The following is a 143,386-nucleotide window of genomic DNA, read 5'->3' on the forward strand; positions in this document are numbered from 1 at the left end:
TTTTCGGTGACAGAGAGACTCCACCTGTCTAAAGTATACGACATTCCCTCAACACTGTTAAAAAACACTTCTTCCACATTTAAATGTTTTCCATCTTTCAGCTTGAAAACTGCCTCACCAAATCTTTTGAATTTCAGAGTGACACACTTTTTACTCTTCCTCAATCCCTCCTACCAGAAATAGCTACAAGAGCATCCCTACCAGCCATTGTTTTTTTTCCAGTGTGCCACAGATACTGATTAATCTGCACTGTTTTTACCCAGGGTCTGTTGGAGGCTCTGCAGTCAATGTCTAGCTAGCTGCCTTGGTCAGGTTTCTGAAATCTAATCAGCCAGGTAACAGGGACAGCAACAGCAGGAATAACGAAAACCTCTTCAGTCAGTTACCTAGCAATTGTTCCACCTTCCCCCATGTTCTTAGCCTGCTGCCTGAGTTGCTTCACCCCAGTATCTCAGTTCTGTGTCATTAATCACACTGCCCATTAGCCCTGCAACAGCAGTTAAATACTTCTGCTTGTCTGCCACAACTGTGATAATGTTACAGAAAAAAAGCTGTTTCTCATTGTCACCTGCTCAACAGTGATGTGTCTTCAAGTGAAGCAACACTGTGTTTGGCATGTCAGCCTATTGTCTACAGGCAAACTGTTCCCGCTTTTATTTCAGAAGTATTCTCCTCTCTGGGAACTTAAAACAACTGTTGATTAATAGCAGGAAAAACTGGTGCAGGTGACTAGAGGCTGGAGTGTGAACGGTCTCACGAAGAAGCAGAGCAACCAGAACGTTCTGGAGTACCGTTAAGGGTTATGGGAAAGGCAGAGAAAAAAACATCGCGCAGACAAATCCTGGCTTTCTATACATCGTAAAACAAATTACTTGGTGGATATTATTTCAGTATTTGGGGGAATACTTTGCCAGATGAAACAGATGTAGCCGGAACAAAACCAAACAAATGTAAAAATATTGCCTGATTGCATTCCTGTAAAATACTCCTGAATTTGAATGAACAATCAGAAGCAACTGTATCTCTGCAAATTCTACAGGTGAGCCATAGCCTCTAGGTAATCAAAGACCTGGTAATAAAACATACAGTGCTGATAAGAAAAAATGCTTGAAGAAGTTAATGGGACTTGCTCTTCTCAAGAATACTGTGAGTCAATGTTTTTTCTTTGGTGTTTATACCACAGTGAGTATTGCAAGGAAATTTTTTTTCCCTAGCCAAACTTTTTACGGCCTTAGAGCCCACAGCTGTTAGCATGAGGCTGTGTCAAGCAGCACAAGCCTGGTTCAAGGGACATGGACAGCCTGATGTCTGATACTGCTGAGCAGATGCAACCTACATCTACTGGAACATGTACACTGTTCACAGTACCATCCAGCTGTCCAGGACTGGTAAGGATGGAAACCCTTCAACTAGACCAGCCAGGTGACACAAGCTCTACCACTTGCAAAGCTTAAATTATTTTCATAAATAAGCAATGTGCTTTTTTACAAAAAGAAAGTCAATATTAACAGGAGCTGATGGATGCAAAGAACTTCTGAAAGTCTTCATCTTTTCTGCGAGCCAGAAAAATTAACGTAACACCAGATTTTCAAACATCCTTATGATCACTTACAGGCTTTCACTAAGCAAAGCACTTGCTATGAGTTTAAAGTTAAGCATGTCTACATGTGTAAGAAACGTGCAAATTGAGATCCTCAATTTCAAGTAAAGCTTGATGCCTGTTTATATAGATATATGTACTTATTTTTGTAATTGGAGTGGTGGGCATTGTATGAAAAGAAATTGCTTTTCAAATTTTTAGTACCCTGATTTTAAAGGTGAACATGAGTGACCCAAAGAACAACCAAGCAGTGAGGCTGGGACCTTTAAAACCTACCCTAGAAGGAAAACATCCAGTGAAATTCAGTGTAAAGCCTCTTGTATCTTCTCCCGTTAGCTGTCACTGCCAGCTGCGTTGGCTGTAGGTATACTGCCAACTGCAGTATGGAGTTCAGTTATGCTGAGCCCTATCCACCTTGCTGGTTTAACTCAGTCTCAAAGTTTCAAAAGAGTACTTTCAAGGACTCACACACAGGATATCCATCAATATTTTGAGCTCCATCAGCGTCTATTCACCTGCACTTAGTATATGAATGAGGGTTTGTGCCCATGACAAAGCCTTGTTCGGTCTTAAGCCTGCAACTGATTCGAATGCCAATTCTGAGCCCACTCCACAACCAATAGTCCAGACCTGTGCCAATCTAGCAACTTCTGGTAGGCCATTACTATGGCTAAGCTATAAAATCCATCACAGCCTAAGCCAGCCTCTGGAGGGTAATGTATCTACTCCTTCTCTCTCATACAAAATACTGTCCAGAAAGCCAGAGCAACACAACACATTGAATATTGCCATGTCTCCTTTCTTGTCTTACTCTGAGAAAAAGCTGCAACTTCCTTGATGAATGCTTCCTTGCATAACATTAATGAATGTAGAACAGAACAGAATCACACAGAATCACAGAATGTTAGGGGTTGGAAGGGACCTCTGTGGGTCATCTAGTCCAACCCTCCTGCCGAAGCAGGGTCACCTACAGCAGGCTGCATAGGACGTTGTCCAGGCGGGTCTTGAATATCTCCGGAGAAGGAGACTCCACAACCTCCCTGGGCAGCCTGTTCCAGTGCTCCGTCACCCTCAGAGGGAAGAAGTTCTTCCTCATGTTCAGACATAACTTCCTGTGCTTCAGTTTGTGCCCGTTGCCCCTTGTCCTGTCGCTGGGCACCACTGAAAAGAGTCTGGCCCCATCCTCCTGACACTCACCCTTGCGGTATTTATAAGCATTTATAAGGTCCCCCTCTCAGCCTTCTCTTTTTCAAGCTAAACAAGCCCAGCTCCCTCCGCCTTTCCTTGCAGGAGAGATGCTCCAGTCCCCTCATCATCCTTGTAGCCCTCCGCTGGACTCTCTCCAGTAGCTCCTCATCTTTCGTGAACTGGGGAGCCCAGAACAGGACAGAGTACTCCAGATGGAGCCTCACTAGGGCAGTGTAGAGGGGGAGGAGAACCTCCCCTGACCTGCTGAACGCTATCTCCCTGCACAGTCCCTCTTCCCATCTTCCCTAAGAAAACAAAAGGCAGGTCCCTTTAGCATAGTTTTTTTTTAGGCAATGACTTTCCTCCAAGAGATTTACTGCAGCAGCCTGACAAGAGATTTGTAGCAGGCAGTCCTCCATCTGTAGTCTTACATCCTCACAGAGAGAGCCATAATTCTCCTAGAGTGCAGTGACAGGAGATCATAATGTCTAATCATGTAATATGATGATACTGTCTCTACAGGAAGGATTGCACTTGGCTTTCTGTATCTCCTTTGGAAAACAGAAAACTTTCTTACAAAGCTGAAACAAACTACATTTTTCTGGATGCTACCGTGACATCAGCTGGACATTCCATGCTCCCCCTCCCGCACCCCCACCCCCACGCCCCTACAATGGCACTGTCCCAGCTATTTTAAAAAACATTTTCTGAAAAGTGGATTCCTTGGGTGTTTGGATACTGGATATCCTGGTTTCAGCTGGGACAGAGTTAATTTTCCTATAATGTCCTGGTTTTGGCTGGCATTGAGTTAATTTTCCTCCAAGTACCTGCTGTGTTTTGAATTTAGTACGAGAAGAATGTTGGTAACACCGATGTTTACAGTTGTTGCTCTGAAATGAAGGACTTTTTCTAGTTTCTCTTGTTCAGCTACTGAGCAGCTGTGCAGGAGCTGAGAGGGAGCGCAGCCAGATAGATAGCCAAGCTGGCCAATGGAAATATTCCATACCATAGATGTAATACTCAGTTTATTAATAGCGGTCGGCTGGGGGGCAGGGAGCTCTTCTCTTTTCCATGAGTTCGAATCTCTATTGTTCGGGAGTTCAAACTTTTATGTGAGCTTTTTGGGGGATTTTGCAAAATTCACAAAATCCAGGTTCTGCGATCACTGCTTGGGGACTGGCTGCAAAATCAGTTGTCGCGTGGTGAGAAAATTGTATTTTATATAGTGTGTTTTGCATATTCATTTTTATCAGTAGTAGTCGCAGTAGTAGTAGTAGTAATTCCTTTGTTGTCTTATTAAACTGTCTTTATCTCAACCCACGAGTTTCCCCTCTTGTCTGTTTCTCCTCCCCATCCTGCTGTGGGGGGAAGGGGAGGGGTGAGTGAGTGGCTGTCTAGTGCTTAGTTGCCATCTGCTGGGTTAAACCATGACACCAGATATAGAACATTTCAGCTGCAAATTGCTAGCATGATTCTGGCTCAGGCTGATAACGATGTAAATGTGTGGCAGGTGTCTCACTTGTGTGAAATGATCTGTTCATAGTTATTCATGCACAGGTGTCCAAAATCAGAGTGAAGTCCAATAGGTATTAAATAGCGCAAAGCAACACGTTTTAATATAGACAGGACATCTATTTTACTTCGATTATGGCATGAACGGACTACTGTAGGCACAAAGCATATGCTTAGAAAGCCATTTTGCCAACACACTAAAATATTATTCTTCTAATGAGTCACGAACATTTTTTGTGGCCACCAATGGACAGGACCTCCACTCTACACCTCACCAAAACGTTACATCTCTAAGAGTACAAGTGACCAAACTTTTGATTCAGAACTGGGTGTGGTGGCATGGCCCCCCATCATTGGACCGCCTGGTTATCTCAGAACCAGCCAACATTATGTACTTGCCTGTACTGCAAGAGGAGTGAGCTAGGACGACTTGGCAGTTTTCTTGTCTTTATACAAGAGCAGTGAGTTGCGATGATCAGGCACTCCCTGACCGCACCTGGAACTCCTGCTGCCTGGATTGTACCTGCCCAGTAAATGTCAGAACTGTACATTCTGGGAAGTACTGGAACTGTATGGTTACTGCCAAGATACCAGTATTACCTCATACGGATTGTGACCAGGATGGCAATTTACTGATGACTAAAGTCAATCATCTTGCAAGCCTACAAACAGTGGTACCAGGTGAGGCCCTTTGAGCTCTTCTGGACCGCAGTGGGCTGTGACCAGCATCTCCCTCTGAGTGGGACACTTCTCAGAGCCCTCCAACACTTAAGTTTGAAGTTACTGTCGCTGACAGAACCTAGGCTGAACTCACTCCTTGAGGCTCAATCTTTGCCCATTGAGAATAAGGATTTGAAGTGTGTATTTCACCAAACTCAAGGGGAATTTTTAACAGGTACCTTTATCTATGCATATTGTCTATGTCTGTGTGCAAATCAATTCAAATCATAATATCCTATTATTGTGATTGTAGTGAATTCTTTGACATCACTTTGTAAATGCTAAGTTAACCAATGATTAATTACTGCTAAATTTCTGTGATTCTAACTAGGAACAAGCCTTAAACTGCTACTAGACGTATCCTTCAGACCTAAACCATTGCAGTCTAAGGCAAAGTCTGGATGTAGCCGCACCCAGGCTCGTCTATGAGAAGGAGTTTAGAAAGCAAGGGGGTCCATTCTGAACCTTGTGACTCAACAGCAGGGTATCCCTTGCCCCTTACATCTTTCTTCAATCTCTGTATAAATCATTCTATCTCAATCCTACCTCGATTTTGTATTCCATTCATTTAATAAGTAATAGAGTGAACCTTACCAATGAACTTTGTTAAATCACATTTTATAAATTCCTATTAAAAATCAATTCTTGCAAATACCTTTGTCAGTGGTTCTTTAAGCCACCTAACCACTCATTCACGACACTGGGGAAAGAAGATTTCACCCTCCTGATTCATTCAAAAAGCTCTCTACTGCTTTCTCTTTCCTTGGAGTCTCCAGTTCTTAAATTGAAACAGACCAAATGTGACCAATTTATGGGGCTGCAGCACAAAACAGAATCACAGCAGGTTTTCTGACTTTCCCAGTAAGTTCACTGAGTTGACCAGTTCCTCTGCGGTCAGACAAGCAGCAAGAAGAAAATCTCAGCTTTAACTTGTGAGAGCTCAGCATTTCTTACTCAGAGATGAAAAAGCGTGCAAGAATCCTGCCATTCTAATTGCAAAGTAGTATCACTCAAATGCTTTTCCCAAGATGGACTATAATTCATAACTGACAGGATCTTCAGTGTACAAGCTGGAGTTTGTAAGATACAGCTTCCATTCTCTGCTTTGTAACAGGTGTCCTATGTGACTTGACAAAAGCACCCATGCTGTAGTTCCCCAGGAGTAAAAAAGTGCAATGGCATGGTTGAACTTTTCAGGAAGATGACCAGTTTGATGTGGATTCTGAGATATACAAGATAATGGGGCCACAGGGCTCTGAGTGGCTCAGTAGCCTTTATCCCCACATTGCTCATAGAGACCAGCTGATACCCTACTTGCCTTGTGTTTGCGGGAATGCCTTCTCTTGTTGTACTTTCATTAGTAGTCTGCTGAAATCAGCAGAATCACCCTGATCCTGCACTGATACACATGTATGAAAGCTAACAGTTAGGTTATTCACTGGGCGTATTATGGAGGGAATATGTGTGATTCTGTATTTAAACAGATTTAAAAAAAAAACAAAACCAAAATACAGGGATATGGAGGCTAAGCACACAGGATAGGATTTTTAAAAATGCAGAGTGGTTGCCCGGCATTCATAGGTGCAGATTTATTGGTAGGTGGAAGAAGTCAGCAGAATGATACTAAGCTGAGTTTGCCTATTAGAAGAGGGAGGCAAACATACAGACCATAACAATGCTTTGCTGATGCAATACTCAATTCTTAGTCTGCATGATGCCACTCTTCCCTTTCATTAACAGTAAGGCCAGGTTTGGACTGCCTCTTCATAGAGCAGTTAGTCCACTACCGAGCCTGTTCGAAAACTCCATCCCAAAACTCATATTTAAGAACCTATCAAAATGGTCTGAAATTTATCTACTGCTATTTTAAATGTATTTCTCTCATTAATACGGAACAAAAGCTACAGATTGTTTTGTACCTTGGAAAATCCTTAGGTGTTTAAATACAAGTGCCTAAGGTCAGGATCCTACAGCTGGTGAGAAAAGGTAAATATTACCACACAATTCATGATTTCTGGAATGTTTCCATATCAATGTTTCCATATCTTTTTTGTTGTTGTTCTTCCCACACTTAGAATCATGGAATGGTTTGGGTTGGAAAGGACCTTAAAGTTCATGTAGTTTCAATGCCCCTGCCACGTGCAGGGACACCTTCCACTAGACCAGGTTGGTCAAAGCCTCATCCAGCCTGGGCTTGAACACTGCCAAGGAGGGGGCAGCCACAGCTTCTCTGGGCAGCCTGTGCCAGTGCCTCATCACCCTCACAGTAAAGAATTGCTTTCTTATATCTACTATAAATCTACCCTCTTTTGGTTTAAAACCATTACCCCTTGTTATGTCACTACATGCCATTGTAAAAAGCCCCTCCCAGCTTTCTTGCAGGCCCCTTCAAGGCACTGGAAGGCCTCAATAAGGTCTCCCCGGAGACTTCTCTTCTCCAGGCTGAACAGCCCCAACTGTCTCAGCCTTTCCTCGCAGGAGAGGTGTTCCATCCCTCTTAACTATTTTTGTGGCCCTTCTCTGGGCCCACTCTAGCAGGTCCATGTCTTTCCTGTGCTGAGGGCTCCAGAGCTGGACGCAGGACTCCAGGGGAGTCTCACCAGAGCGAAGCAGAGGGGCAGAATCGCCTCCCTTGCCCTGCTGGCCACGCTGCTTTTGGTGCAGCCCAGGGTACAGTTGGCCTTCTGGTCTGTGAGCACACGCTGCTGGGTCATGCTGAGCTTCTGGTCAACCAGCATCCCCAAGTCCTTCTTGGCAGGGCTGCTCTCAATCCATTCTCTGCCCAGCCTATATTTGTGCGTGGGATTGCCCCAACCCACGTGCAGGACCTTGCACTTGGCCTTGTTGAACTTCCTGAGGTTTGCATGGGTCCACCTTTCAAGCCTGACAAGGTCCCTCTGGACAGCGTCCCTTCCCTCCAGTGTGTCGAACGCACCACACAGCTTGATGTCGTCAGCAAACTTGCTGAGGGTGCACTTCCCAGAGTGGAAGCAGTCTGGATACAACCTACAATTTACTCAAGTACCAAAGGCATTTTTGTCATTCTAGGGCCTTCTCTCTGTTGCTGTCTCCCTTTCTCAGTATCAGATGGTACTTCAAAAACTCTAACCTGTCATTCTGAGTTCAGCAATAAAATTAAAATATAAAGCTTATCCTTCTTGGCGAAGGGGAAAAGGGCAGACTCAAATATGTTATAAAAAAAGCTAGATTCTTATTAACACTAAATCTAAGCAGTCAGATTTGCACTTTTGCAGTTTGTGATGTAACCGTGCCTTAGAGCAGATTACAATCATTTTCAGAAAGGAATCCATAAAGCACAATTCAAAAAATGCACTTAGGCATATGCTTAAAAGTTCAACTTCTGTATTACTGAATTAAGATTCAGCAATTCCCATTTCAATACCTTCCAGTTTCTTCCCAAAATGCTAATCTAAATAAACATACAAGCAAGCACAATCATGAATAAGTAAGAACCTTTTAACTTCTCCTTTCTTTTGTGTGACTGGCCAAACAAAGCCAAGTTAAACTAATGAAAGCCAGACATCTACCGCTGCCGCTATTATGGCATCCCTGTCAAAAATGCAACTAATTTTCTTGAGCCAGAAGCAGAGACAAAGGCAGCCACTCTCGAGATTATTTCTAACACCTAGATTTGTCCAAATACTTTCTCCAGTTGTCACATACACTAAACCCCAGCTACCTGTGCTACAGCTGGTACGTCTTTACAAGTATTTCTATAAAGGCTCCCTCAGCCAACAAAAGAATGGCATTTTTTGATCACTATAAAGCTATAATTCCCCCTACGCAGCTGCACAAGGCTTTTGATTATTGGCTAGAATGCTTTTTTTTTTAAAAAGTCCACAAGCTTGTGGAGCAGAGACTGTATTTTAATCCATTACTATCTTCTCATAATCGTGCTGAATGTGTTTAGTCTACACGCAAAAAGTAGGAGGCAGTATTTAATCACCATGACAACACTTTGAGGTCCTAAATGAAACTACTGAAATGAAAGTCCAAATGAAAGGACTATTTAAAAAAATCGGTCTATTTCAAAGACTGTCTAATGACATCTATGGCACAGACATCATGCTGTTGTTACCCAAGCAAATGAAAAAGACAAACACTGGGACAAAAGTCAGTTTTAAAAATGGCAAAACAGAGGAACAGAGAAACTGAAGCGACATGCCCAAAGTTACACACAAATTGACTATGGATTTCTTGTTATCTGTTCCTGTGTGAATCACAAAAGAAATATGCCTCCTAGGGAGTCTTCCTGAAAAACAGTTCTTTGATGGTCACACCTTTCAATATAACAGAAATATTTGGATAGAATGAGGTAGAACAATGAGAAATAATGGCAACGTACATATAAGTGGCAAAAAGGTATTTTAATCTGGTGTTAGAAAACATAAAAATCGTGAGAAGCAATGTTACTTGCCATTAAACTAAGAAGAGCTAAAAAAAAAAGAGTATGATTCACAATTCACCCACATGCCAGTTTTTGTTCTATTTTGGAAGACTAACAAGACTCCTTCTCTAGTCACAAGCCCTCTTTTGCCTCATTCTGCCTGTCAAAGGATCATTTTAAACTTAGGTCATTGCGGTATTATTTCTAATCATGAATATTTTACTATACTGATAGAATTAAACCTGCTACAGAGTTAAGAACCAGCGAAAAAACATTTTAACTTACGAGTATCACTTCGTGCCTTTAGGCCACGTTCAAACACAACTGCTGGGCTAGCAGATTTGCCTTACGAGGCACTGCCAGTTTCCAAAGAGAGCTCTCCCTCACTCTGAGAAAAGCTGCTGCCTTTGTTGCCATTGATAACTACAAGAGGCAGCCATGTAGCGACTTTGCTGGTTCAGCAGCTTTGAGGCATTTGTTGTGGCCTGCATGGCTTCAGAGCACGGTCCAGCCTGCAGTTCTGAGACTGAACTTGTATCAGTTAACAAGGCAGCAGGCATCATCCTGACGTAGTTCACAAAATGAGTTTTTTGCAGTTATGAGGGATACACCCCAGAAGAATGACACCTGCATTTGTGTCTCCGGGAAGGCTACGAGGCGTGCCAAAACCAGCTGCAAACACACGGCCGTCAGCTGTGAATCCCGAGGGCAGATCCACATCCTTCGCAGGCACTCAAGGCTTCCATGTCAGATGCCTGGGTACCCCGCACGTTGCGCCAATGCCAATGGCTAGTCTGGGGAACGGGGCACACCGCACCAAGGGCAGCATGCGACGCGGGCCTGCGGGGCTGCGGCTTTCGCAGGCGACTCCCACCGGCAAGCAGAGGCACCTCAGCCCTCCTCTCACGCCTGGAAGCACTACAGGGCCACGCAAGCAGCTCCCTTCTCCCCTGCAGGGAGTACCGACCACCCGCAACCAACCCCAGCCGGGGCACGGCTGCCCCACACGGCCAGCCCCCGCGGTGTCCCCGCGCTGGGCAACGGCCCCTCCCCCTCCTCCCAAGGGTGGGAGGGGGAAGACAGAGGAACGTCTGACCACGCCCGGCTCCGCAAAGGCGGTGGCCCGAGGCCAGGCCAGGCCAGGCCAGGCCCGGGCCCGGGCCCGGGCCCGCCACCGCCACCCCCGCCGTCGCCTTGGCGACGGGGCAAAAGCGACTGCGCCACCGGAAGCGACCCGCGGCGCGCAGGGCGGGACGGGGGTGAAAGCAGGGGGCGGAGCCAGCCGCCCGGGCAGGTACCCCCCGCGCTGCGGTACCCTGGCCCCGCCTTCCGCAGGCCCCGCCCCTTCCCCTCAGCCGCGGCCGCCGCCGCCGCCGCGGGGGGGAATGAGGGGGCGCCGCGGCCGGGCTGGTGCCGCAGCCGCGCTCGCCTGATCGGGCCCGGCGGTTCCCCCGCGGTACCCCCGCGCCGCCTCGCACCTCGCCGCCGCCCCAGGGCGGGCCGCCGCGGCGGGTGGATGCCCAGCGCCTGCCCGCCGCCGCCGCTTGGCGTCTAGCGGGCGCCGCCGGGGCAGAGACCCGCGGACGCCATGGGCTGCTGCAGCTCTACCACGCAGGTGAGCGGCCCGCTCCCGCCGCCGGGCCCTGCGGCCCCCTCCTCTGCCGCCCCCCCCCCCCCCCGCCGGGCCCTGTGACCCGGCTTGCGGACTCACTGGTGCCGCGGTCGCGGTATCGCCTTCCCCCTTACTCCTCTAGCCCCGCTACCTGTCGCCTGGCAGTCGTTGCCGTGCCCCGCTCCAGCTCCTGGCTCTGCCCCGCCTCCCCCAGATTGCCTCGCACCCCGCTCCTGTGGCCCCGTACGCCACCCCCCCACCCCCCCTGCCCCAACCTCCCTGCGGCTTTTCCTCGGGGGAAAAGCCCCCGGCCCCACCCCGGGGAGAGAAGCCATGTCGTGGGAGGAGGGCGCTTGCCGTCTCCGGGGCCTCCCCCAGGGCCGCTGCTTCTGCAAAGGGAGACGGCCCTGACCCCAGACCCCTTCGCCGCTCCGTGGCCGAGGGTTCGGGCGCCTCCCCGCATCCTTTTCCCCGTGTGTGGCTGGCCCCGTGCGCGTCTCTGATTTTTCCAGCTCGGTTTTTCCTTCTTCCCTCTCCCCCCCCCCCGGCTCTCCTTTGCCCTCACCGACTCCTTTTTTCCCCCCCAGAGTGGTGCTGCCGAGAAAGGCACCATCGGGAGCTCCACCCAGCGCTCCAGCTTACGGCTCTGCTTCCCGTTTTAACTTTCCCTTTGAACGGCACGACCAGGGCTGTTGCTGTTTTTCGCTTGGCTCCCTTCTGAAGGCTGTAGGACGAGCGATCGTGACTAACGCTACGGCTGCACCTTGCGTGCTTGTAAATGTTAGTTTCCTTTGGCTGTGTCACTTGCGGTGGCTGAATGCAGCTTCCAGCAGACTGCTTATGTGGGAAAGTCCGTCTCCGCTGTCCCAGATGACTCATCACAGAGATGAGTTTTTGTAGCTCATCCGTTCAGGCAGACTTGTTTTTTTTTTTTCTTCCTTTTAATAAGGGCTCTGTCCTTGCAATGCAAAACACTGCAGAGAGCTGTCCGGTTGCAGTAGGGAACATCCTTTCCATACAGCAAATTTTGCTGCAAAGAGGAAGGCAGTCAGCTTTACCGTGCTTGGAGAAATGGTTTGAATTTCAGAGGGGTTATATGCCAAATGTTACGGGAAGATTTTTAAATTGTTCGGTCACTGCAGTAGACTGCCAGGGGAGGTTGTGAAGTCTGTATTGTTTGAGGTTTGCAAAAAAAAAAAAAGCGTATTAGATAAACATCTGTTAGGAGTGGCTTAAGGAAAGCTGATACAGACCTGAATCACTGAGAGTGAGTTTAGTGTTTTGAAGTAATGTGTTGAAGTCTTTTCCAACCTTATTTTCTGTGATTCCTATCCAAATTGCTTTTTTTAAGTGTGTAATAGGCCCTTTCTAGTTCTTCTTTGTGAATTTGAATTGCTGCTCGCTGTCACATTCTTTTTCTAAATGAAAATGCAGGCTTATTTGTGGGTAATGTGAGACTAAAAGCAGAAGAAAAAGTGAATCAGATAGTTTAAATGTCTGGCTTGTTCATAGGTTTCAACTAACTGATTTTGGTTTTCAGTGGAAATTTTGTGTTCTGCTGTCAGGGCTCATGATGTTAGTAGTATGCTACTGAACCTTTCATTTGCTTTCCCTGTGTGTGCCAAGACGTGGTACAATAATTGAGCTTTGTATCCCATATATGTAACTGAGTATAAAAAATGGTTGTTTATTTAATTCCTTAGCTGTGAGCAATTGTATGTCTCCTCAGAAAATTCAAATCAAAGGGTGTTTGCTGAGTATTTTATCAGCAACAGTTTTGTTTGGTATATTGATTGCAGAAACCCTGCTGCTAACAATACAGCATTACATTAGACATTAGTGTCTGACTTACACTCTCTTTTATCATTAACAATAAATATTATGTTCCTCATCTACCATTGTCTTTATGCTTCCCCCTCTGTTATTTCCTCTTAAGCTTTCCTTGAGCAGAAGTCCATCAGACGTTCCTACATGCAGCCTTACTTCTTGTTTCTCCCTGTGTAGCTTCGTCTTAGGCTTTGACATACAATCTCTCCTCTTATCATGACTTCTTACCCTCATTCCTTATGACTTTGTTTTGCAGGTTGATTTCTCATTAACTTTATTCTTCAGCTCTCTAGGCTATTTGATCTTCATCTGCTAATCCTCATTTGTGTTTCTGGGAGAAATGATTACTTCTGTTTTGATTTTGCCAGCCATCTTATCTGATTACTGCATCTCCAAGTCCCTTTCTCATGACTGCCTAATATACCTACCTGTGACTGGTTGTTGAACCAGGCAGATTTCTTTGACATCTTCTTCCTAACTCTTATTTCATACTCAGTTATCCTTCCCTCCTCCCCCCCCCCCCACCCCAATGCATTTCCCAGTTCGTTTGCTTTGCGGCCGTCTAGATCTCTGCCTTAGGCGTTTTCCTGTATCTCTTCCCTTGCAGAATCTAAAGGTTTCCAGAGAAAAACTGATTAGAATTGGCATGTTTACCTTTCCTCAGCACTCTTGCCTGCTGCTTACAGTGATGGATTCTCATGTTTGCTTTCTGCTTTTTCTGCCTTTAACTGCTTAGCCTAACCCGAAAGCCCCATTCATTCAATTTTTCTGTTTTGACTCCAAATTAGTTTTTTTACCTCTTACTGCCATCTTATTCCCTTCCTGATTTTATTCTGAGTTACTGTCCTTCATCCTTAAAACTGACAGTCAACTCCAGTCCACTTCCCTTGTTTTCCAAGCTCCTGGAACAGAAAAATTTACGTTTGTTGTCATACATTCCTCCTTCTTCATACCAAATTCCTTCCAATCCAGCTTCTGTGCTCTGCTGAAATTGGCTTCGTTAAGATCTCTGCAGGCTCCTTCTGGCCAGGTTGCAAGGATTGCCCTCCTTTCTTACCCTCCTTGACCTCTGGTACTGTCTGTTATCCTCTACAACTTGATGTCTTACTCTCCCTGGGCTTCTGTAATGCTTCGCTCTAGTTATTCTTCACTGCTTTCTACTCATTATTATTTCTTCTCCTCTGCTGCTGTCTGTGCTTGTACTTCTGGTCCCCCCCCCCCCTTTGGTTAACTTAGTTCCTATTCTATCAAATTTTTCAGCTTGAACTGCTATGAGTAATGTAAACCTAAATTTAATACAGCCGTACCTGGCTTTTCTCTAGGTGCGCTCATTCTTTGCTGTTTTTTCCACTGCTGGTTTGCCTGTTGAGGTGCTTCAATCTGGAATACTTCTTTCCAGCATCTGTTTTTAGGTTTTTTTCCATTTCAGTCTTATTCCGTGCTTGCATGAAGTTCTTTCACTTCCCTGGTGTAGTATCTTCTGTGATCTCCACTACTTCTTTATTGTTACAACCAGAGTTCTTGTCTACCTCTTCTTCCTTTCTGGTGTTACAACTGTCATCCTCTTTGTTTCTCTAGGTGATCTTGCTATTCTGTACTGATTTAGGTTGACTTTGCTGTATTTTTTTTCTTCTGTGCTATGCTTTACGGTTATCTTAGAGCATTCTATGTACTCTTCATTAATTATCATGACCAGATCCTTCTACGAACATTTTTTTGGACTGTGCTTGTTTGGCCAAAGTGTGCTGACAAATATGAGATTAAAATCATGTAAGGGACAGGAGATAAAAAATCCCAAACAACTTGGTCTGTCTCCTGTCTCGCAGGGCTGCTGGTTGTCAGTACCTTCATGTGTTTGCAGCCCACTGTCCTCCCTTGCTGTATCTTTATCATGAGCTTGTTGAGATGGGTGCCTTTGTCTAGGTGCATCTCTTTCATCATGGATTTGCTGTGCAACACATCTTAAAGTTTTTACTCATTTTTGATACAGGTAGTTTTCTTGTGCTCTTTTGGAAGTGATCTTCTCTTCCTAAATGTTGAGATCTTTTGAGTGAATGGTGCCGAAGCTCTGAGTTGATAGAATAATCAAATGTCTTTCAGATCTTTAGTTTCATTAAAGCAGAAAAATGGATTTTGCAGTCAAGTGTCAATACTGTCTTCCCTTTCTTGTCATTCTTCTCCTTCATCAGTGTTACTTTCTGCTGTCTGACAGTGTTAGTCCATTATAAAAGAGGATTTGCAGGAGATACTGTTGGAGCTCATAGCTCTTGTGTCATCATAACTGTTAGGCTATGCTGTAAGGTCTGGTTGGTTGAAGTAATCCATACAGGTTTTTGGTGAGTTGGATTTTTTTTTAAGCAAGCAAACTTACTTTATAGTGTAGCTGAGATTGATTCACTGATAGGGTTTATAGCACAGATCCACAAAATTTGCATTGTTGTATCTGGGGGGACGGAAATTTGTAGTTCATGAAAGAGAACAAGCTGTGGGGAGAAGCAGCAGACCTTCAGTTGCTTTCTCCTGGGGTGGTTGTGGTACAGAATCCGTTCTCCCTTCCTGCTTTTCTGCAGTTAAAGTGGCTGATTGTAGTTAAAAGGCATTTGCTTTGCAAAGATTTTACAGGAAACAAGACAACGTATTCGGGTCTTTGTGTTAGGTCTGGGAAATACTGTGTGTGTATATCTTATCCTGATAGCTTTGTAAGTTACTGGCTTAATCTAAGGTATGCATGAGAGGAGCTGGAAATCTTGCTGGAAATTGGAGGCGTGACTGGGGTAAGCAAAGCGCATGTTACTATTCTTGATGGTTTTAGTGGTGACTTTGGTTTTTACAAGACTGAAAGAACTTCCCACTATAAGGTGAGATGAAGACAGCCCATCCATTAACTTTCCCTTAAGCACCTGCTGTCAAAACAACAGAATAAATCTGGAGTTGCTAACTCTTACAAAAAATTCATATTTCTGGTGAAATACCTCTTCTGAGCTGGTATGGACAATACAGATCATTAATTGCACGTCAGCCGTATCTTCAATAGTCAGAGGTTCATGCAGTCAAATGTCTGAATATAGGGGGCATCAAACCAAGCCCATGTTTGTGTGGACATGAGCACTACCATGGAAGACAACCAGCTGAATATTTGTGTGGATGGGCAGAAACAGAATTGAGTTGTGAATTCTACTTCCAGGAGCTATAAAGCTGGATTTCCCTTTCGAGACATCGACAGCAGGTGAAGCTTCCATTCTAGCCTTTGGCAAGTAGATACAATATGGAGGATGAAGCGTACAAGCAGGATCCAAGAACAGCGCTAATGAGTCAGGCATCTCATGAAGTTAACTGCTTTTCTGTATTTCTGGCCTGTGAGCTGCATTCAGTTCCTGTGAAGCATCAGGTGTCCTTTTACAAATGCTGTTGCAAGCAGCTGCGCAACCTGTGCTAATAATTCGTTTTGATCTTAGCAGAGAAAGAAATATTTCAAGTACATAGCTGCTTGTGAATACTTTTTCAAATTCATTGAGTTTTTCTCGCTGAGGAGTAGCTTCTTCTGAAGTTGAGACTATCTTTCAGCTGTGTCACATCTGAAAAGTTTGAAGTAGCATATAATTTCCTTTGTCAGGTAACTCTGACTTCCCTGTTAGCATGTCTGTCCCCGTCCCGTCCCCACCCCGTCCCCCCTCCCAAATGTTGGTTTGGATTAAGAACAAGCATGGGATGTTGCATCCTTGTGAGACAATTTTTTGTAAAGTGAGAACAGTTTTAGAGAAGGTTGAGAATCTTGCATTGTTAATAGTGAATGCTAAATCCAAAGCTTATGTTACTGTAATCTAATTGGCATCTGGAAAGCCATCAGACTTATAGGTTAGTAATTGTACGGGTATATTTGTTGTCATTCAACTAACAGCTTTTATTTTTCATTATGAAGAAATAACAATGTTTGTTGTGTAGTAAAGATGCCAACTTGTCTTCATGCTGTTCACTTTAAAGGCAAGCTTTGGACTAACTGCATGCCTTTTTCACCGTTGGGCTGACTATAATTTTTGTTCCTTTGAACTTAGCTCAGTAGTTTCTTTTGTGAAAATCATAACTTGCAAACCAACTTGACAGAAACTGTGTCTGTTATTTTGCATTTGAATCTTTCTCACATGAAGGAGCTGTTGGGAAATTGTGTAAATCTCATGCTTTGCTTCTAAAAAACAGTTATGCAGGAGATTGCCAGGTGATTTCTGCCTGCTGACTAAACTGATTGCTAATTTCTACCTCTATCTGATGAACCTATACTGAGAGCCTTTTTGTCTGTGAATTTTAGAGGCCAAATCTTTGTTAGTGAATGTATAACAGGGTCTTGCAACCACTTCAAAGTTTCACAGATTTATGAAGTAAATAAATTTCATTGTGTTGATTTGCCTTCTGTCCCTAGCCCCCCTCTTCTTTTGGTTTATTTTTTGGGGTTTTTTTTTTCCACGTTCTAGGTAAACAGATTTCTAATGTGGAAGGAAAGTGTACAATTGTATGACAACAGACTCAGGAACATCTGTACACATATTTAAGAAGAGTCAACTTTGTTTTGAAGTTAATCTTCGCAGTCCTGCGATTAGTTTTGTCTGCTTTAATATGATTTCAACACCCAGTGTGCAATGCACTGCAAGAATGGGAGGTGATTGCAGTGGCTAGGAAAGATGAGATTCCATACTGTGTTTCACATGCCAGTTTCTAGCCGTCGCTATTTTAACCGGTAATATTGGTAGACTATGGTGGAGAGTCACGGCAGGAAGAACATGCTGACTTGTGCCTGGTATCCTCTTGTAATAAATGTGATGTAGTTAAGCAGCTGTTTACAGCAGAAATGAACCCTGGCCTGTTTTCCTTTGTGTGTGTTTGTTGTTTTTTTAAAAAATTCAAACTACTCTTGCTGCTCTCCAGACACATTATTTGGCTGAGGAAGAGACCTCTGAATGTTGTATTCAGATCCGTAGCCACAAAACAGGAAACCTATTAAAGTATTTTGTTCAAGGTCATGATAGCCGTGTCCTGGGAATGCTTTGTCAGAGTCCCCCTAGTTTGCTATGAAAAACTGCAGAATAGTTGCCTACTTATAAGGAATTATGCTTATGTAATAAGCTAAGGGCTTGGCACATTGTTTCCCTTTCCATTCTCCTCCCACCCTTTCTTCAGTAAGTCAGACAGAGCCTTCTTAGTGTTGGTTCCTGTTAATCTAATACACTTTCAATGTCCTCAAGCACTGCCCTCCTATTGTAATCCTGAGTGGTTTTGTTTGTTGTTATGCCAAAATTTTGGACTTGTAAGTCAGGATTTGGTATTTAATAAGCTATGTAATCCCCCCCCCAAAGTAAACGGAAAGGTTTTCTGATCTTCGTTAGAAGCAGCAAGGGAAAAAAAGGCTTCCAAGAAGCTTTAATTGTGCTGATGACATCCTTTAAATGTGACTGAATATGGCTATTGGCTTCTCAGTTTCCAGCATGGCTCTGTCTTTCGGCTTTCGTACGCAGTGATATGGCAGAATGCACAGGGCCAATGTATGCAACATTTAGTTCATAGTGTTCAGTGTAGCACCACAAGGACCTTGTTTGTGTTGACACATGCAAATAGGAACCTCTAACCTTGCAGAACCCTCCACCAAGTAGGCCTTTGCCCTGGAGTGGTAGGAAGCTGTTCTGCAAGGATTGTAAATGCAATACAAAAATACACGATTTTATGATTTTCAATTGACAAACCCACTTGAATGTGGGATGCATTTTGAAGGAATACTTGGCAAACTGCTATGAATGTTGCTAGTAAGTGTCAACATCGTTATTTTTCACAGCAGTACTGTGCAGGCCGTGAGCTCTTAAAGAGCTGTGATGTTTTTGTATTGAATTCTGCCTTTAGACACTTACAAAGGGTGAAAAAATTCTTTTAGGGAAAATTACTCATCACGCACAAAGAGAGTGCAAAGGACAGGGGAAGCATTTTCTATGGAATGTCCTTCATCTTCTGTGCATAGCACTAATTGGGGAGTTCTGCTGGGGTTTTTCTTTCTTCTGCTAATGTCATGTTGTGATAAAGCTAACACATTTGGAAGCAGAGTATGTGTTGTACTTGGACAATGTTTTACTAGTCCAGAGTTTGAAAATATTTTATAATTTGGTACTTGCAGTCTCATAGTAATAATAAAACCTGAGAATCTGTTACAGGTTGATGTACAAGTAGAAAATTCAATGTGGTGAAGTAACTTGGTAGTGCAAAATATCTTCAAAAGTTAACTGGTGGTGGTGTGTGTTTTGGTTTTTTTTTTTTTTACATCACTGCTTTTTATTAACGATTAAGAACCGTGGAAGTACCAAACATGCTTTGAAATGGATATTTTAATCCTCTGAAAAACACTACTGTACTCTTTGTAAATGTCCTTATTTATTGCTGTTTTCAAGTAAGTGCTGAACAACATGTAATGAATGAAAGAAAGAAGAACTAAATATTTTGGGGGTTAAAAACTGGGCTTTTGTCTGCAGATGGCCTTCTTTCTAAACTTTTAAATCTCAGCAGGTGTGCTGGTCATGTCAGCTCTTTATTTAATCAGCTGTGTTATGTTTCAAGATAAATATTTAAGTTGTAGACTGAGGTGGAAGCATGTAGTAAGGGAGTTTTAGAAGCAGTGGTTAATATGAGTTGACTGAAAATACAGATGGAAGACGACATACAACACATCATACGTCACATTTGTAAGTGATGTCTTCCAGTATGAGTTTTCAGGGCAAACGTCTTTATATAAGACCATCAGTAATATTGTAAGTGCTGTCTTATGTGCTCTCAATTTTGTTTACATTATGTTGTAAGCCCATAAATACTGTGTGTGGAATATGAGAACATTAATGAAGTAGCAGCTGTGGACATGTTGAATTGGTGGTATGCTTAGTTTGTGAAGAGAGGCAAAGTGGAAATTCATGACCGTTTGGGGGATAACTTTAGAGCAGTATTACGCCTCCAGAAAATTTTTCCTTGCCAGAACTCTGAGTTTTGTGCTGATAAAGTGCAGATACATCTCTTCAGCGGACAAGACCTCGGAGAACAAGTGGTGATGCGGAGTTATTAAGCAAATAAGGACGTGGGTGCGTATGTGCAAAGTACTGGCATGTGACTCTTGAGTAGAATCCAAAAGTGTGACTAATGTCTGTTTTGCAGTATATTGAAAAATAAAGCATTTTGGAATGAGATTGAAGCAAAAATTCCACAAAAATGAGCGTTAGACACCACCATGATTCACATGTTCTGCAATCCATTCCCTTTTGGAATGGCCTAGAGGCATCTGGCTTGTTGTCCAGAGGATGGTGTCGTCCTGGAGGCACTTACGAGGAACAGTGTGTATGGTCTTCAATTGCTTTTAGAGACAGCTGCCACTTGTAGCTGTAATAGTATTACAGTGACAAGCTCACTTGCCCATGGAAGTGGGAGACTTCGCTTCAGTTCTGTACGTCAAGGGCAGTTCAAGCCTCTGCCTCCCAGGAGAATGTAATCAGCAGGCTCTTTGGGGTAGGAGCAATACTGCTCTTCCCCAGAGGTCTACACAAAGTCTAGACTAAGAATTTTTTGGTGTGTTTACTAAGATATTTTTGTTGATACAGCATGATTTATTCTTCCAGGGAACTGGTATAGTTAGTATGAATGAAAGTCCAGGTTTGCTAGTGCGTGTTCCTCCTCTAGTAATGGAGGCATACCAATAATTTGCTGTATAATAAATTAGATTTATTTTGAACTTGATAGAATTGTCTGAATTAATGATAAACTGCAGTAAGCTAATGCTTGGTGCTTTATCTGAACATCTGTAGGTCATGCTCAGGAAGTCCATGGGTAATGGTGAGCATTTTAACTAGGGCAGCTTCACACAGTGTTCTAGGCTTCATGATGCAGTAAACTAAGGGTTTTCTGTTAAAAATTGTCAGATAGTTGATGAAGTCATGAATTGAAGATAGTTTTAATACTTACAGACTTTGCTTTGGATGCTTCAACAGTGTGCATTCACCACTTGAAGATTTTAGATAGCTAGTTTGCTTGAGTTGCTACTGTTTTTTTTCTCAGAAGTGAATGTGTGTGGGGAGGTGAGTGTGGTTTTTGGGGTGGGGATGAGGACTTTTTTAGGGACAGTGTCATCCAATCATCAGAGTAACAGAAAATCCTGGAATAATTATAGAGTTTGTTCTCCCTAGAGGTAATGCACACAGACCCTCCTATTGGCATTGTCAGGGACTCTAGGCTCTGCTTGTTTTTTGTGAAGGTGTTAGAAAACGTCCATGTCTTTTCCCTCCCTCTCAGTATGAATTCCTGTGTGCAGTATCTTTAACAAGTTAGAAGTTGCCTAATGCCTTTGCTTGAGAATGTGCAACAATTTGCTAGATTTTAATTTTACATTCTGATGTTTTACACACTTGTTCAGATGAATAATTATCTACTAAATTGGCTGTGTGTGCAGAGAAATGCTCTGTTTTTCGTGAAGTAATTACTGACTCATGTTTATAGTGAGACACACTGAGTCTACACCTGTAATTGGTATCACGTATGGTTTAACCACTTTGTAGTCAAAATGTAGCTCGGATACACCATAATGGTCATCTCACTGCAGTTTAACATTCATAATAAAAGGAGAGAAATGGCTGGTTACTTCATTTGATGTCAGAATGGCTGCAGCTGCTTATGGAATAGGGGTCTTGTGTATTGGTTTTAGGCTTCAGGGTAGAGTGATCTAGAAACATCCTAAACTATTGATGCTCAGGATCAGGACTCATCTCCTCTTCCTCTTTAGGGTCTAGAATTAGAACCTGTTCGGAGGTGGAAGAAGTTTTGCTAGGACAATACACGGTTGATGGAAGATCTTCACTTAAACAGCTGAATAGCGTAGAAATGTGTGCCCTGTCTTAGACACAAAAAATGTCACTCTCTTTGGTAAACTGAAGAATTACATTCTTGCAGTGGAAGCATTTTTGTAAAGTAGCAAATTACGGTTCCTCTTTTTCATAGTTAGCATGCTTCATGGTGAAGGCCAGCACGTGATTGGGGCTGTTCCTTAGCTCAGAAAGATACATGAAATGGGTAAAGAATTGGCTCCTCATATGGTCATTAGGAAACGCTGACAAATGGTTCAAGAACTGTCTTCTTGGCAGTGTGGGGATGTTTCAGTAGCATGTGAAGCTGTAGTTTTAAACTTGGCAGGACAGCTTCTGGACTGGATGACTTCGTGGTAGCAGCCACTTCAACCTGGCTTGCCCATTCCCCAAGGAGAAATCAGGAGCAGACCAAGCCTTATGTGTCGTTTTGTGATGTGCACGAGATTGCAATGGACCGACCTATTCTGAAGCATTAAACTTGCATTGTAGCTGTAAAATTACTGTATTGTGTCCTCAATGTGATGTTGGAATAAACTGAATGCTATTCATACAGTCAGTTGAATCTCTGGTACTATCAGAACCAGCCTTCCTTCTCGGAAATTTTGCAAATGGCAGTTTCCCCCTGGAGGTCCTGGTCAGGATAAGTATCCTTGCTTGTCTCCGAGTGGTGTTTATTAATGCTGTGTGTACACTGTGGCTGTTTGTCTCCTCTGTAGCTAGATACCTAGACAGTAATTTCTAATTCCTTGATTTATGCATATAAATAGCAGTCATTTTTATTTACCCTCTTACACTGAGCTACAGTCATGTATACTCTGAATCCAGGTGTTACATCATGGTGATGAAACAACAGAATTTAAAGGGGATGTAGTTAGAAGAATGTGGTTCTTAGGATGAGGTTTTATAACAAATGGTCTTAAGCTGCCACATCAGTAATGATACCCCTGAGGAATTTTAGAAGTGCAATAGGAACTATCCTTCCATTTAAAAAGAAAAAAAAAATTAAATTCTGGTGAACCAGATTTTTCTGTACCTTCTTATCATTACTGAAAACGGTTAGAAATTATAACAATGGATATTCCAAGTTTTTCTATAGTGACGCTTTGCAGAGCAAAAAACTAAATTAAAGCAGTTTCAAAAGCTCGTTTACGTAATCGTTTTGTAGTAATTTAAACTGTTGGTAAGAAGTTTTAATAAATCTTTTGCACAGGTTATGCCCATTTCATTCCTTCAGGAAAGTACTTGTTCTCCCTTAAATAACTCTTCAAAAATCATTAATCTGACTTTAGCTCACTTGGCAGCGATAGCTAATTCACCAGTGATAGCTCATTCAAAGCTATTGAGTTCCTGTGAGCTTAATGAAAAACTGAGGTCAAACTATTGCCACAGAGAAAGGGGCTATAACAAAAGTTGAGTTGTTCTTAAATATTGGAGAACCTAAATGAGAAAGGGAAGAAAAAGATCAGGAATTGTTTCCACTGCAAGAAGAACTATGATCAGAACTTTTGCCTTTGTTAGATATCAGAGGATCCAATTGTACTATGTAGAAAGTCCAAAGGAAATGAATCATAACTAGTTTCATGGCTTCTAGAACCATCAGTTTGGTTTTTAGCTGGGTTTTGTGCTTAAAAAACAAAATAAACGTGCCCCACTGGAAACAGTAGTCAGACACCATTTTGAGGAACAAGCTGGAGTTCAGGTATTCATGCATAGCAGTGTTTGTCATTGGCAGCCTAACGCAACAGTTCTGTGAAAGGAAGATGCATCTTAAATTGTCTTAATTTTTTTAAATGCTCATAGGGCGGAAATCTTTGTAAAGGGTATGCAGTTGTTGTCGTGGTTGAGATATTAAAAACACGGAAGGTGAATATTATATAGAAGGGAGACTAAGGGCCAGAAGAGGTAAAAAAACTCAGTGTGTGTTGGTGAGGGGAGAGTAGTGGATGGATTTATTTTATGAACTTACCCAATCTTTAAGGAAGGGTTGAACAATTAATGAACGTAAATGGTGAAAGCAGTGGTGAAGTTTCCATACGCTAGGTCTAGTGTCTGGAAGTACTGTAACCGACCAGCTGAACCAACACAAGTTTCAAAAATCGTAAGTGATCTGAAAAGTCACATCCTTAAAGCATTGTATGAGCTGTTAAGGGGGGAATGGGCCAAAGGCTAAAGCGCATAAGTATGCTAGGATTTAAAAAAACTTTGTAAATCTAGGCCTGGTTGTTTAGATGGATGAGTCAAAATGCCATGTTTTGTATTCAGTATTCAATAGAAAAAAATGGCCACTTCTCAGCATAGAAAATATGAAAGCTTATTTTTAACACCTTCAAATGGAAAACTGCATGTTTTGCAGCATCTTGTGTTAGAAACAGGTTGAAAGAAAAATGAAACGAAAACAGAAGAATTAATTGCTTTTTAAGAGGGAATGTGAATATGATTTTTGTGCATCTCTGTATAAAAACTATTTCAACTTTTCTGTTGTATTTTCTCGTGTTTTTGACTTGAAGTGGAACTGATTTAAACCAAAAGATGAAACAGAAGAATATTGGATCGCTATGTTTCATCTGCATGTAAGGTTTCATCTAGCGTTACTTACAAGTAGGGGTAGTGAACAATTTGTCCTGGCTGTGGAACTTACAGGAGTTTGGAGCACCTGCACTTGGAAGCCTTCTCTTGAGCCAGAATGGCATAGCTCGTAGAACTGGTGGTGTCTCATGAAGTTGAGTCAAGTCAGCTTGGCTTTGGCTGTGGACATTGCGTTAAGATTTTGTTTACTCTTGGCTTTCTGAACACTGAGTATGGTAGTCTTGCAGTTAGATTCGTAGCTTGGAAGATTGCTTCTCCTTGTACTAGTAAATCTTCCTGTGGGATTCTGATGGGACATCCTTCGTCCTGTTTATTTTCTGAGACTTGTTTTAGGCTGAAAAATGTGAGGGTTGTATTTGTTTTTTCTGTTTTGGTTTTTCTTTTTGTCCTTAACTGCCTGAATGAAACTATGTCTGTGTTCTTACAACTGTGTGTTCATATGTAAATCGGAATAGTCCTATACTCTTCAGTTGCTAGTTAAAACGCACTAGCCAAAGCAAAGCCTGGAGTCTAACCTCTCCCCGTGTCTCCTTTTCATGCAGTGAATGTTACTCAGGCCAGTTATTCACTGAGTTATCCTTAATTCAACCCGTCTCAGTAGTAGCTTCATTTTCTTTTTCCTGAAACATGTGATCTGATTGTTACAAGACTTTAGGATTTCTTTCTGCTGCCTTTCTCATGGTGTTGCAACATCATCTGTTGATGGCAAACTCCATCTTTATCTCGATCTTACTCACATCTTTGCTACTTACCCACAGCTTGATTATCCATGTGTGTAATACTGCATATGTTCTTTACTTGACTTGTTGCTTCAGTCACATCACTCCCGAATTGTACATTGTGTAAGAAATTCTGTGCTTAAAAAATTTCTCTGTAATTCCTTGCATATATAGTGTTCTGACATATCGTATTTGTACGCTTTTTTTGTGTGCTTAAGTGCATGTTCCACTCTGGCTGGGGATGGTAACTGCTTGTTTGGTAGCATCCAGTACAGCTGTTATAGTTAACAGGGAAAGTGGTAACCGTTGGCCCTGTGCTATGCTGATACCTGTAAAGTATAGTACAGTATGCAGGAGAGATGTAAATTCAGGTCTGCTATGTGGTGCTGCAAAGGTGTATTTTGGAAGTGGCAGGTAGAAAGAAATCTGGATGGTGGAGAGTCTACATTTGTTTTGAAAGGACTGGGTGCAAATGAATGCCAACAAAATGCCCTTGCTTCAGAGCACCTAACTTTGAATTCAACTAAAAGATTTAACAGCTAATGTGCTGCCATTCCCTACACTTCTCTTCTGCAAGAGAACGCCTGGCTTTAAACATCCAGCTTTCTAGGTGTGGAATTAAGACTCAATTGTAAAATTGTGCTGCACCCAGCAGTTCTGATGTATTTTTGAGAAGCGTTGCGTTTGGTAAGTTTTTTGCAGAATGGACAGATGTAAACTTCTGAGCACACCCATATGGGTTCTTGAATAAATAGCTCTTAGGATCAGCACAAAAGGAATTGTTACGGGCAGGAGGAGTGTTCCAAACCTGCAAATTTGTCTTGGACAGTCAGGCTCTTTTGCCTGCTTTCCACTCTTAACTGGTAGAGCTTCTGATTCTCTGTGCTGTCACAACAGAGCACAGGTAATCCTATACTTTGTTAATGGCAAGAATGTGTGTAGGTAGCATAGCGTTAATTATAAAAGCTCTGTTGTAAGAGAAAACTTAAAATTAATCAGATTATTTCAAAAAATTTTAGTTTTCCTGTAGCTTATCTAGGTTTCTTGCATCAGCAAATATTTAAGGCTTTTTGTCTGGAGGAAAAGCTGAAATCACTACAAGTGTTGATTTTAGGATTGCAGGCAAAGCATGTCTGCTAAAATTCTACAGTATTTCAGTTAAAACGGAGACAAAGAGTTGTTTCCAGACTGCAGAACAAACAACTTTTGTTACACCTTATGTTGACTGTAGATTTAACAATTTGTTTGCCCAACCATGAATGTCAAGGTCTCAGTAAACATGTCAGGGTGTAGAATAGACAGGGAGTAGTCACTAGAGAGATATGGACGTCAGCATCAAAGATGGGGATGAAGGGCTGTGAAGCTAAGGAAGAAGGTTCAGTGGGAATGCTGAGTACAAGGAAGCAACTGAGAAGAAAATGTCAGATATATACCAGCAGCTGTCTTGGGTTGTAGCGCAATCTGGAGAGGAGAAAGACTGGACAGCCTTCTGGAGGAGGGCGTTGTTCTAAACATGTATAATTTCATACTATGTTAGTATGCTGATTGGTTATATTGGGGGTTGGTGAGTATCTCATGCCTCTTGAATTGCCTCCAAAAGTGCTTTTTGTTTAAAATACCTTCCTTTTAGTTTTTTTAAATTTTTTATTACACAGTGGCATTTCAAGTTTCTTTTTGACAAATAAATTGCAGTCCACTTAGTGAATAAAATTGATTATGTATGGTAACTGTGACTAGGCAGACAACCTAAATCTTTGCCAGAGCTGTTCCAGAGGATATCAAGTGGCTTTCAAAAATCCTATTAAAAGATTTTGTTTGCAGATGGTACAGGGAGGATAAAAAACCCCAGCAAAACAAACAAACCATACCATGTGGTGTATCTTACTGCTGCCCCTTTTGTCAAGGGCAGTGTACTCTTACGGTACAGCTACAGCTGAAATTTCTCTCTGCTGTTTGTAAATAAAAGTAAATCTCTAGAGTCCAAAGTTCTTGGAGTGAATTGAGTAACAGGAAGCATGAAGCTTTGCATATTTTATGCAATTATGATTATGCTAATTATAACAATATAAATGTCACCATCTCGGTCTGAATGTTAAGTCTGAATAAGGTATTACTTTTAAGTGTGAACTGCCACAGTCAGGAAACTGTTTTATTGAATAAATATAGTAGAGTGCATAATGTGACCTTTTAGTACCTATCACTACTGATGATTGAGTGAAATAAAAAGATATTTGACTGTTCAGTACTCAGAGTGAATTTGTGCAGTTTGAATTACCAATACAACATCTGCAAGTGGAAATTCCTTAACATCAGATTGCAAAAATAGCACAGAATTCCCTAATGTAAAGCCAGACTACTTAGAAAAATGTGCTTTTTGAAGCATGATGCATGCAGGATTTCATTTATATTGTATCCAGTTTGTAGTTTTCTAATGCTATTATTTATAAAGATTGCTTTGTGCTTGTGAATTAGCAAAAAACATCATTAATACCAAAAAAACACCTTGCTAGTATGACATGAGTTACATGCTGTAGGTTTTTTTGATAAAAATCTGCAAAAATACATGCTGGAGATAAAAGCTGTTGACATTTTCTGAACCACTGTGTTTTAATTCAGTGCTGACATTTGCTACCTTGTCAACAAAGTCTAGAAGATACTTCAGAGTCTTGAAAGGAAACAGAAATACAAAATTTGAATAGGTTACACCTTCTGCTCTGCGTCTGAAGAGACCTGTGCTGTATTCTCCCTATATCAATCTCATTTTCTTCCTCAAGTATGAAAACCATGTGTGGTTTTTTTGCATCTTGGTAGACATATGTGAGCAGTTTAGTTCTTGGGAACTAACTGAAAAAGCATGTGTCTGCAACTGTGTATTTTTAAAAGTAGCTATAATCAATATTTTACTTATAATAATAAAATTCTGTTATGGTGGTTAGTTTTGTGCAACAGCTGGTTTTCATTCTTTTCTTAAAATCATTCTTTTCTTAAAAACATTTTGGCTAGATGGCAAAATGACTGTTTTTAACAGACTTTATCACCTTTAAGTACAAGGCTTTCCTTTCTGGCACATGAGTAATACTGACTAGGGATTTCTTTGCTGAAATGTTAAGCTCAGCTGCCTTTTGACAGGTGGAGAACTGTTCCTTTAACAGCTAAATATTACCTCCTTTCTGCTTCCACTGTACTTGTTAAAACTGTCAATAGTGTTAAAACTTAGGAGCTTTTGAAAAGTTTAACCTTTTATCCTTCTTGGAAAGCAGATTACTGGAAGGTAGCTGTGGAATATGGCAATAGCAGATGATTCCATGCCATTAGCTTCTCTTTTCTGTTAATAAAACTAAAAGTGAAAATACCCTGTTTCGTGGATAAAGGCGTGTAAAATCATGGATAAACTGTCAATCTAGCTTCCCGTGGAGGCATTTCTTTTGAAGTGTCTTTCGTGAGCCTTTATTCTAAGTTTTTTGGCCAAGTTGCTTCAGCTGTATCAGAGTTTAAAGATAATTCTTGCTGTATGTTAAAGCCCTGAAGATTCGTTTTCTGCTTTTTTCTATTATGAGCACAAGACAATTAAAAGGGTGTTGTTAACCTCATCTCTCTCTTCTCACACAAGAGCTCCAAGCGAGAGTGGAAGCCTTTGGAGGACCACAGCTGCACAGATGTACCGTGGCTGCTCTTATTCATCCTCTTCTGTGTAGGAATGGTGAGTAAAACCCAGTGTTCTGTAAATGTTACATGGTTGAAGAGTTTCCACTCAGTAGGAAGAAACTTTAAAGCTCTTCATTAACTTAGTCACTGGGTAAGATCAGGGTATACTGGCATAGGGTCTGTCAGCTGTGGAACAGAAATGGGTAGTATGTCACAGGCCTTTGGTACGGGTCCATAATTTAATGTTTGTGCCAGTTCTTGCTTGAGCTCCTCCTGCCCTGAAACTCCAGTTTCATTTGTAAGTGGTTTTCCCGTGGTGAGGTCTCACTCGACTCGTGTTCCTTATGGGACTGTGGATGTCCCAGAAAATAGTAGCTTTGAGTCAGTTAAACAGTTCTGTGAATCACATTAAACTTTTTGCTCGAAGATTCTGAATATCAGACAGTTGACTGTTTTTGTCTTGGATGCTTAGTAGAAGCACCTCCTATTAATAATCATAATACTAATGGTAAGATCTTTCTTTCCAAGTTATCCCAGTTTTGCCTAGTGCAATGAAACAGGCACCTTGCTCAAGACAACCTCACAACACTGTGCACTTTATATTAAAAAGCAAACAAACCTCCAAGAGCTGCAGATTAGTAAAAAAAATATGCTTCTTTTCATGTTGTATTGTTTCATGGACACACACATGCTTTTCTTCCTAAACAGAGAATGTCTGTCACTGTCTGTCACTGTCTTGTACTGCTGTGTAGCCCTTAGGAGTTTGGGAGTTCTGTGCTGTCAGCTTTCTTTTCTGTCTTTGGAATTACTCCATTGAAAAATTTATTTTTCTTTCCCCAAAGTGTTTGTCACTGGCTGCACTTCAAATGCAAAGATGATAATTTTTTTTGTTGAAGTCCTACAAATTGTATTCTCACTGTAACATGTGAATATCTTAGAATCTTAAAAAAGCACAGTACTTCCTGAATCAAGGAGGTTGTCTTTTGTGTGCATTTTTTTGCTGCCTTTGTTGATGTTCCCTGGTTACTCAGTCTATACCTACTTAATCCCCCAGTTATAAATTAGTCTACTGTGGGTTAGTGTCCCAGATTTTCCTATCTAAGCAATGTAATGTACAAAGCAATTATCCTATTGGGACAAATAATCTGTTACTTACTGTTCTAGAGGACTTAACTTGAAGTACCATGATGAGTCAGGAGGGCATCCCTGCACTGTTCTAAATTAGATTAGATGGGAGAGGAATTGCAAGATTTCCCTTACTCAGTGTGTAGGGAAAAAACTCTTGAATCAGCTAAGAGCCTGAGTACTTGTATATGTAAAATGCGTGCTAGTATGTCCTTTATGGAATAGAATCATAGAATAATAGAATCACTAAGGTTGGAAAAGACCTTGAAGATCGTGAAGTCCAACCATCAACCCATCACCACCATGCCATGTCTACACATTTTTTTTAACACCTCCAGGGATGGTGAGTCCATCACTTCCCTGGGCAGCCTGTTCCAATGCTTTACAACACTTTCAGTGAAGAAATTTTTTCTAATATCCAACCTAAACCTCCCCTGACACAACTTGAGGCCATTGCTTCTTGTCCTATTGCTTGCTACTTGGGAGAAGAGACCAACACCCTCCTCTCATGTAGTTGTAGACAGTGATAAGGTCTCCTCTCAGCTTCCTTTTCTTCAGGCTAAACAACTCCAGTTCCCCCAGGCGCTCCTCAAAAAACTTGTTCTCCAGGCCCTTCACCAGCCTCATTGCCCTTCTCTTGACACGCTCCAGCACCTCAGTGTCTTACTTCTAGTGAGGTGCCATGTAGTGAGAACATGGTACTTGAGGTGTAGCCTCACCAGTGCTGAGTACAGGGGCAAAATCACTTCCCTACTCCTGCTGGCCACACTGTCCCGGATAGAAGCTAGGATGCGGTCGGCCTTCTTGGCCACCTGGGCACACTGCTGGCTCATGCTCAGCCGGCTGTCGACCAACACCCCAAGGTCTTTTTCCACTGGGCAGCTTTCCAGCCACTCTTCCCCAGGCCTGCAGCATTGCATGGGGTTGTTGTGACCCAAGTGCAGGACCTGGCACTTGGCCTTGTTGAACCTCATACAATTGACCTTGGCCCATCGATCCAGCTTGTCCAGATCCCTCTGCAGAGCCTTCCTACCCCCAAGCAGATCAACACTCCCACCCAGCTTGGTGTCATCTGCCAGCTTACTGAGGGAGCACTCAGTCCCCTCATCCAGATCATTGATAAAGACGTTAAACAACACTGGCCCCGAAACTGAGCCCTGGGGAACACTACTTGTGACTGGCCAGCAACTGGATTTAGTTCCGTTCACCACAACTCTCTGGGCTTGGCCATCCAGGCAGTTTTTTACACCTGTCTAAGCCTTGAGCCGCCAGCTTCTCCAGGAGGATGCTGTGGGGAGCAGTATCAAAGGCCTTACTAAAGTCCAGGTAGATGACATCCACAGCCTTTCCTTCATCCACTAGGCGGGTGACCTGGTTATAGAAGCAGATTGGGTTGGTTAGGCAGGACCTGCCTTGCAGAAACTCATGTTGGCTGGGCCTGATCCCCTGGTTGTCCTGTATGTGCCTAGTGGGCACACTCAAGACAAACCAATGAATAGTAAAGGATCCGAGAAATTGAAAACAAGTTCTGGAAATCAGCTTTGTTTGTTACTTGTGATACCCTTTTGCTCAGTTTGCCCTTGTTTTTCACTTTGAGTGTTAAGTCTACAAGTGCATTCGCCAGAGACATATAATGAACGACTTGCTGCCTGGAGTTTCTCTATAGTCATAGCCTGTCCGTCAGAGAAGGTCACTATCCTGTATCTTCAGAACTTTGAAACCACCCACATTTTATCTGTTCCATGCTGACTTCATTACCTGTTGTCATCATCTCGTCTGATCCTGTTGCTGCAATCTGCTGCTCCATGTGTTTGTCAGCTCTGCTTCCCCTTCTCAAATCTTGGCTTGCCTCGTCTGTGAAAGCAGTTCATTGATGGTAGCAGAGCGAGCCGCCGGTGCTTCACTTCTCCCTGTCAGTGGTGTTGCTAGAGAGCTAATGATTCTTTTGCTCATCTCCTGTTCATATTGTCACTGCCTTGATCTTGGTTTTGCTAGTGAAATACCTCTGAAAGTTCACAGCAAGACCTGCCTGACACTGGATATTTTGCATGTTACTCTGAGCTGTTTTGCATTCTCCTGCTCTTTGTCTGTTTCTTTCCTGCACTTGAACCCAGCATCTGGAATCATAGTGGACTTGACCTAGTTGCTTGCTTTAGAGGATTTCCTTAAAAGGAACTTCTGTCAGACAGGCCTCTTCATTCTAGCTCATCTTTGAAAGCACGTAATTTGGAGGAAGAAAATAAAATCTTAAAGCAAGAAAATGTGAACTGTCTGGAATCTTCTAAGGTGCACACTAACCCGTGACAGCTCCATCTCTGCTTGTAGCTCTCCTTTGCTGCCTGCCCTTGGCCTCGCTTCTGCTTCGTGCGTGGCTTGCTGGCAATATGATTCTCAAAAAACAGCCTACAAGATTCTTAGTACTGCTTGTATAATATGCAGTATAAGACATTTGAATCCTCTTTTTGCCTTAAGTTTAATGTTATAATTGCACAACAGTTGTCTGTGCATGGTCCTGGTCTTTCCATTTTCAGTCTGAAAGAATTTTCAGAAAAAACTGTGCATGGAAGCAAATTAATTAAACTGACTTTTCCCAGCTGTCAAACAGAGTATTACTAAATGGTGGGTTTTTTTTCTCATTAGGGCTTTATCTGTGGCTTTTCGGTAGCTACAGGAGCAGCTGCAAGACTGCTTTCAGGATATGACAGTTATGGAAATATTTGTGGACAGAAAAATGTCAAGGTGGAGGGAATAATCAACAGTGGTCTGGACCTCACACACAAGAAGTGAGTATGCGATTCAGTTGCTTCTTTCTGTATACCAGGGAAGGCAAAACCTTTCTTCCTTTGAGAGCAGATTTTCAATAAAATGGGGAAAGGGATATGCTAACTGATTCCTACTTGTCCTCTCCACTCTTCTCACCTAGAGAACAACAATCTTTTGTAACAACCAGCAACAGTATGTGGAGAGTGTATGTTGACAGGTATGCAATGAGTACAGCTAAATCACTGAGGAATTTTCCTTTCTTAGCATCCAGTTCACGTAGGGGATTGTATCAGACCAATGAAGAATCTTGTATATTAGAGTTTTAGGTATTCTGAGATTTGGGAGCAGGCCTTTGATAGCTATGTAGAAATGATTTGCTTTTGATGTTGTATGCTCAGTTTCCCCTGCTGAGTTTAGGGGGAGGTGGGATATATCCAACACATTGAAATGAGACTTTAAAATTTAAACTGTAAGCAGAATGTATAGAAATGGCATGCAGAGAAAATGCACAAAACGTCTAAGCAGCACACAGCTCTTTATTAAGCAGTGTCCTGTGAAAGCACATGCTTACAGGTCAGAACCAGCACAGGTATTTCCTGTTGTGCAGGAAAAAGTCATACTGCAGTAGTAGTACTGGAGCTGAAGAACAAGAATTCTGGACTGAAGGGTTGGAAACCCATGAACATCTGTTGAGGTCTGTCTGCAAGTCAGTGCTCAGTGCATCTGTACAACTTGTGTGACTTTCTAAAGTAAACTATTTAGTGTAACCTGAGAACAGTGATACTAATTGACAAAAAAAGATGTTTCTTTTGCTGTTGTTAACTTCAAAGAACTAAAAAGCCTTTAAATTCTGAGTATAATAGCCTTTTACTTCACACCTTGCTTTCAGACTAACAGAAAATCCGTAATTTGCAGGGATTGTTTTGGAAGGATGCTTTCCTAAGATCTGCTCATTTTGAGTTACTATAGTAAAAATTTCTAAATACGTGATTTAAAATTTGATGTGGCTAGGTAACTGGTGTGTTATCACAAGAATTTGACTTAAATAAAATGGCTTTCCTTTTTTTTCTGTCAAAAGATTGTCACAAATTTTCTGCTTTTTTAATATAAATATTTTAGCACTTTCTGAAATCAGGTGTATTCAATACAAAATTGTTATTCTTGTGTTGTGAGAGAAAATACAAAGTTTAAAAATACAGTTTTAAACTTGCTCACCTGTAGAAAGCAATGGTCTCTGAGTGTGTGTGAAGGCAGAGAAACTCAGACACCTTACTGAAATGTAACAATAGCGTAATAGTCTCCTGCAAGTGACAGAAATTGGGCCATCATGAGGAGAAACATCTACCACTGCTAAGTGATTTCCTTTCATAAAGGTGAGATTGAAAGACAACAAATAAAAATAGAGACTCTTTTTAGCACAGTTGATAAACAGAGCATGTCACTTGTCAAAGCCTTCCTAAGGTTCAAAAGGATTATGTTTGTCTAGTAAAGGTATCATGACTTGAGGCATGACCTAAGCAAATGAATGGGTACACTCATATGGGGTAGCGTCATCTCTGTTTGATTGAGAGTAAGAGAAAACCTGCTACCAAGGCAGATTACTCTGTAGCGGTTCACAGTGAAGTACGGTCCAGGGTACCCGGCTTTGGAAGAGGCGAATTCTTATATATAAGTGAGTAATCCTTCCCACTCTGACATCCAAGAGCTTTTTAAATTTTAGGCAGTTTTTTGGAAGAAAGTATCTTTGTGTCTGTCTCTAGCAGATGGAGTTCCTGCAGTCTGAGGTGCAGTTCAGAGGAGTATTTCACGCTATTTTGTAGAAATACTTTTCACACAGACTGTAAAAATAAACTCTTCTTACTGCCTGTACATTTTAGTTTGTGTAGAGAAAGAAAGGACTTTAAACTCTACAAATGTGGTTCTGTAAACATGAAGTTATTCTCATTTTATTCTGCTTGTGGAGTAATTCTATCTTCATTTCCCAGTCCAAAGCAGAAAAGCTAAATTATTGGTAAAAATAACACTTTCTTCCTTGTAAATGACAGCAACCCATAGGCACTGTAATGAGGAAGTGAAATGGGTGTGATCTGTGTGGATATGAAAATCTGGGTGGTAAGGGTGAGGAGCAGAGTCCTCACAGGCGTATGGCTTGATCCATATTCATCAGATATGCTGAAACCAGTGATATGAGATGTAGTGTTGGGAAGGAGGATTTTACAGCCTGGTCTCATCGGCAAAGGGTGAATCGGGCGTCTTTTTACGTTTATGAAGAAAACACAGTACAGCTTTAATAGGCTGTGCTCCAGAGTCAGACATGAGATTGCAATCTAGTCTTGGCAGTGAATTCTCATTCAACTCATTTCCTTCAAATAAGCTACTTGCTCTTCAAGTTTTGGCAGTTACAAGGGGTTTAAAAAATGACCTTTTATTTGCGAATAAGTGATGATTGTGGCAGCCAAATTAAGACCCTGAAATGCTAGTTCGGTGTGATTTTTTTGATCACCAATACTTTGCTGCTTGAACAGAATTCAGTTTGTCCTGTTTACTCAAGTGTGAGAAGATGTGCATGTGCCGCTACAACGAAGAGTTAAGTTGGCATTCCATCTTAATAAATGCCTTTGATTCAGGAAAATAAATGCTTGGGTTTTAGGCTGTGGGAAAATCAAGGGAGAGTTTGCAGCACGCTGCAGAGAATTTGGTGGAGTGAAAATGTGTATACAATACACGTAGTTTGTTTAGACTGTGTGTGATCACTTGATTCACTTTGCGATTATTGTGATAAGATGCTTGTAGATCACAGCAAATGGTTGTGTGTAGTACCTGTCTGCCTAGAGGGAGATGCCTTGAGGGATGACAGATGATCAATGACGCTGGCAAATGTAAGAGTGTAGAGTACTTGAAGGTAGGATAGGCTGTTCAGATGATTTGCCACCATGTTTCCAAAATCAAGGTGTAGCGTACAAAATTATGATGCTTGGTCTTCCTGATTTTGCAAGGGAAGAGGAGGCTGCTGTATTTCTTGTAGGTGTTAATAGCAGACTTTCTAGTAAGCCACAAGTGAGAAGCCAAATTTGTTGATGCCTTTTTTTTAACCTTCTGTCATTTTGAAATTATATTTTGAATTACTAGCCTAGAAATCTGGATTCTTCTTTCAGAGTGAAAAAAGAAATGTTGAAGTATAAGCCAAAAATAGTCGTAAAGCACAAGTAAGGTTACCCTATAGATCTGTATAAAAAATTTTATGACGCATTTTGGAAAGCTGTACTGACGTTCATTTTGAATTACATGCCTCAGGATCGACAACTTGCTGTTGAACTTATTGTCAGACACTGTGGCTTTTGAAACATTAAATAAATTCTTTCCTTATTTTCCTATATGTATATGAATCAAAATTAAAGGTAAGCTTAAAATTTCTGATTTTTATTTTGGCTATATTAAAAATTACATGCAGTTATTTTTACTCAAGTAACTTTTTCATCATGCCATATTTGGGAGGTTCTTTTAACAAATCTTGATTTTCAGAAAAGTGAATTGTTAAGATTAAAGAATCACAAAACCATAGAACAGTTTGGCTTTGAAGGGACCATTGAAGATCATCAAATTTCAACCCCCCTGCCATGGGCAGGGACACCTTCCGCTAGACCAGGTTGCTCAAAGACCCGTCACAGCCTGGCCTTGAATGCTGCCAGGGAGCAGGCAGCCACAGCTTCTCTGGGCAGCCTGTTCCACTGCCTCGCCACCCTCACAGTAAAGAATTACTTTCTTATATCTATTCTAAATCTACCCTCTTTTAGTTTAAAGCCATTACCCCTTCTCCTATCACTACATGTCCTTGTAAAAGGTCCATCTTCAGCTTTCTTGTAGGCCTCAGGCGTTGAAAGGTTACTGTAAGGTCTCCCTGGAGCCTTCTTTTCTCCAGGCTGAACAGCCCCAACTCTCTCAGCCTGACCTCACAGGAGAGGTGCTGCAACCCTCTGATCGTTTTTGCGGCCCTCCTCTGAACCTGCTCCAACAGGTCCATGTCCTTCTTGTGTTGAGGGCTCCAGAGCTGGACGCAGGACTCTGGGTGGGGTCTCACCAGAGCAGAGCAGAGGGGCAGAATCACTTCCCTCGACCTGCTGGCCATGCTGCTTTGGATGCAACCAAGGATAGGGTTGGTCTTCTGGGCTGCAAGCTCGCATTGCTTGGTCATGTCCAGCTTTTCATCCACCAGTACCCCCCCAAGTCCTTCTCTGCAGGGCTGGTACTTCATAAAGACATGTAAAGTTGATTCCTAGGTTGTAAATCTGGTATACTGAATTTCCAGTAGCAAACAAACGTTCATTTGCAGTGTTGAAGCATCTATAACAGTATGATTACTTTGTTTACTTCAGTCTTTGTGTTGCTGACCTAAGTTACTTTCTTATCAACAAATTAGTGTATTGTTGATTCTGAATAACTGAAATTGCAGTACAGAGCATGTAAGTACATTCTTCTAGTGAGAAATAAAACCTGTTGTGCCACACTATGGAATTCTCTTCAGTAAAATCACGTTTTCAATAAATCCTAGCTTTAAAAGCAAAAAATGACAGTATTTTTTCCTCTGTAATGCTGCTGCCTAGCATTTTGATGTTTGTTTTAACTGCTAGAAATTAAAACAAAAAATCTTACTTCTGTCATTCTAGACCATGGATTGAAGCTGTAGATTTGATAGCTTGGAGTTTGCTTTGCATCTGCCTTGCTGCTATCAGAACTGTCTGTGAACCATGCAATGTGGTGTTTGGATTAGATGTGTCTGTTTAAGGGTATGCTAACACAGCACATTTCTGTCAAAACTGCATATGGCAGTATATTTGTATTGTGTTTCTAAGTTTCCAGACTGGAGTTAAAACAGTAGTATTTATTTTACAAAAAATTCTAATTTCTTCTGTCCATGAAAATTATAGCTTGGGGGCTGGATTCTAGCTTGTTAGTGCTGATGTTCCTGACTTGGCTTCCTTAGGCTTCTCTTGGTAACAAGTGTTAAGGGATGTTTGGAAGAACCTCCTGCCCAGCCACGGGAGCCAAGTCCTGTAGGACCGAGGGTCTCTGCCTGGGCTGAGGGACGTGGATGGACAGACACACAGAGGACACTGACACAGCTGGTTACGTGGGCTGGCACTGACCAGGTGCTGCATTCAACAGCAGCCACATGCAGGGCACACATAAAACGCAGGCACAGATGGCCACATCCCCTCCTCGTGGGCTGGCAGAGGCGGAAGGTCACTAGTGCAGGCACCCACATGGCACTCTCCAGGTTCACAAGCATACTCACAGTGATGGATGCCCCAAGTACCAGCACAGACTCCCTGCCCACCCAGCACCCCTGCCCCAATCCCAAGCCCCCTTACCACCCTCCCCCACCCCGCATGTGTATACTTGCCCTCACAGGTTCCCCCAGATACCAGCACAGCCCCTCCACACAGCTGAAAGCCCTGCCTGGATCCGCAGCCTCCCACATGCCAGCTGTACAGCCTGCCGTTCGCTGCGGAGTTGTCCATGCACACTCTGCGCATGCCCACGCTGGGGAGGGTACTGATGCTTGGCCCATGCCAACAGCCAGCTGTTGACCTACCATCCTGCTCCAGCCACTGCCACGGAGCCCCCGCTTACACTGCACACACACCACTCCCCTCCCGTAGCTGTTTTCTGGGGACACGCATCTTTCCCACCCTAGTGGCCAAGAGCCCTCCCTGCCCCAGTCACTGGCACTGAGACCCCACTCACTTTGGTAACTGACACCGCAGGCCTGGGGCACCTCTGACACCCCCAGTTTATTCCCAGTTGCTGACACTAAGTCCTTCATGCTGGCCCTCCCAGTAGCTGGCACTTAGTCCTTGCAGCACCCATGCACATCACAGAGTTACTACGTAGAGAGAGAGTTAAGAAAATATTTAGTAAGAAGATAGGACAGACTACAGTGATCAGGCGTTGGCCTTGGTCAGAACAGCGTACTGACCAGCCTTGGCTTACACGCGGCTGGCCCCTTTTACACCCCTCCCTGAATCCAGTCCCCTACCCATTCCCTCAGCAGCTGTCCCTCTGAGTGCCCCCACTGCATCCTGCACCCTTGCTGTTTCTTGATGACCCACAAATTACTGTGATTGACCAGGTTAGTTTCTGGTTGTTCTAAGTGCAGTTAACTAACCAACTGGTCAGAACTAACTGGTCAAGTTTTATGTCTTGAGTATCTATCTCCCTCCTTTTCCTTATCATGATAATTTGCCAAGGTCCTTAGCCAGATAATCTTAACTGAAAGATAAGAATTCTCACAGTCCTCATATCATTACCAATTAGTGTGACTGACCAGGTTTGTTCCCGTCACAACCTCCCTTATCACATGTCAGTCAGGTTGGACTGTGTAGCTTCTTGTTCGTAGCTCCTTTTATCAGATACCCTCAAAGGAGCAGGCACTCTCTTTCCATGTGCCCTTGTGGTATGGAATAGCACCTGCAGGAACTTGTCCTTACAAAGAGAAATAACAGGAGCATGCAGTTAACAGAAGTATTGTATATCTTTGTATCAACTGAAGTATTTTCTTTGAAGTAAAGGAAAAATGTAGAATTAGAGGCTTCCTGCTCACATGCAGTTACCTTGGGTGTGTGTGCGTGACAGAATTTTTTACATTTGCACTTGCTTCTTAGACTTTCATGATCTATGGAGTCCTGAGGTATGTAGTATGTCTTAAGTCAAAAATCAGAAATAGTACTGGGAGATTTTCATAGAGATGTGGACAAGGAAAGGAAATGTTTTGAGAGTGCACGGAGTCTATTACAACATTACAATTGACACAGATGACATGGGTTTTGGTGGGCTTTCAGGAAGTAAGACAGGAAGCACTGAAGGACTGAAAAACTGTACTAAGATGTAATAATTCTTGTATACTGACTCCGGATAATGGAAGTCTTTTTGTGGGGGAAAGTTAGCAACTGGCACATAGACTGAAAGTGTTCAGGCAGGAACTAAATGTTTTCTGGGAACAGAAAGGATTTTTATTGATTACAGAGAACTGCAGAAATAGAAGTGGCGTTTTATATGGTGGTTTGGTGTTGTTTTCCTGTGATGATGTTAGAGAATATGAAGAGGGTGTTTCAATGCATAGCATATCACCAGAATTGTAGGAATTGGAAAGACTTGTTTAACTTCAGAATAGCAAAACATTCTGCATCTGTATTATACCATGAATGGACAATATTGTATGGTTAGTGTTCATGATGAAATGTGTATAGCCACGAGAAGATGTTGGCTGGGAAACTGTAATACATACTTCACGAACTGGGTTTTTAAATCACTCATCATGGAAAGTTAGCATATAGAATCTCTAAAATATTACACTTGAAGGTTAGGTAGTTCTACTTGAAATATCTGAACAATTTGTGTTTAAAAATAAACACTACAGTAGTCTGCACAGTCATATGGACCTGTGGTGTGGAAAATCAATCTAAACCAAAAGACTGTTCTTAATTATTGGTATTATGTGTATTCATTAAAATAGCCACAGACTTTGTCCTTTTTGCAGCATAAGTATAACCTTATGGGGTTTGGTGGGTCTTTTTGGAAGAAGTTGGACATTTTGAAGTCAAGTTTAAGGTTGGAGTGAAGCTTTATTTGTGAATGTTTAGACCTGTATCTGTGAAGAGGCATGGTAGCAGTGCTGCTGTTTTTATGAACAGCACCATTTGAATGGATTTGAATCTGGCAGAGTTGAAAATCCTTTCTCTGTGATCCAGAAGTATATGAATAACCGTCTGTTTGTCGTGCGTGTGAGTACCTGAATTTGTTTGACCCACATTATTATGATAATACCAAATTTCCTGTGTTTCTGGGTAGACTGAAGGTTAGTCTTGGCTGAATTCTTTAGTTTGAAAAGAAATTTGTAGAAACATAGAGTTGCTCAAGTTCGAACGGACTCATAAGAATCATCGAGTCCAACTTGATTTTGTTCAGTGTAATTGTTAACTAGAACAGAAGTAATTAATCTGTTTTTCTTCCCTAGGTATGTGTTCTTCTTGGATCCATGCAACATTGATCTAGTACGTCAGAGGATCAAGTCCCTTGCTTTGTGTGTTTCGACTTGCCCAAGGAAAGAACTGAAAACTCTGGCTGATATACAGAAATTTGCAGAAACTAATGGTATGCAAAAAGCATGTCAGGTTTTGTTCATGTACTAGATATTTTCATAGGATTAAAAAAAGACTTGTGCATTAGCTGATTCAAGAAATGCAATAACTATTAAGGAACTGCAATGGAAACAAGGTGGTATTTTTATGAAGCTAAAGCTTTACTAAATCTTACAGTATTAATATGCTTTTGCTCAGTCATATCTTGGGCATTCTGAAAGCTCATTGTTAAAACAGGAGTACAAAGTGTAACAAGAATTTCAGGGAATGTCTAACTGTAGGGTACGTTCTCAGCTCCTACAGAAGTGTTCTGATGTTGCTGCTGAAGAGTCGTGCTGTTGAAATGTCCTCATATGTATGGGGCTACTGAGAGCAATGCTGCTGTTGAGCTGTGCTTGCAGCTTGGGGTGTGGCTGTGGATGTCAAAATATTCCTGCTTTCATTAAGTGCTATGGTGCAGTTCCTATTTTCTTTTTTGTTTTCTTACACTTTTATTTTTTCAAGAAACATAAAGGAGATTAACTGTATTAGCAAATGAAATATTGTACCTTGCCCCCCCCGCCCTCCCCCAAGAGCAGTACTTTTTCGATGTGGTAATAACACTGATATTACTTGCTCAATCCAGATTTTAACACTGTATGGAAGGAAGTGTTAAACGAGAGGTAACCAACTTTTGGACCTTCCAAAAGAGAGTAAAGATAAAAACTTGAAGTTTCATGTTTTCTGAGCTACTGAAGTGGGAGCGGTTTGTCCTAAAGTTTCCCACTTAATCTTGTAAAATGCTGCGGTAGGTTGTGTTTGTGAGATACTTGGCTAATGATGAGCCAGTCTGGGTGGCCAAGTTCAAAGCAGATGACTTTTCTTAGAAAGAAATGTTGATTTCTATTCTGGTGCAGGTTATGTGAGCACTTCTTGCTTGAAAGCAGAGTGGGTTGGGGCGGCCCTAGGACGGTGTTAGTACCCTGGGCTCTCCCACTGCACTGTGCCTGCACATCTGGGTATCTGGGTCGGGAGCGGAGATGTCGCGTGGTCGTCAGTACGTGTGCACGCTGTTCCGGCACGGCGCAGCCAGTGGACTGGGAACAGCGGCTTCCCCATGGACCTCGTCTGTGCCCTGGTGTCAAACACAAACCTGCTGTGAGGTCAGCCGGTATTGTCACGCGTTTTAGCCCTTAACCGAGAGTTTCTTAACTGATGAAGCCCAGGTATTTGTTGGTTGAAGTCAAGGTCATCAGTAGTGGAATTTTTTAAGTATCTTTTGAAGTAATGAAATGCAGCCATGCCTTGTTTTACTGCAAACATTGTTGCTATGTTTATAAGTCAAGTCTCTCATTAACTGTGCCTGAAATATGTTCAGCATAACCATCTTTTAAAGTACACCAAAAATCGCTCTTCCTAAAACATGCTATGCCTTGTCCTCATGATTCTCCGTTCTGAATTTATCTCCCTTACTGTTTCGGGTTTTGAAATTTTTCAGACTTTATTTTAAGAATTAGTACCAGAGTGAATTGTTTCAGTTTACAGGAAGCTTGGTCAAAAGCATGAAACCTAGTATTACAGCAGAACAGAGTAACTAATGAGTTCGAGTCCTAATTTTCACTATGCGGGCTTGTCAAAACCAGCTACTAAACTGAACTTTCCTTTTGTAGATTAATATTGTGCAAGACTGGAATCACACAATTCAGAGAAATACTGTCATCATCGTGTTTATGTTTCTGTTTAAATGCTCACCAACCTGTGCAGGTTCCAAAAAGCAATGGTTTGCAGCAAATCAACAGCTTAAGTATTGATCACCTTAAATGTTGCATATGTATAGTAAAAGTTAAAGCATGATTCAGTCTTACAATAGAGCAAAAACAGTGAATTAATACCAAAACTGTATTACTCAGTAACAAATATTTTTCTGAGAGCCACTTTGTAACTATGATAGTGGGTTTAAATTAATTAATACTAGCATTATGTTTGGCAGTGTGTTTCAAATGATTATAGACTCCACTGTGAAAAGGATAATGAGAGAATCTGAGGACTTTGAACATGACTGCACAGAGCTTAATTGCAATTTCTATGTTTGTGATGATGCCTAGTTAGAGTTTAGAGTTCAGCTGTCACATTCTGAAGAAGGAGGGCAAGACATACGTGTTTGGTTTTTTGTGATAATTAGTGCTGAATTTTCCAAGTTTGAAACTTCTAACACTCAACAAGAAAACCACCTTAATGTTTTAAATATATGGGTAGAGAACACAGTCAACGCTTAAATTTTGCTCTACTGACTGTTCCTGAAAGCTTTAACCCTTCCTGCAACCTAAAAGTAGCAATCGTGCTGGAGATAGGCTTTGCGTACGTTGTTGCATATGCATTTGAAGAGTTATCTATTTTCACCTGGCTCACGTGCCATCTCTGCAATTATCTCACTTGTCCATGCACCTTGGAATTCTTTCATGAATGACTGTTTAAGCACCCTCCCATCCCAAAGAAATCTTCTGTTGTGCCTCAGCCTGTCAAGAGGTGGTATGGTAAGTTCAAATAAAGATTTTTTCTAAACGTCTTTATCAAAAGATGTAACATAGTAAAACAAACTGTAACATCGTTATATTGATTAATGATTTTATCAATACCAGGTGTGATCTTCCAGCTACCTTAGCATTTATCGTATCTTCCCCAAAGTGGGACAGTCACTTGGTTGCGTGTGCACAATGTGACAGAACAGCCAACCCTTAAGGTTCAGAGCAGTCTGGCAGAGCTCTTACTTCTTGTGCAGTACAGCTTGTATTTTTCTGTAGGCAAGATTGTAAATAAGCATTTAGGGCAGAGAAAATGCTTGCTTGAGGCTTGAAGATTATTTCATGACAAAGCAGCCTTTTGGCTTCCTGAATCAGTAATGATGCACTTGCTATCCTACTGTAATTTGGGAAAAGGAGCTGGTTTGATGAATAATGCTGCACCATTTCAGGACATTACCTTCACTCCCACCCCCACTCCACTTGCTTTCTCACAGTCAGGTCTGCGTTTTGCAGTGCCTTCACATCTAAGAAAAGGAGATGTCTGCCCCTTGCAAAGCCTGGCTGATTTTAGGAAATAAGAGAGTGTGCGCCTTTAATCTGTTCAGCATCATGGACACCCAGAACACTGGGAACTGCTTGGTACCTTTTACAAGAGGAGAAGAAAGGGAAGGAAAAAGCTGGGCAGTTGACTGCTCATATCTTCAGTATGTACAAATGTGTGAGTTGTGAAGCACGGGAATGTTATGGAGCAGCTCCTGGTGGTGGTGTGGAAACATACAGTGTTGGCTGAGAACTTTTTCTAATGCTGTTCTCACGCGGCCATGCTGATGATTGAGTTTGTAGAGCTATGGATTGGACACAACTGAGAATTTTGTATATTGTGAACTGGCTGCTGCTGATTTCCCCAGGATTTTTTCACCCAGCAGAACACCTCAGCCAGGGAGTACTTGGGATTCAATGTTTTTGTTGGTCTTGGCACTTAAAAAATTTTGTATTTCAAGTAACGTGACTGAAAGCTGTTTTTTTCCAGAAAGCTGATTGTTGCTTCAAAACGTAATGTCCAGGAAATACTGCAATGCTCTTTTCAAGGTCTCGCCAAAGCATTTTGAGATAGCCTTGAAGGTATAGTTTGTATATGACTATGCCAAATGAATAATGAAATGTGGTTATTAAAAAGAAACACTAAACAGATGGCCATAATTTCTGTCATGTTTAATTCAGTGATAAATATACTGACAGGTTCACTGTGGGAAGTAGTACTCCTGTCTGTGTTGTTTAAATGACTGGATGCAGATTTAGGAACCAAAAATGAAATTTCTGTTTTACGTGTTGGCAGGCATCCTGATTGTCAGAATGCTGTAACTAGGCCACGCTAGTTGAGGTCCGGGTGGACTCCGAGCCAGAGGTAAAGCTACATTAAGTCTGCTATGGAGATTAACCTGAAAGAAATCAATAAAGGAAAGGCTGGCAAAGTCAGAGCAGGTCATCTCTCTGAGCCATGGGAAGGAACCATAGGAGAAACAAAAAGGATTTTTCTTTTCTCTGAGGGTAATGACATCTTCATATGTAGTAATCAAAGTACATCTTTGCAGTATACTGTTGGTACTTGACTTAGAAATAGTTGTTACATAGTTGCTGCTGGCTTCTTATGTTTTTCTTGTCCTTCTGTCGCCAACCCCGCCGACTTTGTTTTTGGTGGAAGTCTGTTTGTTAAAGCTTAATCCTTTGCTCCTGGTTTTCACAGAATCGCAGAGTGTTAGGGGTTGGAAGGGACCTCTGTGGGTCATCTAGTCCAGCCCCCCTGCCGAAGCAGGGTCACCTACAGGAGGCTGCACAGGACCTTGTCCAGGCAGGTCCTGAATACCTACAGAGAAGGAGACTCCACGACCTCCCTGGGCAGCCTGTTCCAGTGCTCCGTCACCCTCAGAGGGAAGAAGTTCTTCCTCATGTTCAGACGTAACTTCCTATGCTTCATTTTGTGCTCGTTGCCCCTTGTCCTGTTGCTGGGCACCACTGAGAAGACTCTGGTCCCATCCTCCTGACACCCACCCTTCAGATATTTATAAGCATTTATTAGGTCCCCTCGCAGCCTTCTCCAGGCTGAACAAGCCCAGCTCCCTCAGCCTTTCCTCATAGGAGAGATGCTCCAGTCCCCTCATCATCCTCATAGCCCTCCGCTGGACACTCTCCAGCAGCTCCTCATCTTTCTTGAAGTGGGGAGCCCAGAACTGGACACAGTACTCCAGATGGGGCCTCACTAGGGCTGAGCAGAAGGGGAGGAGAACCTCCCTCGTCCTGCTGGCCACACTCTTCTTGATGCACCCCAGGATCACATTGGCCTTCTTGGCAGCCAGGGCACACTGCTGGCTCATGGTCAACTTGTCTACCAGCACACCCAGGTCCCTCTCCACAGAGGTGTTCTCCAGCAGGTCAGCCGCAAGCCTGTACTGGTGCACGGGGTTGTTCCTCCCCCACATTGGTTATGGGCATATTATGATAAAAGAGACTGTGCACCACTAGGTCTTTGGAATCCTGGATATGTTAATTCTGAGCTTGATTTTTTGAGTGGCTGGAATAAAAAGTGCACTGTTGACTGGTTTTGAGGTACGGAGTCATCCACTGCTATTCTACCTTGTTACCAGAACTGCCTATCAGGGTTGTCTTTTGTTGGAAATGAACCCTCTAGTCAGAATGAAGTAATTTTCACAACAGAAAGTGACTGGACATGGAGTCCTCCAGTAATACTGTTTTATGTTATTGATTACATTAATAAACCATTTGGAAAGGGGGAGGAACAGTGAGGTAATAAATCTTGCTGCAGCCACTGAATTATTTAGAATTACATGAAAAAGTGTGATATCAGTTGCAGTGGAACAAAATGTCAAATACAAAGGAGTGCCTCCAGAAGAAAGGAGTGGGGAAAAACCCCTGGTTTTTATGCATTTAGCATTTTACTTCAAAATGGTTATTGCTATTTGGGAAGGAGATCATGAAGGTGGTGAGGATGGTGAGAGGATTAGGTGGAGGCCCAGCACTGTCTGAAAGTGTAATTTGTATTATTTGTGAGGAGAAGAAAACAGGCATGATATTTTGTGTAAACTCATGCTGTGTTGGGGTCATAAAGGCTGTGTGCTGATCCTTCGCAAAGTGTTTTCTTAACTGTTTTCTGAACTTTTTGTATATAATGTACACATACTGAGAAGGCAAACAAGGATGATCACAAGAAAAGACCAATGATTCTTTTGCCTGGAAAAGAGAAAACTATTGGGAAGAATAAGGTCTTTAAAAGCAGGAGTAGCTTAGAGAAGGTTAAAAAAACTGTGTTCCTCGATCTCATAACTTGAGTAGTATGAAACTAGAGGTCGAAAAAGAAATTACTAGGCATCAAAGGGCCAGTTTTTTTTTCTGTACAAGTTACAGTTAATTTACAAAACTTACTGCTGTGAGGATATTTTAAATACCAAAGGATAAACTGTTAGAGTAATCGTGTTTGGATATTTAATAGGTTAGTACTCAAGGATGTTGTTGAGCTGTAAGTGGTGGAGAGCTAAAGATGCAGTAGGGGAAACATCTGCTACTGGACTAGATGGATTTTTAATGTGATACCAGAATAGCTGATTTTGTTTAGCACTGGAAGAAATATGAGTGGAGGAATGAATAAACTAATATTTATTTTCAACTTTCTGTATTGTTGATAAGAGTGGGAAGATAGAGAAGAGGATAGTATGGACATTTTAATTACAACTGAAAATGCATGTATATGAGTTCTGACTCTAAGATGTAAAATTTTTTAAGTTTTTCCATTTTTATGTACAGTTAGTTAGAACAGTAACCGTGCTTAGCTATCTCAGGAGTTCTCTTTGTGGTCTTAAATTCTGGAGACATTTAAAGATCTAAGTAGCAGGTTTTATGTGTTGGACTTTTCCCAGAACATTCTTGCAGGCGCTAAAAGCAGGCTGTAATTTCTCCTACCCTCTAATTCTCACTCTTTTAAAGAAGCAGTGGTCTCTGCAACAACTTGAAGTTCAGATATATACAATCCTTAGTTTCTTTCCTTTAAAACACTCTCTGTGCTTCTGGAAAGCACCAGTGGATAAATCTGGAGAATGAAGCTTGCTTTCTTCACTGAGAACAAATCTGTCATACTAATCTGAGAAGTCCTGACCACAAAGTATTCTGTCCTACGCCTGCTTGCTCATCTCAAGGCGTCGCTATTTTTCTAGAATTTGTTAAGTCCCATAAATTAGGTTTAGGTGTTACAGTTTGGTTCCATCCTTGTTTAGCATTCTGCCTCTATTCCTGCACCATTTGCAAAAGGGGTGGCTGCAATGTGCAGTCCTCTGATGCTTCTACATTAAGTGCTACTTCAGACCATATTCAAACCAGTGGCCAAGAAGTGGAGTTCTTGTTTTTTCACTCATTTCCAGCTCTGCTGCTAATCTGTGAGCAGCTCAATACTACTTCATTCCTAAATGAAGCATCAAATGTGAGCTTGTTTGCTTCTGGAGTGTTTTTGTTGTTCTAAAAACCCATAGGCAAATAGGAAACTTACTCAAGCCTAAACTTTATGTACTTAGTGCTTGTATTCTGAGTAGAATTATTTCCTATAGTTGTAGACAGAGTATAATTATAGTCATCAGACCTAGTAGATAGAGAATTAAGAAAGTCTGGTCAGCATCTGTATATTTCCTTTCATGAATGGCCTGAGCCTTTTTCCACTTGGCAGGAAGTGCTGTGGGAATCAGGGGTTATGTCTTGTTGTTTTGTGCGCTGTGTCCTCTGAGCACACAAGAGCTTTAATAATTTGCCTTCTCTGTTGAATAGAATCTTTGAAATAGGAGTATGATCCCCCATCTTTGTCCTGGCTTTCTACAGCACCTTTACATAATTTGTGCTAATTGTAGTTGTTTTTAAGAATGCCATAGATAATGGCTGTTCAGCTCCTTACTAATCGAAGCGTAGCCAAAACAGAAAGAAGGCTTTTAAAGAAATGGTGGCTTTTACTCCTACGGCTAGGTTAAGATTGAAAGGAAAGGTTTTTTTTTGCTCCAGTCATGACTGCAAAATATTCTAATGGCTGGAGCAGCTCTATTCGTGGAAAAGAAACCGTGAAAGAGAAGCTGTGTTCTGTCTCCAGCATACCACTCTGTAGGTACAGTAGTTTGGGACCAGTAAACTCTGTGTGGTTACCAGTAGCCCAGCAACCTGTTGTTCTGCATAGTTTAGAAGTATTTTTCTTTAAGGTTATGTGTTCGGATCTCAAATCCAATCCCTGTAGGACAGTTTGATACTGTTCGCCTAGTGATTTCTCTGTGAGAAATATGTGCGCTGCTGTAGGAAGCAAAGGATGTATTACTTTAATGATTTTTTTAGTTTGTACTGTGAATTCTACCCATAATTTTTTTGAATCATTTATGAGTGATAATAATTTAGGAATAATAGTAGTGTCTTTGGAAAACTAATTATCTCAGCAAGGCAGATGATTTGAATTCCTCTTTAAGCTTTTACAGGCCTTGCAAACTCAAATAGCAATAATAAGACTGACTGTTGTAAGTCTATGCTAACCTGGAATAACTAGTATGGGGTGGAAGGTTTGGCAGAGCTGTCCATTCCTCCTGCTCTCACCTTACAAAATTCAAACTTTTATGTATTGATGCACAGGGGCTCTTCTGTTAAGAAATCAGTTGAAGTTTTAAGTAAAGTGGTACATTACTCAAGCGCACATTTGGGTTATAGAACTCTCCCATGCGGTGTTAGAGAAGTTGGAAGGTTTTCAAAATACAGAGAAATAAATATTTTGGAGAATAGTACAAATTTATTCTCCCTAATTATGTAGGACAAAAGGACAAATAAATCTCATGGGCATTTTTTCATCTGCTGGATGGCTAGTTTGTATAGATGCAGGGTGGTTAATGTCCCTTGTCTGACAAGCTCCATGAAAATATTTTTCTGCTTGGCTGCCAGTCTGAAGAAGCATGCTATGTGAGGTGGGCCGCTGAAGGGAAGAGATCCAAAGGAGCCCCAAGAACAGTTTCCTAACAAGAGATGATAGTGGCAGCTAGTTGTCTGCTGCTCCATTGCATGACAGGAGGGAACATGCCGCTGGGTTCCACAGGGACCTTGCAAGGTGCCTCTGGTTTCCTCCACAGCCAGGGGTTTGTTGGGTTACCCTAGTCCTACTTGAATGGCTTGTGACCTGCGTTGCAGATCAGGACCTGGCATTTGGTTTTGCTTGGCTGAAATTTGTGGTACATACAGAAGATCTTCAGTTACACATTTGTGCAAATAACCTAGATAGTCTTTCCCTGGCCATAGCAAATCCTGCACTTTTTGCCTTCTGCCTGAACTGCTGGAAGCCACAAGGAAGCATAGGCATCCACAGATCAGCCATGTCACTTAGACTTACTTAGGTGTGGAGGCCTCTGCATAAGATACTTAAACTGTGGTTCAGCACTGGTAATGTTGAATGGCAAAATTACCAAACTGGCACTGAACATTCTGTATCATGAATCCGTATACTGCTGTCCATATACAGCCCCTCCATTTCTTCCTGTAGGATTTCTTACGCTAGTCATCTTTATAACTTAGATTTTAGCCTGTATTCAAAGCAAAAGAAAATAACTGTAAATGTCCGCAATCTTCTTTTTTCTTCTATTTTTAAGATAAACATGTGACTCTCTCTACTGATGCCACTCCATCAAATTCTGGAGTTTTTTGTAAATGCACTTGATTTAGAAGCTTTCATATCTATGAAACCAGATGAAAAAAATCTGCAGCAGTATAGAGCCTATTGTCCAAAAAGAATAATAATTGCTTTTAGATACTATGTTTACAACTGTGATCTAAGAAAACTAGTTTTATCTGTTGTCTGTTTATCTGATGTCATGTTTTCCACATAAGCAAGTAGAAGGATAAGGATTCATATAAACAGTATAATTGAAAATGGAGTTCAGATGTTTTACCTGATACCTTCTCTTTGCAGGAAATCTAACTTTCTTCAATGATGCATTTAGTTTTTTAGACCTGCCCCCAAAAAACATGTATGTAGAAGTGGTAGTTAAATAGTGTTCCAGAGACTGCATGGGATAGCCTGCTCAGCTGCTCTCTGTGTTCTCTTTCAGTCTGTAAATAGAAGATGTCTCTTCACAGAGGTAGCAACATGGCACTGGTAAACAAGATTTCTGCAATTATTATTCTACAGTCTCTACAAATAATACGTCTGTTTGGTGTCACGCAGGCCAAGATAAGGCTGTTTGCAAAAGTCTTGGTTTAGTATGGGCAAAAGTATGTATGTATTATCCAGATCCAGTTTGTAGAATTCTCTGCTACAAAGTACTTCTAGAGAGGAGACTTTCATAATAGAAAGAATTGAATATTTATAGCAATGATCAAGATGTCCTTAGCTTATTATGTAGGAAAAAAGAACACTAGCAGTTGCACTGGGGAGTAAGCTGTCTGTTAGCAAACAAGCTTGGGAAGAAACTCATCTTCAGATAGGCGTCTTATAGCATTGTAGGCTTTCTTGCTTCTTCCTTCAGTTTCTGAGAGATGCTGCTCCAGTCTGGTTTGATGGTTGCTGTATTCATAGAAGCATTGGCTCAGGTGTTTAGTATCTTGATTATAGGCAAATGGGAAGAGATCTGTCTGGGTAATGTACTTCCATTAGGCAAGTGTCACGTACTATGGAAAGCTTAAATTATGTTTGAATTTGGTTGTAGGCAACTTGATCTTTACTGTGCTGTACCAATTTGTTTAGAGAGAGAGTTCAGCTTCATTAAAAGCTTTGGACATCTAATGCAGTCAGAGCTTGTACAATTTTTCAGCCAGCTTTCTAACCTCAGCAGTTTGGTTCCTTTGTTCCTCTCCCTGAAGTGTGTAGACCAGTTAAAACCCTGAAAAAACCACTTGAATGTTTTCTTTGTATAATGAATGTGGTCTTATGCAATATTTATGCACTAAAAATGATCAAGAATAAGTGTGGTGGAGTAGCAGGGGACGGTGACTTCAAAGTGCTGTATGTCCTTCTCTTTTACATTGCATTGTGACTTAGCCTTTTCGACTCGAATACACAGATGTGGGAAGACCCAAAGCTAGATGAAGAGTGTCATTGTGTTACACTGAAGCCTGTGTTGCTCTGAATTCACTGTTCCGTTACAGGACGAACTGTAGCATGACTTTGTGTTAATAACATGAGGAGCTGCAGAATCAGGACTTCTGTCAGTTCTAATACCGTTTGCAAAAAATAGGAATGTCTGATTTTATTCTTGTCCCCCATCAATCTTTTTTTTTTTTTTCTCTCAACAGGATCCACTCTGTGTAGCTATGAACTACAGCCATCAGAATATACTACAGACCCAAGGGCCCCCAAGTTATGTCCTAAATATCCTGTTCCGGAGAGGTAATATTAAAGTCTTGTCTCACTGGGGGTTGAGGGAGCAGAGATTTGTTTTGTTCATGACAGTTCTTTAGAAGATACGCAGCACAAATTTATTCTGTCTTACAGGTGGATATATTAGTGTAACATCGCCACATGTTTTTAAAAGGCATTTTGAAAGGAACTCTTAATGTAGAATCCAAACTATGCATGCATATGTTACTGACAGTATTGAGCTGGTATCTTGAAGTTCTCGTCTGTCTCATGTAACTGACACTGTGCTTAGTACCAGCTGTTTTACTGCCTGCCACCCTATAGCCACCTACCTGTCAGCAGTGCAGATCAGAGACAATCATGGAGCACTTTGGATCTTTGGGAGGACAAATATTCACATGCAGCTCTCTGCAGTGTTCATTTCTTACACCTTATCTCAGCCAGTCACATTCAGCAAATTGCTTCATTTTTTATTCTTTCAGTCCCCAAATGACCAATATGAGGATGGTCAAGTACCAAAAAGAGGACTGTGTTTTATAAACAGATACTATTTGAGTTTTATTATTTAAAATATTTTACTAGACTATTTTTTGTGAAGTAGGAGAGGAAAGTTTTTAGCTCCAGAAACTCTGCTGGCTATGCTGGCTGGAGCTGCAGAGATGAGCATTTCTGAGGAAAGAAGCGATCCGTTTGCGGTTGTGCATGCCATGCTGTCAGTAATTCCACTCACTCAAGAAGAATCAGGTTGTGTTTTCTCAAAGTTCAGCTTCTCAGACGTATTCAGTAGTGGGTTTTAACTGCAGTCTTGCTCTATGCATAGCTTTCTGTTATGGTTTTATTAAATGTTGTAATGGTGGCGGTTCTAAAAACCTTCAATTTTAGGTCCCTCTTGTCTACATAGTAGCCTCTCCAGTGAATATTTTTTTATATATTGTAGTGACAAGAAGTAGCAGCTGGAATATTAACTTTTTTTTACTTTTCCCCACAGCAGAATAATATTCCATGCAGGCAACCAGCTGTTACAGCTGTAATACAAAAACAAATGAAAACTTCAGTGCCAGCTTGCATACTGAAAAGGCTTGTCAGTCTTAATTTTTGCCAGAATTATATTGACTTTTCTCACTGTGTGTTCCCATGTCGTTCAGTCTGAATGAATATAGCTTAATAAGAAAACAGGAGAATAGAACGGTGTGTCAGAGCTCTAATGACACTATGTAAATTCCTCACAAAAACTACCTCAAGAGCTATTTTTTAAAAGCTATTGTGTAGGTGGGAGTATTTCCCCCTTTTAATTTGATATTAATAAAATGCCTAATATGTTTTAATATTTTCTGAGGTTGAAAAGTCTGAATTTAATGCCCTAAAGCAAAAAAGGCCAATATTGTATCTGTAAACCACTGTTTTTCTGAGTTTTATAGTTAAATTATTTGAGGGAATTAGTGTAATTTGGAGGTTAAATGGAGTCCTGTGGCGACAGACAAATGAAAACCCAACACCCTGTAGGCTGAGGCATTCAGGGAGAGCTTACCTAACACCGCTGTTTTCAGATTTCATCTGTCAGAGGTATGAACCATCATCTGACTCCTGTGAAGACTGTCCCTTGATGTTTTCTGTTTGATGACCAGGCTGCTTGAAGCCCTGCAGCTGAGGCTCCACCCCTCAATGGACTGTGATCCTCCAGCTTCAAGGCACTGTGTCCAACTTCGGCACAGCAGTGCGGTTTAGCAATGTAGCCAGCAATACCTGTGTCTTCCAGAAACTGTGCCTATCACGTCTTAGCCTCAGTGGAGCATGACTTGGCTGTTTAGTTTTGGAATAGAGGACCCTGCATGAAAACCTATCCAGCTTTTCCCTGCAGGGTTTATCAAACAGTTGTGGCGAGCAGTTCCAAGGGGCTGCTCTGTAGAGCTCATAAGGAGCGGATAGCAGTGGCACTCCAACCAAGGTCTCCTCACACGGGTTGGTAGGTATGCCCAGCTGCAGTAGTGAGAGGAAGAAGCTTTCCTCTGAAAGCTAGTACTTGAACAAAATGAGTCTCAACTTCATTTGAATATTGCTTTAAAAACACAATTTTTAACAGCATCATCTGCTGGCTTGAACTTGACTTGCTCTTGTTCATGATTAAGTGCCATGTTGTTATTCTCAGAAAGGTGTAATTCCATTTTGGCATGTAATATACCAAGTTATAATCAAGAGGCCATATCAAATAGCACAGGTCACTGAGAATACTTCTGTTATTGCAGTTTTTGTTAAACAGGACACCTTACCTGGCCCACTCAGTCAGAACCACTGAAATAGTAGCAGATCTCAAAAGGTGGATTCTCAGGAGTCCTGTTTGCTCAAGAAAGCTTATAGGAACCACTAACCTAATTTTTTTTGTACTAATTACAACAAAGCTAGTAATTATTTATTGCACATGAAGATAACCTAAAATGTGTAGTGAAATTGCTGTAGCTGAAGGGACGTTAGATGGGTAATGTAAGCCCTGATATGTGAAAAGCATGATTTCCTCTGTTGGGATGCATTTTGGAACAGTATTTTAATCCCATTAGCTTCACTTTTCAAAATGGGTATTTTCATATTTGGATAAAGGAATGACAGGTTTTTCCCTACTCCCAGCTCAAATTTTGTGCTCTGTTATTTGTATTGACAACTTCTAAATGCTCTAGGCTTTCAGCAAAGTTGGACTAGTAAACATTTAAATAAACCTCTCAGATTTCAGTATTTCCCAGCATTACTGCATATAAAGAACTGCAGTATGTTGCATATTCCAAAACAGGCTAAGTTGTACAAGGCGGAGAGGGTACACAGGCTGCCTTTTAAGTACGGCATCCATCATTATGAGTTTAGTTTGGTTTTTAACAACTGTGACTAATTCACAATTACTTTGCTGTACTTAACTGCAGTCTGCATCACTACCCGTAAGTAGACCCATCAATACGAGCATCTTCAAATGCATTTACCTGCTCAGCACAGTAAGTTTAAAACCATGTAATTTACAATCGTCAATCACTTCATACAAAAACCTAGAATCTGTTAATTACCTAGGTACGGCAGGTGATCATAATTTCTCCTGAATTCTGTACAGAATAATTACACACTAATGGTTTTCAGCATCTCAGTCTTTTCCCCCCAAAAACAGTGCCTAGAAAGGATGTGCCTAAGGCAGCTGGTTTACTCACTATGTGTTTAAAATGACAGAATTTCAGAAATGCTTGGGCTTAACAAATAGTTATTCAGTACAGAAAACTGCTGATTTATAGGCCATTGCTGAGATGGGGAAACTTCAAAAGATTATGTGCATTGCTCCTACAGCCCACTGAAATCTTCTAAGTAAGGAAGACTGGGGAGGGTGAAACAAATTTTGAGGTTAGAAGAAAAAACTGACTTGGTATGAAAGTAATTTCTTTCACTGGATACAATTACAAGAAGGAACATGTAATTCATGGAACGTGTGTCTGAGGTGTAATTGGGAAGATTGATCAAAAGATTTTGTAGGCCTCTTTGAGATCTGACATAGTTTATGATCAAGAAAGGCAGCTACTTAATGGGAAGCATTTAGAAAACAAAATTACCCACTTTTAACGAGAAGTTTTGCTCTCTTCTGTCTTCTTCTGATGGACTTGATAACAGGTTCTGCTAAGCGTTCTGCAAAGTTTAATGCATAGCATCACTGTTTTGGGGGAGGAAGTTTCCAAAATAGTTCAGGAATAATGAAACAGTAGAGGCATCTTTGCATGTTTTGCAAAGAATGTAGTGCATAATTTTAACAAAGTTAATGAAACTAAACACTGTGATTGCAATGTTCAATCAAGAGAGGAAGCTTAGTATGGGGATAACTAAGAATAAATATATTGGTTTTGCTTGGCAGCAGTTGTAAGTGCTGATGTCTTTTAGCATAACGTGTTCGCTTGCAGGAGGACTATTGTCATTCTGGGATTTCTTCTGCTGCAAATATAAGCCAGTATTCTGTTCTAACACGAGTGAAAGGCATTGTTTCAGCTGCTGGTTCACCACCTGACACTTGAATGAGAGTCGTTTAAGCGGAAATAGGAATATGTATTTTCTGAGCTTTGCCATTAGGGGTGGGAGGGGAATAATTTCCTATTGGACTGTGTACTCCAGCCTCACAGAGTTATTTGTAAGAGCTGCATCACTTCCCATTATGATCATCCTCATTCCAGCAAGCACTTGTGCATTCAACACATGGTTTCTGGTTATCATGTTATGAGGGTGGCGTGGTTGCATCTGTTCACTTTTCATTTGTGTGTTGATGTGGCATTTGTATGAAGTAGGAGTAATTTTTTTTTCTGATTTTTTTTTTCTTGTGTCACCAGTGCACCTATTCCATTCTTCCATCGCTGTGCTCCTGTGAACATTTCCTGCTATGCCAAGTTTGCAGAGGCCCTGATCACCTTTGTCAGTGACAGTAGTGTCTTACACAGGCTGATTAGTGGAGTTATGACCAGCAAAGAGATTATAATGGGACTTTGCTTGTTATCACTAGGTAATTGTTTTTCTCATTACTAGCTATTTCTTAGTACTGCATTAGGAGATTGTTAACACCCTCTAACCACAATATGAGCAAAAAAATGTATGATAGCAATGAGCCCTTAGAAAATCATTCAGAATGCTTTTTTTAAATGTTACTTGACAGCTGGCTAACTTATTCAGAAGCAATATACATATGCACTCGTGTTTTTTTCTCTTCTTCCACTGATTATGAGATATAGAGGATGTGTGGCAGTTGATTAGCCATCATTAGTTTTGGTGTAGTTAAAAGAGCATCCCCGTTATCCTCATTTTTATTATAATATTTACCTTTCCCCTTTCTAATATTCATCTTCTGTTAACCCAAGTCCAAATAAACCCTTTCCAAATAAAAAGGACAGGGTGAGAAGTGCACAACAGCACACTCTTCTAAAATGTAGGGGATTTACTTTGTTTGATTTAACATACTTGTGCAGGGGTATGAGAACTTCCAGAGAGAAAACAAGAATGTTAGGTGCCCATTTGTTCTATTATATGTAACTCCCTTCTTCCCCTTCCCCCAAGGTTAAAAGTTTCAGGCCTTTGAAAATTTCAGCCTTGTCTGAGAAATTCCCAGCAGTATAGAGGTGCTGAATCATTTTTACAGTTGCGAGATGCCTCTGGCCCACAGAGTGACGCATTGCACTGGACTCAAGTGCTCTTTTAACAAATTCTTGTGAATTAAGGTGGAATGCTGCTCACCCACATAAATTACTTTTCTAATGAGTTTGTTTTACTCCTACTGAGTATTGACATCTGAAATCCCAAAATAGGAAGCTCCAGAAAGAAACACTGCGAAGCTGTACCAGATAAAGAATTCCTTTGTTTTCAGTCTTCCTTTGTGGTTAAAAAACAAAAGGAGGATGCTATATACCATTAAAAAACCCACAAAACACAAAAGACCATTGAGTATTTTTTCAACCATAACTGGAAAGCTGTTTATTCTTCTATCTTGCCAGCTGTAGTATTCAATAATATGGTAGAAAGACTGTTCTGTATCTGAAAGCTAGGGGCTGATTAGCAGTGCTGCTGTGACTTAGAGTGGGAAGTTGAGTACCGAGTTTTACATACAGTTAATTTCAAAAATATTTTCCATACCTTTGTAGTTAAAGATAATTTATTTATTTTTAAACAGTGGGTAAGATTGTGTGATTCAGAAAGCCAAGTTCTAGTGGTTTTCATGTAACTGCTGTACTCAATTAAGTATATGCAAAAGTATGTGCATGCTCTTACACACACCACTCGCTAAATCTTAGTTGGCTGAGATTGTAGAGGGCTTTTTAACATGCGGTTCCTGAATGGCAGTGGAACTATATGAACAAAACTTGTTAAAGATTCGTTTTGAACGTTGAAAATGAAGTAGTGATTTTTTTACTTTCTACTGGCATCACATTTTGGAATACACAGGTGTCACATTATCTGCACTTGTATGACAAGTGTGTTTAAGTGCCGATTCTACTCTGGTCCTCAGGAGGTGTGCTCATGTTACCAGACTCAGAGTACTGTCATGTCTTTCTGTCTGTTTTGTCATTGTCTAAATACATCTCAGTCTGTATGTACACATTATGTCTTGTACTTAATGTGCCATGTAAATGTATTTATGCTCTCTTTGTTTTAATCAACAGTGTCAAAGCAGAAGGTGTAGAGGTGCCTAATTTCCGTAACTATCTGTGCAGTGAGTTTATAAGCCTCAGAAAATAAATCTCTGTCTAAAAATTCTGTTAGGAGGCAGTTATCTTAGTGCAGTGGGAAAATTAGGAAGGCGATTTCTACTTGAAATAATTCCTCTACTTACTTTATTTGTCTTCTTTTGCAGTGTTGTCCATGATTTTGATGGTTATAATCAGGTACATTTCAAGAGTACTTGTCTGGATTTTAACAATTCTTGTCATTCTGGGATCACTTGGTAAGTCTTGTTTGTCTCCCAGTTTCTGAATGTCCAGTTCTAATCTTTGTGCTCCATGTCCTCAGGCCAGCTATATCCTGCACAGATCTCGGACCATGCATTTCCCTTCAGCTTTCCTTTGAGTGCCTTGCAAGACAAATGACAAAAATGCCACCTTTGCAATTGCAATCATCTCGCAGAGAGTACGTTGCTCCTTAGAGATCTGCTGCACTCCCTGCTTGGCTGGCAATCTTCCTGTCAAGTCTGTCTCGCTAGAGCCCGTACAGCGATATTCCTCACAGCACTCGTAGCACAGCCCCAAACATTGCCTACTTCTTGACCTGCCTTCCAAATGTGTGAGAAAGACAGCTAGTCTAGGAGTTTCCGATGGCATTCCCACCTGCTGAGCATATCCAGGTGTGCAGGAGTCAAAGGGCAATTACTGTTCGTGAAACCTCAGGGGACCCTCGGGATATAGACGTGTCCATACAACCCTGCAGTTCTCTGTAGGTGTATCTAAGATCTGTTCTTGAGGAGAGGAACCAGAGGTGCTTTTCTAGAGTTTCTAATCAAATTCTTGTCTTTCCATACAACTCGGAAGTCCTGCATGGCCTAGGTCATGTGTGAAATGCAACCAGCCATGCCATCGTGGGACTGGCCAGACATTGTCTCATCCAAAATGGTTTCACTTGCCTGAAGATAGTATTGCGTTATCATATTAACTTTTACATTTGTAAAATTAAAGTTTTATATTACTGTTACTTAGTAGCAAAGCCAAAATGTATGGGCGGATGGCTGTAGGGAAGGAGCAAAAATAGAATAATTAAATCAGGAAGTACTAGCAATTTAATTCTTGCAATGCATGACTACAAGAGATGGAAAAAAATCACCAGACCATCTATGTCTTTTCAGGATCACTTGGTTTTTTGCAGTACTGTTCACGGGATCCCTGACCACAGAAAAGGGAAAAAATAGATTTTTTTTTTTTTTTCTGTTTATATTCTCTTTAGAAGCTGGGCAACTATGTTGAGTGAAAGAGTTGAATGACTTATTGCCATATGTTATTATGTTCTAAAAAATCACATCCATTCCACAGAATGAATAAGAGCATGTCATTTGTGAGGCATACTGCTTATTCGGTATTCACTGTTTGTTTAGGAGATGCCATAAGAGCATCCTGCATTTTGGACCTGAATGGAGTACCTTCAGCAAAGACTTGTGATCTCTAGATAAGTTTATGCAGCTGACTCAGAAATAACAACAGAACAGAGAAGGATGCTTGAAAGAGATACTCAGAAGTCTCCCTGAAGGGCAGGAGTCTTGTATTTAAGAAAAGTTCTGCCTTGGAAGGGTAGCTCGAATATGAGAATGAAGTTCTGGCCATAAGGCTAGGATTTCATAACAGGGATTAGAAGAAAGTGCCTCATATTGCATTGGCCTCCTGAGCCTTTCACTGACGTTTTTTCGGTGCTCACAAGACATTGTCTGATGCAGGTCTAGCTATGTGTCATTAAGCTGAGGTGCTGTTTTCAATGTCAGGGCTGTTACTTCTCTTCTTGATTAGTCTTCCCAGGAGTTGTAGACTCCTTCTTTGTTCCTCTTGTTATTTTGCATCCTGATACAATGGTCCCTCTCTGGTCCCCCTCCTAAATTCTTACTTCCTACCATGTTATATATACATACATCCTACCATAAAACTCTTTATTCTTCTTTTTGTTACTCTGTTGGCTGTCTAATGTAATCTTCGTTGTTAGGGCTCCCCATGAACTAGGACTCTCACGCACTTAACCCTAAAACACTAAGAGCTGCGAGTCCCATAAGTGGTCATAGCAGGGTGAGACTGAGGAAAGAGTATATCCACTTGAGAAGAGGGCACTTCTACATCCTCAGAAGTTCCTGTTGGGTTAGCCGTAAGTGCCCTTGAGCATTCAAAACTGTTGTTTCTTTGGTACTAAGTAGTATAACTGTGTTACATAGAAGGAGCATCTTTGAGTTATCCTCTTTTTTTTTTTTTTGTCTAAAACATAGGTGGTACAGGAGTTCTGTGGTGGCTCTATGCTAAGCAACGAATATCTGCCAGTGCTGATGAGACTCAAATAGCCAAAGACAATCTTCAGGCTCTTCTGATCTATGCCATTTCAGCTACAGTCTTCACGGTATGCTTTTGTCTTCCTGTTTGTCTCTATTTTTTTATTCAGGTGAAAGGTTTTTGTTGCACACGTTTTTGAAGAGTTTATTTCTATTGCAAGTTCTGTTGCGTGATTTTTTTTTTTTTTTTTTGGCTTCCAGGCGTTGTTCTGTAATATCTTTTTTTGAGTCAGGAGAGACCCTGCAGCTACTCTCCTCTACTGTAAAATGTCCGCAGGGACTTCCATGAATTAATACAATATTGGACTCCCAATTCAGTTTCACTTACGAGATTTTTCTTAGGTTCCCAGTTCAGAGGTACTTCATTGTTTCAGTTTATTTGAAAGTCCTTAGACCATTCCTACTTCTGAAATCGATTGTTCCCAAACTTCTTCCATTTACACAAGGATCATTGTGAACTAGAATACTAAAAATAATTACTGAACCAATTTATCTTCTTTAGGCCTTGCTGTTTGTTTCTGAGTTACTTACTACCAAAAATTGACAATGTTTGACTAACATGTATGACAAGTCCACCACAACAAGCCCAAATATAGATGTTAAATTGTATTCTTTGTTAAATCTTGCTGATTTCACTGGTTTGTAAAGGCATAATTGAGGATAGAATCTGGTCTAATCTCATAAGCCTGAGGCTGATGATGATTCCAAATACATAATTATGAGATTGGAATTCCCCAAAAGTATAATTTGGAAAATAATTTAGCACCAGAAGAAGCTGATAGAGGTTTTACATTTTGATCTTGTGATGTTATAGGTATAGTGTGTGTTAAATTGCTGTGTTTGAATATCCTAGCTGTGCAAAATGATAGCTTGCTTATTTTTCAGTTCTCTAAAATGTGGTTTGGGATCTTCTCCCTCTAGGTTATCTTGTTCTTAATAATGTTAATTATGCGCAAACGAGTAGCTCTTACCATTGCCTTGTTCCACGTGGCCGGCAAGGTCTTCATTCACCTGCCACTGCTAGTCTTCCAGCCATTTTGGACATTCTTTGTGCTTATCCTCTTCTGGACATACTGGATCACGGTCCTGCTTTTTCTTGGTACTACAGGTAAGCGGCTACCAGGCTTATTTTAAATAAATTCCACTTCGTTTTTGTATGATTTCAGGCAGAGTTGGTTAAAAAGCGTGTGGAACTCTCTAGAAGAAAACCCACGTATTAGGTTTCTGTTGTTGTCTGCTTCACTGACTTCAAAACACTTGTTTCAATAAAGTTGTGCATTTGAGTCTGCATTCCCAGCATGTTACTTTGTGGCTTAGGCCAGCTTTTGGTTTGATGCAAGTTGGCATGTTGTAAACCACAACACTCCATTAATAAGACTGCTATAACAATTTTGCAAATAATTCCCTCTAATTTTACATAAACAGGTCAAAACCAGCTAATCTTACAGCTGATCTCACAAGGCATTGTACTGTATTGTACCCAGTACTCACACAGATGAAGACATAGTAATGAAAGGGCTATTGCACACATTTACTGTCTCCCAAATGTAAATATACTCAAAGTAGTGTTTAGTTGTTCATAACTTAGGTGCCTAGTAGTATTTCAGCTTTTTCCAGGATTATTAGGGAGACTTTTCTGCTGTTTGTGCACCATATGCGAGAGCAGCCAGTGTACTCGCAATTTCTGCCAGCTGTGAAGTGCATAGAAGGTGAGAGTTTTGTTTGTGTTCAGGGTCTGACAAGAGCTTCTAGATTTAGTTGATCCTGTAGTTTCAAATCTTAGTTACTTCAGCCAAGAAATCTAACAACTGCTTTTTAAAATGGGAAAGGTCTGTGTTATTTTGTGGTAAGCTGTAGACAGTAGAGACCATCATTCATTATTAAAAGCTTAGAATTTTGAAATACATTGTTTACTGCTGATCCAAAAGTAGCAATGTTTCAGGTAACAAAGCCATTTCAGGATAACACAAGATAAATATTTTTTATTTCGTAGCCTGAGTTCTTGGCAAGGGATGGAGGCAATAGAATTCACGTGTTCTTGTTCTCATTACTGTTGCAATTTTTTGTTTTCATTACATGCTGTGTTACATGCAGAAAATGTTCACCTCTGAATGTGAGTTAAGTCTCAGTTGCAAGCTTCACTGTGATTTAAAGACCACTACACAGGGACTAAATTTGTAGCAGAATTTAGGCTGATATCATATTTTTCTGACAGAACTCTTCAATTGTCCTTGATTCTGCAAAGACTTAATTTATGTTTTTAGCTTTATATGCACTCACTATCTTCAGTGATATCAGTTAAACAAAATCTCTGTGCAAACAGGGCCAGATCTTTTCAATCCAAACCAGGAGAACTGAAGGAGTGTACATTATCTGTGTCTGGGAAGAAGCCTACACTTACAAAGAGCTTGTTCACTAAAACCAAAATTAATTCAATAGTTCAATTTATTCACAATAAATTACTATTTTTTTATATAAGCATAAAATCATAGCTATGAAGATGGAGAAGGTGCTATCAATGCTAAGTCTAAACAATGGTTTTCCAGGTAAGCGTTTTGTACATGTGATGTTACCTTCAGTGTTTTTCTGAATCTCATGAGCTGTTCACATAACTGTTCTCCAAGATGAAATGTCTCCGTGTGGGTTAACACATTGAAATAGAGCTTATGCTAGGAGGGTTCTGACATGCACTGTCAGTCTCAACACATGCGATCACTATTCAGATGAGACAAAGGATCAGTGGATTTCTGGATGTGTGAAGTTATATGTTTAGAATATCTAAAGCTGCTCCTTATGTCTGCAAATACCTTTAAAGCTGCAAATACTGGTGAGATACTTGCGCAAAGACTTCCCATAAGGAAAACAAAAGTGATTGTTAATGTTGACATCCAGATGTAAGGAGCTGTGAAGTTTAATACTGATTCTGATTCTACAAATAATATCAACAGAGCAGCAGACTGAAATTAAGAATGACTAAGGCAGGCATCTATTATGTTTAATTGTCAGGATTTTTGCTATTTGGTGGTGGTTAGGTTTGGAACTTTACACCATGTGGCTATAAATGAAAACAAATGCTCAGAAAGCACTTGGGAGTGCTTGAAATGAAATGAAAAGAAGTGTTGCAGGATTTTGAGCACAGTCAGAATATTTTTTTGGTGCTTTTTTTCTAATGCCGTTATACTGATTGTCTCAAAAGCCGTATTCTTCCTCTGAACAGTCTTCCAAAACTTGACATTTAGTACTGTTAGTAGAAGCTAGAGGGATTCTGCTGCAGATGGTTATGAACTGCTAATACCGTGTGCTTTCTTCTTTCTGAGTTATGTAAACACCATTTCCTTTTTTACCTTCATTTATTTCTAGGTAGTCCTGTCCCAAATGAAGAAGGATTTGTTGAATTTCGGATGGCAGGCCCTCTGAAATACATGTGGTGGTACCATGTAGTGGGACTGATTTGGATCAGTGAATTTATTCTAGCCTGTCAGCAGATGACAGTAGCAGGGGCTGTTGTGACATACTATTTTACAAGGTAAGGACAGCTTAGACAACTCTACTGTGAGCAGCCTAGAAATGCGATTAACAAAAATAATGAAGAGCACAGCTTTTGGGGAGAATACTTGCTTCCATCGTGAAAGCTGGAGAGCAGTTGAATTGTATTGACTTTTCTGAAATCGTGTAAAGTCCTAAAATAATCTCTTTTGCTGATTCTAGATGCTATTCTTGATATTTAGGATTTGAAGTCTTGTTTGCCTTGTGACCTGTGCCTGTTGTACAGACATAGATAATTGTTTACAAAGCAAAATGAACCTGGAAGATCATCTGTAATGCTAATAATTAATGCTGTTACGCTCGGTAGAGAGAAAATATTGAAAGCAAAGGATTATTATTTTAATTGCAAAACAGTGCCCTTTAAATTATTTACAGTGCTTCATTAATCTTTCTTGCATGTGATTACTTAAGGTGTTATTAGAGTCATCATTTACATATAGATTCTGACCAGATCGTATTCAGATAAAAAGTGATACACAATGTGTGTGCATTAAAGCTCCATGTCTCATTCCTATATTTGTGTACTAAGGTGTGTATCAGGGCATGCTTTATGGTGGCTGTTCTGCACATTATCTGCTAGCCATTAAAGAAGGCAATACTAATTATTAAGCAGTGGTTTTACCAGCCTTCAGGCACAAGAATTTTGCTTCACAGAGAGGATAAACTGATTTCAGAATCACAAACTTAACTTTGGGATTTTATTTTCCAGTATTTGAAAACTTTTCTGAAATTACAATTGTGTAAAATTTACCTTAAGTCACTGAAAATTCAGGTTCTGGTTTTAGCCATTTAGGACCCAAGTTCTTCAGGAAAAAAATGGTATCAGGTACTTTTTTAGTATTTCATGAGAATAAATGGCACTTCAGTAGTCTGGAGTATTACATTTTGGTGTGTAGAGCAGAACTATGGCAATATTTTTGGTAAGGAAAAGAAGCAAGTACACTAGTATCTGTTTTATAAAAGTAGAGTTGATGAAGCTTCTCCATGTGTCATCCTGCTTCTGGTAGTTCACGATACATTTCTTCAGGAAAAAAACACACCCAAAATTGCTACATCATTGTTCAAGAACTAGGAGAGTAATTTTATTTCAGATGTTGTCAAAGTCTTTTCCAAACAATAGAAATAGAACTCCTCTGAATAAAGAGCAGAATGAGTGGAGGATGTTGACAAGATACTTGGCAATCGTGGTTTACTTAAGAAAGGAAAACCAAGATGTTGGAGTGATGCTATCCCCAAGAGGCATCCTAAATACACATTTAGTTCAGCTGTGGTTTTTGGTATGTGTTTTTAGCCTTTCGTATGAAGAATATTGTGTATAAAATTTCTAATGGTATCTAGCAGCCACACTCGATTCTTGCCACATGCTTTTTAGAGTCTGATTTTTTAAAAAATGGGTTCTCAAATAATGCATGCAGACATTTATCAAGTGCATGATTCAGATCAGAAATGTTTAATTAGTTTGTCTTTTTAATTGAGACTGTCATATGAATTACATTTGACTCCATATCTGCCCTAGTCTTTAAAACAATATCAAAGGCAAAGAATTAATTCACTGTGCTGACAGAAGTTGTGTTATTTTATTAATGATGAAGTCCTCCAGTATACCCATGAAATACCTTTGTGAAGTTATTACAAGGTGTTACAGGGATGCAATCTTGTGAATAATTAAACTATATTGAGTAACGAACCAGGAAAATACAGAGGAGGGAGGATAACTTTGTATTAAAATAGATCACTTAGCAACGTGTATGCTTCATCTGTAAGTTTATATGTTTTCTATCACCTGAGGGTGAATGATTTTTCCTTTAACTGTAGCCTATCATTTCGTAACAGAAATTTTATTTGAAGTTATTAAGTACCCATTTCTCCCTACTGTTATCCTTCTCGGCATTTTAAGGTACAATTCTAATATGAAAAGTGAGTCAGTAAGAAAGGAAAGGGCATCCCCATTATTTTGCAAATTAGCAGCTTTCCACAGCAAATGAGGTGAAGTTGTCTGTGGAGCAATGTTCTATATATGTTCACTGTTCATTCACCTTAGCCAGACGGCTTCCTTTCAACTCAGGCAGTAACAGGCCTCAAGGCGTTCTTGCATTACCGACTCTGCCCTCAGTTACATTTACCCCAAGAAGAGGAAGCGGTTGGGTTGCGTGGGTGTAAGGCTCAGACCATTTATGTGACAGTGTCCAAAAGGGAATAGAATTTGGCTTCCCCCACCTGAGCACTAAAAATAAATTGGAGGAAAATACTGGGTAAACCTATTCTAGTTATTAATATCTCAGGATTAAGTTATGCAGGTCTTAGTTTCATGGAATGAAGACTCTGCTTTTTTGTGTTTTTGAATGCAACTCACATGAAATTGCTTTCTCCCAAGCTGAGCAGATATTTTATGTTTGGAATGTCACCACTTGTTCCTTTAATATGCTTAGTATTATGTTCATATTTCTAATAAAGAAGAAGACCTACTCCATAAATGTTGAATAAAGCTGTTCTTTGAAAGAGAAATAGAAGTAGCTTTCTTGGTAAGAAATATAAATAAAAACTTTAAGAGGTGATTGCGTCAAAACTGTGAAAGTGACTGTTTATCTGATAGATTAAAAATATTCTAGCTGTGTTGCAATAAAATAGCTTGTTAGATTTGTTTCTCACTTTTTTGGAACGTTTTGAATTGCACACCATCAAATGTAATTTTATAGAAACTGCTAGGTGGCGATAGTGGTAATGTAGCCAACTGCTAGAACGACTACCCTTGAGACATACTGATTCCTTATCCTATCCTATTACTGCATTAGAGCCAAAACTGTGACTTGCACAGCCTGTCTGTGTGAACAGTAGACACTGAAAGCTAGTATAAGGATGATACATTCATTTTGCATGTTAGTTTATTGAGACTTTGTAGTACTCCCAGATGATACTACATACATATTATTCATTCTACTTTATTCTTTTTCCTTTTTCACCAGGGAGAAAAGGAATTTGCCATTTACTCCTATTCTGGCATCTGTTAATCGTCTTGTTTGTTACCACCTAGGAACGGTGGCAAAAGGATCTTTCATTATCACACTAGTGAAGATACCACGAATGATTCTTATGTATATTCATACACAACTCAAAGGAAAAGTAAGAGAAACAAATTGCATTTTCTTACTGAAACTCAATGCCTGACGTGTTTTACAGGTAATTTAATTTAGTCTGTGTGGGGCCTGGAAGTCTTTTTCTGGAATGTTTGGTCTTTAAAGGACCATGGGACTGCTTGAGTTATCAAACACGTTATCAGGTACTGAAACACAAATGAATATTGCTTTCTTAAAATCTGTTGGTTTTACTCTTTATCTTTGTTTTCCCACATTCTGTTCCCAGGAAAATGCTTGTGCTCGCTGTATGCTCAAAGCCTGCATCTGCTGCCTTTGGTGTCTAGAAAAGTGCCTGACCTACTTAAATCAGGTAAGATTTTCTATATTCAAGTTTTATGTGAGGGCTGATAATGTATGTGATTCCCAGAGTGCAGTCTGAGGCTGGTACATATGGTATCATACTTTGGAACTCAAATTCAGTGACTGTACTGCAGTCTTGTCTCCATTACTGAAATTACACTGCAAATCACTACATTAGTCTTTGTTTACCTTGTAAAGGTGAAAAATAGCTGGTATTCATCTTTGTGAACATGGTATCTCAACTGATTAATAATTTGGTTAGTGGTTGGAGATGTTCCTCCCTATGTCCACTATATCGAACTGTATCTTAGTTTCAAAATAAGTCCGTTGTGAAAAGAGAACGAAGCTTTTCGAGCTGCAATGTTTAGGGTTCACACAGTTGAAAGACTGTACCTAACATCAAATTGTCTTCATCATCTGCAAAGTGGAAAACGAGTTGCAAGTTGCAACGTGCTGGCTGGTCAGACCCCTTTGTAAAAGAGATTTTATTGGCCTGTGGCTCCATCTCTGTTAAGTACATCTCTAAATATCTGTCTAATATCCCTTTCACTGTTGTTCATTTTTTTGCTTGTGGAAATACAGAATTAAAAGTGGAAGAAGGCATTTTAAAAAATGCCAGTACAATCCTTGAAAATTGTCCTGGCTAACTTTGAATGCAGTCTAGCGAAATGTCTAGAAATTATCTTGGTGGACTCGTATGATGCTCAAACTCTCTTATATTTCTTATACTCTCTTATATTTCCAGAGTATTTTTTCTAACTACTTAATTGCTGTAGTTATGCCACTGCTCGCCTCCTCCTGCAGAGAAATTGCGAATTCTGCTTAATTAGTTTTTTGGAATAAACTTGTTAGTGCATAAATAATGAGCAAGGGAGGAGAATAATAGTAATTCTGTACCTCATACGGTCTTCTGTCAGCTGGTACGTACTGCTTGATTCAACAGCTCTCAAGGGAATCTTTGTTCGTTAACATCATGCGACTTACGTGACTTACTCAGAAGTCATATCTGCTCCCCCTTCTCCCCCCTCTCCCACTGTCTGACATCTCTGATCATTCCATGAGTAAATCTTCAATCTGCTTTTCCCAGAACGCATATACAGCCACAGCTATCAACAGCACCAACTTCTGCACCTCAGCAAAGGATGCCTTTGTTATTCTAGTGGAAAATGCTTTGCGAGTGGCTGCCATAAACACAGTTGGGGATTTTATGCTGTTTCTAGGAAAGGTATGTCTGCTTCTGCTGTGTACAGCTGTTACCGACCTATGTAGTAGCAAGCTTTCCTTAGGAATGACTTGCAGTCCAGATAGAAAATGCCTTCAAATTCCTGTTTCTTAGCATGTACTTTATTACATGTAGCTGCATCATATCAGGAAGGAACTGTCCAGGATAGGGAGGATAAACAGATGACCCACTTATGTTAAGTAAAAGTGATCAGAAAGGAATAGCTGAAGGTGGTGACACCTTCTGCATGCATTCATATTTAGGGAGTCAAGAGAAAAGTGACTATTGGAAGTTCTGAGTTTTTCATTCGTTTTGTGGTTAAAACCTAGAATTGTAAGGAAAGGAAGCATTTCCTCTAAATTCTGTTTAGTGAGGGCTCTGCAGGTTCATGCTGAAAATTGGCATATTATTGATCACTATTGATTTGAAAATTGGACTGGAAGGTAGTGTAGGAGCCTGCTATGAGGAACTGCCAGCTCAGACTGAACCATCTTCCTTATTACATTCCTCTACTTTTATTAAGTCAGAGCACAGTGGGCTGAACTTCTAATCCAGTGATTAAGTCAATAAAACGTGAGAAGAAATAAACACATAATGAAGATACAGGTGCTTGGGAGACCATCAAATTACATAATGTGGTTTTATGGACGTGTCTGAAAGGTGTTAGGAAACATCTCCCTGAAAAGATGACTTTCAGATTATTAGAGAAGTGCACAGGTGACAGAACTGTTGAAATGAACAGTGCAGCGTATAAAAAATAGCATCAGCTAAAACAGTGCTAGGCTGCCAGCATGTCTCCTCTATCAGTGCAACCCAGTATTTTCATAACACAGTAAAGCTGACCTGTTTTGCGATTTCGTATTTAGCTGCAGTTCATAATAATAGATTCAGAAATGTTAAAAATGTTGAGTGCCACAACAATTGTTTTAGTCCTTTTGTTATTCCCAAAGACCAAACTGGTACCCAGTGAAATATCTGTTGGGGCCTCACACATAGTGTAGTTCTGTGGAGACTGTTGCATGAGGTGTCTCACATGAATGGTGATCTACTTTCCCTGTACGGAGATCAGAGAGAGAGAAGACAAGCTCGGAAGTTGTTTCTGCCAGCAAAATAAAAAACACATCATCCCCGCAACATCTGCCTTCCCCCAGCCCTCTCCCCATGTCATTTACACTCAGGGATGTGGGGTATCCAGGAGGTAAAGATGTCATTACTGCTAGCATCTGTAACCCCTAGTTCTAGGCCTGGCAGAGCAAGGAGCACATAGGTTGAAGAAAAACAAACTAAAACAAAAAAATCAAAAGGCTTATGCCGTTAAGAGTTGTCTTCCGTTTTCTTCCCCAGGTCCTGATTGTCTGCAGTACAGGTTTGGCTGGGATTATGTTGCTGAATTACCAACGAGATTACACCATCTGGGTGCTACCACTCATCATTGTCTGCCTCTTTGCATTCCTGGTTGCTCACTGCTTCCTTTCCATTTATGAAATGGTTGTTGATGTCCTTTTCTTATGTTTTGCCATCGATACAAAATACAATGATGGGAGCCCTGGGAGGGAGTTCTACATGGACAAAGTTCTCATGGTAAGTTTCCCTTTGCTTTCTGAGGGGTGTGGTTTCCTAAAATGGGTATCTTGAGAGCAGAGTGAACTCACTAGCTGAGTTTAATGTTGTAAATTTTTTACCTGGATTACCTTGCTGTCTTGTTCATGGCTTGATCAGCCAACAGTGTGGTCTGATGAGCATCAGATAAGTAATGATGCTTCCCTCCCTTGACATCACTGGTAGTGCCTTCTATAAGCTGGCTGGGAGATGTGCAGTTGTTCTGCAGAATCATATCTTTGGGTATCATTTCTTGCAAACAATGCACTGCAGAATGGAAAGGAGTGAAACAAGGGGTAAAGGCTAGGGTTTTGTACTTTTCTAAGAAGGACCTTTTTTAGGTCATGGAAGAGAAAAAATAGCAGAGCAATCTATCCCACACATGGATAGTGACCACAATGGAGTTTTTCTTCTTTCAGATAGACAGGAACCAGAATTTGCTTCTCAGTCTGTCATGCACAGAAACAACAGATACTACGTTCTGTCCTGGAGCCTAGATGCTATGTCAAGGCCCTTTGCACAATTCAGTTCTTATTTGTTTGTCCAGTCTTATGCCCTGTTCACTCTACCTAGAGACCAAGATGTAAAAATTCTGCTCCGCAAGCCATTCAGTTTGTTGTTGAGTAGGTAATTTTCTTGATAATATTTTTAAGCAGCAACCGTAGAATATGTCCCTGCAAAATGTACCCATATGTGTAGGCTAGAGGAAGAGTCTTACGACTTCTTAGCACAATTTTTTTTTCTGATTACTTGTTGGAAAAACATGCCAAGAATTTAACATTAAACTTTTGGTAAAACGCTACAGATCTAGAGCATGCAGTAAATAAAACGGTAGCTGATGAATTGCTTTTGAGCACAGAATAAGAGTAAAATGCAGCATGCTGTCTCAGAAGACAGCGTACATGAAACGTGAAGGCATTGTGGGTTTCTTTAGTTAATAGTCAGTATCAGAAAACACTAGCAGCTGAAATTTACACAAATTTGCTACAGAATGCTTGTCTTTAAGAGTAAATACTAGATAAAATGAAACTGGCACCTTTGCCAGTCTTTGTGAGTAGGTGATTCTGAGGCAGTGAAAAATTTACCAGTTTGAATTGAGGGAAGTTAGGGTAATCAACAAGACGTTGCAATTAATTATCTCCAAGTGCCTCTGTTTAATGGAGTACTAACATTACACACAGTTCACAGCATAGGATGTAATAACTAGGATCTCTTTTTTTTTTTTTTTCAACAACCATCTTCCTTCCTTTCTTCCATGTAAAGGAGAGCATTGTGTGGTAAATATGAAAGTTGTAATACCGCACAAGGCAAATACCTGTCTGGCTTCCAGAATTAAATGAGGGACACCTTTGTGGCTATTTGGCAGGCTCTTTTGGTACTTTGTGGACAAGTCTGACCAGGAGAAGTGGGAGGAACAAGTTGTCTTGGCATTTTGTGCAGTTAACATCTTGAAGTTTTGTATGGAGATTGGATATTCGGAGTCTGGTCTAAGAAGGCACTATTCACTTTATTACTGTTTTTCAGGAGTTTGTGGAGAATAGTAGGAAATCTATGAAAGAAGCTGGCCGGGGAGGTGGAGCTGAGAGCAGAGAGCTAAAACCAATGGTAGGTGCAGATGAGGAGGTGGCGATCCTCCAAGAGTTTCACTTTTACTTCTTCTCCCTCTTTGTCTTTACTGACTGCACTTCTTCAGGAGAAGTTTTTGTTCTCTGTATCACTCAAGATGTTCTGCTTTTTCTGTTTGTGAGCTTGCCTATCACCTGGATGGCAGAGTTTTTGTCACAGCTGAGACCATCTCCTGTAAAAGTAAGATGAAAGGAACTGTGTCATATGAAAGAAATGCAGTATCATTTCATTAGGGTTTGTATGCATGCTATGTGGTATACACAGACAGCCCCAACTGCTGAGTACTCTCAAAATAAGATGACTCTGGAATTCATTGGGCTATTTTGACTTTAATCCTCTTTTCAGTCCTGAACTGAACAATTCTTGTTCATCTTATGTTCACTGTAAAAGCCTGAAGAGCGCTACTGAGCGCATCCATTGTTGCAAAGTAGGACCAGGCATTTAAAGCTCTCACCAAATTATTTCATACAGTGCCAAACAATTGGATACAGTGATTCCTTTCAACCTGCTCAAATGACATTTCTCCCAGTTGTTTGTTTTTATTGCCAACTACTTATGTTGCTTGTCTCTTGTGTGCTCTTTCCATCTCACACTGTCAGATACACAGACAGTGAACAATGCATCATTTATGCTTCTGCAGCCTGTTTTACTTATGGTGTGCCTGTTAGGAAGGCATTGCATGTCTGAGTAGCCTGGAATAAGAATGGTACAGATAACAGATAGGAGGATGAGTTTGGAAGGTGGAGAACTGAGAGCGTATGATGGAGACTCAGGCTGGGCAAGGTACGACTTGTCATCGTGCAATATGACTTTGTGAAATAAAATATTTTTCCATCATTACTTTCTCAGAGTATTTGGGGCCTGATGCAGTTCCTTACCATGGGGACAATTTTTTAACCTAATGGAACCTAAATAAGTGTATGCTAACGGTAGAATTTTTTTTAAATGATGTACGTGAAGCCATGTTGCATGAGCACTTTTTGACCTAGCTGGAATGGGTTCCCGCTGTAGAATGAATAGATGTGTAGCTTTGCGTGTTTTGCTATTTTGTTATAGCATACCAGTTTCTAGATTTGCTTATGCCTAAATGCTGCTGTGTTTATACATCTAAAAAACTAATTCTGTGCTCATTTACTGTTTTCTTCTGGGAGTAATTCTAGCTGTTCAAACAGACACTAATGTTGGGATTTTCAGAGTGGTCTAAACACTGTAAATGTAAAGCTGCCATTAAAATGATTGAGAATTGGATTTGCAAACCCTCTAGTCACACCCACAGAAAAAAAAATGAGTCCAAAAATGTATTACGTTAGCCTCTGATTCAGACAACTGGTTTACCTTAAATGGGTTTCAGCTCTTGTCAGTGCTAGCACAGATCACTACTCAAGACTTCTGTACTTGACTGCCTAAAGCCTGGATGTTGAAACCTTTATTCATCCCCTCTTGTAAAAGGGCAAACCAAGTAGTTGCAAGTCAACGGTGGTCTTGTTCTTTTAGGAACTTGACTCTAGGCACTTGAGCCTGGCACTGGCTGAAGGTCCTCCTAGGACTGCTGGAGAAGATGCTGAGCGCTTGGGGCTCAGCCTGAGTGTCACTTGCTGAATTACTCCCAGTTCTGCTGCTCGTGCAATAGTCTTGTTTGGAGCTGACTGGGCCTTGTTTTCTCAAGTGGTCTTCCGTTTTGGGATGTTCAGCTCCAGCTGAATAGGTTCTGAAATACTAGGGTCTCACTTCCTGACAAGGACAGGACACAGCAGTTACCTGTGTGAAACTTCTGATACCTTTCTCCAAAGCAGTGATAAATGCCTCAGATATGTCTGGAATAGGATCATTCATAAGTCAATTCTGTACTAGCAGCACTTGTAGTCCCAAAATTGTGTGTTTGAAAACTAGATAAATTTTTCTCTTTTTTTTTCCCATCTTTTTTGAAAAATAGAGTCTTTACTGTTCTGCTTCAGTCACCTTGAAATGCAGATATTTTTTAGACATGACAATTAGTTCTAAGAATGAAATGCCCCAAGTGCAGTTGTATTTTAAATAGGTGTTAATAGCGGAGATGAGGAAACATTTAGGACCTTCTGTTCTTGTATCAAGGCACAAGGGAAAAAAAACCACAACCTTTTCACACTTCTTTCTTTATGGTTTCCAGTGACCCTTTGACTCAGTTTCTCCTTGTCTTTTGGCATTTGTCTAAGACTGTGCTGTATGACTTTGTTTTCTAGGCCTCTGGAGCAAGTTCATCTTGAAACTAGCCAGCCATATTGGAACCCATTGACATTCCAAAACAGTATATATATATACATATATACGTACATATATATATATATATAAATAAGCAGCCAAAATCAGAGAAAAGGAACAGGGATTTAATACTTTTTTTAACAATTATTTTTGTGAAACATGTACTCTTTTCATACGGGTGGCTTTTACAAGCAGCTTTATCATTGTTCCATTTTTTAAATTACTCATTGTGGTCATGGAAAAGTTGATTCTTATCTGCCTGATATTTTACAATCTGGAGGGAGGTATCATTGTAAAGATAGTCCGAAATGATGACTGGGTTTAGAAACAGATTTCCCATGACACCGCTAATCTGCTGAGAGTTTTATTTGTTTAGTTTGTTTAGATTTGCATTAAATTCAGGACAGTTACACGTAAGGAAAACCTTCAAATCAAGAAAAGTCTCAAATTTATTTTTTCAAAAGGTGGTTTCAGTGAGAGTTCATTCAGTTTGAATGGGTTTGTAAGCCGTCATTTTACTTTACAGCCCTGGTGGGGCACAGTTTTGTTTATCAGTATCAGAAATCACAATAACCAACTCCTCAGGTATTCAGGTGTGTGGGAGCCCTTGCATCTCCTATTAAACAGAAACAAGAAAATGGGGACAGAAAATTTTTATATGCAATTAACTTCCTGTTTTACCCTACTTGCCCCTCTTTCCCGTTGCCCGCTATCCTCCCCTTGAGTTCAGTAGCCTCCTTCACACTTCAGCAGTGCTCCTTTGAAGGGTATGGATGGATTCTCCCTATGAGCAATTGAAATAACAGATTGTTAAAGCTCAGTCTTAGCCTACTCATGATTAATTCATGACTAGATGTAATGATGCTGAGGATGGGAAGAGAAATGATCTGTACTACTGTACAAAAAAGTACTGTATGCTTCATTTCATTTAATGCTGGAGAGGTTTGGGGGGTGGAAGGGACCATTCCTTGCCTGTTGTTTCATCCATATTTGTATGCACTGTAGTGGGTGGCTAAAACAGGAAAGGGCAGAGAAACATTTCTTTGGAAGTGTAACTGCCAGGATAGTTATCTAAAGTTATCAAATAACAACAAGAGGACGTGCTTTTTTATTATTACTCTTAGATATTTACATTTCTTTTCAGTCTGGAAGTTCACCAGATATGAATGCTAATACTCTGTTCTTCAGCATATTGTAATGGTAAATGCTTAGAATTGTATTTGCTAAGAATTCATGATCTGTCTATGCTATATACTCCTTTTGTTACAATTTTTTTAAGAAAATTATTTTTGTTAATGTAAAGTTAATACTTCAGAGCAGAATTTTTAAACTTATTGCACTAAATATAAGCTCTGTACAAATAAATAATGCCTCAATGTTTCGATCACTCCATTCAAGAAAATCTTTTGAAAGAGAAAAGCCCTTCTACAGAAACTTTGTGATGGAGTGGAGGGTTATGTCTAGGTAGAGACATGCACAGCTCATGTTATTAAGGTTTAATAAGTAAGCAGTTTTCTGTGCTTCCTTTCAGAGGATCAGGCTTTTAAATTGCTGTCGAAAGTTTAAAAAATACATAGTATCATGTAGCTAACCAGTGCTCTTGCCTTTTGGCAATAGTGAAATATTTCACTTTTGCTTCTAGAAGTCATTTGAAAACTTAAAAATTTGCTTAGTTTTCTTTCTGTAAGTCAGTTAAAAGGATTTACTCTTTTCATATCACAGAACCCAAACTGTATGAAACATATGAAAATGAAAATATACTTAGAAAATATAGCTGCTGGGGAGGCAGGGAGATGGAATTACCCAGTCCTGCAAGCACTTAGACACTTGTTCAAGTGAACCATATCAGTAGCTCCGCTGACTTCAGGAGGGCTCTCTTAAGTATGGAAGTTGTAAGTTACATGTCTGTGTAAGTGCTAACTGGACTAGAGCTTCAACCTAGGCATTCAAATGGGAGCACTGGCGGGGCCTCTCAGTGCATGTTCGAGGTCGGGCTATCTAGAAGAAGCACTGGAGCAGCCTTAATTTTTTGGAGAGGAGGCATTCCTGCTGTACCAGTGGCTAAGACAGCAGTGGCACTGAACACCGACATTTGTGTAGATCAGTGGGGTTTAGCAACAGAAATTTTAAAACTGGCTCATATGAATGCTAGAAACTCGATTCCAAGGCTAAGAGACTTATCACGTATGCAGTTGCTTCCAGATAAATTAATTTTCATCTTGTCTGGAAGTTATTAGAGGTGCTTTGATGGAAGCCTTGGATTCTGCACCTTTTGACAACAAATTTCTGCCATGACCTGTTCCACAAGTTTGTGTTCTCTGCTCACTGGAAGTCCTGGGTGGGGGCTTTTCTCTGCAATTGCAACTAGGACTGCAGTTGGAAACAAATTTTGTATTTTTGTATGACTTGACTGTGCACCATTTTTATAACAGTTTATCCTGTTTTAAGAAGAAATTTGTTTTATTTACATGGTGTTTAAAAGATACAGGCAACACTTTTCTATGGGTAGTTGTAATGTTTAAGTGACCAATCTATATCATTATAAAGTTCTTAATAAAATCGTGTGCACCATTCTTGAGTGTGTATCCGGCATGCAGAGCTTTTCAGTCATGCCAAAGAGGCATCCTGTCCACACGCAGGCTTTCCAGTGGCCATTCTGAATGTCCTTTCAGGTTCATTTGCAACCAAACTACAAGCTGCCCTCTTCCAGCTCTGTCTTGTGCGAGGAGATAAACAGAAGACTGACGTTGGAAGAGACAACTTTTCGGGACAGAATTAGACTCTGCTTTCCTTCCCCAGCGGGGACAGTAGAGTAGGAGAACGCTTGACATGTAGATCCCCAGTTGGCAGTAGAGGTGTTGGGGTCTGCCATTCATGATGGATTAAGTTTTTTTTTTTTTTGCCAGCTGGTTATTAAAGGCAGTGTATGCGCTGCTTTGTGGGAAGCAGTCCAGACTAACTAGAGAGCGATGCTGCACTGGGAATAACACTGCAGGAGGAGCAGGTGAGACAGCTGAGATAAGACAGATCATCTCCTGGGAAGGTCCACTGAACCAACCAGTGCTTGAGGACTGATGATCCAGGCTGGACAGCTGGGGTTTATAAACCAAGCCAATGGGGTTACTGGTTCCCAGCATTTGGTTTCTGCAGACAGTCTGCATTATAGCATCTGATCACCTAGCTTTCAAAGGAAGAAAAGCATGCCACAATTTACATTGTTTAATTTCCACATCATTTTACTCTCTGTTCTATTGGAAGGTAAGCAGACGTGTGTCATCATCTTTGCTTCTAGCCCTAGAGAATTTTTTTGTCCTTTTGGCTCTGATTTCTGTATTGCTCCTTCAGCAAAGGAGTGCCAAATGGCAGAGTGTCAGCTCCGCCTTGCCCCACCAGTCTTAGCACATGCCTTCTCGCCTTCCTGAGGCAGCGATTCAGGATATCACCTGGACTGAATGGGGGGGGGGGGGGGGGGGGAGTAGGTGCTGAGCTGAAGTTGTGAGGTGGGGTTTTTTTGTGTGATTCCATTCCATCACTGTGCTTCCTGTGGTTAGGAGTGCAGCCCATCGCTTCTATAGTTTCAGTGCTGCACCACAGCTGGAGTAAATACACAGTATGGCCAGCTTAGAATTGCATCTGCAGCCTTCCAGCAGCTTGTGAGCGCACTCCCAGCTGCCAAAAACAGGAGTAGGTTTTACATGTGGCCTTAACTTCGCATGGTAACCCTAGAACTTTGTGCATTGGCAAAGCATGTCCTAGAAGGGAGAACTTAAAAGTGGAAAACCCACTTAAAGGTTGTGGCGGGTTGACCCTGGCTGGCAGGTAAGCCTCTACTCCATTGCTTGCTCACTTTCCCCAGTAGGATGGGAGGAAGCACTGGAAAGGCAAAGCAAGAAAACTCATGCGTCGAGATAAAGACAGTTCATTAAGTTAAGGGGAAAAAAAAAAAGAAACCCAAGTGATGCAAAGACGATCACTCACCACCTCCCACCAGCAGGCGAATGCCCAGCCAGCCTCCAAGCAATGGCTACTTTGGAAAACTTCTCCCTCCCTCTTTCCCTCCCCCCCTTCCAGTTTTATTGCCAATCATGACATGATGTGGTATGGAATATTTCTTCAGTCTGTTCAGGTCAGCTGTCCTGGCGGTGTGCCCTCCCACCCTCTTGCCCAGCCCCACCCTACTCTGCTGGGGCAGCAGAGTGAGAAACAGAGAAGGCCTTGACCCCGTGCAAGCACTGCTCAGCAACAGGTAAAACACTGTTGTGTGATCAACGCTCCTTTGGTCGCAAGTCTGTAACAGCACCATACAGGCTGCTGTGAGGAAAATTAACTTCATCCCAGCCTAACCCAGTACACAGGTCCACTTACCCAAGAGTTAATCCAAGACTCGCTCCCTGCGTTTCTGTACAGCACCTTCTCAGGGTGGTTACTTCTTTCTGAAAGGGCTTTTTCAGCAGTAGGCAATTAGCCTGCTCCACAGCGCTCCCTTTCATGGAGGGAGCAGGGGATGCTAGCTCTTACTCTTTCAGCACAAAATGGGGATATAAAGCAGAAATGAGCCCTTTCTGTATCAGTGTTCTGGCAATTGAGCAGCCAGTGTTGGAGACAACATGCTTAATGTGCCCTCAGGGCATGCACTTTAGTGGTTTGCTCTGAGTGGTTATGATGTATTCTATGAATGTATGTTATAGAATCAGAATAAAATGCATGTAGCAGACATATACTCATCATCACCATCCAGTGATCATTTGGTTCTCAGTGCATATTACAAGCTGTATTGAACATGGCACTGTCCTTTTAAGGAAAACTCTTTAAGATTTAAAAGTAGATACCTAAGAGCATCCCTGTTTTTTAAATCACGGCTTTGCCTGTGCAGATACTGTTTACTAAATCTGAACATCACAAGTCCATTGTTTCTTGAACAGTTTGTGTGTCACATTATCAGCACAGAAATCCTATTTCATCTTTGTGGAAAAACCCCTCGTGTTTCCCAAAACAAAACCGAACGGACTTATTTGAAGCATTCCTTGCACTCAGCTTGTTTGTTGGGATGGTGGAAGTTTACTCTAAATATTTCATTTCTAAATGGTCTTTCAACTGTTCATCTCTGCTGTTATTTCCATCACATAACAAGAGATTATGGAGACTAGTAAATCTATTTCTTGTGTTCTGTAGCAAATACTGTTCTCAAGGTATTTTTTTTCTTTTATATTTGGATAGATAAGAGAAGAGATGAAACTTGTCTCTTGTGGTGAGGATCATGTATAAATGGCAGGATTTCTGGTCTGGGATGGAGCTGTGATGTGTCTCGCAGTGTTTGCAAGTTGATGCAGTCAAGCCAAAGCTCTTGGGAGACATTAGTATTAGGAAAGTATTTCCAGGGACAATAGGTAGCATGAATCCATCTAAAAATACCCATATGGAGGCTAAACTACCTGGCATTCATTTGACTGAGATCAGTTGGTAGAAGTAGCAGAAAACCAGCAAACACCATCAGATTATACTCCTCTGCTCACTGAAGCGGTCAAGCGGTGTGTGAATATGATGAGCAGGATTTGGTGGCTTACGCATTTGGTAGTCTTCTGAAACCTGGGACTCCCCTTAGAACCAAAGTTGCAAGAATTCAGAGTAAAAGTACCAGCTGGCTTTAGCAGACCTAGGCTGATTTCAGTAACTTTAAAGACAGCTCTGGCCTCTCCGAGTATGTGATGGAAGGTGCTGGCCACATAGCTGGATTCCTTGAGGGCACCACCGCTCCGCTTGGGCTGGAGTGAAATAGGGGCAGCAAGGGAGCACCTCAGAAGGGATTTGTGAGGTGAGGAAGCTGATTACTCCTGAAACCCATCAGAAGCTAGGCACTGACTGGAGTTCCCACGAAAGTCGCAATTTTTAGCTCTTAATACTGCGCAGTGCTCCAGTGTTAGTATTGGTTGGGTCCCTCCCTAATCAGACTGAAAATGGAGAATATCTCTCATTAGAAAAACAATGCTGCAGTCGGTGAAGCAGTGGCTCCTAGGGGAGCGTGGGAGGAGAAAACAGAAAGGTTCTTTTGTTTCTAATGTAGGCCAGAAAGCAGCTGCCAGAGGTTAGGTGGAGCCATGGAGAGCAGGGTTTCACAGGTAGAAAGTATTCCGCAGGATCTTCACAGTGGTTAGGAAAATTCACGTTACGATTCACAGACATCTCACAGCAACATCCCCTGTGCCCTGCTTTTATTTTGCTGTGAAGCTCTTTAAAGCAAGAAAGAAGGTGGAATCCTATGCGTATAGAAAGGCGTTACTTCTATACGGTGGATTGTGTTGCTGATGATAGCAACTACCCTAAGGAAAAAGGAGAATCTTCTGAACAGATTCTGAAGGCTTGACAGTACTTGCATTGTCATAGTCCATCGAAGCTTCATCTGGAAAAAAGTTTTCATCCTCTCTCACTCATGCTTCTGACAGGGCAGTCAAACCCTTGAACTGGTTTAGTGATTTACGTTGAATCAAGATCAACTAACAAGTGCTCCTTTTTCCAGTGGAATGCCACCTCCTTTGGGAATGTGAAAAGTAAATGTGACAGTGTTTATTGTTGTCTGAGAACTTGAAAAGTTTTATACTGCAAGCTGTGAATGCAGGAAGAGAAGGGAAATTAACAGTGCTGATCTAATCTCAGATTTTCTGTGTAAACTGACATTGTGCCAGAATACTGATGCAAAACTGTATTTTAGTCTAAGAAATGTATAGTTTTTTTAATGTATCGAAATAAAGGTTTTCTTTTTAAGTAAGAAGGATGTTTCTGTGTCTTCTCTAAGGCACGCGAAGCCCTCCTCTTCTTCTTAGAAGTGCTGTCTCACGGCCCGGAAAGCAAGCAGAGTCCATCCAGGTCCGTGCTCAGGCCGTGCTCGACTCTGCCTGCCCCCCAGCTGGGCAGCTGCAGTAGCGCTGGCCGTGCTTCCTTGGCTCTCTGGCTGTCCTGGTGCCAAGAGAAGTGTTGGAATGCGAACGCTTTGCTGAGCTGGGTGGGGTGAGTGGGGTTTTGTGGAGCAGAGGCGGTCCCTTCCACGGACAGCTTAGGGGGCAGGCAGAGTTGGGAGGGATGGAGGAGATCTTGTCCTATATCAGGAGAGCTGTGCAAACTGCACCTCCCAGCGCAGCACCTCTTGTGGGGCCGCCTCCTTCTTCTGCAAGGTCCTCGACATGCTCCCCACTCCCACAGCAGGGTCACTGTTCTGCAAAGGAGTTCTGAAGAGTCTGGACAGCTGAAGATGGATGGTGAATGCAAGCAGCTGGTAACGGTGCCTGTGTAATCTTACTAGCAAAGGCACATGCAATCAGTCGCAAAGATTCCTTCCCCTCTCCTCTCCCTCCCATGGGCACAGCAAATTTCTGCTTTCTTTACTGCCAGTTTTTTAATACACTAATAAGCCATGCTGAACAATGATTCCTTGCTTTAGTGCTCCTTACTGCAAACCGCTTCAGAACTGCGTTTGCGTAGGATGGGTCAGTTTGTCTGGGAACCACTGCCGCCTCTGAACCCGAGGCTGAAGCCCCTGTGGCAAATCACTCGATACAGCTAGGATGAAGAGGACCAGTCAGCCCATCAGACAGGACCTCTGCCCGCAGGCAGGGTCCCATGCTGCGGACCGAAGTGTTCTGCTGCGTGTCTTGGTGTTCTGCAGTTCCTCTGAAGGTGTGTCCCCATGGCTCTGAGTGTCTTTTTCATGGTTTACCAAGGATGAAGCTGCTCGGCTAGATGAGTTTAGCTGCATGGAGCAAAAGAGACTCCGGAGATGCCCTTCCTCATCAGCAGGGACGCAAGGGGCAGGAAGAACGTTGCATACAAGTTATGAAGACCTTGTATGGGTTTTGCCTGTGTCCGAACTGCAGAACAGGAGCTCTTTGGCTCTCCTCAACCTTGCCAGTGGTGAGGGGCTGAAGCACTGTCTGGGGAGAGCAATGGTGATGCCCCCAGCTCTGCAACAAAAGAGTTCTGTGGCTTCCAGGGAAAAAAATAAAGGAAGGGGCTAAAGATGAGCCAGGGAGGGCTAGTAAGAGAAGGACATGTAAAGAGAACAGAATGGGACTTGGGACTTGGAAGGAAACCCTGAGGGCGCTGGGGTGTAGTGGGCAAGAAACCCATGGAAGCTCTTCAGTGGACAGGAGATCAGGGACCTGGAGATGGAGAGGACTGGAGCTGCAGAAGTGGGCCATGCGGTGGCTCCCGCTGCCCAGAGGCTCTGCAGGCTGCCAGCAGGTACCTCCGAGCAGCAGCCTCCGCGCCCCACTCCCTGAGCCGCCCGGTCGCCCTCCGCAGCTGAGGGAGCAGCCCCTGGCCGGGGGCGCAGGGCCCTCGGCACACAGCAAGCTGTCCCCTGCGCTGACGGAGTCTGGCTCAGCTGCTTCCTCCTGACGGGGCCACTGAGGAGCTGACCCACTTTCAGTCGCTGGTATTTAGATGCTTAATGAAGATTAGCTAGTGCCTGGGGAGAGATTATTTAGAATTTCTAATTACTATTTAAATTATGAATGCGTGAAATGGATGGAGCTTGCACTCCCACACACAGAGCACCTGAGAAAGCTGTTTTTCTGACATAAACTCCCATATTCTCCGTCTAATGCTCAGTCCTTGTTTACCTCAGATACACTAAAAATAAAGGGGGAGAAAATCCAGCGCCAAGGCAGATTTTCTGAGACCTTTGCTAGAGCAGTCAGAGCTGGAAATAAAGCCGATGACAGAAGCCACTGAATTGTTTTATCTAGCCACCTTGGCTGACAGTAATCGAGCGGGAGACACACAAATGAGTGAGCAGGTATTTCACACTGCAGTGCTTTGAAGAAGAAATCACAGGCCTGAACACTGTGCCCTGCCAAGAAAAAAAAAATAGAGTGAGAGTCTGCCAGAGTCCCAGAAACATTGATAAGATGCCCCCCGATTTTAATTACTTTTCTGACAGCTTTTAGCTGCATTCTAGTTTTAAATATTAAGTCTTGGAGGAGTAAAAGAAGACAAACCTGGGGCAAAAGACATTCAATAGTCATTTGCAATGGCAGATGGAGCAGGGTGGTCTGGCAACCTCCCCTGACTGCGGGAACTGCCACATCCCCCCGTCCTTGCTCCAGGGGCTTCCAGGTGAGAGCGGGGCAGCTCAAAGTTGCGGACATCTGCCCGGGGCCAACACACTGCTGCTCCACCACAGACCCCCTTTGCAGCCTGGGGCTCGTCGCCGGCCATCTTTGTGCTTCCCTGTGCCCACAGACGGGGATGCCTGATGGTGAGTACATGAGGATCAGCAGGTGCTGGGGTACTGCGGGAGGAGGGACAAGTGAGCGAAACAGGGGCAGGTCTGCCTGTGAGGGCAGCTGGGATGCAAAAACGCCCCTCTGCAGCTGCACAGGGCAGAGAATTGGGTGGAAGCAGCAAAGCTCGAACGTGCTTCTGAAGAGGGAATTTTGGGGATCTGCAGCTCTGCAAGAGGGCAACCAGCAGGGTATGACAGATCAGGGAAATGGTACAGGCGTGGACACCTCAGACTCATCCCTGTTCTGATGCTGAAATGTCTAAACACTCAACCCTCCACTATCAAACCCTCTCTGGTTTTTCAGTGGGCCTTGGTAGCTCATCAGATATACAAAGTCATCCTGACTTCCTTTCACCAGACGTCATCTGCTGATTTGTTTCTGATACTTCTGGTTTCAGTGAAAGCTTTCCTGGTGCAGGCTGTGATTCAATATCCACTGCTTTTCTGTGCTGCGATCCATCGCCCTGACTTTTCATCAACAGAGGGATGGAGCAGTAAGAACGGTAACAATGTCCATCCCAGCTAAAGAGGTGGGGAGGGTTCAGAAGAATAGCTTGAGAGAGCCCAGGGGTTTATTTTGGTATTTAAGCCTCTCATAACTGCAAGCAAGCCATGCAGCAAGCACTCTGTGACAGAACTGGACTGAGACAAGACGTCTCAAATCCCATGTCGGGAACAACACCACAAAAGCCTGCAACAAGAAAAATTTACTTGTTGGAAGGCACCGCTGGGTCCCTTCTAAACCTCTCCAAATTGCACTACCGCTAATGACAACTGCAAAACTTGAATACCTAACCTTGGAACACTGCTAGAGAAAATAAAGGGATTTCAAGACGTGAGTTTGCTGCTCATTTCATAAATCCTGGTAGGAGGACTATGGAGAACTGCCTCATTCCTATGAGCACGGAAGTCCTGCTACCTCCAGGCAAGAAGCACCTTTGGAAAGCTCACTGGTGTTGCATTCATTCATTGTGAGACAACACAAGGACAAGAAGCCTGAGAAGGGCCTGTATTGCACCACAGCAGGACACCAGCCTGCCAGAAGAGCGTCTGGGGTTAATGCTGTCTATGACAAAGAGGAAGCTTGAGAGACTTGTCAGAATCCGCTCCCAAAAAAACACCCAGCATAACAGTGTGCAGGTCTGAATTTCCCAGAAGATGCGCAACTTGAAAAGCTGTTAAGCTTCAGAAAGAAATAATAAGGAAGCAAAGCCTGAATGAAGGGTGTAGGAGAACTATACACAAACCTGATGTTGATGTTCACATCATGGTGTTCACAGGCTAGGGCCCCCAACCTTTCCGTAATCATGGTTTGAATTTACTTTAGGAATCACAGAATCACAGAATGGTAGAGGTTGGAAGGGACCTCTGCGGGTCATCTAGTCCAACCCCCCTGCCGAAGCAGGGTCACCTACAGCAGGCTGCACAGGACCTTGTCCAGGCGGGTCTTGAATATCTCCAGAGAAGGAGACTCCACAACCTCCCTGGGCAGCCTGTTCCAGTGCTCCGTCACCCTCAAAGGGAAGAAGTTCTTCCTCATGTTCAGACATAACTTCCTGTGCTTCAGTTTGTGCCCGTTGCCCCTTGTCCTGTCACTGGGCACTACTGAGAAGAGTTTGGCCCCATCCTCCTGACACCCACCCTTCAGATATTTGTAAGTATATATTAGGTCCCCTCACAGCCTTCTCTTCTTCAGGCTGAACAAGCCCAACTCCCTCAGCCTCTCCTCGTAGGAGAGATGCTCCAGTCCCCTCACCATCCTTGTAGCCCTCCGCTGGACTCTCTCCAGTAGCTCTTCATCTTTCTTGAAGTGGGGAGCCCAGAACTGGACACAGTACTCCAGATGAGGCCTCACTAGGGCTGAGCAGAAGGGGAGGAGAACCTCCCTCGGCCTGGTGGCCACACTCCTCCTAATGCATCCCAGGATCCCGTTAGCTTTCTTGGCAGCCAGGGCACACTGCTGGCTCATGGTTAACCTGTCGTCCACCAGGACACCCAGGTCCCTCTCCACAGAGCTGCTCTCCAGCAGGTCCACCCCAAGCCTGTATTGATGCATGGGGTTGTTCCTCCCCAGATGCAGGACCCTGCACTTGCCCTTGTTGAACCTCATCAGGTTCCTCTCTGCCCAGCTTTCCAGCCTGTCCAGGTCACGCTGAATGGCAGCACAGCCTTCTGGTGTATCTACCACTCCTCCCAGTTTGTGTCATATAACAAGGCAAGTAAAAAGTGCCCGTCAAGTTTCTGAGCCATGGGGGTGAGGTAACTGTTGTTTGAAGCGAGCTGAGGATTTGCCATTTGACCACAAACTGCACTTGGTCTCCAGAAGGGCCCTGGCCATGACACCGTGAAGAAAGTGGGAGGAGGAAGGGAAAGGACTGGCGACCTGCCAAGCCAGAGGCAGGAGGTCAGCAGGGGTAAGCCCCAGCAATGACAAAGCCTTACTCAGTGTCCAGGCTGCAGGGCAACTTGTATTTGGACCTTGTAGCTACACTCTCCCCTGACAAGCTTTTGCAGATGTTCTCCAGCTTACCCTCCTGGAGGGATCAGCCTAGAAAGGCAGTAGGTAGGGAAAAGGAAATGGAAAAGCCAACAAATATGGAAAAGGCAGTGAGTAAACGAGATGCCAGGACACAGAGACCCTCCTCAGAAGCAGGCCACAGGAAAGCTCAGAGTGGATCCAAGAGCGTTACCCCTGCCTCGCTTATTGGAGGGATGGCAGCAGTGTGTTTCTTCACAGGGTGGGTGTTTGTGCTTACCTTTACCAGTTATGGCTACCCTGGGTGAACACAACTGCTGCTGCTGGCAATTAAAAAGAAATAGGTCGTCTTTGGCTAGAATTAAGCACTTGCATGGAGGTTTATGGGAAAACTGTAGGAAGACAGAGGAGTCCCTGTAGCCTGAGGATCACTGGAGCTGCAGCACAAGGGCTGCTGGAGAGACCCTGCCTTGGCTGTCTTACTTTCGCAAGGGGTCAGTGCTGTCCTTGCTGCCTGTTCTGACAGAAAAACTGTTAAGAAGGTCTGGTGAGAAATGATGCACCACTGCGGGCCAGGACACACAGCATCTTGCTGTGATAACAGTAGCACAGCTGGCAAGTGGCACTGAGCATGTCACATACATGCAGATACACCTATGGTGTGCTTGTGCAGGTTACCTAGTAGAATCTATTATAAATGGTAAGCACTTCACCCTGAAGTAGGCTACTGTTAAGAAAAAAGAGGAACCGCTCCTGAGCCAAAGGGTTCATTTTTTTGTGTGTGTTAGAAGAGCACAGACAAACGCAAAATCTGTGTTTTCACTCTTCCTGATGAGCCCTGCCAACTTGCTCAGCCTAAGGGCACAGCTCAGTACAAGGCATAGGCAGGATCATGAGCCTAAACAGTCACAGCTTCATCTGCTATTCTGTTCCTCCTTTGCAGTCACAGTAATGAAATCCAGGGGGAAATAAAAGTATTCTGGCTGCAGAGCCCATCAGCCAGCCATTGTAATTTGGCCATGAAATAAACAACCATAGACTAGCAAGCACAATTAGCTAATAAGATCGGTGCTTCATCATATAACCCCATTTCAAACAGGCTGCTGATAGAGTAATTCTGAGACCAAAATGGCACGGCAGGAAACGCATATTCCCTGAAACTCACTGTGTGTTCCATTAAGCGGCATTACAAAGAAGCCAGCCGGTGATTTTCATCGCGGGCTGTCACCGGGAGGAAATTACTCTGCCGAAGGCTGTGCTCAGACCTGTGCTGACCAGCAAATTTTCTGCGTCGCACCCTTCCCCCAAGCACAGCCTGGTTACACACGCTGGCTGAGAAGGTTTTAGGCTGCCCGCAGCTCCCCCTCACGACCCTTAGCCAGGAGAGAAGCCGCGGCTGTCCAGACACACGCGTGGCTCTGCAACATCCTCCACAAATAACTCCATTCCGTTCAACCCAGCGTGCCTCGAGCCGTATTTATTCCTCTGAGGCACTATAGGCCTGCTCTTGCCCTTATGCATTAAGAGCCAGCCATGCTCGTTTCACTGTTTTGGTGGGCTCCCAGTTTGCTGGGGCTGCTGGATCTCACTGGCAGCCCAGAGCTCGATATGGAATCTCACTTAATGCCCCTGCAATGTGCAACGGCTTCCCACGGCGTGCTCCCTGGGTTTGGATGCTCCCCAGCAATGGTACTTCCGCTGTCCCGGGTGGAGACTGACTGCAGCGCTCTGAAGGGAAACTGAAACGTCTTTTTTCCCCTCTAGTTTCCCCTGTAAGAGAAAACTGCTCCCTCTTAAATCTGTTCTGGGCCTCTAACAAACCAGCAAAGGGTGGTTTGTCTCCCAAGAGCCCACGGTATGAGATCTTTCACCACCAAAAAAAAATCCCAGTGCAACAAGGTCTCCGGTCCTCAAAGGCACCTCCTGGACCCGCTCCAGCTTGGGACAGCCCCGTTCTGAGACAAACCTGGCTGCAAGTGACCCTTGGTGCAACCTGCTGTCTCGCTCTGCCTCCTGGCCCTGCCCTGAGGGTGAGCTCGCTGCTGTCCCAGCGTCACTGTGCAGCTTGCTGAGGGATGATGGCCAGCTCAATGATCTTCTGGCAGATGCTAACGGTGTGTCCCCACACCTCCCTCCTCCTCCTCGAGGCGGGAGCTGCCTTGCATCAGCGATTGCCCCTGCAGCCCATGGTCCAGGCGCCTGGCGTGATCTCCACGCCAGACACAGCCAGCCTATGCGTGCCGGGAGGAGCATGAGCAGATTCAGAGCTCACTTCTCGACTGGCCCAGCCCGCAGCCAGGAGACAGTGCACCGGGCACGGGCACTGCTGGTACCCATCCTCCTCCGGCTCCCGTCCTCGTCCTCGCTGCCTCCATCCATCTCCTCAGAGGCGATGCCCCGGAGGCTGTTGCACTCTGGGAGGCAGCAGGAGATCAGCCTTTGGGGCAAAGGCGATCCACTGCCTCTGTGTTTCAGTTACCGCAAAGGCAGGACAGGGTCAGAACAGCCTTTTCACACCACCCACCTTCCTGTGCGTAAGGAGCTTTGCGTCTCATCGTGCCCAACAGTGCTGTGGTTTTTTCTGCCGCCAGTCTTCTTTTGCCGTGCAGCCAGACTTCCCTGCAAGACATGGAAAGTTAAGGGGTCAGATCCATCGTCCATTGTTGCTTTCCTATGGGGGCACACAAACACAGGCAACACTGCCTTCACAGTGGTGCAGAAATGTGACTTCCAATCCTTTTGTAATTCTCTGCTTGTCCTTGAGGCTCACACCCCCTGAATGGCCTTTTTTACCTCACCTCCATCACTGCGTTCCTGTTTTTTTCTTTTCTTTGGACAGGAGATCTTCATGCCACAGGTAAAACTCAGTCTGTGCATCCGCTGTCCACATGGTCAGCCGCTTTCCCTCTCCCCATCTGCCTTACACCCCTTCTCTTCCCCCACACTCTCACCCAAGCATCGCCCTGGTTGTGCCTCCCTCTGATTCTCTCCCACCCACTGTGGTTTTCCCAGACCAAGCCCTTGGCCCCAGCCTTGAACACTGTGTGTGACCTCCACTTCTCCTCCACCCAGACCTTCCCTGCACAACACCCCTCTGCTCTGCCAGCTCAGACCTGAGGTGTCACACAGCTGTGGCTGCTCGCCCTGACTCTTGAACCCGCAATTTGGGACAATGTTCCTCATCTGTCCCTCGCTGTCTCTGTCCTTTGTCTAGCTAGATATCAAACTTGTCTGTCCCAGAGTTTAAACATCCCTTGGGGAAATAAAATGGAAGCCGGCTCCATTCTGCAACTCTGGCTTGCCCTGATGACACCAGTGAAGATGGGCAGATGGACAACAGCTTCAAATCTCTGCCCTGCCTTTTACAAGATCAGTTGATGACCATGCAGTTCTGACGTGTGGAATCAAACTTCACAACTCAGAGAGTTATAAAACAGGTCTGTTTATTGTGGCGCCGGGTGCAAGGGGGATCACTCCTCCTAACTTGCACACCGAGTCATGAAGCATGCACCTATTTATTACAAAGCTTATCTAAGCAGGCTGGACTATTGTAATTATTTCTAGGAATTCACTCTCATACTGCACCCCCCTTTAGCACTTGCGCAGTGTCATCTGGTGGTCGTCTGTGGGGGTCTTCTGGATGAAGGCTCGTAGTCTTCCTTGCTGTGTGCTTTCACCTTTGGCCCAAAAATTCCTGAGTTCTCTGTGTTGGCTGAGTCCCAAACCATAGAAGCAGTTTCAGCTGGAGAGTTGCTTCTTACAGACAACAAAGTTCTGGTTGTCAGTCCTTGTTTCTCTTCGTCTGTCTCGCAAGCAGTCCGTGTTATCTACATTTGAGCCACAACAGTCGTTATTAGCAAGATTACAAAGAGCAGAACTAAATTAATTAACAGTGTTTAACTCTTACCGTAACATAGATGCAAAGTTATATAATGAAATTAAACTAAAGCTATAGCAAAATCGAAATAACTGTCAATTTCCCACATCAGTTCTGCTGCTGTTTTAAGATTTAATCTCCTTGCTTTGTAGCTAAATGCTGGCAACAGAGAACACAGATGTATTGCTACCTGCTTGCGTGTTCATGCTACGGTTCCTGTCTCTGTGTAGGTGGGTCATTGTGTAGCACTTGGTGAAACAGGGTGCCACTCCAGTACAAAGTCTTACCGATGCAATTACAATGGCACTTAGCTCTGCGCCCCCTTAATTGCACTAGAACCAGAGTGGAGAACAGAAACGCATTTTCAAGCGCTTTTAAACATCTCACCTTGAAATGATTCGAACAAGGACCCAAAAGCCTTATGCACGGTGCTTTTCCACTTCATTCTTCAAGCAGTGTTTAAGCGAAAGTGCTGGATGCAGGGTCCCTCGCTGGCACAGCGCTCTGCGCATGGCAACACAGCCGTAAATAGAAGCAGCAATCTGTTTACATTTCATTCGGAGGCAGAGCCTAGACTCCGATCCAAAGACCCTGGAGCTTCGCTTTACAGTGTGTTTTGCCTTGGGGCTGGTTATAATTTATATACTACAATTTATGCAAAGTTCTCCCTTTGAGAAGGCAGAGGGAAGTTATGCACTCGGCAGCGGCTCCGGTTTGGGTGACACAGGGAGACTCGCACTGATCTCTGCAGGATTTCACTGCGCTTCTCCACCAAAACCCGCAGGCACCCTGAAGTGACTGGTGTCTTCGATACCTGGGAGTTTTTAACTAAAACTTCCTTCAGTTAGTGACACTAGCAGCGCACAGTGCCACGTGTCCTTACCCACCTCTCCTCTGAGAGACCAGAGCTGGTGGGTGGCAGAGCCCTGTGATCCTGGGCATGCAGACCAACACACGCACCAGCCTTTCTGATGGCCTCCGTGTCCCCGCACTTCTCTCACAGCGTCCTCTTCTGCACTGACCCCCGGCATCCCGCGGCAGGTGAGGGCTGTGGGGCAACAGGGCTAGACGGGTGCCGGCAAGAGCAGGGGCCGAGGGAGCTGGGGGCACAGGTGGGGACAGGGAGCACAGCAATAGGTACTGCTGATACCACAGAATCACAGAATCACAGAATGGTAGGGGTTGGAAGGGACCTCTGCGGGTCATCTAGTCCAAGCCTCCTGCCGAAGCAGGGTCACCTACAGCAGGCTGCACAGGACCTTGTCCAGGCAGGTCTTGAGTATCTCCAGAGAAGGAGACTCCACAACCTCCCTGGGCAGCCTGTGCCAGGGCACCGTCACCCTCAGAGGGAAGAAGTTCTTCCTCGTATTCAGATGAAACTTCCTGTGCCTCAGTTTGTGCCCATTGCCCCTTGTCCTGTCACTGGGCACCACTGAAAAGAGTCTGGCCTCATCCTCCTGGCACGCACCCTTAAGATATTTAGAGGCATTTCTAAGGTCCCCTCGCAGCCTTCTCTTCTTCAGGCTGAACAAGCCCAGCTCCCTCAGCCTCTCCTCGTAGGAGAGAAGCTAAAGGTCTGGGGCTGCTGGTGGGGGTGTGGCACAAGCCCTGCAATAATGCAGGTAGCTGCAAAGCCGGCAAAAGTGCTTGCAAATTCGCATCCCCCGTCTCTCCGCCTTGCCTTTTCTCTTCAGCTCTTTTGCAAAGCTCTTCAAGTGTCCCCAGGAACTTTGGTAAACTCTGTTTGCCTGAGCAAAACTGCAACCACTTCAGAAGAGGATACACCCCCAGGAGGACCTGGTAAAAAACACTGTTAATTATAAATGTCTGTCAGTGATCAGCGAGCTATCCGTTTGGCCAGCTGGCCAGCACATGGCGGGGTCCTCCAGCCAGGCACGTCCAAATTGCATTAGCAGCAGGCAGCTATTTTTGTGAAGAAAGGCGTGCACAAGGTACGGACATTTTCTCGAGGACGACGACAGCCTGCTTTCCATTACGTAACTCTGGCAACAACTGCACCCTTCTAGAGGAGCATGTTGCAGGCTTCATCATGGAGCTTCACTGGTCTGAGTGGCCATCCCATCCTGTGGAGGGAGCCAGCAGGACACGACAGGCATGGGATGTCCCCACCTGGTTGCAGCACAGCTCATCGTGCCCTAGAGGCAGGCACCATGGGGAAGGGAAAGAGGTCTGCTCGGCCTGTGGTTGTTGATGAGGACTGGGTGCATCTCTTGCTTTGCAGGAGAGCGCTGGTGATGTTGGAGTAGCATGGGAGCTGGCTGTCACAGAATCACAGAATCATAGAATCATTAATGTTGGAAAAGATGTTGGGGTAGCATGGGAGCTGGCTGTCACAGAATCACAGAATCATGGAATCATTAATGTTGGAAAAGACCTCCAAGATCATCAGGTCCAACCATCGACCCATCACCACCATGCCTACTAAACCATGTCCTCAGGTCCTTGGGACGAAGGTGTGGGGCTGTCACCAGCTGCTCCTCTGGCTTTCAGACCATCTTCAGCCCCCAGGAGGAGAGCCAGGGCTGCCATCCACGCCACAGCCTCCAGCTCCATTGTGCCCAGGCTACAGCCTCTGCGTGCGTGAGAGCTTCCTCCCGTGCGAGGCCTTTAGGCCCCACCACCCTGTTCAGCAAACCAGAGGTAACAAGCGGATAAAAGCAGCAGGTCATGCACCGGGTTTGGAGCTACAGCACTGCTGCTAGACACCGACCACAGGCAGGTAACCCGCCGCTCCCCTCTGGCCAGGCAGACCAGCGAAGACACAGTGCTGTCATCTGGGCATTTGCAGCCACCTGCCCGTCACCCAGCGACTTTCCTTCCAGGAGGCTTCATATCACCACGTCTTTCATGCTCGACAAGATCTTTGCGGCAGAGAGCAGCGCTCCGCAGAGCGTTTGCCTGCCCTAGGTGTGAAGGGCAAACCAGTCCACAGCGCAAAACCAGGATTAGGAGGCCCTGAGCCTGTCAAGAGGACAACAGCTAATCCCGACTAAGAAGCAGCTGTAGGGAGCCTCACGTCCTCCACGGCAGGAGCACTTGCTTGCTCCCCGAAGGCAGTCTCCCAAGAGGGCGAAAGCCTTTGCCCACAATTTGCTTTGGGAACCTCGTATAAGGAAAGGCAAGGTCCAGGCTGCAAGTTGGAAAAATAGCATCCCATAACTTCTTAACAGCCAGACGAGCGCAGCTGACCGTACAGCCCAGCAAAGCGCAGCCAGCCTTGAAAACGCTATTAATTATGCTCCTTCTCTTCCCAGCTGCAACTGGTCTCTCCACTGGAGTACACCAGCACAGCTCTCCGCGGAGATTAGAGCTCGTACTTCCTCACCTCCTCTTACCTCCTGCTTCCTCACTCTCTACTGCAAATATAGGCAGCAGCAGACCCTTTTTACCAGGTGTGCTTGCTTTTTTGCCATGTGAAAAAGCTCCCTTTTTTTGCTCTTTCTCCTGCTGCTGCCTCTGCTCCTTGCTGGTTTATCTCCTCGCTCTGCCTGTCTTCTTTCTGGCTGGCTCCAGGGCTTCTCAAAAGCTGGTTTTCAAATGTGAAGTGACTTCTGGACTGTGTGGCTCTGGGCCAAGCCTTCATAGGCGGTGGCTAAGAAAATGTACTTATTCACTGCTTTTTGACATGGGTTAAAGCTTATTCCAACAGGCCCTTCGGTATGAGAAGAGCAACTTCAGAAACTGACAAAATGATGTGATTTGCAGAAGTCAGCCTCCATCTTCATGGATGGGTGACTCCTGAGCAATATACTTAACTTTGTTTTCACATAATGGGTCTTCCGTTTCTTTCCAGCAGCTCTCACGAACTCCCTTGGCTCTGCTTTGTTTAAGTGATGTATATGGGTATATCCTACCTGTATGGATATATCTTGTGTCCTGAAGAGTTCCCCTCTCCCTCTCTCAGGGTGAGGGAGGAGGACAGGGGAAATTGACAATAGTTAAGCAAAATTGAAGGCCATACTCAACTGGGGCAGGGTCCCAGAGATGGCACAAGCCTGGTGCCATGCTGAGGCACTGATGTGCTACCAGAGAGCTGGTGTCAGCACAGGGCAACGCCCTGCCATGAACGGAACTGTTTTTACTGGGCTTGGATGCTCCCTTTCCTTACTCCCACAGCCCACGTATTTTAGTGCAAGGCCAGTTTCCTGGGATGGAGGATGGCTGTTATCCTTCAGGCCTAGATATCATGTGCTCTGTGACAATTTGTGGCACTGAAGGGGTATTCTCTGCAGGCTTAAGTGTACCCAAAACGTGCACAGCCCATCTCTGTTCAGTTTCCCCTGCAGCCGCACACAGTTTTTATTATTGCCCTACTGATCTGAACAAGGCTGTGACCCAGGGCACAGCTGCGAGCACCTCTGTGACACTTCTGGGAGGCAGGGGCTTTAGGAGCCTGCCTCAAGGGAAAAATGCTCTGACAGTGATGGATGGAGGAGCTGACCTAAAATACGGGTGTGCAATGGTATGTGACATACATGGGAGGGTCATGGCAGCAATATCAAGAGCATGAAACTTACAGATATGGGAATAAGCAGAGGGAAGGAAAATATACATGGAATGTGATAGAGGGGATTGTAAGAAATGTGAAACTATAACAAAAAGCCTTAATATTTTCTAGTTTTTAGTAGTCTTTATTATTGCAGTTTGTATTCCTGCAATAGTCGCTATTACACTAATCCCTGTTTCTATTAAGGAATGTAGTGCATGAGTGTAGATACAAACTATCACTTAGTTGTTAGACAGAATAATTAAGTGAAACAAAAGTGGTCTTGGTCCTCCACAAATAACTGGGAGAACTGTACAATAAAAGAGACTCCTAAATAATTCTACTCCAGACATCTCGGCCTTGGGAGGGCAGATGCACCAAGCTACAGAGATAAAGGGGCACCAACAGGGCAACAAGACTGGAGCAAAACAACCTGGAAGGACATAATACACACGAGCTTAGAACTGAGTTTGTGTAGAAACGAAGGTCAACCAGCGAACACTGTGATAAAGAGGATGGGCCTTCATCTTAGGACCCCCAAAGACCACCCGAGATTGCTAACAGACATGAGTGAAAGACATTAACATATGCTAATTAATTCTCGGGAAAGTAATAAATAAGCTAAGCATTTCTCAGAAATACAATGCTTATATATACTGCAATTGTATTTAACCTGAAATGAAAAGGTGTTTGGCACACACGTTTGGAGGAGAGATGCCCCGTGTGCCCGGCGCCGTCATAGAGAACACCTGCTGAACAGCATGCATTGTACTGTGAGGTTTTTCTACCAGATCTTCGAATCACTGGTGCAGGATCTGTCCTGAATGGATTCAGGCTCCGAGCTTTTCTGTAATGGTGATAATGTCAAGTTGGAGACAGGGTGAAAAAGATTTTATCCTGCCTGTCCTGATTTATTGTGTACCAAGTGATGACGGTAGTTTTTAGACCAATCACACAAAACTCCTTTCCTCCCTCCTCGCAATTCAGTGCCACTGAAGACAGACTCACCATTGATTTATAGTGCTTGAAGTGTGGAAAATGTTGTTTAAAAAGCTCTAAAACCTCATTTGACAACTTACTTACACTGGCATGAAAGTATCATTAAGCGAAGAGCAATTCAAGTCTCAGTTCTTTTTTGTTTGTTTCTGATTCTATTTTTTTTTAATGAATGCCTTAGTGTGCATAAAACCAGCAATGCAGTAGATTTTAACGTGCGTTCTAGAGGAGGAAAATTAGTATTTTAAGTCTCAGAACACATTTTAGTCTCCTCCCTTTCTAACTGGAAGTCTGCTAAGAAAATTCATCAAAAATCAAAGCCCTACTATACTAAGTATACATAGGTAACACACAGTTTGTGTCTCAAAGCAATGTTTGTGTGTACATTTTAGTTCTATGATTGCAGAGCCTGAAACAATAGAGCAGATTTGATAGCCACAGCCTTCTCTGCATGCCCATAAATAAAACCTCACTGTGTTTCCTTCAGTGCAGTGACTGATTCAAAGAACAGTAGGAAAGCCTGTTTTCCTCTGCCCACTGTCCTCTGTTCTTGATATGAAGCAGAACACTCTGATTGAGGCGCACCACTACCAGTTTGGGAATACCAGGGGGCATTTTAATCAAAATTTCTCAGTTCAGTTCTTTAACTGCAGCTAATATTTAAAAAAGAAAAAAAAAAAAAGTTCAGATTTTGTTAGCAGAGAGAAGGAAATTGCACAAATCTTATTTCTTGAGTCATGATAGAAACAGTGCAGTAATTACATTTAATATAATAAGGCCTCATCAGATTGGCTTCTGAGGCTTTGGTGTTCATCAAGGTAAGGAAGCGATAATCAAGCACTGAAGGAGCAGCACTGTCACGACCTCTTAGCAGTGACTCCCAGGAAGCCCTGGCCATGGCCCACGAAACCCCCCCATCCGGCCCCGCCATTTGCACGTAGTTAGCTGGGAGGAAAGGCAGGCAGGTCTTCACTGTTCTTAGACTGTTTGGGCAGAACAGGTCCCATACACCGAGGCACCCAGCCTTCTCAGTTGCTCCACCGATCTTTCTCTGAGTGACTGCTTGTGCTAGCGGTTTCTGACCTTCTGCTCAAAAAGAAAAAAAAAAAAAAAAACCACAAAAAAACAGAAAAAAAATCAGTGCAGCAAGAGAAGTCTGCATCAATGAAGAGCCTGTTGGGGCAGTTTGTCTGGGACTCGCCCCTTGGTTCAGTCCATGCCCATGCACCTACCCTCAAAAGCACAAAAGGGCTCTGGGTCGATGGTGGGAGTGAGCTGCTTGGTTTTTTTAAGACATGAAAAGAAGACCTTTTCAAAATAACAGGTCACGGTGAATTTGAGCTGCAGAAGGAGAGGGGTTAGGTGATGCCAGAGCCACACTGTGTTGCACGTAACCAGCTCTGATGTCTGTAGCAGTCACCACAGGGTCCAGCCCTTCTCAAAGCCAGCACAAAGCAAATATACTGTGTTACAAAGGCCATCCACGGCCATCTTCTTGCCTCGTTATTTTGCTAGCTTGGTTTCTCAGACAGAGTTTCAGTACGAGTTTTAACTACTTCCAAGCCTTCTTCCATACAGAAATGCAACAACCTGCTGCCTCCTCCTCACAGGCAACAGAGCTGTGTCTGGCACTGCAAATAAGTAAGTACTGCAGTCCAACTATTTCTTGAAGGAAATACAAAAATGGCACAATCTTCGACTTGGAGCTGGAAGAAAAGCATATCAACATTGTAATTCTCATGAGTTTCAAGACAGTAAGTGCTCCTAGGAGGTGGCCAGGTGCCGAGTTTCAGCTTCCATGCAGGGACAGGAACGACTCTCACACATTGATGCAATGCACAATCAGTTCCCTTTATTGCTCTGCTTGCGTGGTTATATACATTTTTCATATCTGCACATGCGATCACGCTTATTCAGATAGGCTACATTCTAAGAGCCATAGCTGTCTCCTTGAAAAACTTTAGCACGTTTTTTACCCTTGGGAAGACATGGCAGGTAAGTCCTGTTCTGAAAGGACATCACCACTATGAAGAAGAAAACACTCCCCAACTTCAAAACCCCTTGGTGCCAGTCTGGTATGAAACTGGAACAATGTATGAGGGGAGGGTGGCCAGATGAATTGCAATGGAGCAATCCCAGTTATCATTCAGTCCGATAGCTTTCTCATTTGCCACCACCAGTCACGTCCTCCAGCAGCTGCAGGCTGCTGACTTGTGTCGTGGTGGCCATGCCCCACGCTCCGAATTCTCTGAAACCATTCTGAGAGGTTTACAGTGGCTCCTCAAGCCAAAGGCTGTGGGGGCTTCCTATTCAGGACCAGCAAAACCAGCAGGCATGACAGGCAAAGCCAAGCTCTCTGCTGCGGGTAGCCCGAGGGTATGCCCGGGTCCCAGCAGCAACTGTTTTTCCCGTGGGCGTAATACTGCTTGCCTCTTCTCAGCCTGAGGTGTGGTGTGACCAGACACGATGCTCCTTCCTCTCCTTTCAAAGGGAAGCTGCTAGAACAGGCTGTGAGTGTTAAGTGGGACAAATGAGATATCCAGTACCTGGAGGAGACAATAAACGCCCAAATGACAGCCAAGGTAACGCAGCCCCAGGACACCTCTGGATGGAGCCGAGGAGACCAGAGCTGTGCCTCTTGGCAGGACCACACCACCCCGCTGCTGCTGCACGTCCTCTCGCCCTGCGCTTGCGCAGCGCTGCCAGTGGAGGGGAGACCAGGCTCGCAGGGGCACAAACGCCTCCGACGAGGCACCGTCGCCGGCTGGCGGCACAGCCTCCCCACTCCGACAAACCTCCACGCCAGAAGCAGGCTCCCGCTGCTGCGCACCTGGTGTGAAAAGCGCTGCTTTTTAATATCAGCACAGCGCTCAAAGCTGCTGTGAAGCCATAAAGCTGCGCTCCAGCCCGTTTTTATGGCTGCATCTCTGTAAAACATCACCATTACGAAATCACTATTCCTTTCCAATAGTGCAGTGAAACAGGTTTTTTTTTTTCTTTTTTAAATTGGATTAGTGAGCTCTAAGATAAAGCAACGCTGCCTTACGGATACCTAATATAACATAATATAGGAAGATAACATAATATGGTAATATAACATCATATAATATACCACACTATAACATACTACAACATACTATAACGTACTATAACATAATATACTATACTATACTATAATGTAAAATATAATCAATACAGAAGTGTAGCAATGCAACAGAACACCCATTAGTGCCATCGTGGCCTTGCTGCAATCACACGCCACGCAGCGGGGAAGGGCCCAGGGCCCCGGCCGCGCGGCAACCTTCCCCCCCACCCCCCCCCCAACCGGGGCCAGGGCCGGGGCTCGAACTCGCGGCTCTCAGCGCACCCCACTTGCGGCCCGTCCCCTCCCTTCGGCTGTCAGCTCCGACCGCGCGTGCCCAGAGACCCCGCCCCGAGTGGGGAAGCGAGGCGCACGTGCCGCCGGCGTGCGTGAAGGCGGAACGGGAGCAGGGGCGGGGACGGGGAAGAAGGAGCGGGGCGCAGCGCGCATGCGCCGGCGGCGTGGCTGCCCTCCCCGCGCGCACGCGCTGGCGCTCGGGGGCGGGGCGGGGGCGGTGTCCCCGCGCGCTCTTTGCCCCGGGGCCGGTTGCCGCTGGCGGTACCGGCTGCGCTCCTTCCTCTCACTATGGACGACGAGAAAGTGAGTGCCGGCGGCGGGGGCCCTGCCTCCCCGCGGGTCGCGGCGGGCGGCCGGGCCGGTCGGGGGTGCGAGGCGACGCGGGCTCGGCTGCCTGCGTCGCCGGGCGCTGGGAGCCGCAGGGCAGGCAGACGGGGCGTTGCCGCGGCGCTCGACCGCGCTGCCTGAGGAGAGGGGCGGCGGGAGTTGAGCGTCGCCTGCGGCGCCGCGGTGGGCGGCCGCCGCTGGAGCTGGGGGAAGCCTCCTGCCGCGGAGAGGCGCGGGAGCGGGGCGGCGGGGTGCGCGGCGGGGGGGGGGCCTTCGGGGTCCGCGGCTGCTGCGTCCCGGTGACGTGCGGCTCGTTGGCGTGGTGTGTTCCTGTCCGCGGGGCCGTGGTGCGCGCGTAGGCCCCGCTGTCTCCCGTTGATCCGCTCCTGGGCTGAGCGGGGCCGGTTAACGAAAGCGGTTTGTAGTTTGTTCCCACCCCGCGGCTGCTGCCCTGCGGCTCCCTCCTTCCCTGGCGCGCCTTCTGCCCCGCGGGGAAGCCGCTGAGGAGCCGGGAGGTGCCTGGCCGAGGGCTGGGCTTTTTAAAAAACATGCTCTGCGAAAAGTTCCGGCTCGGCCTTCTGGTTTTCAGTCCGGCGCTCCGGAAGGGCTCCCGTTACCGCCACTGTTAAGGCGGTGGTGTTAGCTTGGAAGCTGGTTTGAGTGGGGTCTGGATAGCTAGCGCGGCTGATGGCTGGAAACTGGCAGGTCACGGGTGTGTGCGTCTGCGCACTGCCCCTTCGTGGTCATCTGCGCTTTTTGGGGTGAGGTGTGAAATGCCAAATAAACGTGCTTCTGATAGACGCCGTGTGGATTTGACACCACCGCCATTACGTGAGATCATTCTCTCTGAGAAGGAGGGAGTGAGGGCTGCAGCTGTTGCGGGTGCTCTAGCTGGATGTTCCCGGGTGGCGTCATTGGTTGTATTTGAATTTCACTGCTGTCCAGAGGTTCTGAATACAGAAATAAAATTGCAGTCAATCTCGTATTTTACAGTACTTTGTTAATTTGCTGTTGTTACCTGTATTGTCTTAAGTACTTCTTCAGACTCTGGCAACTTGAACATGTGGACAAGTGCAGAAGATTAAATTAATGGTGGCTAAGTGAGTATGTCCTCTTGTTTGAAATTTGATCTGCACATGAAGATTAGTATGGCACAGGATTTTGTCCTAGGCCTGGGGCTGCTTCAGAAACTCTGTTCTGCATTGGCTCGGGCCATAAGAACTCAGTGTGATCTTGAGCCCTTGCTTCTTAAACAGAGCTAATGTAACTGTTTAATTTATCAAAGTTTACCCTTTAACTTTTGTGAGGTGCCCGTCTGCTTCAACAGGTGCTGTGTGATGGTAGTTACTAGCTAATCAAAGGAGGGTGTATTGCCTACATTTATGTTTCTGGCACGACTACAAGCCACCGTGTGTTGTTGCGGTGCTTCCTGTCCTTTTTCATATCCTTTTACATTCTTCATCTCTTGTGCATTCACACTGTTGCTTTATGAATGCCATACAGTTTTCTTCTGTGAAGAGTGTATTAGGTTCAGAAAAGAAGAACGGGACATAGAAGTGAAGGGCAGTATGAAGCTCCCTGACAGCAGCAAAAATTAATTCTGTAGTAGATATGCCATAATGTTTTGAAAATGAATTTGAAACTGACCTTGCTTAACACATGCTGGCCAGAGAGAAAACTAAAAGGAAATTATTTGTAATAGGATTCTACAAAATACTACATCCATCAATAGATTTAAATTTCCTTCAGTCTACAAGTATGAAGAAGCTTTACTGAGCTTGGTGCCGTTGTAATTCTTAGAATGTAAGCCTCAACTGCTGCTTATGTTGTTAATTTTTCTAGCACCCTTTTTGTTACATGTAATTGTCGTGACTTTTGAGAAATTCCTGTTAAAGGAAGAAATGGCAACAATCCAGTGTTTTGGATTTGGTGTGTGTGTTGGTATGTTTGGAAGAAAATCTATTCATTACATGTTAGTGATTAGGAAATATTATATGTTAGTGATTCCGAAAAGCTGACTTTCTGCTCTCGTGGCGTGTACATTGGTGTTTAAGAAAAATTCTGTGTGCTGCTGGTGGAGATTTGTAGGCCTCTTGCATCTGTGTTTGTAGAACGCATTTAAACTTGTTTGAGTTTGGTCAGACCTGGTGGAGTTTCTGTTTGGAAAAATTGATAGCTTACTTGAAAGCCGTACTGCTCCCTGTGTGGTCAGTTGACTTCAACTTTAGATGTAATGGAAAACCTTGCTTGACAGCTGTCTTCAAGTTGCTGCCATGTATTTGGCTGTGTAAAGGCTTTCTAAGCATTTATTGCAGGTAAATCTTTTCGTTTAATTGTTTTGTAGCGGTAAAAACCAAAAATATTGTTCAGTACTATGTACAAGAAGACTAATTTTTTATTTCCCATGTGGTGCAACCAAGTAAGCCCTAAAATCCTAGCTGAAAGAGGATTGGGAGTTCTCTTGTTCATCCAAATTGACAGTTATGCTTACAGGATCTAAGGCTTAGCTGCAGGCTGACATGTGGAAACAATAGCCTCTGGTCAGTAGTGGATGCAGAAGCAGGCGGTTGGACAACGATGTTTCATCTGCCACTCTAATATGTATAAAATTGTCTTTAGAAGTGTTCAGTTTTAACCAGACAATGAAAAGATTCTGTAATGAAGTGATCAAGACTTGCTATACTCTTTCTTTCTGAAAGAAGCCAGTCTGGTCTTGTGTTTCTCTTCCTCAGAGTCCTCATCTGAGTCATTGCTGGCCCGTCCTTTATATCTTTACATAATGCTGAGTTTCAGCATCCGTGCAGGGACAGGAGTGACCCTTACACACATTGATGCAATGCACAGTCGGTTCCTTTATTGCTCCGCTTGCGTGGTTATATACATTTTTCATATATGCACATGCCATCACGCTTATTCAGATAGGCTGCAGACATAAATCACGCGCTGTTCACGCGCCCCACATTCCCTTATGACTGGTAACTGTGCACTAACGCCAATAGCAACAGGCCGCCTCCACGTCCTTGGTTTTGCTAACCCACATCATGTGCACTATCAGAACTTTCTCGATTGATATTCTTAGCTGCCCTTCCCAGCGGCCTGTCCAGTTGTGCTAACTGTTTTGCTTCAGCAGCCTAGTCGTGCTAATTCTCAAGCTACATCAACCCCAACAACATCAGACCATCACAACACCAGTGGTAAAAGCAATAAAATTTCGCTTTCCTCTGGTAGTGGTTTAACTTTGTAAGCATGATGCTATGGACACAGACAATGGGCCGGAGTACCAATAAACGCGTCATTGCAGATTTGTTGAAAACTGCTGAGAAAGGGGCCAGAAGAAACAGGTGCGATGGCTTAGAACTAGTGGAGTGATTCGCTGTACAGGACCTAGTGTTGAGGTTCGCTGTTGGGTGTTGTGAAAGGGTAAAATACTTCTCTGGCTTTTTAGCAAACAAATGTGATGTAAGTAGCAGATGGTTATTAAGAAGTTGCTTAAGGGAGAGACCTCTGCAATGTCTTTTTTGGTGGTCTGGCTGTTTTTAATGTGTGCTTATTAGCTCCCCCTGCTTTGATTTCCTAAATGTTGTCAAGTAACAGCATTAAGCTGAGCAACCCTGTTAACTCTGAGTCCAATTGATTAATAATTTCTTAATTATAGTTAAGACAGGTTTTACTTCTTTTTTAAAGAGCCAAATCTAGCATTTTAGAGTCAGATTTGTTCCTAGAACTTATTACCAACCAGCCTGAATTAAATAACAGAGAACTGTTAGTTACCTCCTCACCTTGTCCTTTATTTTTAGTTGCATATGCTGATATGCGTTAAGCTTTAAGTAGTAACGCTTGATACTTAAAATTAAGTCAAGTTGTATGTGTTTTTGTCATATTCTTATCATATGTGGCCAGCTACTGAACAGAATTGGACTGGGTAGTCTTACGTAATTTAAAAATGCATTTTGATGTGCTTAGCAATTTTACCCACTTAGTATGTGTTTTGTAAGCTGAACCTACTACTTTTTAATAGCTGGAGTAATACACCACAGAAATAACCTTGATTCTCAGCTGTCAGTAAGCTTCCCTGTTTGAGGTCACTTTTAATTAGAATATATAAATTATTCACCAAAATATTTTACCGCTTGTAGAATAAATTTACAAGTCACCGTTACAAATTTATTCTGTCTATAGAATAAACTGTTGGCTTAGTTATTTAGCTTGTTTTGACAGTAGGTAATGCTATTTTTTCTTCTGGTTTAACTTTTACCAGCTTTTCTTCTTTCTTTATTGATTGCCTGTTCGGTTGTGCAAGCACTAGCTTTCTTATCTGGAGAAGCTGTGTGTGAAAGAATGTGCTGCCAGTAGATGGTCTGATTTAGATGACTTGGGAGTTGCAGTAACTTGGGTAGCAAAACGTGTGAAAAAGTGGTGCATCATAAAATAGATACTCAATTTCTCTTAAACTAACAACTGAAGATCTTCAGTTTGGTGGAATGCTACTTAAACCTTTGATATGCTTTCTCTGTTTTAGCAAAATGTATTTCCTACTCTCATCAGAATAAGAGTTACATCCACCACGGCTGGCATGTGTATGATGAATTTCCGTATATGTTGAAATGGTAACGGTTAAAAAAATGACAAGGTTCTTTTACAACTTCTCTCACTTGTTTTTGTCATTCTAGGAGACGCTGAAAAGGATTGTCTCTACTCTAGCGAGCAAAAATGATGAAATTCACAACTTCATGGATGTGCTGAACCATAGAATAAAAAGCGTTCAGGTATATATATTAAGGCTCATAGGTTGTAGCTGAGAAGGGAGCAACCTTCCAGTTTTTTCAGTCTCAAACTGTTGGGATAGTGTGTAAGGGATGGGCTAGAAGAATGAAGTTTAAAATGTATCTTCATGTTGCAGTTGATAGAAAAACTGTTTTTTTTTTTTTCTCTAGTCAAAAGGTATCAAACCATAGAATGATTTGGGTGGGAAGGGACCTTAGAGATCACCCGGTTCCAAACCCTCTGATGTGGTTGGGGACACCTTCTGCTAGACCAGGTTGCTCAAAGCCGCGTTCAGACTGGCCTTGAACACTGCCAGGGGTGGGGCATCTACAACTTTTCTGGGCAACCTGTTCCAGGTATGGTGGTTTTGCTTTTCATGTGAAAAGTTATTTGTTTTGGTTTAGCCTGGAGAAATGCCAGGTGCCCACCAAAGCCCTCTATCACTCTCCGTCCTCAGCTGGACGGGGAAGAAGAAATATGATGAAAGACTCATGGGTCAAGATAAGGACAGGGAGAGATCACTCACCAATTACTGTCATGGACAAAACAGACTGAACTTGGGGAGAAACAGAAGTTTAATTTATCACCAATCAAATTGGGGTAGGATAATGAGAAATAAAACCAAATCTTAAAACTCCTTCCCCCCACCCCTCCCTTATTCCCAGGCTTGACTTTGCTCCTGTTTCTCTCCCTCCTTCCCCTGAGCAGTGCAGGGGGACAGGGAATGGGGATTATAGTCAGTTCATCACACGCTGGCTCTGCTGCTCCTTTCTCCTCAGGGAAGGACTCCTTACACTCTGCCCCTGCTCCAGCGTGGGCTCCCTCTCATGGGAGACAGTTCTCCAGAAACTTCTCCAGCGTGGGTCCTTCCCACGGTATGCAGTCCTTCAGGAACAGGCTGTTCTAGCGTGGGTCCCCCACGGGGTCACAAGTCCTGCCAGCAAACCTGCTCCAGCGTGGGCTCCCCTCTCTCATTGGGTCCACAGGTCCTGGCAGGAGCCTGCTCCAGCGCAGGCTCTCTACAGGGTCAGCCTCCTTCAGGCATCCACCTGCTCCAGCATGGGGTCTTCCATGGGCTGCAGGTGCATATCTGTTCCACTGTGGACCTCTATGGGCTGCAGGAGTACAGCCTGCCTCACCATAGACTTCATCACGGGTTGCAGGGGAAAAGTCTCTGCTCCGGTGCCTGGAGCATCTCTTCCCCCTCCTTCACTGATCTTGGTGTCTGCAGAGTTGTTTCTCTTGTGTAGTCTCACTCCTCTCTCTCAACTGCCATCTCACCGCAGGTTTTTTCCCCTTCTTAAATATCTTATCACAGAGGTGCTACCACCATCGCTGATTGGCTTGGTCTTGGCCAGCAGCGGGTCCATCTTAGCAGTGGCTCGCACTGGTTCTGTCAGATATGGGAGAGGCTTCTCACAACTTCTCACAAAAGCCACCCCAGTAGCCCCCCTTCCCCCCCGGCTACCAAAAGCTTGTCATGCAAACCCACAACACTATTGTAGGATTTGATTTGCATGGAAGAGAGAATCTGGATTTTGATGCAAAATTTCAAACTTCTGTTACTTGGAAGTAATCTATCTTTTTTAGACTTCTAGTCTGCTTGGCAGACTGAAAAATGAGACCACCCTGATCCTTGAGAGAAGATGTTTTGCACTTTCTCATTTCAGCAGTTGCAAATTGTGGGGCTTGTTAGATCTAATTTTTAAAGCATCTACACTAGGGTGAGGTTTAGGTTCCTTTAGTCTATCAATAAGCCAGAAGTTGTTTGTTTTGTGGTAAAGCTGAGCCAAGTTAACTGCAGAAATTGAAATCTTCCAGCACATCTTTCAGCTGGCTTCTTGATGCAGTTTTTAGTATCAAATAATTTTATGAGACTGGATAACTACCTCCTTATAAACATGCAGCAATCCATGTATAATTGTGAGAGGGAAATCAAGGCCTTCTGGCATGGAACAAAGTTGCCAATTGTATTGGTTCTGTGCAAGCTTGAGTATCGTGGAATTTTCATGGATTTCAGTGTTCAGTGTCCTGATGTAAAGTCTGCTTAGGAGGTGCCCATCATTCCTAATGCTTTTTTTCCTTTTTGACAAGGTGTCTAGTGGTCATAGCAAAGCACGTTTGGGCAAGCGATGTGCCTTTCAGTTGAAAAGACTAGTCTGCATAGTTCCCAGTACAAATTGCAGCAGTTTCAGTTCTCTTCTCAGGTAAACTCTTCGAATGCAATCAGCGAGTTGGATGAAGAATTTGATGGTCTGTATTCTGTATTGCACGAGATGAAGGGGAGTATGGCCAGCGCTATTCAGCAAGAAGAGGCTTGTAAAATTCAAGCTCTGCAGGTAACTGTGTAACTGCATCTGTAAATTTTTGCAGCTGAGTAGAAGCAGTTTTAAACTGCTATTTTAAATCTTGACTGCAAGTGATGTTTTGGTAGTTTTGCAAGAAGTGCAGTAAGTCTAAAATAAAAAATAATTTCCTTTGATATAAGTACTTCTCTGGTCCCTTCTTCTAGAGTACTTCATGGTCTCTGGCGTATTTATGTTCTCAACATAGTTGTGTAGAAAGGAAGTGGTATTACCTGTAAGAGCTTACAGGTGGAGAGTGGCTGCAGGAGAGCAGGACTTAGATATGTTTACTACCTTCAAACTAATGAACAGCTTCTGAAGTGAAATTGGTTTCTTTCTGCAGTTTGGAATGCAAACATCTGAACCTGTAGGCGCGCGTAAGTGGTTTGCTCAGGATTGAACTTAGAGTCAAGAATCATGCCAGGTATCTTAAGCACAAAGGCTGGTCTCCTATTGACAGAACTGGTGATCCTCCACTTGTTCACATCAAGCAAGTTATATATGCACACTGGAGGACATATGGGAATTGCATGGGAACAGGTTACACTGCTGTCTGCTACTTAAACCAGCTATGTGAGCTTCACCAGCTTGTTAGTTGTATACTTTCACGCAGGATGATCTTTCCAATGGGTTTCAGAGACACAGAAACAAAAATATAACTTTCTGAAGCATATAACAAACATAAAAGTCTGTTTTTCCAGTAATGCGTAGCAAGCTGGCTCTAGCTTTCAGAAAGTCTAGTTGCATGGGGCCAAAGCACAGTTACATAGAATCACAGAATGGTAGGGGTTGGAAGGGACCTCTGTGAGTCATCTAGTCCAATCCCCCTGCCGAAGCAGGATCACCTACAGCAGGCTGCACAGGACCTTGTCCAGGCGAGTCTTGAATATCTCCAGAGAAGGAGACTCCACAATCTCCCTGGGCAGCCTGTTCCAGTGCTCCGTCACCCTCAAAGGGAAGAAGTTCTTCCTCATGTTCAGACGGAACTTCCTGTGCTTCAGTTTGTGCCCACTGCCCCTTGTCCTGTCACTGGACACTACTGAAAAGTGTCTGGCCCCATCCTCCTGACACCCACCCTTGAGGTATTTATAAGCATTTATTAGGTCCCCTCTCAGCCTTCTCTTCTTCAGGCTGAACAAGCCCAACTCCCTCAGCCTCTCCTCGTAGGAGAGATGTTCCAGTCCCCTCACCATCTTTGTAGCCCTCCTCTGGACTCTCTCCAGTAACTCTTCATCTTTCTTGAAGTGGGGAGCGCAGAACTGGACACAGTACTCCAGATGAGGCCTCACTAGGGCAGTGTAGAGGGGAAGGAGAACCTCCCTTGACCAGCTGGCCGCACTTCTCCTAATGCACCCCAGGATCCCATTGGCTTTCTTGGCAGCCAGGGCACACTGCTGGCTCATGGTTAACCTGTCATCCACCAGCACTCCCAGGTTCCTCTCCACAGGGCTGCTCTGCAGCAGATCCACCCCAAGCCTGTACTGATGCATGGGGTTGTTCCTCCCCAGGTGCAGGACCCTGCACTTGCCTTTGTTGAACCTCATCAGGTTCCTCTCTGCCCAACTTTCCAGCCTGTCCAGGTCATACTGAATGGCAGCACAGCCTTCTGGTGTATCCACCACACCTTCCAGTTTGGTGTCATCAGCAAACTTGCTGAGGGTACATTCTAACTCTTCATCCAGGTCGTTGATGAAGTTAAACAAGGCTGGGCTGAGTACTGACCCCTGAGGGACACCACTAGTTACCAGCCTCCAACTAGACTCAGCGCCGCTGATGACAACCCTCTGAGTTCTGCCATTCAGCCAGTTCTCTATCCACTTCACTGACCACTCATCCAGCCCACACTTCCTCAGCTTCCCTAGGAGGATGTTCTGGGAGACTGTGTCGAAAGCCTTGCTGAAGTCAAGGTAGACAACATCCACGGCTCTCCCTTCGTCTACCCAGCCAGTCATGTCATCATAGAAAGCTATCAGATTGGTCAGGCATGATTTCCCCTTGGTGAATCCATGCTGACTACTCCTGATAACCTTCTTTTCCTCCACTTGCTTGATGATGACCTCCAGGATAAGCTGCTCCATCACCTTTCCCGGGATGGAGGTGAGGCTGACCGGCCTGTAGTTCCCTGGGTCCTCCTTCTTGCCCTTTTTGAAGATTGGAGTGACACTGGCCTTTCTCCAGTCCTCAGGCACCTCTCCTGTCCTCGAGGACCTCTCAAAGATGATGGAGAGTGGCTCAGCAATGACATCCGCCAGCTCCCTCAGCACTCGTGGGTGCATTCCATCGGGGCCCATGGATTTGTGGACATCCAGATCACTTAAGCGATCCCTCATGCAGTCCTCCTCGACCAAGGGAAAGTCGTCTTCTTTGTAGGCTTCCTCTCTTACCTCCAGGCCGGGGATTCCTGAGGGCCAGTCTTAGCACTGAAGACTGAAGCAAAGGTGGCATTCAGTAGCTCTGCCTTCTCCGCATCCTCCGTCACCAGGACACTCGTCTCATTCAGCAGCGGCCCCACATTGTCCCTAGCCTTCCTTTTGCTTCTGATGTAGTTGAAGAAGCCCTTCTTGTTGTTTTTGACATCCCTTGCCAGCTTCAATTCCAGGTGGGCTTTGGCCTTCCTCGTCGCATCCCTGCACGCTCTGACCACATTCCTGTACTCTTCCCAAGTGGCCTGTCCCTCCTTCCACATTCCATCGACCTTTCTCTTCTGCCTGATCTCTGCTAGAAGCTCCTTGTTTAACCATGCAGGTCTCCTGCCTCCTTTGCTCGATTTCTTTCTCAGGGGGATGCACCGCTCCTGAGCATGGAGGAAGTGACATTTAAAGAGCGACCAGCACTCTTGGACCCCCCTGCCTTCGAGAGCCCTGGCCCACGGGATTCCTCCCAGTAGCTCCTTGAAGAGGGCAAAGTCAGCCCTCCTGAGGTCCAAGGTTTTGATCCTGCTTATCGCCCTGCTTCCTCCACGCAGGATCCTGAACTCAACCATTTCATGGTCACTGCAGCCGAGTCTACCTCCAACCTTCACATCCTCCACCTGTCCCTCCTTCTTTGTTAATAGAAGGTCCAGCAGAGCAACTTTCCTTGTTGGTTCCTCCACCACTTGCATCAGAAAGTTATCGTCAATGCTCTGTAGGAACCTCCTGGATTGCGCCTGCCTAGCTGTATGGTCTTCCCAGCTGATATCCTCTGAAGAGGACACAGGAAGCAGCTGTATTAGATGAATGACAGCTTGCGTTAATGGCATGCTTCAGAAGTTATCTGGCAACTGTGTACAAACTTCTAGCTGTTGGACTGTTTCCTTGCTACTATTTTATCCCTGAACGGTAAATCTGAGGGGCATCTGGCAGCTGGGTCAGGACAACCAACCACACTTGCCAAAACTAGTTACACTTTGAAGTGCTTGAGACTGGTCCATTCTTAAAGTTGATGCAACTGTTGGTTACTTTTGAGACGGTGACAACTTTAGAGCAAGCTGTCTTTCCTGAAGTGTTCTAAAGAAAGTAATTACTTGCTGTTGACTTGTTCAGAGGTATGACAGCAAGTATCACATGAGTGGAGAAACAGCTGTAGGTTGAAAGGCAATGCAAAAACTTCTGACAGGTTTTCAGATGTGCATCTTGTTTGACCTACTGTATGTTTAGGATCCTACAGTGTGTTCAGAGCTAACATTTTTAGGATATACCCATACTATGTAACACTGGAAGTTCCCTGTGGACTGTTTTATATTCTAGGAATGGTAGTTTGCTAATGATAGTTTTAGATAATCCTGAAAGAAATTTCTCTTCTTCCTCTGTTCCCCTTCTGCTGCTATCACCATTTGTTATACAGCAATATTGATTTTCAGGATTATCTTGTAACAATTCTAGAACTGGTTGGGGATAAAATCATTGCCTTTTTCAAGGCTATTGTTGCAAACTGATGCTGTTTAATGTTGATGAAGTGCAGTTCTGTAAATAGAAGTTGTAGTACACACAGGTGTAAGCATTTCTTTGCTTCTGAAATGCTGATGTTGGGAGAAACAGGCCTGAGAATGAAAACTGGCTTTTAAATGAGACTTGACCACCTATCCAACTCTTTCCCATTTGGATTTATAGGGTGTGCCATGTATCACAGTGCACTTGTCAAGCACAGTGAAGTTGTAGTTAACATGGTGTGTCAGAGGTAATAGTCTTGATTAGATAAGGTACTAAGTTGTTACAAACACAAAAGCAAAGCCATGTAGTTCCAGTACTGGTCGTTCATAAACTGTTTTTTTTCATGTCAATACGTCAAATTATTCTTACTTGCTGTTTTTGCTACTTTGCTGCAGGATCAACTTAGCCAGTGTAGTAATGCCCTAGAGAGTTCTGAAGAGCTGCTGGAACTTGCTGCGCAGTCCCTGGACATAAAGGACCCTGTGGAGTTCTTACAGGTAGAAAACAGAGAAAGTATGATGGTAGTTAAATTTTACTGACTTCGTCTTGTAGCTCTTTTAAAATGTGATGGAGATCAACTTAATTGATTAGAGAAATCTGAAGAGATGATCTCACACCCAGGAAGTGGAATGAATTGGAATTGGTTTGGTGTGATTCTTGAGATCAGTTTTTTTCCCAGGTGATACACTGTTGCAGTTCTAACCAATACTATTAACATGCTTTATGGGAAAATTTATTTTGATGGAAGTCTTAGACTCATTTTGATCTTCAAATCTGAGCAATGCCGCTGAGATTGTTCTCGACCTTCTTGCATGTTACTGCCATTGGTGCTTGCGTGGAAATACTAACTACTTTCTCTCTCTTCTTCCTGACATGCATCAAGGCTGCCAGACAGATCAAAGATAGGTACAGTATGAAGTCTGTTGCTTTTGTGTCTTTGAATTAATCTTATCCTTGAAAATGGATTTATTTTGGAAGTGTCATAGTCAGCTTAAATCAAATCAAATTCATTGACTCTTTCCTAAGTGTTTGTTATGACATCACGACTTTTGAGAGAGAACTAAAAACCTCTGTGCTGCTCATGTATTGTTTTTCCTTGCTGACTGTTCGTCTTTCATACCTAATGAAGAGAAGGATGTTTTTAATGCAGGGAAGTAGAGCTCTGCAGCAGCTATTATTATTTCTTTAGGTATATCATTAATGTTAATAATAAACTTTGATTTGTTATTAATACCTAATGGCTGAATTTTGGTAATGCTTCAAGCTGACTCTGTCCCTTTAAATATGAGAAAATCTTGTTGTTGATTGTTTTTCAAGTACTTACAGACTTTTGCTAGCTAACTTTTGTTTTTAATGTAAAAAGTCTTATAGGTGTTGAAATATTTCTGGTGACATCACTCTGACTAACGCTGGTGAAATTGCTATTTCTGGTAGCTTTTCTCTGAACTGTGTCTTTAAACTATTGTTTAGAAAGGAGAACTTCACCATTTCAAAATAAATACTAAGACCATTTTTCTTCACTTGGAAGAACTGTAACTACCTTGTGAGAGTCTGACCTTCTGGCTCAGAAAACTTACTGTGATGTGCGTAGTATTTTGAAAGACAGCTCACAGTGTTTCCAGCATATGTTGCTCTTATGGCCAAATAGGTTGGTTTTCAATTTACAGGTTTTCAAGGAAGGGTTTCATTGTCTAAAGGTCTCTGAAGTTTTGTGTAAAATGAAGAACTGCTAGAGAAACTAATCTCTGCTTTTCTAAGGGTAAAGATTTAGTGTTCTTATCAAATCAGAGGGATAGCAACAGTGATAGGAATCTTAATACTTTTTATCTGTAACAAGCATCCTCTTACTTCTCTAGTTTCTTGAAATGCTGTGTGATCTAATCCTTTTGTGGCTGGTTCTCTAAGATCAGTGCTTAAGCAGAAGTTAAAAAGATGTCTCTCTTACTGGTAATCAGAGGATTATTCTTCCTGATGGAGAGATTTACTTTACCTGTCTGGTTGAGCACTGGAATCTGCTAGGCAACGCATACTGAATTTCAGAATGTCAGCTCTGTTTTGGGAAATCAACTGACCTGTCTCTTTTATGATGTTCAGTTCAGTGTCATAATTATCTTATATACCAAAATGGTAATGCTTGTCACTCTCTACGTGCTTCTATCTTTAATGCTCAACTTCATATTTCCTCCCCCTTCTTTACTACCTGAATTTTTTGGTTTTCACTGTTACTTAATGTACCTGTAGTTAGCACACAATCTCTTGCATGCTAGTGAGAATTACTTAATAGCTTACAGAAAGTAATGTGCATTAGGTGTTCTAAAGGTGTGACTGATATTTGGGTGTAAATTGGATAGAAGTGTTTGCAGTTGACTTTCTCATGATGTGTATATTACTTTCCAGTTAAGAATCTCTTTTTTTTTTTTTAAAGCAGGAGTTAAGACCTATATGCTGTCTGAATCAATGTTATTCAAACTGCTGTGTGGCCTGATGTTGTTAGAGTTACAAAACTATGCGAGAGACTTGTTTTTTGTTTTTTTTTTTTTTGTTGGTGTAGTTGATGGAGTACAGAAGTGTCTTAGTAGTATTCAGAATAGGGACTGAGCTAAGATTTCAGAAGTGGAAGTGAGAGCTGTGCTTCAGTGTAGCTTGTACGACTCATCTAGTACTTGCATGTTCTAAAGCAATATGGTGTCTGCAACTTAAATGTTTTTTCATTGCCTGATAAGATCAGAGGTAGATATGAAATCAGAATATTCAGCTTGTTCACTGCTATATGTAGATGCCTTTTGATCAATATGTAACACATGTAAATACACTTCAGAGGTAATGAGTGGATCTTGTCCAGCAGATTAGTTTAAAAAGGTCCAAAGACTTAAGGTTGAAGTTTCAGATTTCTAAGTACATAAAACATGATCCTGATTCTGCGGTGCATTAGATGTTTCATACTTCCTGATTTTGTGCAAAGTGATAGGAGTTTTGTTTTATCTCTTACCCAAGTTTTTTCACTAATAAAAGAAATTTTAAGCTCTTCTCTAATCACTTCTAGCATTTCTTTGCCTAAGAATATGGAACATCTGGGACCTCACAGCATGTTCTCTTTGAGACAGTCACATTAGCAAAACTTTCTGTTTTGGAGTCTGTGCTAAATGCTAAACAGTTCTGTATTAGAAGAATGTTCTAGGCTTTGATCAGGATTTTGGCTAACAGTTTGACATTAACTATACAGCTTATCTGATTGCTGTTTTTGAAAATGGCAATAGGATTTAAACAATGCAAAATACAATTTGCTAATGCTGCTTTCTTGACTTTAGAGTCACAGTGGCTTCAGCGTTCCGCATCTCTTTGAAACCAAAGGTCAGTGAGTGTATGACTCATTTGATGGTGGACTTCGCTCTGGAAAGACGCATGCTCCAGGCTGTAAAGTTTTTGCCAGGTAAAAACTGATGCAGTGAGTTTAATCTATTACTGTGTGAATGACTTACTGTGTTTAAAACAAACAAACCAAAATCACACCTCTTGCACCCTAATGAGCAAGTTTTTCAGAACTTGTTCATTGGATGTTAAGCTGAATACTTGAGGGTAGAAGAGTGTTATAGTTTTATTGTGTTTAATTTCTACATAATACAGCATTTCAGAAAATAACATTGATCTCAGAAGTGAGAATGAGTCTTTAGACCCTGTTTGTTCTTGAGTTGTCAGTTCCTCTGAACTTCCTGAAGTTATCTTCAGTTTCTCAAGACTGTACCTCCTGGCTTGATGCTTAGTGACACTCTGAAGTCCTGGTCATCTGCAGTAGTGTTATGCCTGGAACTGTAAGCTAATGTGTCGCTTAGAAGAGTGGTGATATGGTCTGAAATGCAATAGAGGGATAATCTACTAAGGCAGTGATATTACCATAATACAAAATGTGTATGGATGTGTCTGTTTGTTACTGTTTGAAGGTAAACTTAGGTGCAGTATTCCACTATATATCTTTCATGCGTCTTTATTCATATGAGTTTCCTATTTAAACTACTTTGCCCTTGACCGATACCAAGAATATAGCGACAAGAATACTGCTGGCAGGGATGTAAATTGTTTCATCTCTAGGTCACTAATCCAAATCTGTTAAGCATTTCACAGTGTCAGTTTACATTTCTGCCCGTTTGTCTTGTATGCTGCAGATACAGTATGTGGTAGCAGTGTAGTAAATTAGTAACCTAATTGCTAGTGGTCAGCTAGCAGTGTCTAGGCAGAAAATCACCTATTAGTCCTAGACTCTGTGGGGCAATCATTGCTCTGTATTTCATAGATAAGGGAAGAAGGTAGGTAAGCTGATTACAGTGCACCGGTTTGACAGGAATGGGAGTGTAAGATTTAACAGCAAGCATGAATAAAGTCTTGTATCTAGATGAAGATATTATTTAGTATGACCCTTCTTATACAAGGATTTTCCTTTTCAAAGATGTAAGAATTTCAATTGTTTTGGCCTTTGATTTGTAAACAGGAAAATTAACTGTCTGGGCATCAATCTTGCTTTCTTTTACTGTAGTGCCAAGCCATCAAATTACTCTGAAACCAAACACTGACAGCTCAAACTGTTCTAGGCAGAACTGCACTGAGCATTGCTAGACCTTCACACATCAGGAAATACTAATGCCCTAGTGTTGGAAGTTGACAGTAGGTTTGGTGTTGTGGCAATGTAGGCATTTGAACACTGCTTGCCAGAATTATGCTGAAGACATGATCACACCAAACACATTGAAGACTCTTTATCTGGTATCTTGTGGCAAAAATAGTTGGGGTAGGTAGCTAAACTTAGAGGTATATGTTCTAAAATGCTTGTCCTCATCTTATTTTTTCTTTTTCCTGAGAAGGGATCTTGCTGATAGTATTCTCAATTTCTTCTTGGATGACTTTGAAATTTGATGGCAAATGCATGTGATTAAAATGTAAGAATTGGCTGTGGTTTAATCCCTGCAGGTAGCTAAGCACAACACAGTTGCTTGCTTAATCCACCCTGCTGTGCTGAGATGGGGAAGAGAATCAGAAGGGTAAAAGTGAGAAAATTTGTGGGTTGAGATTAAGACAGTTCAATAAGTAAAGCAAAAGCTGTGTGCAGAAGTGAATTCATTTTCTACTTTCCATTGGCAGGCAGATGTTTATCCATCTCCAGGAAAGCAGGGCTCCATCATGCATAACAGTTACTTGTGAACACAAAATGCCGTAACTCCAAAGGTTGCTTGCTGCTTCTTCCCCTTTTTTATTGCTGAGCATGACATCATATGGTATGGGACATCCCTTTGGTCAGTTGGGGTCAGCTGTCCTGGCTGTGTCCCCTCCCCGCTCCCTGTGCACCCCTAGTGTGCTCACTGGCGGGGCGGTGTGAGAAGCAGAAAAGGGCTTGATACTGCTCAGCAATAGCTAAAACCCCTGTGTATCAAACTGTTCTCATAACAAATCCAAAGTGCAGCACCATACAAGCCTCTATGAAGAAATATAACTATCCCAGCTAAAACCAGTACGAACTTGAATGCTGTTGCTTCCAGTCTCTTCTGTGCTGTTACTTGTTCTCAAGCTTTTTAAACCCATACCACGAGTTTCAGTGTCATTCCTGCCTGGCTTGAACTGTGGGGATGTGAGGAGTGAAAGGGTGTGTTTCGGTAGTGTTAGGGTAAAACATTTGAAGAGACCATGAGAGGAAGATGTGAAGTAGTGTGCATAAAGCAAACTAGGCCTTCTGCTTCTAGTGGAGTGGCTATAGCTGGGAGGTGTTTGTATTTGGATGGTAAAATTACCCATCTCTATATGACTCAACCATAATTAATGTGATGCTGATTGTCACTGCTCATCGTGGAGGGGAATCATGGCTAACCATCTGTTCAAGAAATAGTAGTTTCAACTGCATAAAGGCAACCTGTTAGGACAATTAGGACTTGGTCACTGGGGGATAACTGTACAGAACAATGCAGTTAAGGGTTTGAGTGTTGTGAAAAGGGATGGTTTTTGACAAAAAAATCTGCAGGTCTGTCAGTTCCACAGATACATCAGTATTGTACTTTTTTGATGTTCCTGCTTGACAAATTGACTTTCAGGCCACTCTTGTATCTCTTTTCTTTTATATCTATGATTCTGTTTCAAGCTTTTGTGAAGGCTGAAACAAATGAAAAGCTTTTGCAGATGTTTCTCCAAAAACTGCAAACAGTAGAATATCTTTTTCACTTACTTCAGCGGAAGTCTTCCTTGAATATACTTTGGACAACACAAAGGGTAGTATGTAAATGCCCTCTTTTGAAAAACATGTTCTAGTGACTGAAGTGCTCTTGGATTTCATGGAAATAGACTTCTATTGTCTATAAACAGAACTTCAGTCTTTAGTGAATCTCAGGAATTCTTTCACCTTCTTTCAAGACAAATGATGAAAAGGAAAGAAAACTGGGGAACTGCTGACTGGCTGGTGGAAACTATTACACTGTTAGTTGTCTGTAGTGGTGGAAGTAAACTTAAGTGATACTTTTTGAGAGTCGCAGCTGTACTTACCTTCCAAAGACTCAGAAATAAAAGTTTGCTTCTTAATGTTCTTCCTGCATAGTGTTGCTCTAAACTCAGGTTCACAATTGCAAGTCCACTCTACTCTAGCATGTCCTTCTTAGTGCTTCCAGAAGGGGATCAGCCCAACTTCCTAACAAAACAAAACAAACTTCTGGCAAAATGTGATGCAAATGTTTGCTCTAGAGCTAATGTGCATTGCTCGTTTGGTGAAATGCATCTGAAGTGAAAGTGATATGCCTAGTCTTCTATTGTGCTTTGCTAATGGAATAGATCCTTTAAAAGGAATGGGTGTTACTGGGCCAAGGGCAACTTCTGAACTCCATATATCCAAGGAGAACAATTAATATTCAGTCCATTCTCTTTTTAAACTGATCTGTGTATTTGTCTTTTTGCAGTCCCTAAAGCTCCAGAGATAGATCTAGCAGCGTGTCTCGTTGCTGATAACTGTGTAACAGTGTCGTGGAGAATGCCTGAAGAAGACAGCAGGATTGATCATTTTGTACTGGAGTATAGGAAAACCAACTTTGATGGGCTTCCTCGAGTAAAAGATGAACAGCACTGGGAACTGATAGACTATATTAAAGCTACTGAATATACATTATCAGGTAAAGAGTTTTTATACTGGAAACCAGGTATATTGATATAACTCTTGCAATATGCTTGGAAGTTTTGTAAAATACTAATTTTCCTATATGTAGTGAAGCTTCCATTGTTTCACATTAGTTTTGGGTGCTTTGTACAATAATGGATCTGCCTTCAATTTTGACTTTTCTAAAAAATGATGTGTTAAATGAAGTTCACACTGGTATTTAAGCTTTTTTTTCAGATTGAGATAAGTGGAATATAGCTACACAGAATAGATGTTATTCTTGTAAATATTGTCAGTAATACGAATTCAGGTTTCTAAACACTTACTTTTTAGGTCTGAAATTTGATACAAAATACATGAACCTTAGAGTACAAGCTTGCAACAAAGCTGTGGCAGGGGAATACTCTGATCCTGTGACTCTGGAAACCAAAGGTAAAATTTTAAAGACTCTAATCTTAGATGTAGTGAAGACCTGCACTTACTGTTCTGCCTTCATATATGAACTTGTATATTAAATCTGCTTCTGCATGAGCGCTGCTGAAATGTGTCCGAACTGAAAAGGGAAGTGACCATTTCTGTAAAGGATTAAGAAGCTTATTGGCACAAAGCTGGCCTTTCAGCATTCAGACACTAAAAATGGGGTAGTGATGTAAGTTTCTCCAACAGAGCTTGACATTAGTTGTTTTGAACTGTGGACTGGCAGTATTATGTGCTGCTACATGATGCCAGCATACAGGGAGAGAAGAATAATATTGTGGCTAAGCATCAGTAGGACTCTTAGGGCATCTAAACAGTTAGTGTAGTTGGCTTGTCACTAGTGCGTATCAAGTGACAAATAATAGCTTTCTGTAAAAAGAAAGTGCTGGAAAGGATTTTTTTGGCTTTGTAGCTGTAGATTCCACTCACAGTCAATGTTCAAAAAACAGGCATCTCCAAATTGCCAAGTTATTAAGTCATTCTGTTAGAAATCAGTTGGTTTGGGGATGGTGGCTTCCTAATATTGTTTTGTAAATAAACAAGAAGAAAAGTTTCTTGGGAGTGATATTTTGTGTTCTCTATTATGATGAAGATCATGATCCTGAGGCTTTAATTTAGCCAAGTCTGTAGTGTAAAGGGCAAAATGACTGGTTTCAACTGGAAAATTAAAATATAAATTCTATTACTTCATAAAAACAAAGCTATATGCAATTTGAATGAGCTGATGGGTATTCTGGTAACTTTTCTAGGGTGATTTTAATACTCCTAAGCAACAACAGTCATTGTCAGATATATAGTATTCGTTTAATAGCTACTTGCATTCGTTAGTCCAGTATCACAAAAAACCCTCTTGATTTTGATTGTTTGGGCAGTTAACCGTGCTTCCCATGTTATTTTCATTATTTGTGTGTGAACGCTTAGTTCACGTTATTTAATGATCAGCCCATAGAAACTCAACATCCTCATCTATGCACTCACCTTATTGTTTTTCAGACTTGTGTACTGCTGAGCTCTAAACTCTTAAAATCTTAAGTATACTTTATTTCGGAATCAGACTATAGTATCTGGTGGTGTTAGAACACTTACAGAATAGTCTGTAAATAAACATCTTTAGGGAACTTGGCATGTTGTATTAGTTATGTTTTTATGAACAGCCACTCTTGGGAGAGAGTTATACCATTTCACTGTTTTGTGTTTTGTCTTGACCAGCGTTTGTGTTCAGTTTGGACAGTACTTCATCTCATCTGAACTTAAAAGTTGAAGATACCTATGTTGAATGGGATCCTACTGGAGGCAAAGGCCAAGAAAAAAGAAAAGGGAAGGAAAATAAAAGCAGGTAAGAACTCTGTTTTGTAAATGTTTGTGTTGTCTTGGACCTCTCCTCTAGCAATTAAGGGGAGAGAGCAGGGAGTAATTAAAGCACTTGAGGACAATGGGACACCACAGGTCCTCCCAGCCAACCTGCTCCGCTGGGGGCTTTTCTCTTTGCACGTGTTCACAGGTCCTGTCAGGAGCCTGCTCCAGTGTGGGCTCTCCATGGTCTGCACCTTGCTTCAGGGCACATCCACCTGCTCCAGTGTGGGGTCCTCCATGGGCTGCAGGGTGGCTGTATTCTCACTTCTCTCTCCCAGCTGCTCTTGTGCAGCAGTTTTCACCCTTTCTTAAATATGTCATCACAGAGGCACTACCACCATCACTGAGTGGTTCAGCTTTGGCCAGCAATGTGTCTGTCTTGGAGCCAGCTGGCACTGGCTCCATTTGACATGGGGGCAGCTTCTGGCATCTTCTCACAGAAGCCACCTCTGAAACCACTCTCACTACCAAAACCTTGCCACCTAAACCCAATACAGTAGATAAGGTAAATGGCAGCAAGAAACTGATGTAATACAGAATCATAGGATGGTTAGGGTTGGAAGGGACCTTAAAGATCATCTAATTCCAACCCCCCTGCCATGAGCAGGGACATCTTCCCCTAGACCAGGTTGTTCGGAGCTCCATCCAACCTGGCCTTGAACACTGCCAGGTAGGGGGCACCCACAGCTTCTCTGGGCAACCTGTCCTGTTCCAGTGTTTCACCATCCTCACGGTGAAGAATTTCTTCCTAATATCTCATCTAAATCTGCCCTCTTTTAGTTTAGAGCTGTTCCCCCTTGTCCTATCACTACATGCCCTTGTGAAAAGCCCCTCTCCATCCTTCCTGTAGGCCCTCTTCAGGTACTATAGGGCTGCTATAAGGTCCCCACGGAGCCTTCTCTTCTCCAGGCTGAACAGCCCCAACTCTCTCAGCCTCTCCTTGTAGGAGAGGTACTCCAGCCCTCTGATCATTGTCGTGGCCCTCCTCTGGACCCCCTCCAACACATCCATGTCCTTCTTATGTTGGGGGCCCCAGAGCTGGATGCAGGACTCCAGGTGGGGTCTCCTGAGAGTGAAGTAAGGGGGCAAAATCACCTCCCTTGACCTGCTGGCCATGCTTCTCTTGATGCAGCCCAGGTTACGGTTGGCTTTCTGGGCTGCAAGTGCACATTGCTGGCTCATGTTGAGCTTCTCATGTACCAGTACCCCCAAGTCCTTCTCCTCAGGGCTGCTATTTGATGTATAGTAATGTTGCAGGTCAGTACTTGTGAGCTTTTCTACTATAACAAAGAAGGAAAGACCTGACTGCTCTGTCCTTTTGAAAAAGCTAAGGTTAAATAAAATTGGTACTATATGACGTCTTTGAATTTGTTATCTTATAACCCTCATTGGTAAGGAAAAGGTAGCAATAAAACAAACCAGGTAGTGAAAGATAACAGATAATGGAATGTTACTCTTGTAAAAGTGGCAGCCTTAAATGTAGTTAACAACTATTTTCATCTAGAAGCACTTCAGTAACTTTAACAGAATTCTTGGTAGATTCTTGAGTGTTAGGCACTTAGATGTGTGCTGTTCAGAATCACTGAATAAATACAGTTGGAAGAACATTGCTAGATCAGTCTGCGCTGGCTGAGTTTTGAACAAAGAATGTGTTAACTCGCTGGCCCTCTATTCCAGGCCATCTTCTTGGGAGGGGAGGATATCGTGATATCTGACTGGGATTTCCTGTGGTGCAGTGAGTACCAGGTGCCTCTCAGCTAGCAGTGTGCACACCTCTGAGAAAAGCCTGGCTCAGTGTTCTGGTTCGGCTGTGGCCGGCAACAAAAGCACCATGCGGCTGCCCCTCCCCCTGCCGGGGTGCGGAGGAGAATGGAAAGAAACAGGCAGAAACCGGTGGGTCGGGATAAGGGCAGTTTAACAGAACAGCAAACAAAGGGAACAATAACAACAACGATACAGAAAAGGAGAAAACACAACACAAACCCCATGACCCAGAGAGCCGCCATCCATGACCACCACCCACGAACTCCCCGAGCCGCGAGTGAGTTCCCTCTGCCCAGCTCCCCCCCACCAGAACGCAGCATGATGGCACATGGTATGGAATACCCGGCTCTGTTTGGCCAGGTGGGGTCAGCCCGTCTGGCCGTGCCCCTTCCTGGGTTCTGGTGAAAATTGACCCTGTCCTGGCCAAATCCAGGACACTCAGTCTTCTCTGTACCTTCCTGTTACGTCATTAAAGACAGCAATTAGCTCTTGCCTTCCTGAGGCTGAGCAAACCCAATTGTCTTCCTGTGCTCCAGTCCCTTAATTGTGTTGTTGGCCCTCCACTGGACTTGCTCTAGTATGTCAGTATATAGTCCTGAGGAGCCCAGACCTGGACACAGGACTTCAGGCTCAGTCTGACAAGTGCCAGATCAGGAGGAACAGTCGCTTTCCTTGGCTTCCTGGTTGCTGTCTTGCTGCTACAGCCCAGGTTGTGGTTGGCCACCTCTGCCCTAAGGGCACAGCGTGTTGCCTGTTGTCCACTAAGACTTCCAGCTGCTTTTCTGCAGAATTTCTCTTCCCTCAGTCTTCCCCCAGCCTGTCCTGTTGTGTGGGGTTCTCTCGTCTGGAGAACAGTATCTGTAGCTCTGAGCCTGGCGTTCAGCTGGTTCTGTATGCAACTTCTGGCACACTGCCCAGCCTGTATCTCACCTTTTGTGATTTGAGGATACTGTGTGGGAATGGGTCAAAAGCCTTGCTAAAGTGGAGATGTGAACAGTGTTCATTGCTCTTGCCTTGTACAGAGACCTGGCTATTTCTTCCTCAAAGACAATTAAATGACTTTCAGCATGCGCTTTTCAGTATAAAGAGCGAGCACTGCTTGAGATAATTTATGAACAAATACCTGCCCTATAGGCAGATACTGCCAGACGCATGGTAGAATAAGTTTTAGTGGCATCTTAAAAATGGTGATAACTTACTGCGGTTGTAGAAATGCTGTTTAATGACTACTTATTTCTGTCAACAGTGGCCACATTCCTCTGCTGAAGGGCAATAAAAGGTGAAAATATACCTCTTCTTCCTAGGATCTAGCACTAGTTTTACTGGGAGTCTATGCTACCTTCCTTTGCTTGATGTAGTGAGGAATAAATCTAATAGCCTTTATCAGTAACAGTACACATATGCTTTTAAAAATTATTTTGAGGTTTAATTTGGGTTCATAGAGATTATGCATCTATTCTGCAGTGACTGGAAAATAGTCTTCCTGGAAGGGTGCGTCCTGGTGTGTGGGAGACCTGATTCGCAATGGTTGAAAGAACATTATATATTCTAGTGTTGATGCAAAGATCCCTTGTGTTTACAGATATAGTGATGCTTACTGAACCTTCTGGCATATGATTGCACACTAAATTATTTTACAAATGCAATAGAGTTCTGTTCTTGGAACTTTGAAATAGTCTTAGTTCTTATTTTTGAACCCAAAAACCTTTTTGCCTCTGAACTTGTGCTATAGCTGTTACTAGATGTCAGAGGAAAAGAAATGTTATTACATTTTCAAAGAGGATGAAGTTTAACCTAGTGGCATGTGTGGAAAGCTATATGGCAATTCTACTTGCAGAACCAATTGTTCAAATGAGAGCCTCTTTTTTTAGTACGTAAAGGCAGCTAAAATACTCTCTTATTCCTTGTGCAATTGTGTTTTTTAGTGTAGATCTTTTTCATAATTTTTCTGATAAAAATCCTGTTTGAGAACTTCTCCCATTTTTGCTTTTTTGGTCTTTCTCACTGGTTTAGAAGTTGTGGGACCAAAACAAATGCCAGGTTCCTAATTCCTTGTAGGTTTTACTTCTCTGTATTCATCCAGCAGGTGGATGTATATTTGGCTTGAGATTAGCAGTAAAAAAAAGCTTGTGTAGGAGAAACAAGCTCTTGAAGCTGTGCAATGTCAATAGTTCTACTACGCAAAGCATATCAATTTCTGCTAAACTAAGCTTTAAACTGTCTTGGAGATCGCTACTTACTCAACAAACTCTGGGAGTCTTTTAACTTGATGTCCCTTTGCAGTTGTCAGTAAAGAACTTCTAGTTTTGGCCTTTGCTTTGGTAGAAGGGCAAGGTCACATGTTCAACTTTGCCTCTCAGGCTGACCTTTTCTAGCTGGAGATTCAAATGAGTTTTCTTGCAGGAGGCTTTTGTTCCTTGTTAAGAGTATTTGTGCGATGCCTGCATTAGAGGGAAACTTTGAAGCTGGCTCCATAGTAAGTGGAAAAAATTGCAGTATGATTGTTTTAAACATCAAATATGCAGCTTTCAAGGGTTGGAAAGACACTATGGCAATAAAATGCTTAACAATCTGTGACGTATTAGACCAGAAGAAAGCCTCTGGATAACTTCCGATAGCCCTCCTTGACCTTTCTTCTCCAAAAGAGAGAATTCCATATTGTAAATTGAGACTTCAGTATTCCATATTGTTTGGAATAGGTTTTATTTGCTGAAATGGAGAAGAAAACTGAGACTACCTGTAGTGCCGTAGGCAACAATCCTAATCACAAGACTAGAATATCTGGTCACTGAATAGTGGAAGAAGTGCATTAGTTACTATACTAGCTAATGAAGACTGTGCTGTGTTTGGAAAATGGGCATCAAAACTGACTTTCTGCTATAAGATTTCCTGCCTTTCTGTATTGGAAGGGAGACTTAAACACTGGGAGGAAAAAAACCCCAACTATTTTTTCAAAATTTTATGCCATATATTTAATGTAGTTGTCTGAACTGTTAAAGGCTGTTAGATTTTGAGCGGGCAAAGCACATGCAGTGGCCATTTACAGAAACAAATAAGTGATATTGAGGACCTTTTAATGTCTTCCTAACTTTGAGGAGCTACTAGCAAAGCACCTGCAGTTTTCTTATGGTGATTCTCTAAATGGCCACACTGCTTTCTGCATAACTCACTCATACCGAATCTAATAAAATTTCAGCAGCTTTTGTTGGGAGTGTGAGTGTGATATCTGACGTACTTGAAGCAGGATGGAATCTGCAGAGAGTGGTGAAACTATGCTTTAATTCTTGGCTTTGCTTTTTTTTCATGCTATCACTTGTTACCTTTTTCTTTGGTAAGTAAACTACAGCTTTCTCTATGTTAACAGAATGCAGAAGCATTTTGTGTGGTGCACCTGTGTGGTATACACTTATCTATTTCATGTAACTTCTTGCAACAATTTAGAAGCTTAGCTGTCTTATATTCAGTACTGGCAAATTTATATGCTAAATGGTGATGCTAAAGTAGATAACCTTTACCTCAGTGGTTTCTCGTAGACTTCTGTAACTGGGATAAACCAGACTTGGTCATGAAGATGAACTAAAGGTTCTAGCGTTCTTACATGTGACAGCTTAATACCACTCAGCTTTTGATACATATGTGACTTTATTTCATTGAAAGTATTGGGCAAAAGGGACATCTTCTAACCCTTTATGAAATAGTATTTGAGAACAAGTCCAGAAAATTTGAAATCTGTGTTGAATGACTTGAAAAGGAAACAAGCCAAACTTCATTGTATTAGTGGACGCTGAGTAGCAATTAGCTTTACCAAACTGTAGCTGAAGGAAAAGCTGGAGAGAAAACTTCCTTTTGTGTGTGGTAACTCTTCTAAGGCTACTGTAGGATAGACTACAGAGGATGAGTGTTTGAAAATGACTTCTCATGTGTGTTTCAGAGACTTACTTTGTACTGTTAAAATTTTTTTGTCAATTAAACTGTAAACTGCATAGCTATTTCTGAGAAGTTAAAATTCTTTGCTACCAGCTGGCTTCAAAATAATAACCAGATATGATTCCCTGGCTACTGAGATTTAATATTCACTGTAATTTGCAAATAGCCTTCGTTTTGTTTAGTGGTTAAATGGCTAGGAGTTATTTTTGAGGGCACAACAGAGGTAAAATACAATGTTTGAAAACCTCATTAGGTTAAAATTATTCTTCTCTGAAACTGATTACTCATTAGAATATTCTTCAGAGCAAAGCATGTCTTAATTTATTTTACTGTTGCTTCCTGAGAATGCTTTTTAAAAGTATGATTAGAAAATCTAAGCTTTTCTTCATTGGGATTAGACTTTTAAGTTTTATAATGACTATAGAGGAGGTGCTGTGTGCTTCTCAGCACAACGTGTTGTGACACAATTTTCTTTTCTGTAGTCTTTGATATGGTTAATGTAATCAAGTAAAATCCCCACCCTTGAATACACTTTTGGGGTGTGATTTCTTTTTTTTTTTGAGAGGACTTGTGATGCAATGAACTCTGGAAGTCCTACTTCATCTTTTTTTAATATAAATTGTGTTTTAGATATGACACACTGGGGTTTTAGATCATCTTCACTGTGTGTATTTTGAAACAAAATTAACGCAGTTTTAGTCCTTTCATTATTCATTAGAATTTATTAGAAACCTTATACAGAAAACCAGAAACCTGAATTCTCTAAGGCTCTGCATAGCAGAGGCAAAACACTGTTTTACACAGGCATTCGTTCAAACTATGTGCCATGCATCTGCGTTTTTTCCTCCTGTTTCTTTTCTCGGCTGCCTCTGAACTTACTTGTTACAATGCCTTGGCTTTTTTCTGGCTGTCATCTCTTCTCTCAGTTCTTGTGCATGCTTACTGTTAGAGGTGTTAAGTGGCTGAACTAATGTTATTTCAATAGCTTATGTGTACTTATTGCACACTAATTGATTCGGGAAAACTTGTTTGGGTGTGCATTTCTATAATTGCATCCAAATCTTGAACAGTTCATTTCTTCTTAGAAGTGGTGCACTGTCTCCGAAGAGGACATCTATTAGCACGAGGCCCTCGGCGAGAGGCGGCAGAGATCGTTTTACTGGTGAATCATACACAGTGTTGGGTAAGATGAACTTCTTCTGTTAGAGGTGTAATGCTGTGGAAAGGCAGATTAGGTAAGAATCTGATGGAAAAAATTTGTGATTGTTCAAGGCTATGTACTTGATGCTGTACTGTACAGAGGCAGTTTTGCCTATATAACACCAGAATTTTGTGCTATAGCATCTTCGTCTCTTGAGGCTCTTTGTTACAAAGCTCTTAGTGACTGACATTCACTGCTATTAAATGTGAATTGATGTTAAATGTATCTTGTCTCAATGAGTATAAGTAAAAACTGTCTCATTATTTTTGTAGTCATATTCTATTTTCTTGTACTTTTTTTTTTGTTCCTTATAGTTCAGATTTTTGTGTTTCTGGTTGTAGCAATTAAATGTATTTTTTTTCGCTAGGAGACACCTTTATTGAAAGAGGACAGCATTACTGGGAGGTGAGAGCCCAGAAGGACTGCAAATCCTACAGCATAGGAGTAACATATAGAAACCTGGGGAAATTTGACCAGCTGGGAAAGACTAATTCAAGCTGGTGCATCCATATCAACAACTGGCTGCAAACCACATTTTCAGCAAAACATAATAATAAAGCCAAGACTCTAGATGCACCTGTTCCAGACAGAATAGGAATATACTGCGACTTCGATGGAGGTAAATCACAATCTTACAAGATTTAGCTACAAACTTAGCTGTCTATGTCAAGCTGAAGCAGTACAAGGCTAAAGTAGTACATTACTTCCAGACTGATATAGTCCCTTATGAAAATAAGGCCCAGAGCTGTTTGTGTATTAGTGTTTGTCATGCCAAATGACCAAGTTATACAACAATAGCATTTAAACATGTATTTCAGCTTGTTTTCTGCCTTCTTTAGGTCAGCTCACATTTTACAATGCAAACTCAAAGGAGCTGTTACACACCTTCAGAACAAAGTTTACCCAACCATTACTACCAGGCTTCATGGTCAGTATCTATAAATTTTGTGCATTTTCTAGCACTTAATTCAGTTTACTGAAGACTTAGTTGTTTTTTAAAGGAGAAAACTGGGAGCACTCTTTTTATTTGACGAAAGATTTTAAAAAATGTTTAACTTTTCTTTTTGATTTCATGTGATGCTTATAATAGCGCTCTCAATAGGACAACTCTACACCTGGATGTCTCAGCTGTGTAAATAAAAGTCATTAAATTTTCGTAGGATAAGTTAATAGCACATTCTGGTAGCTGATGAGCCTGCTACAGTAATTGATCGGAACTGATGCAGCTAGGAGGTCAAGATGCTGCGAGCTGTCAGAGCAGGTGTCATGAGACAGAAAACACTAGATGCTTCCCTCTGAAATACAAGACTCTAGCTTTCAGATCTTTGAAAGCTCAGCAGGATTTTCTTACCAGTCATTTCACTGGTCTGCGTAACTTTTTTTGTGGCTCTAAGCTAATCGGTGAAAACTTGCTGCAATTTAGAAGACTCAAACTTTGCAAAAGATGTACAGGAAAAGGATTAGTTACTGCGTATTGGTTTTCCTGTAATGATTTCAGCAATTTGTTTAACTAAATTTGGAGGCCTCAGCTGTGGTATAAGGTGCCATCATATGCATCATATGTTGGGAGCACGGTACAGATGTGGGAAAACTTAGGAATCTGGAGGAGGTTAGCATGCTTGTTCATACTAACAACTCAGCTGCTGAGGCACTGATCCCTAGCATCTTGTAATTCAGTTCATAGAAAACACAGCATGGTAATTTTAAAATGTGATTAGGCCAATTAATAAAGTTGTTATTCTTTTGGTCATGGAGGAATGGAAAAACAGTAACTTGCCCAGGCAGCTGTACACCTAGCATTTCCAAACAACAGATTTTTCACTTTTATCAGGCAGAATTCCTTTCACAATTTCTGCTGTTGGCTAGAGGTACTGACAATAGCAGTCTAGATTTTCGATAGCTATTTATTTGGAGGTTGTTGTCCGAAAAGCAGATTATTTTACCCAGTGTGTAACCCTCACACACTCAGGAGAGATATTGTTTTATTCAGGCCTGGGTGCTCAATGGACTTTCCACAAATCAAGCACACCCAATGCCGGCTTCTTTGTTACATTTATACATTAAATTCATGCATATTCTACCTGTCTAATACATATTCATTCTGTTCTACATAAGATGTGCAAGTGCATGGCATCATTCTTCTTGGCTCCTTTTCAGACCCCTCTGTGCATGTCTTCCTCCTTTTCAGGGGTCTCTGGTGGTCCTCGGTGGTCTTTCCGGATGAAGTAACCTAACTCGTTTTGTCCATGTATGGTCACATGTCACCTAAGGACAACTTCAGTCTACTTTCTCTTGCCAGCTTTCTTTCGTTCCGTCAAGCAGGAGAATTTGTCTTTGATTAAACAGATGGTGTAGATGGCCAAGATCTCCTGTCTCTAAGTTTAGGGTAAACGTTAACATAATTCTGGTCATGCACTACTTGATCAAAGGGACATTACTTAAACTATACCCCTTCTTTCGGAGGGAAGAACTTGTCCTGTTACAAGGTGACTAAGCAAGTTGCCTTACGGCTCCTTTTCAACATATGTGTAACAGAATAGCTTCAGAACTGCTGGGGTATGTGTGTTAGTTGTCCCTCTAGCATTGCTAGGGTTGACTCATTAAGTCAGTTCTTAGGGTATCCAAGGAGACATTTGCTTACCACACTGCATCTCATACAGCCCCTAATACTTGTGACAGCCCCTAATACTTCGTGCTAGCAGTTTTGCAGACACTACTTGGGTTAGCCTGAACAGTTAAAAATGACAAGCTACTTAATTACAGCTCTCAAATTTATGCGTAAACATGGAGATACATGAAAGAATGTAACTCAGTTGTAGAATAGAGGTCACTAGCACCTGTGCCTCTGAAGCTTCTCAAAACTTTATTTTTTGTACTGTGTTTACGTTGACATCATTCTGCTGTGTCATACTAAAACTAAGTATTGTTTTCAGACACTGGAGCGTAGTGAGAGTATTGCTTTTCATTGTCATTCTAAGTACCGGCTGCTAGCCCACTGGTTTTCCAAAAGTTTTCCTATTAGGAGCAGGTCTTTTAGTATTAGATCTTAGACTTGGTTATAAAGTTGGAGTCATAAAGCATAGTATGTGAAACTACTATCTTAGACTTTACAGCCTTAAATATTAGCTTCTGTGTGATTAGAACATTTTACAAAGTGATGTGACTAGACAGCAAGAGAGAAGACAAATGCAGCTGCAGGATAAGTTTTGTCTTAGTTCCGTTGTGGGATGGAAGAACAGATATGCAGATGCTTCCTAATACTGATTTTTTTTTTTTTCTTTTTCCCTGCTGTTAGATCTGGTGTGGTGGGCTTACAGTGAGTACCGGATTGCAGGTGCCAACTGCTGTGAAAACACTCCAGAGAAGTGAAAATGGGTTGAGTGATTCAACTAGCAGCCTAAACAACATTGCCTAGTAATGTCTATTAAACACTTCGATTGCTGGATGGGTGTTTTTTTTCTGTGTAGCTGCTACTCACAGAAGCTTGTGAGCATTGGATTAAACTGGGTTTGCTACCTACTGCTGTTTAAGGCCTGGGTACTAATAGTGCAAAAGTTTAGGGCTAAAGTGTTAGAACCTACTGTGAATCCAGACAGAAATGTCAGACAGAAAACTCAACTGTTGCATATTTGAAAAATAAATGGAGAAATCAAGACCTGTAACTATGTACTTTTCTATTACTGTATTTAAGCATTTTATTATGGACTTGAATATTAATTGTTATGAATATTATTTTTCTATGAAGAATATAACAAATACCATTTTCTTAGCTCTACTAACATGAATTACTTGACTATATTTTATTATTACTGGGCTTCCCATTAGAACCTGTGATATCAAACATCCGTTTCAAAAGAATACTGATTTACTAGTATAACCTGGCAAAATATCACAGCAGTATGATTTCAAAAAAATATTATGAGAAGTTGTAGGCCTGATGTGAAGAAACATTAAGACCACTTTTTCTGTGGTGAAGTAACTTTTTTCTGATAGAAAATCCTCCTATTTCCCATGAGTAACTCATTTAAATATCACATATTTAGAGTTTGGCTCCCATTTATCACAAATTACAGAAAATATGAAAATTAGAAGGTATTTAAAAACACTCGTATGTCCTCAATGAAGATGCAGTACGATAGCCAGCCATTGAGCTAGGAACCATTTTAGGTAAAAGGTCCAAAACCAAAAATCCAGAGCTTTTTGGAAATGACATGGTACTGCTCTCTCAGAAGCTCTTAGTTTTTGCTTGGCTTTCCAGTTTTGTGGCATTTTTCTAATTAGATTCTGATAATCAGCAGTTCTCATTGTTCATCAGATATGAATGACAGACTGAATTTTTGTCTGCCGGTAGCAAAGCTGCAGTGCAGCTGAGGCTGGGGACAAGGGTGTGAGAGCTTCAGTTTAGATGCATCTCCCCGGAGGAGGTTGGGGGCGGGGGTGGCTATTGTTGAAACATGTTTCAGCTTTTTCTCAAGCCACCTTCAGGGCTGGCTAAGACTTCTCAAACAGCTGTGTCAATGTCAAAGCTGGCTTTGAGTAGAAGCGGCACTGAACTCCTGGTGGTAGAGCAGTACCCTCTGAGCCCTGACGTGCATTTTTGCTACCTGTTTTGACTAGCCTAAGGACAATTACTGGAACTTTCTGGACAACTAGCAAAGTCCAGAAATTGCATGACTTCTTTATTCAGCAGAAATGTAGCCTTATGTATTTTTTTATATATATTTCCTGCTCTTCACTGGCTGGCTTGTACCATGTGACCTCTGTGTGTGGCTATGAGACTTGACTTTCAGAGGATCATATTCCAAAGGATCTCTTCAGAGCCTCCAGCTGAATGCCTTCCCCTTTTTTAGGGGCAAGAAAAAACTGGAAAGTAAGCAAATGCTTTGTCAGGTAACATACGATCTGCTTCGATTTGCTGTTTTCGTTGACAAATAAAGTGAAATTTTGAGCCCGGGTATTCCGTTATCTCAGGTCCTCATTGGAAGCTTAGTAATGGTAGTTGAAAGATTCATAATAGTGGGAGAGCTAAAAAAAAAAATTCGTGTTATATTCTTCGTGGAAAATGTTAACTTTTCAGTGAGAATTACCTATGTGTTATATACTGTTTAAATCTGCTTCCTTCCCTCTAATTAAAGTCCAGGAGCCTAGAAATAATTTTCAGATATGCATTTGAATTGACTGTTTCCTAACTGAAGTTTTTTTTTTTTCTTGATACTGTGTGAAAACTGGTTCAACTTCATGCTGCTAGGGTCCAGAATGAATTGGCATCTTTCCTACAGGGCCAAAGTATTTTTTCTTCTGTTGTATAGCTTTTAGTCCCTAAAAACAGAACCATGTAATCATGTTAAATCTTGTGTCAATGCGTCCTTTGTGTCCATCAAGATTTATCAAGAGGAGGAAAAATACCATGACACAACTCTTCATAAACTGAATGTAATGTTCAGTGGAAAACTTAGATTTTCTTCTTAATACCTGCTCTAGAAATTTTTTTTTTCTCTTGAGAAATCATGAAGTTGACAGAATGGTTGAGCCCTTAAAATGTTCATTTCATACCTGGAACTTGAGCATCTCTAAATACTTGCATTGTGAACGAAGTTAGCTGTAATCTATTCTGCAGAGGGAAGTGTAAAACAATTCTCAGTTTAACTGTACCTTCCTCTGCCAGTTTAGTGTTTTGTGTCTTGGAAACAAAGACCTTGGAAGGTGATGTGGTTCGTAAATGAAAGGTGTCTGAATCTCTTTCACGCATTATCTACAGATGTTGTTATTATCGAAGTAATCTGTGTAATCTTAAGTATTTCTTCCTTGTTTTTCCCTTCAACTGCAGTGAATACCTGCCTGGGAGTTCTAGGGGTTCAGCTGCTACGAATTCAGTGGTATGTGAGGGAGTGAGACTTGCATGCTTGGAGCCTGGTGGTGGTTAGAGAGAGGAGAGTTAAGACAGATGCTTCTTGGTTTGAGACTTGTTCTGTTGAGTGACTGTGGTAAACAGACGTCGAACCAGGCTAGTACCTGTTCATGAGGCCTAGTTAACGGCTTGATCTTGGGTGTTCAGCTACAGTTGCTATTGAAATTGCCCTTTTTGGAAAGAAAGGGAATGTTTACGGTAAGCTAATGTGTAGTGAGAAAGAACCATGACTAATTTCCAACGTACGTGGGAGCATTTAAAAAATGACCTTTTTTTGGCAAGATCTAGTGTAGCCTACAAAGTAAATTTGAGATGCACAATGTAAAAATGTAATTTTTCTTTTAACACTTAGAAGAATGCTTGAAGTATTTCATACTGTGACTTGCGACTTGCAAGTTCTAGTTTGACTGATGTCCCAGCTGAACTTAACATGTGACTTTTTACCCTTAAAGGATGAATTTGTAATATGATAGTTTGCACAGATGTCAAATTTTTGCTGCTAATAGCTGGTCCAGTTGTTTTTTAGTAAATGGGGATATGAAGAATTGCCTTAAGCACTTCAGATTTTTCTTTCCGACTCTTTTCTGAGCTAGTGTCTGTCCAGTACCAGTATATTGGTGATACTTTGTTGCTGTTGGAGCACTGTTTCTACCTGCAGCTAGAGAGGGATGCATGCAGCCTGTGAAGTTACCTTTTCCTAGGGGAAGCCAGGGATTGGAGGGGCTGTGCTGTTCTCTGGCGATGGATTAGACCTCCCGAGGTCTGTAGTTTTGCCCTGTAGTTCGCACCAAGGGTAATATGCCTGCTGACCTTAACACCCCCTGAGCCCCCTCTGCTCTGGAGTTGATGCTGCTTGGTGGCAAGCAGCGTCAGGAGTTTTCTTCTGTACGACTGAAATCAGATTTGTTTTGTTGTTGTTTTTTTTTTTTTAAATGCTGATTACTGGTAGTCTTTCAGAGTTAAAATAACTTCAGAGTAACTTGTGAGGAACGGAAGGTTTCCCTTGAGTTGTTAATACATCAGACAAGTGCAGCTTTCGTTGTTTCTGTGGAAAGCTGTACGAACTGCAGACGGGGGTGTTAATGTCAGAAAGGATGATTTAAAAGCAACCACGTGGTGATGGGTGCTTCTCCAGCTACCAGACAGGGGTGGCAGAGGGTGGCAGGTTTTTTTCTCTAGGAATCCTCTGAGCACGGAAAGCAGAGGCTGATGTACAAATCCTGTTTCCCGTTTTCTGTTGCCGCGGTGTCCTGTTCAGAGCGGGGAAACGGCCCGGTTCCCTCAGGAAGACCCACCCGGCCGAGCAGTGTTTCCCTCCGGAGAGGGCCGCGGCCTGCGGCCATGACCCGTAGCCTGACAGACCGCGGCCCCGCGTTCTGCCGGCTGCTGCCCAGCCTCCTCGAACTCGGATCGTCTGGCGGCCCCCCTGGAAGGCGGAGCGGCGCGCGGTTCCCCTCGCCGAGCAGCACCGACCCCCGCTTCCCGCCGAGCGGCCGGAGCGGGGCCTGCCGTCGCCTCAGGAGTTCCGTCACCGCGAAGAGGGGGGGCCGCGGAGCCCGCGGAGCGTTTCGGTGTCTTTTGACTTGTGTGTGGTGCCACCTTTTCGTATTAATACAGACGTTTGGAATCCGACTCGTTTTGTCTTCCTTCGCGGCGAGGTTCGGCCGCCGGCGGGTCGGGGGGTGGCCCCGCGCCGCCCCAGCGCCGGGGCGGGCTCGGGCCCCGTCGCGCATGCGCGCAGGGCGGCGCGACGCGGCGGCGGCGAGCCGGGGGCAATCTGAGGTGCCGCGGCGGGTGGGAGGGGGAGGGCCGTGCCCGGCGCGGGCGGCGGTCCCCGGGCGTCCCGTCGCCGAGCCCCCACCGCGGTGCACCCGTGGGGCGGCGCCCGGCCGGGGCCTGCTGGCTGCGGGACGTGCGGCCTGGCTCGGCGGCCCGATGCTCTCTGCCGGCGCGGCGCGCGGGGGGCAGCCGCGGGGCCGCGGACGATGATCGGCGGCGCGCCGCTTCCCGGCGGTGACCGAGGGCGCCCCGCGGACCGATGCAGAAGATCAACAAGAACGCGGTCCTGGCGCTCCTTTCTCTGGCCAGCCTGGTTTTCCTCCTCTTCCAGCTGTGCTATTACAAGCTCTACCTGGCGCAGAAGGTGAGAGGGCGGCCGCCGCCTGCGGAGCCCTTCGGCGGCGGCGCGGCCAGGCCGTGGGCCGGCGGCCTGGGCTGGGTCAGCCGGAGGCGCCCCGCCGGGCCCGAAGCGGCGGTGGCAGTGGCGAGGCCGAGCCGCCGAGGCCCGTGGGCTGCGCGGGCCTCCGTGCCCGCCTCGCTGAGCGGCTGTTGCCGGGCGTGGAGTCAGACGGAGCGCTGCCCTGGGGCTTTTCTCAGGGAGGGAGGGAGGCGGCGTGTCTCGGCTGTGGTTTTTTCAGCGGCCGTGGTGCTTTAAAAGAAAACCCGGCGGTTTCCGCGGTTGCCTTAGTACTCTGTGATTCAGCGTTCACGATGTTCTGGATGTTACAGATTAAATCCTGCTGTTACACTGCCCGGGGAATGTTTAGCCGAGTCTGGTTTTCCGTAATGGAAAAAAAAAAAAAAAAAGAGGTAAATGTTACTATAAATGAAATACTCTTTTTTTGATGGCTTCATAGTTTACAGTTGCAGTGCAGGTTCGACAGAGGAACTCATTTTATTTTTAAAGAACTACTACACAGATGTCATGTTTCCTGACTTAGTTTTCTTTTGGTGAGGACGTGCTTAATAAACGCGGGCAGTCTCCGTGCTCCATGGTACCGCAGCCTGTGACTTCTTTCTTACAGTTTCTGACTGTAAACAACAAGCCTGTGAATGAGAAATACTTCATGCTTTTGAAAAGCCAGAAGCTGAGCCACTAACCCACCTTGGCTTCATCGTATGAATATACTCTCTTCCAAATTTAATTCTCTAGGATTACATCTGGAAAGACTGAGGCATAGTCCTGCTGTCTTTCCCCGGTGGTATTCACCTAACAGTGTTTGTGTTTGTTATCTTCCTATTTTACATTTACTGGTGTATTAACTTACAGGCCTGAGGCCTTAGCATGTAATCCTTGCCATGTTTGGAAGTCCCCAAGGCTTGCATTGTCCTGCTAAACACACTAAGCTGGAGCACTGTTTATGAATTCACATTCAGTACTGTGGTTGAGTGACCAGAGGCGTAACCACAGCCACGATCATAGAGTGCTGACTGGATAAATGCCCCTGAATGTCCTGCTAAGAAATCCTAAGCAGGGTTTCAACCAAAACTTACTTCTTTTCTTTCTCTCTTCCTCTCCCCTTCTTTGGTTTTTGTAGAATGGAGCGGTTTTTTCCAAAGTCAGAGGAAGCCAGTCAGGCCAAGACAGCACCAGATGGGTATGTATAACATCGTTGGTTCATACGCTTCTTCTGCAGGTCCCAGAGAACTCGCATGTAATTGCAGACTCAGGGGCCAGTTCTCTCTCCTCTTCACTGGGGATTTTCTAGTCTTAAGGACTAAGCGATGCTTTCTTCACTGGGTGAAGTTATGAAGTGTTTAAAAGCATCAGCTTAAAATGGAATAGAAAAATGGTTACAGTTTAGGAGCCTTCGTCTGTGCAGTCCTTAGTAGTGTTAATGTTTTAAGAAGCAGAAGTTGTTCTTTCTGATTTAGAAGTTTTGATCCAGGCTTTTGTGTCCTTTCAGACTGTGTGTTGAAGAGCGGCTTATTTGACATGCGGCTTGTTTGATAGTCAGTAGTGGCACGGTGAGAGAATTGGCTGCACGTCTCGGGTCACAGAATATCCCTTTGCTTGCTCCAGTTGTTTAGCCTGCTGCTCAGTGTTTTTTGTTACTTGCTTGGATGATAAAGCTCTTCAAAAGCAGGAAAATGTTACATTTCAGCATTTACCGGTTGCTGTGTTCCAGTGTTCAGGAGCGATGTTAGGAGTGCCATTAGATACTTTGAAATGGGGTATTTTTTTTTGTGTCTTAACGTTTGCAGGCTTGAGTGCAACCGAAACATCACATTGGCGTCGGGGAATCAGAAGCTGAGTTATGATATTTGTTGTTAGCATTTGTTTGGAAACACTTTTACAGAAGTCTTCTGTTAACAGATCTCCCAGTGGAAAAATGGCACAGATGGGTAAAGAGAATGATGTGCTGGGAGCTGGCTGGCTTTCACTTTGGAGGTGATATGATAATCTTGCCAGTTAGCAAAATAGTAATTTAAAATGCCTAGTTTCTGCTGAGCAAGAGGAAAGGTGCTCTGGTTAAGAGCTGTTCTTGGCAATAATCCAGTGTTATGTGGTGTGGTCACAGTGGGCTTCCAAACTGACAGTCTGTGGACAGAGTTCACATTAAGCTTTAACTTGATATTACGAGATCATTAGTAACAAAGCAGAATGCTCCATGGTCTTGCCACGGACCTGTTGCACTCCAAACTTTCTACAGGGTCCCTGCGTGATGAGTTCAATATATGCTATCTGAATGCATTTCTCTTAGCTGCTTGACATCATCACCATCTCTTTCTGCCAGCTATTTGAGTTGCAACTAAGTGCATCTGTTTCCGTGGAGAATTGGGTGGGGGGGGGGGACGGGGACACAGACACGGACCATAGATGTTTTTGCCAAGATTTGCTTCTGTTCATCACTCTGATCTGCTAGTTTTTAGTTACAGAACTAATCATAGAATCATAGAATTATTAAGGTTGGAAAAGACCTCTAAGATCATCAAGTCCAACCATCAACCCAACACCACCATGCCTGCTAAACCATGTCCTGAAGTACTGTATCTGCACATTTTTTGAACACCTCCAGGGATGGCGACTCCACCACTTCCCTGGGCAGCCTCTACCAACGCCTGACCACTCTTTCAGTAAAGAAATTTTTCCTGTGCTAGCACATCACTTGCCTCTCTGCTCCTTATAGCTGGAATCACTAAGATGGTGGCCTTGCTTCTGCCTGTACAGCACATGTAGTGCTGCTGTCTAAATTGTGTGTGTTGTCTTCACGTTTTCACATCCCTCTGAAGCCAAAGTGCTGTGCCAGAACTGGCGGTTGGCCTGCGGAGTCTGGCTGAGCAGGCTCAGCAGCTGGGCAGGACGAAGGTCAGAGGTTCAGTTAGGAAGCCAGGGTCAGCCTGCTGGGCAGGTGGCTTGGGCAGTAGGCTGTTGTTTTCCCTTATCGCATATCTCCTAGAAACCTTGGGATGTAACAGACATAAAGCCTGACAGTGCTGTTATAAACAAGCGGTTTTTTTCTAATTAGAATGGTACTTTAAGTCATTAAATTTAACTGTTGCAGTTAAGTACGTCAACTACATTTTTAATAGCAGGGTGGCTATGATTGGTGTAAATCTTCTGTGTGCCATGGACATCTAAATGTACTTGATTAAAATTCTCCACTGAGTGAAGTTAATAAATCCTCTTGTTAGGCGCAGGACTTTCTTTCTACTGCTTTTAACCTGTTATGCAGTGTTGCCACGATTGAGTGCCCTGGGTACACTAGTGTCCAAAGACTGGACAGCACTCACTTCCTACCTGCTCACTGAATCACTCTTCATGTACAGCAGGCATCGTGCCTGAGGTTTGGGCATACTGTCTGGGAGTGGGTCAAAAGCCTTGCTAATGCCAAGGTGTGAACAGTGTCCCTTCCTCTTGCCTTGCCCACAGACTTCTTCAAAGGCAGTCAGTGTTATTAGATGCAGTTTGCCTTTGGGTGGCTTTTGTAATCGCGTGCTGGTCCTTCATGTGCTTGCGTGTGACTTTCCAGGAGCTTTTGCTCCAGAAGCTTCCTAGGGACTGAGATTCAGGTGACCAGAGTTCCGCAGGTCCTCCTATTTGAAGATGACATGAGATCTGCCTTTTCTCAGACTTGAGGAACAGCTGCTGACCACCGTGGCCTTTCAAAATGCTGCAGAGCAGCCTCTGAATGACACCAGCCAGCTCTGACAGCACCCACGCATACATCACATCTCATTCTATAATCTGTGGTTTATTCAAGTGCTTTCCAGCTCAGTCTAGAGCTGGAGAGAAGCTAAGAGTCGTTCTCAAGTCTAGCACTCTAGAGTTAGAGTGCTTTACCTTGTAGAAAGTTCTAATTGAAGCTGAAAGGTTATTTTCACTCTGGTCTTAGAGACCTGGCAAGCCTGAGAGCAGCCTGTTTTTCTGAAAGAGAAAATTTCCATTTCCACGATTGTTCATGGAAGTAAAGTGCACGCTCAGAAAATGTATTGGGAGATAGGATTTCCTTCTGTCAATAGGTTGGGTTTTTCTGCTTCTGTCAAAGAGTTTTAATGTATTAAACTTTGTATGCTTAAAGATGCTGTTTCTAACTTCTAATTTTATCCTCTGTCAAACAGCATGTGGTTAGGAAGTTCCTAGGTTTAATATCCAGTCACAATATACCAGTGTATTTGATCGATCCTTTGATTCTGGGACTGGTTGGTAAAGACATTGAGCAGATCAGAAGTTCTCCTGATGGCCCTAGTCCAGAATGCAAGTATTTCTGTGCTCCGCGAGACTTTACTACATTTGCGCTACTGGACAAGACATGGAAACATGAAGTAAGTGCCTTTTCTTCAGTTTACATTTGTGTCTTGTAATGCATTCAGCTGTTCTATGGTTGTGTGACGTAATGCTTTCATGTTTGTGTTAAGGCCTCTGAATTCATCATGGGGGAATCTAGTAAAGTTATTATATACAGGAAACTTTTTTTAAAAGTAAAAGGTATCCAGGCACTAGCCTGGATGCATTAAAAGTCATTTACAGATGACTGAAAGTTTTTAGAAGCTGTCTGCAATATTCATAAACACTTGTAGTAAGAGGCCATGCCAAACAGAAAAGAGAAGTGGGCATTTAGAAAGGAAGAAGGAAAACATTAAGCCTGTGATGGAAGTACAGCTGTAATAAGTTTTGAGTTTGGGGATCTATCAAGGAGGAAATGCAGGTATTGATGTCACAAGACTGGAAAGATTATCACAGTCTGCTGTTTTCCATTTCTTGTAGTGTATCTTTGTACTTAACACCATTTTATTTTGTCGCTTAGTGTATTGATATTTCTGCTTTTCTTTGGTGTTCTGAGAGTTTTAAATGGATGTGTTAAAAAGAGAGGTGTAGCATGTGATGGACAAATTGGAATCTGTGATTATTTCGTCACTTAAGTGTCATATGGAAATATTTATCAGATTAATTGATACAGACTAAAGATACTAAAGTGACAAACACTTTTTTTAAAAAAAAAAAAACAAACAGAAGACATTAAAATGGTCTGTGACTATTTTGCTGAAGCAGTCCCACTCAAGTTAAGAGTGGTGGCACACTGGGTCTGATCAGGCAGTTGTTTTACCCATAGCTGTAAAGAAATTAAAGAAACTGAGAATAAGGTTATGTGGCAGCACACTAATATAAATCCACCTCCCCATTCCTTTGTGGCTCATTGATAGTATCTGTAGCATCCAGAGTAGAAGCTGATCTGCCTGTATAAAACAGTTCAAGGGGGGAAACTGAAAGAGTCTTCGTATGCTGGTTGGTTCTTTTCTTATCAGCCAGAATTTAATTCCCTTTTTCTATGGAAATAGGAAAGCCTGTTAACCTAATGCAATGTTTGGTGTTTGGTGAGATTTAGACAAATATTTATGTACATCATAAAAGATATTTTGCAGTAATCTTTTTTGTATTAAGGTTATCATTACTGAAGGACTTACGAACACGAAGTTCAGCACAAGAATAACTGTAGAGAACAGTTTGACGATGCAGAGGAGGGTGCTGTGGCAAGGAGCAAACCTGGTCCAAGCATGGCTTACAGCATTTATTTCTTGTTTGATTGAATAGTTTGAGGGACAGAATTTAAGGCAAGGAAATACGGTGGCTGGAATTGCTTGTGGTTGCTGATCTTTAAGGTCTGAGAAATTTTTGAGTAGTTTGTGCTGAAGTCTGATTAGAAAATGAAAATCGGGAATAATGTCAGTAAATAATAAGCATTTAGCATTCAGTTTTGGTTTCTCTAATCTTTAGCTTCTCTCTCTCTCCCTCTCTTTCTGTCTCTTCCTCTGTTTCATTTTTAGGTGGGCCTTTTTAGAACTGCTGAGAAAATGGGGTTCCAGTGGCTAAAGATTATAAACAAGGACCCTCGCTTGGATGGGATGGATGACCTGTCTGGGGTTGAAATTCCCTTGCACTACATATTTAAACTGGCATCTCATGCCATTCATCTGGTGGTCTTCTATGAGAGAAGTGGTAATTATCTCTGGCATGGACCCCTGAGACTCAAGCAACATATGGACAGAAAGTTTGTGCCTTTCCGGAAACTTCACTTTGGTCGCTACCCTGGGGCGTATGTAAAGTGAGTTCAAAACAGAGGAGGGAAAAAGCCGTAATGGCACTTCCGAAATAACATCTTTTGCCTGTGTATACAATGAGTCTCTTTCTGAAAGTCAGGTTGTAAAATTTAGCTCGTGTATGGTTCAGCCCTCAAAGTGCAGGTGAATTAAGGTGTGAAGGTAAATCCACTTCTATTTATCCGAAAACAAGAGCTTCCCACACTTTATAAATTAAGAACTACATTTTAGAGGAGGTTGCTGTGTAGCCAGATCGAAGCAGGCAGAGGAGTCATGACTGAGGTTGAGTGTATCAAAAGGATCTTCTGCTAGAGTCAGTGGTTTAACATTGATATATTTAAAAGTTTGAAGTCTGTTGATAGCCATCTGTACTATCAACACAGAAGTAAAGTAGAAGTGACAAGAGATTTAGTACTAGCTGATAGATACTTGTATCCAAAAGCTGAATATGGATATGGAACATTACATGAAAAGGGGAAGCAAGAGAAATCCATTCAGTAGCAGTCCAAATAATCAGTGTTAAAAGAACGTGAATAAAGAGAGGTGACACTTGTAGCACAGAGATGTATGCCAACTGTTGCATTTAACCTGTCCTCATAGCGTGCTGAGGGGACTCCTTTCTTGCATGGAAGTTTGAATTGGTGGTGGTATTTGTCCATAGTCTTATGCTTAAACTTTGCATTACGTTGGTGAAGTTACTGTAAATGTCTGCCTTTTCTTACAGTGCTTTCAATAGCAGTGTTTCAGGAAATATAGGTCATGGCAACTCTTGTCACTATTTTCAAAGCCAAGCACGTACCACTGGGATTTGAGAACAGTGTTCCTGTGGGGTATATATATATGCCATAAATCAGAGAAAAACAGTCAGACGTTTCACAGGTGAAAATAAATGTTTAACTTTTTCCTTAAAACTGACACCATTCTTTCTTCCTTTTAAAACGTGGAAGCTGTACAGGTTATGGAATCATAGAATGGTATGAACAGACTCAGTGCAAGTCATGAGTCAGTAAAGGAACCAGTGATCTGACTAACCATGGGCTTACAGGCCTAGAACTTCTTTTTAAACAGAATTTTGAAGCGTGTGTGGAATTTGTTGAAGCTCTTGCTGCTTTTCTGTTATAGTCATTTTGGACAGAGGAATCGCTGCTGGTAGTATGCATTAAGATTTTAACCTGAGCTAGATGAAAAAGCGGCTTCTGGTTTGTAAAGGAATTGAATGGGGTAATGTGTCATCTTTCTTTCCCTGCAGGCCAGAACTTCTGCTTGTTTCCATTGACGACTTAAAAGTTCAAATTCCAAAAAATCCGTCCAGTTTTCTGGAGGAGATGTCACACTCTAGGTTTCTTGAATGTAGGTACAGAGAAGCTCGGGCTTTCTTTCAGGTTAGTGGTAGTCAGGTCATGTGCCTGAGATGTCATGTATGTTCTCGCTGATTGACCCAGGCCTACAAACCCTTCACTGTTTTTTACCTAGATGCGAATGTTAACATACATACAGCTAAATACAGCCTCTGAAACTCAATCTGCAGAGATCAGTAAGTGGTAGTAAAACTAAAACTTTAACTGAGAATCATGGTCTGTCGTTTTTATGTGTCAGTGCATTTTTTTTTCATTTTCCAAAACTTTGAAAAGAAGAGATAACCAACATGTCCATAGTTCTCACAAAGTTCTGAGTAGTATTTAATTTCATATTCTTTTGAACCATGTGCTGCAGTTCCATGTTCCCAATTTGGTTTATTCGAAATGGTAGATTCATTCCAAAAGGACTTATTTAATTGCTTTTTGACTCTGAAAGCTAACATTTTCACCACTATTTAGAGCATTATTTTTAGAATATTGCTACCTGATTTAGCAGGAAGCAGAACACTTTCTTCTGCAGTATGGGGAGCATTTTGTTCTAACCTGAAAAGGATCAAGATATAAAGGGGTCAAGAGTTACCACAGTTAAGACTGTGGAGTCAGAATCAGGTCATAGAACTTGAGCCGTCTCTGATTTCATGGAAGGAGAAAAAAGAAGACTCTAGAGGTTCCATTCTTCGGACATTTGAGGTCTTGGGGAATGCATTTCTCCGGGAAGGGAAGACCATCCTTCTTCAGTCTAGTGGGCTGTAGCTCCCCGTACTTGTAGCAGGAGGGTTGCTATACCCAAGGGTACCTGTGTGTTGTCAGTTCACCTGTGAAAGACAGAAATTATAAGCATGCTCCACTTCAGCTCTAAAACCTCAGGCAGTAGTGACCACAGACAGAGAAAACATGCCTCGGAAGGTATATCGAACTTTGCTGGAGCTTTAATATTGAAATAAGCAGCTGGCATCTGTTTTAGAAGTTAAGTATTCATTTCAGCTGTTTGTTGCCCGGGAGTTCTTACTGGAATCAGCTGTGAAGCTGAGTGGTGTGTTGTTCCTGCGGTTGATTTGGTAATTTTTGCCCAGACTGCGGTGTTGCATTTGGCTTTGCGTTCACAGGAGACCTCGCTGCAGCTGTAGCTGGAAGATGGGTGTGATTTTCTGTTGGCATTGTTCCTGCTCTGTGGCAGAAGTTGCCAACATCCTTTGTGTCACTTGATGGCGCCAGATAAACCGGTGTGCCGGGAGGGACCCTCAGTCGGTCCCTGTCGTCCCCCAGGGCTCGGAGTGTGGGCTTCAGCATGTGCAGAGCTGGGGTTCATCTGTGGTGTTGCCCAGCGCTGAGAATCAGTGCCTAATGCATATATTCTTACTCTGTTTTACTGAAGTTTCACATTCTCCTAGCTTAGCAAAACTGAAGATTGATGTTTCAGAGTTTACGTTTTAATTTGTCGTTCTAGTGCGTGCTCTTGAACTGGGCTGTATATGTGAAAACAGGTACTGCCCAGATTTTAGCTAAGTAAATTTTTAACGGTCGTTTTTTCTTAGGACACTGAATAATGAAGAGACAAGTTTGCTCTCTGACAATAGCTGGGTTACTCTTCCTTTGCCTTCCAGCTGTATCCTGATGATGCCTCTCCTGATGCAGTGGAATTCAGAAAAAAAGCAAAATCCTTGCTCCATCTGGCTGCCCTGACACTGGACAACTTAGGAGTAAAGTTCTGGCTGAGCAGTGGAACATGCCTTGGTAAAAACATTTGTGTTATGTTGCATTTTTAAACTCACCGGAAATTTTAAACATTTCATCCTCAATTGCTTGTGATTCCAGGTGAGGTTAAACATGCCGGGTTGGAAGACAGTACGTGGCATTAGAGGTATTGAAATAGGCCTTTTTGCTCCTGAAAAAGTGCCGTTTCTTCAGAAACCTGAGCCTTGGAGATGCTGAGCAGATTTCCAGTGAAACATTTAATGTTGCTAGCCATTATCTGTGTTGCGTTGATCACTGCTTAGAAAGTAATCAGCTTGACTTGGAATTTACTGAAATGCTAGCTGGAAAACACAGCAATGGGCACATACTTCTGCTGTCCAGATAGGCTCCCACTTGATTTAGCTTTCCATGCAGTTTGGTGCTTATCAGTGATTTTAAAAATATAGTTTACATTTATGTATTTATTTTAAAATACATCCTTGTAGTAAGATGTCAGCCTATTGGAGTAGGTATTGCAAGCTAAAGATAGAAGTATCTTATCACTGGTGAAGATTCTTTTATTATTGAAATGGGCTGTGAAAACTCATCTGTGTGCATATTTGACTTGCATTTGTTGAGTCCTGGGGAATACAATTTTCTGAACGAACAGTTGGTAAAA

The 143,386-nt window shown here is 42.7% G+C and overlaps 3 protein-coding genes across 10 annotated transcripts in view; all 3 read left to right on the forward strand.

Moving 5' to 3' along the window:
• The first annotated feature begins 10,925 nt into the window (after positions 1–10,925).
• On the forward strand, positions 10,926–80,516 carry SLC44A1 (solute carrier family 44 member 1). 3 transcript variants are annotated; one of them, XM_075447228.1, is made up of 16 exons: positions 10,926–11,043; positions 28,653–28,742; positions 32,453–32,595; positions 40,590–40,726; positions 51,519–51,612; positions 55,920–56,089; positions 57,929–58,018; positions 60,026–60,153; positions 61,007–61,193; positions 63,446–63,611; positions 66,595–66,751; positions 66,992–67,075; positions 68,153–68,290; positions 69,632–69,868; positions 71,411–71,491; positions 77,868–80,516. In XM_075447228.1, the coding sequence occupies exons 1-16, from the start codon at positions 11,017–11,019 to the stop codon at positions 77,967–77,969; spliced, it is 2,031 nt and encodes a 676-aa protein (XP_075303343.1). In that variant the 5' UTR covers positions 10,926–11,016; the 3' UTR covers positions 77,970–80,516. The 3 variants fall into 3 exon arrangements, with proteins under 3 accessions (XP_075303343.1, XP_075303344.1, XP_075303341.1); XM_075447229.1 differs by lacking the exon at positions 77,868–80,516 and adding an exon at positions 73,732–76,321; XM_075447226.1 differs by lacking the exon at positions 77,868–80,516 and having other exon boundaries at positions 71,411–73,724.
• A 17,945-nt stretch (positions 80,517–98,461) lies between these two features.
• Positions 98,462–132,988, forward strand: FSD1L (fibronectin type III and SPRY domain containing 1 like). 5 transcript variants are annotated; one of them, XM_075410598.1, is made up of 14 exons: positions 98,462–98,565; positions 103,260–103,355; positions 105,549–105,692; positions 110,005–110,106; positions 110,493–110,515; positions 112,918–113,039; positions 116,533–116,742; positions 117,060–117,158; positions 118,413–118,539; positions 121,567–121,599; positions 125,333–125,430; positions 125,816–126,067; positions 126,288–126,376; positions 128,744–132,988. In XM_075410598.1, exons 1-14 carry the CDS (start codon positions 98,551–98,553, stop codon positions 128,861–128,863), a joined length of 1,530 nt encoding a protein of 509 aa, XP_075266713.1. In that variant the 5' UTR covers positions 98,462–98,550; the 3' UTR covers positions 128,864–132,988. The 5 variants fall into 5 exon arrangements, with proteins under 5 accessions (XP_075266713.1, XP_075266714.1, XP_075266715.1 ...); XM_075410599.1 differs by having other exon boundaries at positions 125,336–125,430; XM_075410600.1 differs by having other exon boundaries at positions 105,561–105,692.
• A 324-nt stretch (positions 132,989–133,312) lies between these two features.
• Positions 133,313–143,386, forward strand: part of FKTN (fukutin) — a 20,265-nt gene continuing 10,191 nt past the window's right edge. For both annotated transcript variants that reach the window (XR_012761884.1, XM_075410851.1), the window contains exons 1-6: positions 133,313–133,499; positions 134,674–134,733; positions 137,699–137,902; positions 139,403–139,680; positions 140,925–141,057; positions 142,638–142,767. Coding sequence is in view for 1 of the 2 variants with exons in the window: in XM_075410851.1 (XP_075266966.1) it covers positions 133,395–133,499; positions 134,674–134,733; positions 137,699–137,902; positions 139,403–139,680; positions 140,925–141,057; positions 142,638–142,767 (910 nt within the window). In the remaining variant the exon portion in view is untranslated. The remainder of the gene's footprint in view (positions 133,500–134,673; positions 134,734–137,698; positions 137,903–139,402; positions 139,681–140,924; positions 141,058–142,637; positions 142,768–143,386) is intronic.

The sequence above is a fragment of the Opisthocomus hoazin genome, chromosome Z (assembly GCF_030867145.1).
Source record: "Opisthocomus hoazin isolate bOpiHoa1 chromosome Z, bOpiHoa1.hap1, whole genome shotgun sequence".
NCBI classification, from domain to species: Eukaryota; Metazoa; Chordata; class Aves; order Opisthocomiformes; family Opisthocomidae; genus Opisthocomus; species Opisthocomus hoazin.

Excerpts from the sequence above, each read along its gene's own strand:
- SLC44A1 (XM_075447226.1), top strand. The coding sequence starts at position 11,017 with ATGGGCTGCTGCAGCTCTACCACGCAG. Across the intron at positions 28,743-32,452 it reads TCCTCTTCTGTGTAGGAATG|GGCTTTATCTGTGGCTTTTC; the intron begins GTGAGTAAAACC and ends TTTTCTCATTAG. Across the intron at positions 40,727-51,518 it reads GAAATTTGCAGAAACTAATG|GATCCACTCTGTGTAGCTAT; the intron begins GTATGCAAAAAG and ends TTCTCTCAACAG.
- FSD1L (XM_075410598.1), top strand. Across the intron at positions 126,068-126,287 it reads ATACTGCGACTTCGATGGAG|GTCAGCTCACATTTTACAAT; the intron begins GTAAATCACAAT and ends TGCCTTCTTTAG. Across the intron at positions 126,377-128,743 it reads CATTACTACCAGGCTTCATG|ATCTGGTGTGGTGGGCTTAC; the intron begins GTCAGTATCTAT and ends CCCTGCTGTTAG.